This window comes from Argopecten irradians, chromosome 1 (assembly GCF_041381155.1).
Source record: "Argopecten irradians isolate NY chromosome 1, Ai_NY, whole genome shotgun sequence".
NCBI classification, from domain to species: domain Eukaryota; kingdom Metazoa; phylum Mollusca; class Bivalvia; order Pectinida; family Pectinidae; genus Argopecten; species Argopecten irradians.
Window position 1 is genome coordinate 38,507,388 of NC_091134.1, and position 144,179 is coordinate 38,651,566.

Below are 144,179 nucleotides of genomic sequence, written 5' to 3' on the forward strand. Positions count from 1 at the left end.
GACAATCGTAGTTGAAATTTTGTTTCTCCATGCATGAAAATGTAACCAATACTTAAAATTTAAACGAGATCCCAATATTTACGTTCTCGGCATTAAATAATCAGTCTACATTTTTACAACTACTAAAAATTTTGATGGTAAGACCCTTTTTCCGATGCCGTGACGTAACGTCTTTGTATTTAAACGTGGGGACATAAATATTCATTAACTTTGCCTAGAGGTCATGTGTAGAAAACATAAGCCGACACACCTTATCCTCATTGGTAAACTGTATTTAGATAAGGACGTATAGGAGCCCTTGATTTAGATAATACAGAGCGATGTTGTCCCCAAATCGATATTGCTATACCTTTCCTAGATACCGACATGTCGAATACAGGGGCAACATCTAATCCTTGTAGACTAAACAGGACCTTATCGTATAAATACTTACAATGTGACAAAGTACCTATAAAATATGGCCACAAACAATAGAGGTTATAGTGATTTGAATATGAACAGTCCAACAACTACGGAAGCCCTGGAGTGACTTTTTAGTTGTTAGTTATGACTTAATTCCTAATAGTTAATACTTATTCGTTTAATACTTATTACTTATTTCTTATTAATTATAAAAATGAAACGACACGCTTCAAGGTGTTGTGTGGCCATTTTGAATGAATATGCATGTTTGTAAAATAAAGGATGTCCCTATTACAATGTAAAATATGACAAACTCCAATCATTCTTACCTCTTCTTCGTTTGGACTGTCCATTGCCTCTGCATTTGGACTAGTACTGGCCATTGCCTTGGCCATTTTGTTTTTCAAGTGAAAATGTCGCGCCTTGACACAGCCATCAAGTAATAAATAATTTAAGTGATAACAAATAAGTGATAAAAAATAAGTATTAAGAAAGAAGTCATAATTAATAAGCTAAAAGTCCCTCAAGGGCTTCCATATTCAACTGATGGAATGGCCTTAAATAGTTTCTGTTTTAAACTGCATAAAAGTCACAATGACAGTATATACCTATGAATGACAACAACAAAAAAATGAAAAATTTCGAATGACTTTTATGTAAATATTCATATGACGTGGATGCTATATAAATACATACAATAACAATATACTTTACATGGAAAACACAATATTGTTTGATTCAATGTAAAACTTGAATCATTGTCTTGACTTATAAATGTATAAATGACAGCTAGTTTCCTTCAGTTTTTCGTTAATCAGAGTAGGGTTATGATAACCAGAAAGGAAATGATAAAACTTTATACACTTTATCAGCTGAAAGATTACAAAAAGAAATTGAAAGAGTAGCCTATAATTCATACCATGTTTTTTAGTGAAATAATGGAATGTGGCATAAAAACACAGAAATGGAGGAAACAACAAAAGATATTTCCATATAGCAATCTACGATATCCCTGAAAAACATCAATTTATTATAAAATGTTACCTTACACCATTGTCCTAGAAAATTCTTCCTGGAAACATAAAACAAGAGGCCCAGAGGGCCTGTATCGCTCACCTGGTTTGTAATGCCAAGTAATGTTCTAAATACAGGTTCATTGTTTCTTTTCTGAAGGAATTTGAATATTTACCTCTAATTCCCCTACTGGGCCCTACCCATCCTGCCCCCCCCCCCCCCCGGGGTGGTGGTGGTAAGAGCCAAACTCTATACAAGTTCTGTTTCCCTTCCCTAATGGATACTATATATATGTTTGTGGCCAAATTTGGCCACAATCCATGCAGAACTCTAGGACATGTAGCAATTTATAGGATTTGCCTCTATTTCCCCTATTGGGCCCCGCCCCTCCTGCCCCCCCGGGGGTCAGAGCCAAAATTTATACAAGTTCTGTTTCCCTTTCCCCAAGGATGTTTGTGGCCAAATTTGGTTACAATCCATGCAGAACTCTATGACTAGTAGCGATTTAAAGGAAATGTTGATGGACGGATGACGGACGCCGCGCCATGACATAAGCTCACCGGCCCTTTGGGCCAGGTGATCTAAAAATGAATTCCATAATTATGAAGAGTTATGAATGAGTTAGAATGAATACATGTTTAAACTTACAAGATTACAAAGTTGAGTAGATGGACAGATATAATAACATAATTACACAAATAACTTTAAATTGAATGAGTATAATAGCACTAACTATGAGTACACATATAAATATTGCATTTAATAAGCCTTAAGATGATTAATATCATGGAATTTGAATGTGCATTACTTCCCTTGTTCATAACCTTGCTACTGACTCCCAATGCATACTTATCACCTCATGCACAGGTACCTGGTTCGTTTAAAAAATGGCATGTTGTAGTACAAAATATATGAGATATATTATGCACTAGAACATGTCATTAAACAAGAGGCCCAGAGGGCCTGTATCGCTCACCTGGTTTTTTGTTAGTAATTATCACAAGACTCTGACAATTAGAAAAATAAGCAAAATTGACTCCCAAAGTTTAATTTTGAATAACAACCATACAATGATGCTATTGATACCATACAAATATGCTATCCAATACATAGGTTCAGAGACAAAGTAATTTATATGAAAATAGTAGCCTTATTGACCTTTTTGACCTCGCATATATTGCCGTTTAAGGCCAGGGGGTAAGCCCTATCATTTGTACAATTTCAAATCCCAACCCTATAAGGATGCTACCATTGCATTATAAGTGCTCTTCCATTCTTAGTTGCAGAGAAGAAGTCGTTTATATGGAAATAGCTAAATTGACCCCTTTTGACCCCACCCTTCAGGCCCCCGGGGGGTCAGCCCCATCATTTGTACAATTTTGAATCCCCACCCTATAAGGATGCTACCATTGCATTATGGGTGCTATCCCATGCTTGGTTTCAGAGAAGAAGTCGTTTATATGGAAATAGCCAAATTGACCCCTTTTGGCCCCGCCCCTCAGGCCCCCGGGGGGTCAGCCCCATCATTTGTACAATTTTCAGTTAGTAGCCCATAAGGATGCTACCAGTCAAATTTTGTTGAAATCCGACCAGCGGTTATGGAGAAGAAGTCGATTGTTGACGGACGCCGGACGCTGCGGTATCCCATAAGCTCACCTCGGTCCTTTGGACCAGGTGAGCTAAAAAAACGAGCCAGGTATGTACCTGTGCCTCATAGGAACGGATTTACATTTACATAGTGGATTATCTCCCTTGATGATAAACGTTCTACTGACCTCAAATGTTTATACATTTATTTCCTCATTGGTACAAATTAACATTTACCTTGCTTTCCCACTTTGCAATATTGTCGCTATTGGCAGTTATAAGAGCATGACTAACCACTGTTTATTATGGCATCATTGTTATAGTAATATCATCCACTCAAGTCCTGATTTCTAAAATTAGAAAATACAGTATGAATATTTTGAGTTTAGAATTAAATGGTGTCTTTCATTTTCCATAACAGTAAAAATCGTCTCAACTTGATTGCAGCCCTAAATGTTTTCAACAATAATAAATATATATATATTAATGCATATGAAAATATAAGCATACCTTGTTAATGCTTTGAAAAATAACTCCAAAACATTTTTAATTTCCACAATTGCTGAGTATAGTCATACATAAGAAAATACCACTTCCTGCATTAGTTGTTAACTGTAAATCAACATATTTTTTGCATGCAATTGAATAACTGTATCCATTTTATGTATCCAATTGTACGAATTCATGAAAATAATTACACTAGGACTATTCTGTCTTTGCATATTACAGAGTTAGCTCCCTTGCGGTAGGTACCGATATTGTTACATCATTCTTTTGTGAGCGCAATTCTAGTTGTTTTCTCAAAAAATTATGACGTTACGCTTGCAAACACAATCAATACCTACTTGCAACAGATATATTTGTAATATACAAATACAGAATAAAACGTTTGTAGGTCATTTTCCCTGATTTGTTCATTTTTTATTTTGATAATTAAAAACCTGCAGCAATAGGTTGACAGTAGTACAAAAACTACAAAAAAAATTAAACAAATACAACTATAGCATATATATATACTGCTATACATTTATACATATAAAGACATCTTTGTATTAAACTACAAAAACTGTTACTAATAAAGAGTGAACCTCATAAACTTGTTTTTACACTTACTACCAAATTATTGTCTCTGAAGATTGTACTCTTTGTAGTTTTTGTTTTCCTTCTTGCTGGACTTGAGATGAGTCTTGGTCGGCTATAGAGTCAATATCAGTCTCTAGTATCTCAGAATCACTTTGTACTTCAGTTTCTCTATTTACACTTGGCAGGTTTCTTATTTTGCTTTGATTTGGAGGACAATGTTCCTGTAAAATTTCTGTCCCAGGCTTAACACCAGTTTCTGTTTTAACAACTTGTGAAATTGGCTTTGTTGCTTTATTAGAAGAACATTGTGATTGCTGAACAGGATTACTTTTAATGTCTTTATCTTTGGTTGGAGGTTTGGCAGATATGCGATCACGAAAGTTTTGTAATTTCCGTGGACTCTGAGTAAGCACTGTGAGAGAACATGGTACTAAGGTCTGCTGTGGACCCGGAGCTGAGGGATGGGCAACACTGGCAAGTGGACAGGAAGTAAGAACAGGATTCTCTGGAGCTGAGGAACGGACTGCCCCCACATGTAGACAGGAATTTTGGACAGGTTTATAAGGAGCACAAGGATGGACAACTCCAACAGGTTTATCAGGAACAGTATTTCTACCAGTAGGTAGGTCAGGGTTCTGCGTAGCTTGTCTTTGATGAGCGAGCCAATTAGGAGAACAAGATATAGATGGATTTCTTATATGGCCAATTTTATGTGGTGGGTTATAGTGTGTTTTACCCTTAGCACACTCTGAAGAGAAGACTGAAGTTGAAATTCCACAGGAAGAAGGTTTCAATCCATCTTTATCTTGCTGCATAGTTTTTCCAACACTGGGGTTACTTGAAGGATGGTATGTTGCGATGTTTTTTCTGGATGAACTCTTCAATGTTTCGTCGCTACTGGTTGACTTTGTTGGCCCTGTAACGAGTGACCCCTGTGATAGTTCATTACAGTCCTGTTTATGTACACAAACAGGTGACTTTGACACTATAGGATGTAAGTGTTGAGTGTTGTTAAATGTCTTTTTATCATGATGAAAGATGTTTTCATTCACAGAATTACTTCTAAATTTCTCCATACCAAAGTCACTGGAATGTTTGTCTGATAAACAGTCAGAATGGTGTCCCTTACTGAGGTGTGTATGGATTTCTCCTTTCATATATTGTTCATGATTCTGCGAGATTGGCTTTTCAGTATCTGTCATGGGTTTCCCCTTTGATTTGCTATGGAATTTGGTATGTTTCTCTACCTGTGATGGTTCTGACGCTGCGATGGGTTTCTCTACCTGTGGTGTTTCAGATTTACCTTGGAATGTTGTAAAATTCTCTACCTCTGATTTTTCTGTTCTGCTATTGGATGAAGCAAGTTTCTCCACATGTGGTGTCTCTGACTTGCTATGAGATGTCATAGGTTTCTCTATCTGTGATGTCTCAGATTGACCATTGTCTTTAGCGGGTGTCTCTACCAGTGACATGTTACCAGATTCCATATCTCTCGACAGGTTTAGTTCCTCTAGTGTAGGGCAGCTGTCCATTGCAGTTACAGTTCCTTGTCTAAGTGTTTTCCGTCGTCTGCCACGCCTGATAGTTACGTTGGGGCTTATTTCCATATCAGGTTCTCTTTGTATGTGACACCCAGGAGAGTCTCTCTGATTCCCTATACTTGTGTAATCCGATACTGTACAGTAGACTGAAGAAGGGACAGGCAAGTTTGTAAATACCTCCTCAGGTGCCGCATAAACAGGCAGGTCAAAGTGTTGCCCGATCTCTGAAGGCTTGATTTTTTGCAGGTCTACATAACCTGGAGAGAGGACATTGTCTTTGTGGACAGTGTTAGTTTTGTCAGCTTGGTTGTCCTGTGTTGAGGTCACTGTGTCTGTAATGATGTTTGTAATATTGTCCATCTTCATGTACTCGGGAGATACAATCCCTTCACTAGAGACCGTAGCAGACTGACTTTGCTTCTTCTGTGTGGAGGGCACTGTGTTTGTGACATTATTTTTAAAACTATCCATCTCCATGTACCCAGGGGACACAACTCCATCACTAGAGACCATGTCAGTTTTGCTTTCCTTAACTTGTGTTGAGACAATTGACCCTGTGATAGTGTTTTTGATACTGTTCATCTCCATGTACCCAGGGGACACAACTCCGTCACTTGAGACCATGTCAGTTTTGCTTTCCTTATCTTGTGTTGAGACAATAGACCCTGTGATAGTGTTTTTGATACTGTCCATCTCCATGTACCCAGGGGACACAACTTCTTCAAGAGGCTCTGTACTAGAAATTTGTTTTGTCTTCTCTTCTTCAATGCTGCTATTCTCTAATTCAAATGTGTCTGTTGTGGTTGTAATACATGTAGTATTAACCTCACTTTTCTTTAGAAAGTCTAGAGTTGTGTAACCATCGCCCATGTTTAAACTTTCTGTCTTGATTTTACTGCTGCTATGGCCAAGGTCCCTTTGTTCTACATGTGATCCCATCGTGTTATATTTGTTGTTGCCTGTCCCTTGTAGAAGCGTAACTTTGGAAACACGTGAGGGAGCAGCGTATGGTTTAGCTGTCACAGCCCGGCACCACCCCATTCTACCATTCTGTATGCCCGTGGCTGCAAACGGGTGTTCTGTTGAGTATGGTACTGCATAAATATTATCTAAACATGGTGTGACTGGTTGCTCTGTTGATTTTCTAGCTGTTGCAAAATTTTCAGTATATTTGACATCGTCCCTTTTTGTAATATCGGGTCTTTCGTTAGCATTGTCTTTGTGAGAAATATTGGTGAATTGTGCCGAGAAAGTCATTGGAAACTCTGGAGATTTTTCGATATCTGGACACAAGGACTCCTCTGGAGGTGGTGGTAGGTCTGAGGTTGTATAGTCAAGAAGCATGGACGGTAACTCTGGAGGAGGGGGTAGGGGTAAATCTTCATCACTCTCCATGACAGAACACAAATTAACGTTGTTGTCATCTGTAAGAGGAGGAACAGTGACATATCCAGGATCAGACTCCACAGTGTTAACACTAATGGAGTCCAGGGAGGCATAAACGTTCCTGTGACCAGGATCAGACATTGAGGATCTGTTAGTGTAGTAATCTGATATAGGTTTGAAATCTGAATCTCCAGACCGGTCCGATCCAATACTGACCGAGTCTGGTGCTGACCGTGGGCAGATAACACTGTAACCTGAATTTGAATCCACAGAGGAACAATAATTAACCAATCCATAATGAGGCTTTGGAGGAACTGGCGGAGGTGCTAACATTTTTTTGGTTGGTTCCAAAGTTTTCTTGTTTTGAGTTTTACGTGGCAGAGCATAAACAACAGATCTGGGTAGAGGAGGAAGTTTAGGGTGATCTTCATCATCAGTGATATCTGATTTCAGAGAAGAGGTATCACTGTCTGTAACCCATGGTAATGGCATCACTGAGTATGGATGTATCAGTCTGAAATAGAATGGTGGAGCTAAGTGACAAAATCAAAACTTTAAAGTTATTAAATTTCAAAAGTTTTTCATATTAATTTTCAAAAGTTATAAAAGTTTTTTATGAAGATAAGCTTCAAAAGTTTATCAAATCCAGTAATTAAGCTTCAAAAGTTTATCATATCAAGTTAAATAGTTTCATTTTTTTAAAAAATAAACAGGATAAAGTCAGGAAAATGTTATGTCATAATTAAATGGTATGAGAGGTTAGCCATTTAATTTTTGGATGAAAGGAGTTTCATTGTATGATGAAACCAGATTAAACTTGGGAGAATCCAATCTTTGAAATGTATGACTGTGGAATTAAACTTAGTGCTATAGATTGGCAAGATATATATGTCGTGTAGTGTGTAGGATAGGAAGAAGATACCTGCCACTAGCCGTGGAGCTGACATCCTCGTTACTGCTGAATGATGGAACACGGACAGAGTTCAGAGGAATCTGGTACTCACTCAGCTCCTGTTAAACATGTAATGGCATCGATCATATTCATATATGTACTCAATACCATGTAATATATATATTTGTACTTTTACAAGTCTCCTTCATTGTATACCGGTAACAACAGACCTTGGAGATCATCCAATTAAATTAATTGAACTGTTTACTGTTAAATACTTAAGTTTTGCATAATTTCGAAAAAGACCTCAAACACCAATAATTCTATAAAACATAATTACAAGATGTAAGATATAGTTAAAAGTCCATGATCACAAATCATTGTACAATGTATATGTGATTATATTAAACTAATGAAAATGTGAAATATGTACATAAAGTGAAAATAAAATGATTTAAAGTAATATTTGAAACGAGATAAATATTTGTCTTATAAAGTTTATTGATACATTGTATATTTATCTTCTAAATGAAATTTAGTTTCACCACAAAATTGTTTTCACCGATACAAGTTATCAATTTCAAGCAAAAAATTTCAATCAAGTGGAAAAATATTTCTATTTTATGAATCAAACCAGAAAAAAAGAACACCTTTTATAAATAATTATAGAACTTAAGCATCCTTACAAATTATTACAAGTTGAATTCTGTATAAATGGAAAATATTATAAGTATTAAACGGTACAAATATGACTCTATTACTGCGCGGGACGCTATACCGTTGACAAACGTACTTGTCTAGCCGCGCCGTGATCAGTGCAGCTGACACAGGTAGCTGATACAGTGACTGGTGTGATTGTGCTATATTTAGATCGTGTGATTTGTAGTATCCGAGCATGCGGGATTACCGGAAGCGCAGTGACACTCGTGAATGGAGATTTTATATATATCACCATCAACGTATATAGTAGATCTAAGCCCCTGGTATCACACAAAATTACTTTCTTAGTAACCGATTGCTTGTGCCAAAGCCTTTCTGTTTTTTGAAAAACAAGTCTGTAACCCATAGAAAATAACTTTCAAACAGAAATTCAATAGACAGACAATAAAGATTGAGAAAAAACAGGTGGGTTTTTGTCAAGAAAACACACGTTAATTATTGTTTTATTACAAGTAAATCATATATTCAAATATAACTAATGTATGAATAAATATTGTTTAACAGCGCTGCTTATATCGCTATTTTTTTTCCTTCTATTTTGCCTCATATAATCATGGTTGCATTTACAGGTAGCACATCAGAAAAAATATATAATTTACCCGGTACTGAAAATATTTTAACTTGCATGGTATTGTGGAAATGTCATGAGAGGATTATTTCCAAACAGGATGATCTTAATGATATATAAATTCAACATACATATTTCGTTTTTCGGTGCACAGTTGAGTCGACATCTACCGACGTACTCTCGTGGACGTGGCTGTCCCTTTGATCAATCGGTCAGTTAGGTATAATTGACAGACATGCGAAGTGTATGGCCCCTCCCCCGTTACTATAGGTAAATATCATTGGCTGGCTAGCTCTAACCACACGTGTCAGTAATACAGGTGATTGACAAGGCGGCGTGGTTTCTGAACCGACTGGTGACCCATGCCAGCTATTTAGAAATTTTTTTGGACATGTTTCTAAAATAACTGGCATTTTGTATGATTTTTAAAATCATGGTTCACCAGAAAATCTACTAGATTCTACTAGAATTTGTGTTTAGACTACAGATATACGTCATACAATATGTTATTACTACCAAGCACTGACGGCTGCGATGTCTGAAAAGCTACCGTAAGGAAAAGAAATCTTCCTTGTAATTCATAGAATAACTCCTTACATCCACAGCATTAATAACAATATATCATGTAAGTTTATCATTAGTGTATGCTTTTTTGGTACAAAATTTCCTCGGCATGAAAATCCTCTGGTACGAAAACTCCCGTATTCGTTGACAGATCCTGATGCGATAAACTGTTTTTCTCCATCTTTTGACATCCGCGTCTCATAATCATTAATCCGGTTAATTCGCTCATTTGTTGTATGTCATACCGTTTGTGTATAGATCAATTAGTCGTAGTCTTGTTTTTTCGTCAGTTCGTTGTCCGTTGGAGTAGAGTTTACCGCGAACATGTGAGTGTCAGCTTACGCGTTTGTATTGCGTTGTTCTATATTTAAACTATGCGGCTAGTACACCACTTTCCTGCGCAGTGCTCAAGGTACCTGTATCAGCCGCACTGATCACGGCGCGGCAAGACAAGTTTGTCAACGGTATAGTGTCCCGCGTGGTAAAAGTTTACTGCGATAAACAGGTGCTTGTTCAAACTTACCAGAATAGGTGACACCTGGCTGTTTTGTATTGTTCTGACTTTCGGGGAAGCAAATGTACTAACTGGTCTACGGACTGGCCTCTGTAAAATTAACATAGACAAGATAGGTGAAAACCCCAAAATCCCTCACAGCAGGGTATAGTATACATAGAAAAACACAGAACAAAACTTATCTAGAAACTGGTTATTCAGAGTTAGAGAGCATAGAAAAAAATGCTGTTTATTTTTGTGCGCGAGGGTTCTGATGACAGTTGGCCTAGCCATTCGAAACATGTAAACCAAATAAATAAATCCTTTTGTACAGAGTCCTTGGTGTTGATGCTTTCCTATTTCCATTTGTTATTCACTATTGTCTATGGAGTGCTGTGGAATACTTTTTGTATCCACCTTGGATTCCTCCACCGAATCTTCATCAACCAGCAACTTCAGAACTTTGGATACCTCCGCCATCCCCTTTATTTACATAATTTGAATACATAATAAAAAGTATCCTTAGAACCACCAAATACTACATCTTAAACAGGGTGTTCATGTTATTTAAGTGTACGTTCAACTGTTGATGATAATGAAATTTAATTTTATCACTTTACTTACAACAGGAGTACAATTTTCCTTATCCTGATTCTGCAGTTTAGGGGGTGTTTTCCCAAATGTTGAGAAAGGAGAATCCAGAAATCCTCCATTTTCTACAGAGAGTCGCTTTGACTTGGGTCTCTTTATGGCAGTAAGGTGTGAGAATTCATCAGGTTCATCAAACACATTAAAGTTTACTGTATTCTGTGAGACTTGTGGACTGTGGATTTCTTCTGAACCTCGGTAATATTTCTGTGGATTTAAAAATGTATGCAATGATAAGAAATACAGATACCATATACTGTAGATCATGAAATATGGTGAATACTTGATATCAAAGTCACATGTTCTAACAGAACTTTTCCAGTATTAATTAATATGTGTACTTCCTGACTAAAAGATAATAATTACAGATTTCTAAATATATTTAACCATTATTGTTATGTTTATAATCAATATTTGTACAAGGCTGTAACAAGGCATCTTTACAATAGAAATGCATGTCAAATGGATCTTGAAATTAAATTTCGTTAAAGCTAATAAAACTATTAAAAGCAAACCTGTGGTAATTTCCTTTTATTCCAAAGCTTCATAAATGTCTTGAAGTAAGCTTTCTTCTTTGGAGATGATATCTGATGGTAAATCTTGTGTTTCTAAAGAAAAAACAGTTACACATATTACACAAAGTCTGTCAGAATGATCTCCCTTTAATAAACCTTTTATTGTTTCTAAGACTGCCAGACTTTTCTCCCTTAAATACTTAAAATCTTTAAACAGCGATTAAAAAAATAATAAAGAAAAATTGACAAAATATACTGAAAATGAAGATAATTGATCTCATAGTATCACATCATGAAATATGTGTAATGGTGTAGATTTAATCATTATTATTCTATTTCCTTAAAGTTTGAGAATGGTCTGTCATACCTCTTCCTCTATCCAGGTGTGAAATTCTATTTGCTTGTTTAGGAAGTCATCCATAGATATCTTGTCTGTAAAACAAAGAAAAAGAATCAAAACTATTGTCACTTCACACAAAATGCATATTACTATTATCTAATATTACATGCAATACATATACTAAAAAGAAATATGTTTACATGGGAAAAAATTCCAATTACATTGTAAATCAGGATTGATTGAATGAATTAATATATAGAAACAAAATATCCCAGAGAAATATTGCTGTCCTCCACTAAAAAAAATATATAAAGTAGCAAACTTCTTCCATAATAGTCTTTGGTAAATAGTAGTAGAAATCTTTTAGTTATCAAAATCCAAGATGGCCACCTGTCAACCAGATAGGCTAACATGAAATAAAATGACATTGTTTATTTATCATCTAAAGAGATTTTCCATAAAGACTATTCCTGGAAACAAGATGTTTCAAAGAAACACTTAACACATTTTTATGGTGGTATATTAAAGGCCCATTACTTTAGTGAAACAATTTTTTTCTTCTTAAAAACATCAATAATATACGAAAATGTATATTAATGGCTTAAGAGGATGTTATAACATCAACCAAATGCCGGGTTCCCTGCGTAAATTATGTTAACAGTGAAAATTCATGTTGCTGTTTTGCTGTCTGGCGCAGTGATAATCAACTGACATTCCGTAATTAAGACAAAGGCAGGAAACATAAAACCATCAGCAATATGAAAATTAGCATTAAATTTATTTCAGTTAAATTGTTAAGAAGGTGATGGAAAGTGTAGTATTTACGGTAAGTTAATAACTTTTGTGACTCTATACAATTATCAATTTTGTTTTACATTCCCATTTTAAAAATTAAAAGCCGTTTCGGAAAGGTAGTGGGCCTTTAAACTTTACTGAATAAGCCGAGGATCATAGTATATGAAGATTTATTTTACATTTTCTTCCTACATTTTAATTCTTTCTTATAAGATGTTCATACTTTGTTCCTTCTTTTTCCTGATGAGCTCATGTCGTTGTTTCTCCCTACGTGTGAGTCGTCGTGCAAGTGTACGTTGTGTGTGACTGGCCTGGTTCATGTTCTCCACAGAGGAATCTACATAGGTAATATGGATAAAAACGTTAGAATGCAAGTCTTAAATATACATAAATAAAATAGACAAAATGTGGTCAAAATATAGATTTTGTAAGCTTTTTTAACAATTTTAATTTGATCACTACTGACACACAATGTTTAAACAATCAGTCTGTATACCTGCATAATACCACAAGTAACAAGTACATGGACTGTAATTCATTCTCTGTATACCTGCATAATACCACAAGTAACAAGTACATGGACTGTAATTCATTCTCTTTTCTCCCATACTTGACAGGGTTATCCCGCAGTTCCTTAGGAAAAGATAACTCTTTCTCCCATACTTTACAGGGATATCCTGTGGTTGCTAGTGAAAAGATAACTCTATCTTACACAGTGGGTGTAGGACAGCTCACACGCGCTAGACAATAATGTGACGTCATCAATACATGCGGCATAGCTGCAGCGTGCATTGTCGATGACATCATCAACTTTGACGCATAACGACATTCCTGTGATAATTATGTGATAAAAACCTGGAATGCAATAGAAATTTCATATTTTTTCAAATAAGTATGGGAAAAAAAGAATTAAACATGGGTCTGTCAAGTGGACAAGGATATCTCAACCTATTTGAAAGATTTTGCCGTCAATCATTGGGTTAACATGCCAAAATCTTTCAATCGGGTTGAGATATCCCTGTCCGCTTGACTGACCCATGTAAGATTCTATTAGTCTTTTACCGGAGTAGAGAAAATACAGCTTACACGCGCTAGACTATGACGTGACGTCATCAATACATGTGGTGAGTATTGTCTGCGACATCATTAATTTTGACGCACTGTGACATTCCTTTGATTGAGGCGTTTTTGGTAATGACTAATGTTTCTAAAAACTGCGTTTTCATAATGCTTCGTGAAAGTATGGGAGAAAAATAATCAGACATGGGTCTATCAATTCAAGTGGACAGGCATATCTCAACCCTTGTGAAAGATATTGGCCACCAACCCTCGGCAAGCCTTGGGCTGACCAGCCAAAATCTTTCACTTAGGTTGAGATATCCCTGTCCACTAGACAGACCCATGTAAGATTCTATTAGTCTTCTGAGGTTTGGATGCTCAAATTTACCTGTATCTTCTTCACCACTTGGCTGTGAGTCTGAAGAACTGCACGCCATTTCTTCATCACTGTACTGATATTGTAAAGTCTTTTTCGATTTTGTTGGAGGCTTACTTGGAGAGCCATCTTTCTTCTTCTTGTGGTATTTTGGAGATTGTGACTGTTCATCTGATACTGACAAAACTGTTCTCTTCTTATTCCTGTAAAAAACATAATTTTTTCCATTTTTATTTGATAAATTTCATAAAACTCTTTAAAATTTACCAGCAAATGTTGCTTTGTTGGAGAACCTAATGGGATTATAATGTTATCATACAAATATTTTGTAAAAAGTAGTCCCTCAAAGCATCCCCTTTCTGTAAGAGTAATGCTAATCACTAATGGGATTTATCAGACATGGTTTTGCATCTATGAAAAATAAATGAACAATTGACAAAAATGGGCAACTACTAAAATTAATACATTTTTAATAATTCAAGGTGTCATATTTCATCCCCCATTAAAGGCATTTTATTAGATTCCAAGGTGGAAATAGATGTTTTTAAATACCAAGTCGCTGATTTCTGCATTTCATGTCTAACTACATATATATATATAAGTAAAAAAGAACCGTGTCCATGTGAAAATAGACAATGAACAAGGTGATTATTTAAGAAGGAATTTCATCAGATTTTTAGACAATTGTTTTATAATCTGGCAATCAGATAAAGATGTAAATACATTATTTCAAGAACTTAATAAGCTACATCCTGATATACAGTACACAATGGATTCTAGTACAGTAAAACTACCGTTTTTGGATATATCTGTACATATTAAAAATGGTGAAATCACTACTGACTTGTATTGTAAGCCGACAGATTCGCATAACTATCTTGATTTTTATTCAAATCATGCAAGGCATGTAAAGCTAAATATCCCCTTTAATTTAGCGTCCCGTCTAATCACAATCGTAAGTGATAAAACTGTTTTAGCTAAACGCTTAGATAACATCGCTATTGATATTATAAAAAACAGCATTATCCACAAGAAGTTATAGATTATGGAGTTGAAAGAGCAAAAAAAGAAGAACCTATTCATTTAAGGAAACCGAATAAAGTGGAATCCAAAAGCAATATAATACCTTTTGTCAGTACTTTTAATCCAAACAACTACAATATTTTTCTAATTGTAAAAGGTTGTGAAGATTACATGAAAAATAGCGACAGAATGAAATTGATTTTATCTAACAAGAAAATAATAAATTGCAAGCGTCAACCTAAAAACCTTAAACGTATTTTATGTGCGTCAAAATTTGATTCGAAAATTCAAGATACTTCTGTCACTAAATGTATGCAAATGCGTTGCAAAACATGTGATATTATTATAGAGTGTAAAAATTATACATTCAAAAATGGTTTTAATTTCAAAATTAAAACTTATATGAATTGTACATCCAAAAATGTCATATATGCACTTATTTGTAGCAAATGCTCAGATTTTTATATTGGTCAGACAGGAATGGAATTGAGAAAGAGAGTTACATTACACCGACAACAAACCAAAACAGACCATCTCAGATATTTAACAGTAAACGAACATTGTCATATGTGTGCTCATGATAACTAATATTTTACCAATATATCAAATGTCTAATTCAGATCTTTTAAAAAGAGAAAATAAAGAAATGTATTTCATTCAACTTATGAAACCTGTGTTAAATTCAGAACGGGACAAAGGAACTTCATATTAGTTTTTATTTTGTCCTCATGTTTTTGTTAGTTTCTTCCAGAACCATTCACAATATCTTTATGTACCATGTCATGACGTAATCTTACTATGACGTCATTGTACTATGACGTCATGTTTTACAAATAAAAGAATTCAAACCCCTGAAGACCGGCATGAGCTGAGAAAGCGCTAGGGAGGAAAAAACTGTTTTATAGTTGTGTTTTCTTTTTATGTTATATAGCTGGCCTCTTATAAGGACCCTCTTCCAATTTCTGTTGAAGTCTTATTTGGATTGTAATAGGAATGTAGTGGCCAGACCGGGATTTGAATCTGGGACCTCCGAATTTCGAAGACCAGCTGAATGCTATACCACTGCATCTGCTTAAGTTATACCTGGTCGCCAATGATCGACACAGTCCAATCCCTTTCTATGGCAGTATATACTCTATGTAATGAGATTGCACTCTCCCCTCCCTTTCCTCTCCTTAAATATTCCCCTCTTAGTTTTCACTTTATCGGGCAACTGGTCGTGATGGTTTTCTATTCGAGTAGAGTGTACATTATGAGATTGTATACACGATACCTGCTTAAATTTAGTCAAAATTTTCTAACAATTAATCTTGCAATAGATGTAGCAGATATTGCATGTCTTGAATTAACATCGGAACCCTTCAGATTAGCTTATAAAATTATGCAAGAATCATCTGAACATCTAAAATTAATTTGAAAAATGTTATCACTCCTTCTTTGAGTAAGAAACTCGTAAAAGTTATATATATATATGCATTATATATATCATTTTCTGCTGATTTTATTTGGCATAAACGTCGTACAAATACTTATTTAAATTTAATATTGACTTTAAAGTTTTACTCGGTTACAGTAATGACGATTTACGATCTGGGGGTGGGGTATGCGCATGCTAATATACACAGTCAATAGGTCACAGGCTTACTGTACCTACATGTACAGATTATTTACACCAAGTTACAGAGTAACAGAGCAAAAATTTAAATAGGCCGACAGGGCACCTGTTCAGTTCATTCAAAATACGTCTTTGGTTGTAGAATGAACGATGCACGACTAAATGTGTTTATTGTTGTGACTATGTTAACGATGTATTCTTTCAATATATTTCATTAGTAATTTAGTATTTTGTACCTGAAAATATCCATGAAGCACTTGCTCTGATTTTCAAAACAAACCGAATTTCAATTTGACCGCCTCAGCTGTAAACTGAAAGTAATTGCTTAGACGTTTGAATTCTACACAATTTTAGCGTTGATCATACAAGTGTCTAAATCACAATGATTTATGGAAAATCATTTATTTTACTAATCGTTTATCCGATATAAACGGAACGCAGTGTCTACAGAATAAGCTATATTAATGATAATTATGAGATTGATAAATATTATTTAGTGTCTAATTACCATTAAATTCAAGTTTAAAGTAAAAAAATCATCGAAAATGGAATAATAGCATTTAAATACCATGAACTAGTTTAAAAGTTTATGACTGATGGCTATTCTTAAAAATGTATTAACCAGGTAAACACATCGTCGTATTTGGGATAAAGTTGCCGACTCTCTCATCAAGTGATTTTACGGTGTACTGATTCATTAAGTGAACATAAACTGAAGATTTTGTGGTGAACATACTTATACTGGTCTTATTGACATGAAGCTCCATATTTTCCCTCGATCATCTGTAGGTCTAGTAAGGAAATGTTGGGAGTGCATGATACAGTGCAAATCCTTGCCTGACCATACGTTTGGTCAAGCACGTCCACTGATGAATGACACTTCAAGTGTAAAGCGACTAACAGTCAATAATCTGGAACCGTTCTTACAGGCTTATGATACATTCATGTTAGACTGTGATGGAACACTATATGGTACTGATCATGTGACCGAGATTCCAAATGTGCCAGAGGCAATATCCAAACTAAGAAATATTGGCAAGCATCTGTTATTTGTCACTAATAATAGCATGCATTCAAATGAACGTTATGTAAGCAAATTCAAAGAGGTTGGATTTGATGCAGATGAATCTGACGTTTTTGGTGTGGCCAATGCATCTGCGTTGTATTTACGAGACATTGCTAAAGTAGATGGGAAGGTTTATGTCATTGGTGGGCAAGGTGTGAAACAAGAACTTGACAAACACCAACTAGAAAATTTTGGAGCAGGCCCTGATCCAGACCAGGCATCATGGGACCCGAAAAAACTACTTCAAATGGAATTTAAGGAGAATGTGCAAGCAGTGTTGGTTGGATTTGACGAACATTTTCACTATAACAAAGTCTTTAAAGCTGTAAGTTATCTCTGTGATCCAAAATGTCTCTTCGTGGCCACAAATGTAGTGGAGATGGCAGTAAAAATAGGAGAGGGGCGGGTTCAACCTACTACAGGTGCACTAATTCAGACAATTTCAGTACCAGCAAAGCGGGATCCCCTAGTGGTTGGCAAGCCAGGTACACTTTTACTGGACTGTATACTTCATAAGCACCCTGGCATTGACTTGAAGCGGACAGTGTTCATTGGTGATGGTTTGCAGTCTGATATTGCATTTGCAAACAATGTTGGAATAGATTCAGTACTTGTATTAACAGGATCTGGATCCATGGAAAAAATAGACAGTCCTCAAGTTACACCAACATATGTGATGGATTCTTTTGAACTGTTTGCAAAAATATAACTTTATATATATTTATAGGTATATTATTATAGAAATACATTTTCTGAATATTAATAGAATATACTGAACCATACTGAGTTACTTTCTTTCATGTTACTTCATCAGTACTGAATGAAGGAAACAAATTAAAGGGAAGTTGTTCTGATAAATCAGAATGTTATATTGATCATTGACTTCACTACAGGATGCTACAGGTCCATTGTCACATAAATCAACCTTTGTGAAGAACTTGTTTATGATGTCAGGTTATATATATATATATATATATAAAGCCAATGTATGTGACCCGACTGACCTTGAATGAATGTCATGGTCACTCATTTGAACAAACTTTATTTGTAGGGCCTCTAGCTGGGTCCTTTATGCAGGTAATATAAAGTTGTTTTGTTTGTTTGATTGTGAAAGCAATTTACTTGCACAAAGTGTCAAAATTGGTTACCCTCAAACTAAACCTTCATGCTCCTGAATAAACAACAATCCATGATCACTTTAAAAAAAATTTAATATTGATAAATGATGAGAGTTTACTGCCAGCAAGAACTGGGTAATATTCTATAAAGCCCCACAGGAAAAATGCTTAAGTACATTACATGTATCACTTTTAAGAACAAAGCAGATATACATATTCAAATATTCAATTAGGATTTCTCAAAATATGTAAAATATCTTAACAGAAAAAATACTTTGGCACATATTTTCTGTCAATGTTTAAATATTAATGTCTTAATACTTAAGTGGATGACTACCAAATTATTGGTAATAAACACCAATTCTGACATAACTATATGCACACGTATCTTGATGTAACTCAAAATTTGATCGATATCCAAATATTTGCAATTCTTTCTGAATGGGTTATTGAACTTATCAAAAGCTTGTCAAACCCGTGTTCTCAACATTATCAATAGTACTGTTACTTTATATAGCTAGTCATTTATAAGTATATTATTTTCCTCTAAATGCCAATCATCCTAAAAAATTCCATTATATAAATTATTAGTATATACAAATGTTCTTACATATGTTTATTACCACCTTAGCTGTAAATTTAATCCACAAAATTTACCATTTCTGTCCTTTAACTGACTTGAGACTTTAACAAGCAATTGCAAGCTAAGGTTATTTTATTTCAAACTTCAGAATAAATCTTATGATATTTATAGCTATGTTTATTACATGAGAAATGTGTAATTCTGGAACATTTCACACAATAATGTTTTAAAACTAAGAAATTAAATGTGCATTACTTTAAACCTCTTTAAATATATATGCAACATAAATTGTATTATCAATACATCACACCTTATAAGAGGAATGTTCAAATTATGTAAGCATTTAATGAAATATATATTATATATGCTATTTGAGGATATAGCCCTACTGACATGATTAATTGAACTTTTCTCCAAGTCAGCTAGCTACCTATATAATATATAGTTAGGTGTATACAGGGCCGTTTTCGTTTATTTGGAACAACTTAACTGGTCTGACCGTTTGTAAAGTCATTATTTCAAGTCTACCAATCCTTATGGACCTGCCTTTTTTGATTCAGGCATGTGAAGGCTTTGTCAAGGATCATATGAAAACAGCATACAATCACAAGATCCGTCTTAAATTCATTAACAAACAACTAGGTCCAACCAGTCGAACCGTATAATCGAAACATCCAAGCAATATTTGTGCAAAAGGGGAGATAACTCTTAATAACACTAACGCAGAATTTCCATTGGTAATGGTAAGTTAATTTAGTTTAGTAAAGCATGATCAAATGAAAAGAATAACTACGCCAATTAACAAAACATTTAACAATAATAATAAAAAAAATCCATATTTTTTTAGATATAAGTATATATATATCCATTGCAAAATTAATTTGTGCTAAACTAAAATCATGGAGTGTAAAGTAAAACACCCTAAATCTGACCTCAAAATTAAGCAAGAAAGTTGAAAAAAGAATGAATGTTAAGTTTGAAATTGAAAAAAAAAATGTATGTACTTTAAATTAAGATTGTATCTTTAACAGTATTCATGAATTACCATGACTTGTATAGTATCAGTAATCTTAATGATAATAACAAAACAAATAGCACCTTAATGATTGATTCCACCTTTATATGTTTTCATTGTTTTTGTTCTCCAACAAACATAAGTGTAAATGTTCTCTGTTGCAACGATGTGATGACAACATTATCAGTATCAAAATACACATGTTCACAGCTAAGTCAAAACATTCCTGTAAGAGGCAGCTTTCATTGAGGAAATAGACATGAAATTGACCAGTGTTAGGCATAATTGTCACATGAAATTGATTCAATACATTCATAGTGTTATCTTGCCCTAAAACACACTGTAGACAAGAATTTGTTATATCTGAAATTTTCTCAATTAATTACTTTACCGTGAGTTTTTGAGTTACATACAAATTTGATATAACCCATGATAGTTTATTTCTGTGAAAATAAACGGCCAAATACTTTCACAAGAATAAATAATTAGTTAAACAATGCAGAAACCACTCTTCAAAGACATTTTTATAATTACAAAAGAAAAAGAAAGAAATCACATAAATGAAAAACGAAAATATAACAAAATTGCTCGATGTCTTAACATGAAAGCAGATTTTACAGGTGTTATTTATATTTGATCTACATGACTCACTTTGTTGAATGAAGGGAGCACTCGTATCACTACCTATATCGATCATTTCATCATGATTTCATATAAAAAAGTACAACTACAGAATATTGTGTAGGCTATATAAATCACACTTAAGTTTCATCTTTTAAGTATAACATTATAAATGTAAGTAGAGATGCTTGTTAAGGCTATTCTTATAGTAAAGATAATGTAGAAAGTACCTTTCCGTACCCGACAGTAAACAAGGGAGGTAATAAATTAGTTGGGGTGATTATTAGGTATCAACGAATTCATGTTACGATATACTGATCTGTCAGGCTAGAGGGACTTTAATTGGTATACTGTCCGAATAAAGACAGATTCATATATTCTGTCTTTGAATATTACATAGTTATCTCCCTTGTGGGTAGGTATATATCACAATATTACAGAGTTATCTCCCTTGTGAGTAGGTATGTATTACAATGTTTCAGAGTTATCTCCCTTGTGGGTAGGTTTATATTACAATATTACACAGTTATCTCCCTTGTGGGTAGGTATGATATCACAATATTACAGACTTATCTCCCTTGTGGATATTTATCAATGTTGTAGTTATTACATTTATGTGACCATTTCTCTGAGAAATTTGATGTTATGATCAAAAGCACATGATGTAACCATCCATACCTACATGTACCTGCAAGGACAGATAACTCTGTAATATGCAAATGCAACATATCATATTTCTTGTAACTGTGCCCGTTCTTCTGTAACGGTCAATTCACCACTGTTTCTGTAGGCATTGACAATATACAGTTTAGCCTCATAATCCCAATTCATAGGTCTTGACGGCCCTGCTTAATACCGGAGTTTCGAGATCCCAAATCGACGTGGGTAAAGTAAAATTTGTCGTTGATTAGTCCCACCATCCGGTGATTATGACATCATTATTTGACGTGAGTTTTGTGGTGTCATAATCACCAGATGGAGGGACTTATTGATGGTAAATTGTACTTTACCGACATTGTTTTTGGATCTCGAAACCCCTGTATTCAAAATGTTCTAGTGGTCAGACTCAACTATCAATATTCAGAACATTCAATGTTGGTACCGTTGACTTGGAGGTTGCAAAGTTAGATTTTATATTACCTTCCTTAATTATTATACATACTATGGATTATGCATATGTAAATCACAGTAAAAAGTTGTATATATGAACATTGAACATGTACATATGAAGATTGTGATGTTGTCACAATACATACAGTTGTATTTTTAAATATATAACCAATTGCATTGCAATGCTTTGCTATATCCTATGAATCTACTTTGATTGTATTTTCTTTACTTCTGGGCCACTTATTTATGAGGAATACTGAATATGCATATGCTATTTATATATCATGTGTTCATATGTGTCACACCCGGAACAAAAGTATACAATACAAGTAGTACTCGTGGGTATACACATAATATTGACTTGCGACTAGAAAACATATACCATATAATTTTATCACAAGAATCCACTTATACCAAGAAACATCACAGAAAAAATAAAAGCTATTTCTATAACTACTGTTCTTGACCCAATTAACACTTAGAGAATTCAAAAAAAATCGAAATTCCCTTTACAAAAATGTTGCAACAGCACTAGGTTTAAGTTGATTTGCAACAGAAATAAAATTATTTATTAAACTATGTAGTTTTCAATACATTATTTATTTTCCATTTGAGTTGGTGAACTTAGATATTCAAAATAGGTGAAGGGGACACTTTCAGAAATACATCCATATATATGTATATGGCATTCATTGGGTCAAATTCAGTAGGCTATGGAGACAAGGATTAAAATATAAATGAAACAATACAAAATATCAGGATATGTAATTAAATGTCATGAGAGATACAAAAACTTCTAAGCAATCATGATCAATTAAATAAAACAATGAACCTGTCAGCAAACCACAAATCTGTCCATACTTCCAGAAGATATAGAAGAAAAATGGAAATTACACGGTAAATTTAAATCAGATCAGTGAAAATGTAACTAATGTAGATAAATAATTTCCGACTGATGATTGTCATCAGAAAACTTGAGTATTTTTAAGTAATACTAGACCAAGTAAATTTCGAAAATCACATAAAAATGAGATCAACATGGCTATTACATGTACCAAATATGTATATACATATAAGGCCAATTACCGGTATATTTTATAATTTGGTATTAGTACTTTGGACTGTAATTAGGTACTTAGTATGCAAAATTTCGCTGACATGCCATTAATTGTATGTCACCGTTTCTCCATTTTATTTACTAAAAGGCTAAATTCATGTAGACAGAGGTCGGGATCCCTTGCCTCGTTTATGGTAATTTCAAATTGAAAATTGATTCTACGTATCAGTTCAAAGCTTTCCATAAAGTGAAATCAGCCAACTCATGCGCTTGTCAATATATATCATGTATAACAAATTATAGGTAGAGTTCTAATAGGCTCTGTGAGCACCGATTACAAGCCTTTTGATGTTGTTCGATCTAATGATTTTTTTTAGAAGCACTTACTTATATCTGCACTTTGAAGCTTAAGCATGCAAGAATTGATGTTCATGTGATAAGCTTGTATTTTTCTCATTTTCTTAACAAATAAATGATGTTAATTACTTTTGATTTATTTTGTTTAACATTCTATTAACAGCTAATTTGTCATTTAAGGATTGCTAGGAGGTAAAGGGAAGGAAAGGAGAATCTAGAGAAAAAACTACCAACCTATGGTCAGTACCTTAACTACTGGGAAACAATTAATTACCAGACAAACACATATTGTACCACTCAATACCTGCTCACAAGAGCAAGTACAGTGGAACTTGGTTGATACAAACTCGGATAATTCAACGACCCGGCTTAATACGAAGTACTATGCCGGTCACGTCCGAATTCCCTCTTTATCTTTGTTTAAAGAACTCAGTCAGATAATTCGAATTCGGAAAACTCGAAGAACTCGGATAATACAAAGTAAATTTAGGGTCCGAATGACAAAAATCATACATAAAATGTTCTTATAACTCGAAATAAGATTTTTTGGACAACAAGTTTGCCCAAAATGCCGATTTTCTTTTTCATAAATCTGCTGTAGAACAGCATTTCAAAATACATGTATATATCTCAGTTTTATTGCTATAATTTTGCAACTACCATCGGCGATTTTGACATCTCCCTTGTTCACATCATTTTACGACATGGAACTAGTCTAGGCCCGTTTTCGGAAGAGTTCGGACAGACGTTACTTAGTTACGATAGTCACATGACGTTGTCGGCAATGATGTTACAATGTCGGCTAACTTTGGCTTGTTTGACTAAGTGGGACCCACCTAGCGATGTTCAATATTTATTTGATTTTTATCAAAATATTCCGAATCCTAATCACTCATATTGACTTCGATTTAGTCCTGTCTATGTATGATTTTCAACATTCTTCTAACTCATGAAAAAAATAAGAAAAATACGGATATTGGGCCTTTAATTCGAACACTCGGACAACTCGAAGTTTTATCTCGGTCCCTTCGAGTTCGTATTAACCGAGTTCCACTGTAGCTCATTTCTTAAAAAGACACAATAGAAGAAAGACTACATATACACTAATACGTTACAGTTTTACAGTTCAGTATCTGTGAGAAATGACGGTCCTCAATATATTTGACTGGATGTTGGTGGTGATACCATCGTGATAATGCTTGCTGTAGACTACTGTTGTTCACACTCACGTCCCGCTGATAAAACCACTTAGTCAGTAATAGAGTATGTGCAGGACATGAAGTAATAAACAGGCCGTCATGGACAGACTGTTTCACTGGCTGTAGGGCTCGTAACATAGCCAACTTATACTCGTTAATCACAACAACTTCCTGTGGTGGACACTTCTTGAACGGACAAGTGATGGCCAGAGCATTGTTAATGTACCAGGAGTCATGGAGAGAGCTGATAAGAAACACTGGTGTGAATAAATAGTTGTAGAAGTAGAGGGGGTCCATGCAGCGATACGTTATCGACGATGCGAGACTGGATGTGCACTCCTGGATGGCTGGAGCATCTACAACAGATAGTAAAACCTGCTGGTAATCTGGTTTTTAGTGTAAATTTTCTCTATTCAAATATATTGAATATAAATTATTCAGAAGGAAAAATAGACGATGTAATTTATATAAAAGAAAATATTAAGACACAGAAATTGTTATAATAAAGTTTGTGAAAAACAGAAATTTTTCTTTCAAAAGTGGACACAGAAATTGTTATAATAAAGTTTGTGAAAAACAGAAATTTTTCTTTCAAAAGTGGATTTTTTAAACTTCAAAGGCGATTTTTCAAAAACAGAAAATATTATTTTTTGAGGGTAAATTCTCTGACAACATTCACAACATGGAACCAACTGCAAAGGGAGCAATTTGGGGAAGATTCCTCTTGTGGTTTGTGATTATATATTACCTTGTAGCTGGTTATTTTCGCAGAGATGGTATTTTCATGATTACGCAAGTCATTGCTATAATCGTACAAATTCTATCAGCAAAATATGTGAAATGGTTGAGTTATGTACATATCCTTAAAACAAGATCGTAAAAAAATAAACTGCTAAAATTTGATGTCGTCGTTTATAGTTTAAATCGCAAAAATTTTGACCCTTGAAAATAACTAGCTAAATAGTATATTAAGAACATGTTTAAAAGGGAGGGAAAAAGGGACAAACAGAAAGATGGATGAACAGATTACAGATCATAGATGAAAGGTAGATTGAATGGCTTGCTTGGTATTGAGTTAGGCTAAAATGGTTTGATGAAGGAAAGTTGTTGTTTTTTAATTATAAATGTGACTATTGTATTCACTAAGAGCAGTTCTCTAGTCATTGTTTACCTGCTATTTGGTGAAGGTGAAAGACATCTTTTAGGGTATCCTTCATTTTGTGCTTGCCATAGATGTTCTGACTATCCACAAATAGCATCCCATCAAGAAGTGCATGTATGGATTTCACGGATGTTAGTTTCTTCCGTAGATGGTCAACATTGATAAGAGCAGCCAGACCTCCAGCTGTTAAAACAGAATTTAGAGCCTTTTCAGTATTAAAGGAATGCATAGCTATTCTGCAAAACAAAAGTAAGGTTTTTGCCTTAATATTTGTCATTTAGTTGTGATGTTGTAGAGGTAAATGGCATTTATGTGGTAATTCAATGTTGAAATTGGTAATATCATCAATTTTAATCAAATCTTGATCATTCTCTCTTAAAGCACATCAAACACCTTCATCTGTCACAGTATATGAGACACACAAAATTTCATAACTATACTGGTACACAAAAAATTAATGTAGAAAGATGATAAAAAGGAAAAATGCCTATCAATAATGCAAGCATGATCTTATTTATGGTAAAAGTATCACATAAAGTTGTTTTTTCTTTTCATGACTTGACTAGGCCAAGTGTTTATCTCATCAGACCACACAATACTATGTGACTAAGTAGGAGGGATGGAGGAACGGAATCTGGGACAACTGATGGATAATCAAAAACTGTTGCAAAATTTTGTACACTTTCTCTTGGATTATTTTGTGGCTTACATGAAGATCCAGCGAGGATAACTTTTTCAGCTGCTCCAAAGTTGGTATTCATCTGTAGGTAATCAATGACTGCTGTTAACACATGTGTCCCCCGTAGATACAACGGCTTCCCCTGATGGATCAAGGGTTCCGGTCTGTTGCCTGTAGTAGACAACAGTAATTACACCGTTATTCTTGTACACTTTAAACAACTTCAATTCTGGCCTGTTTCCTGTTAATCAACAGCAGTCACATCGTCATCCTTTTACACATTTACTTACCGCTTTATTCAATATATATATATATATTTCTTTTAAAATTGGGGGTAAGTACAGTGAATCATTAACTTAAAACAAATAATAATCCGTAAACACATTTCATTACAGAAATAGACAAGTTAGTGTTGTTCAGAAGTCATTATTTTGGTTTAGTATGGTTTTAACTACTGAGAGGAATGAGTCAATACGACGGAGGCCCCTCTAATAAAATGCATTTTGATTACAAATGATTATTTGTGTATTAAGTTTTAATTCAAAATAACTGCTTTATTACACATGTCAACTTACCTAGGAATGAGCCACCATCACAGTAAAGAATTTTGACCATGTTCCAGCGGTAAAAGTCAGGATTTTCCTCTTCATTTGCTGATAGAATACCAGTAAAAGGGAAGAAGATTGGAGCTATGGCACTTGATCCTAGAGCTGTAAAACTCCTGTAAAAGACAGATATTTGGGTACCAGTAAGTGTTGTTCCTAACATTTAGGTATAGACTGTCAAGGTTCTCCTTGCCTTTAAGTGTTTTTTCTTAAATATCTCCTTGCCTTTAAGTGTTTTTTCTTAAATATCTGAAAACTTCTCGACAGTTTGTGATTTGCAAGCTCTCTTTTGCTCTCATAATCTATCAGTATATAAATTGACAATCAATGATGTCTGATGCAATATCTAATCATGATCTTCTAGAAGAGATTAGAATTTCTAAAGACACTACTGATAAAATTACATTACTACCAGAACACAGTCATACCGTACCTGTTATAGCAGTCAACAGGTGTACTGCACCAGGCTCCAGGTGATAGGTAGATAATCCAGTTGGTGTTACCAGGAAACTGACCTACAACATACAATATTTACTGCAGATACATGCATTACATTCACAAACAGAAATAGAGCATTGCCATTGACCTTATGGAACTTAACCATATTTCTCAGCCACTTTTGTAACTGACTAAATGGTTACTTGGGTAGGTGTCAAATTTAAGTTGTAGGTTTACAAAGTACATATAGGTGCCATTGGCCCTTATTAAGATGTTGTTTAGCCTACTCTAGATTTTAAAACCATGAACTGAAGGCCACAAAGATTTTTTCAAATGAAATAACTTTGTATTTTTCTTTTGTCCCAGCTTGCTACTGGCTGAAGATCAGGCCTCAAGAACATGAAGTCTTAATTTCAAAACAGTATAAGTTTAGACAATCAAAAGTGACATAAAAAAGGTTACATCATTTCTGATTGCCTATAGGTCTATACTTAAGTCTAAGATTGTTTCATGATCGAGAAGCCATATTACAATTACGGAGTCTTCTGCATTTTTGAAAATGAGTGAAAAATACCAAAAGAAGACAGGTGAGCTGTATCATTGCCAAAAATTGTTGCTGCAATAAAACTGTAATACCAAAACCAAATGTTCTTAAAAATAAAAGACAATTTGAATGTATAGATCCTTATTATATATGAATTAACAAGTGTACTAACCATATCTTATGTAATAGCCTGGAGGCGTGCCATCCAGACAGAAGGCAGAGCGTGACTGGGCAAATTGCTTGGGTAGAACCACCAACTCCCCGTCGGTGTCACTCGCCATGTGGTACTCCTCAAACATTACCCGCACGTTAGAGATAGTACGTATAAGTACCAAAAGTAATACAATAACCAGGAGGACACAGATCTGTACATAGATACGTCGACAGGTACAGGAGATGGGAGACAACTGGAACTTCTGCATGTTTAACCCTACAGGGACAAAGGTCATGGCCCTACGGGACTCAGTGCCAAGGTTACGTGCCATCTCCTCCTCTGATTGGTCGGTTGAAGATTTGCTGTTTTCTGGCTGCATTGGATACAATACCAATCACAGAATATTCGTCTATGCAAAGGCAGCCCTCTTGTTGAAAGTATGTCTAACCCATATCATCCAAATATACCTGATAAAAAAAGAAATAGCCTATTTATCTCTAATCTAACCATCATCTCCAACAAACACACTGAACTAGTCTGGTACTCTGTTATAAGTTTCACTTATCTTGGGTCCATTCTGCAGGTAGGGCATTAGAATTGTATCTGCTGCCCCTATCGCATGATAAGTAAAAGGTGACTAAATAGGATTTTATCTTTTCTCTTCTTCCTACCTGACCTTATTTTTCCTAACGTCTCCATTGATACCAACTCGATTTGGCCTTTTGCTGAGAGCTCCCCCTGTGAGGTAGGCTCTAGGTTCTGTCCCCTGGCCGAGACAAAAGTCTATAAAGTGGTAGTTTCTGCTCCTGCTTACAGCTCAGCATACAGGGAGTAAGACGACTGGTTGGCCCGTTGTCAGTATAATGTGACCGGGTGGGGTGTGTTGCTTGGTGTCTTCGGTGGCATGCTTCAGAGATAGAGCACTATAAAAAGGGCAATACTTCCACTATACAAGAAGACACAACACGAACAAACACGAACATACTGCAGTTACTAAAAACATGTACCTTGCACTACATACATGCTACACTCTGCATACACAAGAGGCCGTCCTTACATGACCTTGGTTGTTAATAGGACATTAATCAATCAAGCAAACAAACTATCTAGAATTGTGCAGGGAGACAATTTTAGATGTATCACCCCTGCCCTCCACAGAGGGCCATAATTGTATATGATATATCAATGTAACTATATTTTAAAGCCTAATTAAAAAAATAAAGCGAAACAACTCTGGGTGAACAGGTTTAGGGCAAAACAACCTGGGACCTGATGAACAAATGTTATGAAATTTCAGTGATTTATAATGATATACAAGATAGCTCCCAGCCGAGCTTGCTATTACAGTCCAAAAGTCAAAATATAGGTCACTGTCACAGCTAACTTTAGTATGTATTTTTCGATGTTATAAAAGTAAAATTAAGAAATTAATAGTACACAGTATACAATATCTATCTTTATTCATAAAAGAATTCTGCTTTAGTGGTGAGGCCAGACTTAAAATAATGTTGGTTTGCCCTTTTCCGACCTGGAATTTTCAGAATGGGTCGGTAGGTAGGAAAATTATTTTATTTTATTTTGCAAAACTCAAACTTATATAGTTTTGACTCAATTACCACAAATTGTCCCATCATTGTCAAAACATAGATTTATCACTGGATGTCACAACAATTGAAAATGTCCATTGTCCGCGTGTAGAACAATCAAATCACATGCAATTGTTATGACGTCATAAACAGCTGTGACTCACACTACACATGATGTGTCAATACAAGTACAAGACGTATAAGAAAAATAATCAAACATGGGCGTTTTGTCTGGGCAGGGTTAGCATTGAACGTCTTTACCCTCGGGAAAGAGTCTTTAAATATTTTCTGGACCATCGTACATCAACTGAATTTCAAAAAAAAATCCATACGTCCGACGGTGGACTTGTACCTTTGACCCTTGACCCCAATATTCTGACATTCGACCATGTTACATCCGACTACCAAAACGTTTGAAGATCCATGGAATGATTCAACTTTTACCGTATTTGACCGCAAATAAGACCCCCCACCTATTTTGACACATTTTCAGACTTAGGGGGGATGTCTGCAAATAAGACCCCCACCTATTTTTCAGTTTACTGGATGATGGATTTGAGCAATGGAGTAATTAAAAATATCACCAAAATGACTTTGTATCGGAAATTCTTTTTGTTTGTTTTATCGGCATAGAAAAATCACGTAGTAAATAACTGTTTGTGTGCTTGTTATTTTTGTCATTTAATTCAAGTTAATTCAAGGTTGATTTAATTTAATCAATAACTACGAATTGTGGATAGTGCTCATATTTACTTGGAGGTTATTTTCAACAAAATACGCCGATATATGTTTTCATGAACATTTCATATCGGCATGGTCAACACGTTTTAGTGTTCGTACGGCTTGTCATTTTTTACATGAATCGGCAAAGATATTTGTCATTGATGCAGATCGTTTCTGCAGTCGTGGATTCTAACTCAATACAATCATTACCTAAAACATCTACTTAAGGCATTTACAGTTTCAAATATGTTTATTTGTGAACGTAACGTACCTGTAGTTCACGATCAGTTGGAGAAACCATGCTTTACTTTTCGGCCGCCATGTTTTGTTTACGCAGTCAGTATAATATGATTAGCCGCAAAGTTTCGTATTTTACTCTGGAAACAAAAATACTTGCTACGATGTTTTAATGCAGTTAATACTTGGATAAATATCTGAAATATTATCAAACTATCGTCGTATCAATAGCAATACCGATCAAATTCCCAAACACCCGGTGTGAAAATGTGAAAGTATGGCTTCAACCCGGCGCCATTTTCCTACACATGTGTGTACGATGTTACAAACAACTGCATCAGTGCATGTCGGCACGTTGAAGTTAAATCACGATCGTTTGCTCATTTGGCTGAGACAAATGTACGTAAATTTGAATTTGAATATTTTAAAAACAGGCGAAACAAAAATTTATACCGCGATTCACCAAAGGTTTTCACACGGCACTGGAAAGTACACGACAATAAAAAAAAATTTCACTAGAATATTTCAATAAAATTTTTTGAGTCGGGCCGATTTTCATGGGTCGGTCGGAGGAGGGCAAACAAACAATATTTTAATTTAGGCCTGAAGATTATATATTCATCTGGGTTCCAATCTGGATACTCGCACCTGGGGGCTATCAGCCTCAGGTGCGTTAAACGCACTCGTTCTTGTCCTGTATCCATGGATGCTATTTATGTCATAACTGAGTATGGATACATGTACATGAAGCTTATAAAATTGTATAAAATTAGAATTCCAAACGTAGATCAACTAATAGATGATAGAGTTTGTTCATAAAATAAATGCAAATATCGGAATTATATATTACAACCTGATAAATAGATGCTTAAAAATAAGAAAAATGTTAGCCAATCTGGGTTACATTAACGCATGACGTTAACATTTTATTATGCTACATTTTCCAGACTTCCCTAAATTTTCAAAGCAAAATGACAGTTAATACGTGTAGGCCTATTTGTAAATAAATAACACGGATCAGGTGACACACAAACATTGCGTAGTTATCTGATTATAAAATAGCTCACCTATTAATTTAATGTCACAAGAGATTAGTGAAGAAATCCTTTACTTCAGTTTCTTGTCAACAATAACCGATGGGCACCGCCATCTTCTTTCAGGGGAAGCAACTTAAAACATAACTAATATTTGACACGTGCTAATCAAAATATCCGGATACTTGCGCTCTTTCCAGAGAGATTGCTAAGCTGTACGCCACTTCTGTAATTGTATTGAAATGATTTTTGTTCAACATTAGTTGGTGAAAACACCCCAGGTAATGAGCCAACTTTTTAGAAAATATTTTGGTGGACCCAAACTGGAAATGGGTGAATCATATTTGTTAATAATTAGAATATCTCTGAAATAACACTGAAAATTTCTTCAGTTTTTGCCTTAAAACATCGCCGAAATTTCATTTGTTAAATATTGCCTACAAATTTGTGATCACAATATCTAGTTATTTAAACACGATTTTGATAAATTTTGGGTAAAAAAATGAACCCTGTCATACACCTCTACTTGACAACTTTGATTTGGCCATGGCACAGGCCCCTGGAACTTTTTGATTTTTAAGCGCGTTATAAGGGTTGGCATTAATGTTGATACATGAAAAACATTTGGATTTTATAAAATTGGTACGTGGGTAAATTTCCGCTTATTCAGAGGCCGTTTTCGTTTATTCGGAACAACCGGTTCGACCGTTGGTTAAAGTAATTATTTCAAGTATAAATCCTGACGGACCTGCAGTTTTTGATACAGGCCTGTGAGGGCTTTGTCAAGGCTCGTCTGAAAACAATATAAAATCATCAGGTCCGTCTTTAATTAATACACGAACAACTTGGTCCAACCAGTCAAACCGTATAATCGAAAACGGCCTTAGACAGTTGACTACAGCTAATTGAAACACGTCTTGTTCTTGTAACTGGTTGTACCATATAGAAAGGTTTAAAAGGTAAAAAAGAGGAAATTGCTTTCTAAAAACGACAAACGTTTAGAATATTTCAGTTAAAACAAAGCAAGTTATATGAGAAATGGAACAAGCGACAAAAAGATAATGTTAGATGTTAAAACAAGATTCAGTCTGTCAAACAAACCGATTTCTTTTATGAAAATAGCAGTAGGAAATGAACAGTTTTGGGATGTGTTTTCAACGAAAAAAAATACGATTGAAATAATCCATTTGCTGTACCTTCATTTGGATTTTTGTTTGTTTTGTAAAAACGTATGTATTGTTTACTTTTTTTCCGAGAATGTGATATTAAGTTGTTCAGTCAAGCCTCAGAGTGGTCTTTGTTTTAAATGGTTATTTTTGAGGAAATTGATATTTCCACATGTTGCATTGGAGAACTAAAGGGTAAAGCAGAGTAAAATTGGTTTGTCATATTTTCCATCATATCATCAAAGTCTTTAGAAGTGATAATACTTGGTTTGGTTGATTTTTGTCCTATTAACAGCCAGGGTCATGTAAGGACGGCCTCCCATGCATGCAGTGCGTAGCGTGTGTGAAGTGCGAGGTGCGTGTTTTAGGAGACTGCGGTATGTTCGTGTTGTGTCTTATTGTATAGTGGAACTCTTGCCATTTTTATAGTGCTATATCACTGAAGTATGCCGCTGAAGACACCAAGCAACACGCCCCACCCGGTCACATTATACTCACAACGGGCGAACCAGTCGTCCCACTCCCTGTATGCTGAGCGCCAAACAGGAGCAGAAACGACCACTATTATATACTTTGGCGTGTCTCGGCCAGGGGACAGAACCCAGAGCCTTCCTCACAGGGGCGAACGCTCAACTCAAGGCCAAAAGTGCGGCGGTGCCAAGGGAGGCATTAGGAAAAATTAAGTCAGTTAGGAAGAAGAGAAACCATATGGTCCTAAATTTAGTCGCCTTTTACGATCATGCTATAGGGTTAGCAGGTACAATTCTAACGCCCAATACTGCGGGCATATAAATGAACCATAGTATCACATCATAAAACTGTCCCTGCAGGTAGGGCGTTAGAATTGCACAAGCTGCTCCTATTTCATGATCGTAAAAGGCGACTAAATTTAGGATCTTTATCTTTTCTCTTTTTCCTAACTGACTTTATTTCCTGATGCCTCCCTTTGAGGAAGACTCTGGGTTCTGTCCCCTGGCCGAGACACACCAAAGTCTATAATAGTGGTAGTTTTTGCTCCTGCTTAGCTCTCATCAAACAGGGAGTGGGACGACTGGTTCGCCCGTTGTCAGTACGTGACCGGGTGTAGTGGGTTGCTTGGTGTCTTCGGCGGCCTGCTTCAGTGATATAGCACTATGTATCGCCTGCACATCACCACAAAAATAGTTATTTACAGTTGAACACATTGTTAATAATTCGGTCAATAAATACTAAAATTATCGAGCGGAAACCATGGATTTATCTATTTTGACGATTTTAAAGTCCCATAACTCTTGCAAATATTGACGGATTTTGACCATTATTGAACTCATCCGAGATCTCATTGATGTAAAGCAATTTATAAAATTTGATTGAAATTGGACAATAAATATACAGTGGAACTTTGTCGATACGAAATTGAGGGTCAAATAAAACTTCGATATATCCGAGTTTTCGAATTGAGCGAGCTTCTCTGTCTGTCCGAGTTTGATTGTGCTCCCCCCCACTGCCAGCACTTTGTCACTGTATTTCCGAGAAATACAGTTAATAACCCCCCAAATCCACCACTCGTCAGCTCTCTTCTTCTAACCTATACATACTAACTCGCAGCACACTACACCGACCCCGGCGCAAACCTAGCCCCGCCCCGTTGGGTCGTGACATTAGTTCCTTCACGTATTAAGCCGGCGGGTTGTTCGGAATTTTCGAGTTTTCGTATCTAACCAAGTATCCATATAAGTTATCGAGCGGAAACCATGGAATTATCTGTTTTGACGATTTTAAGTCCCGTCACTATTGCAAATATTGACGGATTTTGACCACTATCGTCCTGATCCGATATCTCATCGATAGAAAGCAATTTACCAAATTTGGTTGAAACCGAACAACAAATAATTAAGTTATCGCGCGGAAACCGTTTCCTGGACACCGACGCCGACATAGTGATACCTAAGTGTCGCCCTTACGTTGTAGGCGTCACAAAAAGGGCAACAGCTCCACTATACAAGAAGACACAACACGAATATACCGCAGTCTCCCAAAACACGCACCTCGCACTTCACACACGCTATACACTGCATACACTGGAGGCCGTCCTTGCATGACCCTGGCTGTTAATAGGAATTGAAATAATCAAACAAACAATGTTGGGCAAGTTATTTCTCTGTAGTAGTTCAATTGGATTTTATTACAACTATCCAAATAAACTCTAGTAAAACATGTTTGGAATGGTCTTCTGGAATAGAACTACATGTTTCTTATTACACATTCTCGCTTTATACGTCTCCCAACTTCATTTATACCTTTTTGTATTACTTAAACACCAGGAGATGGATGTGGTTGTCGTCATTATCAAAATGATGGTTGATTTCGTCCTCATTTATTATGCAAATATTGTGTAAAACATTACATGTAACTAAAATATCAACAGGTGCTTTGAACTTCATTAAGCCGACACACTGGAGTCGAATAAAACGTCATTTAAACATTCGAAATGCACGTTCTTCAGTTACTTGATAGAAACGGTTGATAGGCCTTCTTCCCATTAGTCAATAGTTTCGGATAACTCGCACATCATGACAGCTCACTTGGCCATCCTGTAACTACATGTGTGAGTCGCATGTACTCCTTACATACAGCCTGTAATAAGACAGAATGATAACCTTTACGGTACACATAGGACTATGACTTGGTGCTTTTATTCTAATGTGATTGCCACCAATCACACCAACACGTCAGGAACATAGTCTTTCTTGTCTTGCAAATCCTTTAATTACGCTAGCTCTCTCATTTCTAAGAGGCCAGGCGATTACTTTTTTCTTTTAAATGCTCAATGAAAGTAATAAGCATGCGGTCTCTATACAAGAAGACACAACATGAATATACCGCAGTCTCCTAAAACACGCACCTCGCACAACATACACGCAACACACAGCATACATGTGAGGCCGTCCTTACATGACCATAGGACGTTAATTAATCAAACAAACAAACAAAAGTCGTCCCACACCGTTTATGCCGAATGCTAGGCAGGATTTGGTTTTATTAGTTTAACGTCCTATTAACAGCCAGGGTCATGTAAGGACGTGTCAGGTTTGTTGGTGGAGGAAAGCCGGAGTACCCGATGAAAAACCACCGACAGCGGTCAGTACCTGGCAACTGCCCCACATGGGATTCGAATCCGCATCCCAGAGGTGGAGGGTCTGTGGTAATATGTCGGGACATCTTAACAACTCGGGCACCGCGGCCTCAACTACAACTAGGCATGAACGGAAGCTACCATTTGTATAGACTAAGGAGTATCTCGGTCAGGAAACAGAACCTATATCCTTCTTCACAGGAGCGATCACAGAGGGCCAAAAGTAAGGCACTGTCAATGTAAGGAAGAATAAAGTTGACGAAGAAGAACAAAAAGATACCAACTTTAGTCACCTTTTACGAGGAGCAACAGGTATAATTATAACCCCAATACCACGGTAAACCATGGCCTAGGAGGGTCCCACATGGATCCCCTAAACCTCCGAACCAATATTGTACTGAACCCTTATGACCCACTGATCAATCAAAATGTTAACATTGCATAAGTTGGGATGAACTTCCGGTTATGACGTCATCAAAATGACAGCCATCTCGAATTTCACTAAAAAGTGAAAAATAGTCATGGCATTTTTCAACCGAATTGGACACATAAGGTATCAACATGACCACAAGAGAACATAAAATACATATCATGACCAAATAATCCAATATATGTAGCGATTTGTACGCAGGAAATGAAAAAAAAGGATTTTAAGCTCAAAGACGTTCATTTTTCAGCAAATTTTTCATACATCTAGCGTCGGTTTTGCAGAATCCGGAAAGGGCAAAGCTCTTCGGGATCGTATCGGGACGAGTCTCGCTCCAAGTATCACGTACCCAAAAGAGAGCATCTAGCACACTAATTTGTTTACACAGTTTTGTAACATTGTCCACACGGACAATCTCTGCCTACTAAACTCTTCATCATCTTCGATCGGTAGCGGGCTTTAAATGCACGGATTATCCCTTGATCTAGAGGCTGAAGTTGGCGGGAAGGAATTTCAACTGCATATTGTCCAACTTAATGTCCTTTGCGTGTGAGGTGGCGTTTTCCAAAAACATGGGAATATTCCGTTTCTCTCGTTTCATCTGTCTGTCAACACCTTTAATCCACTCCCCAAAGAAGTAACTGTCCATCCATGCTTTCCCATCTTGGAAGCCTTAAGATTTCTTAAGCATCTGGGTTGTTTGGCTTTCCCTATCACTAGAGGTGTCAGTTTCTCTCTGGTAGGTGTCAGTTTCTCTCTGGTAGCAAACATCACTGTTAATCGTTCCATTGAATTCTTCACACCTTTCTGTGCTAGTGTCTTGTCCGGTAACGCACGGAAGTAAAGTCCTGTTTCATCACAGTTAAAAATATCACTGGCGCTGTAACCGTCACATATCTCTTGAAGTTGCTGTTTGTAATCTCCGACCAATTTATCATCCACACCAGCCTTGATAGAATGTCTAGTCTTAACTTATCCAGCCACCCGTTTGATGCCTTTAAGTCAGATCTGTAGCCGAGATGCGAATTCCGATGACTCCTATTGCAAGATTCGACCAGAAAGAGAATTAGACTTGTTACGAGCCTGTCGGAACCAGTCCCACATAAGTTCTTTCAACTGTTCGTACTTCGTCGTCGCCGAGAATCGAAACATATTTCCGTTGCTGTTATCTTCTATGTTCTTCAAATAGACGACTTTCCGCTTTAAAATGTCTGATACTGTACTTTTACCGATTCTATACTTTTCACTCAGCTGTTTGTGTTACATCAGCTCATCGAACTCGAACTCGACACTCTGGCTTCCGACGAAGTTGATACTGTCAACTCGATTTCTCTGATTCGGACTGCCTGTACGAGCTACCAGATATGGCGAGTCACTTCAGTGAATAGTGCAGTGAGGGAGGAAAGCACGCACAGTGATGATTATAACTGAGAACCAGTGAAAGAAACATGCGACACCGTATTAACCACCTGATATTTTGCTTATGTTATACACAGGAAATAAACAATGGATGTGCTCATTTTCAAAGACATTTGTTAATGATATTAACGGAGACACAGGCTTAGTTTTTTACATTTGTTACGCTATCAGTAGGTGTTGTACTGTAATAACTAATTTTAAGACACTACAAAAATCTACAAAATTTCATACGTGAAAATGGATTATTTGAAGAAACTGTGAAGTCCCACCTAGATATTCAGCCATCTTTAATTCTTCTTTTTTTTTACTTTAGATCGTCAATAGTCAATGTTCTGTTTACGGAAATTATCATACACCTGAAAATTGTAGTGTCATCGATGTAGAGTTCGAAAAATAACAATCACATATCCAGTATACGCACCATGATGTTTTGTAAACCTCATGATGGTATAAACAATAATTTTCTTTTACATCTCTGTATAATTTATTGGTTTTTGTTTGTTTGTTTGTTTTGTTTTTACTGATTAATAAGAGGTTAAATTACTTATTAGGAATGCGTTTGCTGTTTGGAAGCATTTTTGCTGCGTCAAGCCAAATATGAAAATTTGCTAAAAATAACCATCTTTGAGCTTAAAATCCTTTTTTTATCCCCCGCCCAACGAAGTTGGCGGAGGATATACAAATGGGTTCCGTCCGTCCGTCCGTCTCTCCGTCCGTACGAATGGTTTCCGGAGCATAACTCTAAAATCAGAGGAGATATTTCCACGAAACTTCATACACACATTGGTCTTATGGTCTAGTAGTGCCTTTTGCTATTTTTAGGTTTTCATTTTTTGCATTTTTTCCGTAACCATGGAATTATTGCTGAAAATATCATATTTTTGTACCAGGTTCGTTTCCGGGGCATAACTCTAAAACTAGAAGAGATATTTCCACGAAACTTCATAGACACATTGGTCTTATGGTCTAGTAGTGCCTTTTGCTATTTTAAGGTTTTCACTTTTTGTACTTTTTTCTGTAACCATGGAAACATTGCTGAAAATGGCAGATTTTTGTGTAAGAATCGTTTCCGGAGCACAACTCTAAAACCAGCAGAGATTATTTCCATGAAACTTCATAGACACATTGTTCTTATGGTCTAGTAGTGCCTTTTGCTATTTTTTAGCTTTTTTTCTGTAACCGTAGAAACATTGCTGAAAATATCATGTTTTTGTTGCAGGTTCATTTCCGGAGCATAACTCTAAAACCAGCAGAGATATTTCCACGAAACTTCATAGACACATTCTTTTTATGGTCTAGTAGTGCCTTTTGCTATTTTTAGGTTTTCACTTTTTGTGCTTTTTTCTGTAACCATAGAAACATTGCTGAAAATATCATGTTTTTGTAGCAGGTTCATTTCCGGAGCATAACTCTAAAACCAGCAGAGATATTTCCACGAAACGTCATAGACACATTCTTTTTATGGTCTAGTAGTACATTTTGCTATTTTTAGGTTTTCATTTTTTGCACTTTTTCCGTTACCATGGAAACATTGCTGAAAATATCATGGTAAATGGTAAATGTTACTTTGCAAAACTCCACCCATCTTTGTGTATATAGTCTAATATAAATGTCAAGGCTGTATACCTGATTCAACAATTGCAGCCCCGCTCTACTTGAATTATATTCCATCTTTCTTTAGCTCCACTTCCTTTTTCCTGTTTTTTTTCCATACACATAAGTCTCCACAATCAAACTTACTTCAGCTTTGATATCTCCATAGGCGGGGGATCTGAATGACTATGTCCTTGTTTCATTCCTTATCGCTACATATATTGGATTATTTGGCCATGAAATGTATTTGATGTTCTATTGTGGTCATGTTGATACCTTGTTTGTCCAATTCGGTTGAAAAATGTAATTAATATTTTCGCTTTTTAGTGAAATTCGAGATGGCGGCCATGTTATGCAATGTTAACATTTTGATTTGGGATCAGTTGGCCATAAGGGTTCAGAAAAATATTGGTCCGGAGGTTTCGGGGGAGGGGGGTGCATCTGGGACCCTCCTACCCCATGGCCTACAATGCGTCCTTGACGTTTCAACTGTTAAAGTAGGTATTCGTTTTTGTTTTAAATAAAAAATATCCAAGTTCACACCAGTTCTGCTGGTTATTCTTGACGGCCCTATTATTTGGAGACACAATAATGAAGAAGAAAAACGAGAAACCTAGCTCCATTCTGATTTTATTTATCAACAAATAAAATCGATATCATATTTCAATGGATGTTTCACACCGCATGCATAGGGGGCCGTCCTTACATGACCATAGCTGCTAATAGGACGTTAATAAATCAAACAGACAAACAAAATTAAAAATACTTTATTCTTTCCATTATGTTTCTGCTAATAGATTTTACAAACCGTTGTTAAATAATGTAATAATACTATTTAGATATCGATCTCGCATCGAGTATGCAATAAAAAAAGAGTTAAAAAACAAAGAGATCCCAGAGGGATCTTGGCGCCCACTAAAGAATGATCTATGTCTGACAATGGATAAAGGAATATTTTTCCTGCTTTTCAAATTTTTCCGAACATTCAACATATGAAATTCAGACAGATCGCTTCATTACTTTCTAAGAAACAGCGGTGAAATCAAAGATGGTCGCCGGTTGGCCATCTTGTTGACCGATCAGTCCCAAAGGTACTATGCACAACTAAATCGCAAACGGAACCTACGCATGGAATATGAGAGATATATCCCTTCGGTAATTTTTGACATATAGCGGTAATTATCAAAATCCAAGATGGCCGCCTGGCGACCATCTTGTTCACCGATCGAACCCAAAATCCAATATGCACAACTAGGGTCCTAGGGGAACATACGTATGAAATTAAAGAAAGATCCCTTCAGTACTTTCTGAGAAATAGCGGTAACAAATTTGACTATCAAAATCCAAGATGGCCGCCTGGCAGCCATCTTGTTCACTCATCAGTCCCAAAATCCAATATGCACAACGAGGGTCCTGGAGGAACCTACATATAAAATTTCAGAAAGATCCCTCCAGTACTTTCTGAGAAATAGTGGTAACAAACCTTAGCTATCATAATCCAAGATGGCCGCCTGGCGGCCATTTTGTTCACCGATCGGTCCAAAAATGCAATATGCACATTTAGGTCCTAGGGGAACCTACATATAAAATTTCAGAAATATCCCGTCAGTGCTTTCTGAGAAATAGCGGTAACAAACTTTAACAATCAAAATCCAAGATGGCCGCCTTGCGGCCATCTTGTTCACGGATCGGTCCCAAAATTCAATATGCACAACTAAGGTCGTAGGGGAACCTACATATGAAATTTGAAAAAAAGATCTCTCCAGTACTTTCTGAGAAATAGCGGTAACAAGAATTGTTAACGGATGGAAGGACCACGGACGAAAGGCGATTTGAATAGCCCACCATCTGATGATGGTGGGCTAATAACAAAAGTAATAAAACCCCACAGAATCCCTTGCCGGAATTCAGAAAAGTAACCACCACGATTGAACACATTTCCTTTTTCTTACACTGAACAGTGCAGATCACAGCTTTCTTAACAATTCACACAGCTCCGTCCATACAGTTTGTGACTGTATCCTTTTTATATTCTGGCCTGCAACGCAGAAGAAACGTTAATGAATAAAACTGATAGTCTAGATGAAAACATATGGATAAAGTTCACATTAAAATGAATATTTCGAACCATTGCTCGTTTTTAGAAGAACAAAAATTCTTACAACATTTTTCAGTAACTTTTGTAAAAATCGAAATGAACAAATTATAAAGCTTGTTTTCGTGTTGTATTTGAGCAATAAACGTACTTTCCGAACAGAACGCCATCTTGAATTGTTTCCGGTAATTCTTGGCCCATTGTTTCAGGCAGGATCAAAGCTAAAAACGCGGCCACAAGTGACAGAACTCCAAAAATAAGCATAGGAAACGCTTTTCCGATTCTTCCGGAAATGAGGTCACCCTTTTGGAAAAAAATACAATTTAGTTATAACTCCGTTATATGAATACACGATTTTTTTTGAGTATTTACGTATTTACTTTTTTGTAATCTTCAGGTTTGTTTATATAATTTTAACATATTTTGTTTCTCCTTGTTGTATAAGTACTAGTATATGACATTTGTGTTAAAACCAAAATTATCCAATAACTCACAGTATTAGATGTTTAAAGATGCAAAACAAGTGTATCACTTAGAAACATTTCAAACATACAATAGATCAAGCATAAAGGGAATAGGACGACTGGTTCGCCCGTTGTCAGTATAATTTGACCGGTTTTGTCGTGTTGCTTGGTGTCTTCAGCAGCATGTTTCAGTGATATAACACTATAAAAAGGGCAAGAGTTACACTGTACAAGACACAACCCAAATGTACTGTATACCCCCAGAACACGCACCTTGTAATTCACACACACGTAAGACAAAACATACATGAGAAGGCCGTAAATGGCACTGGCTGTTAATAGGACGTTAATTAATCAAACAAACAAATGTTCGAAAACAAACGAATGTTCGCTCAGTTATGGAACATAAAAGTTTAAAGGGTTTCATGATAGGAAACTGAATAATTTACCGATTCAGCAACATAGGAAGCCACAATACCGCCAATTCTACCGAAGATTGAACAGGAACTTAACGCGGTCCCACGGACTACAGTTGGAAACAGCTCCGCAGAGTACACCAGTATGATACTGAATGCTGCTGATATACCCAGCTTCCCTAGTAACGCCAAAGTCACATTTAGTGATTGGTATTCTGAAAGTAGACACAATGTACACACACATCTGAAGCTGAAAAAAACAACCCCTGACAAATGACTAAATACCATTATTCAGACTCAAGACATAAGGGCAAATACATTTGCATTCGCAAACAGAATCTCATATAGCGACAATAGCTATATAAAAAGGCAAAAGTTCTTTTATACAAGAAGACATAATATTAATATACCAGTCTCCCAAAAGACGCACTACATACACACTGTACACTGCATACATGGAAATTCGTCCCTACATGTCACTGGCTGTTAATAGGACGTTAATAATCAAACAAACAAGCAAACAAACATAAAACAACAGGAATGAAAATGAACCCTGCTAAACAAATCAATGCCAGCTGCTTATTTTCATTCATCTTTTATTCCATTCTTATTATTAATGTATTCAAACATGGTAATTGCAAATATAGTCATTACAATTTCTGGATAGCACTGTCGTAAGCGGAATTTCAATTTATATTGAATATAAAGGCCACTTCGATTAAAATGCATATCTTTGGCATCACACGCTGCATTCTGTATGTGATCGAGTTAGATTTATAAATATCCAGGTTGCCTTTCAACTTCAATACATAAGTCGACAAATACTGTTAGGCATTTTTGTGTGCGATTACTTACCTTGATCTAGGTAGATGGTAGTTAATAAAGTAGAGATGCATGCAACGCCACATACTATCATACAAACGAAGAAGAGCCTTTTTCGACCGATCCTGTCCATCAGTAGTAATGGTATTGTATAGGCTGGCAACTCAACCAAACCAGAGAGGCAAAAGTTGAGATAAAAGTTGCCTCCTAGATTCTCAGTGTTTAACGTCAACCCATAATATGACATAGTGATCACACACCTGCAGTATGACAAAGTGATCATATACCTGTAATATGACAATGACCACACACCTGTAATATTACATAGTGATCACACCTGTAATATGACATAGTGATAACACACCTGTAATATGACATAGTGATCACACTCCTGTAATATGACATAGTGATCACACACCTGTAATATGACATAGTGATCACACACCTGTAATATGACATAGTGATCACACACCTGTAATATGACAGTGATGACACACCTGTAATATGACATAGTGATCACACACCTGTAATATGACATAGTGATCACACACCTGTAATATGACATAGTGATCACACACCTGTAATATGACATAGTGATCACACACCTGTAATATGACATAGTGATAACACACCTGTAATATGACATAGTGATCACACACCTGTAATATGACATAGTGATCACACACCTGTAATATGACAGTGATACACACCTGTAATATGACATAGTGATCACACACCTGTAATATGACAGTGATCACACACCTGTAATATGACATAGTGATCACACTCCTGTAATATGACATAGTGATCACACACCTGTAATATGACAAATGATCACCACAGTGATCCTGTAATATGACATAGTGATCACACACCTGTAATATGACAGTGATCACACACCTGTAATATGACATAGTGATCACACTCCTGTAATATGACATAGTGATCACACTCCTGTAATATGACATAGTGATCACACTCCTGTAATATGACATAGTGATCACACACCTGTAATATGACATAGTGATCACACACCTGTAATATGACATGACAGTGATCACACACCTGTAATATGACATAGTGATCACACACCTGTAAATATGACAGTGATCACACACCTGTAATATGACATAGTGATCACACACTGTAATATAAGTGATCACACACCTGTAATATGACATAGTGATCACACAGCTGTAATATGACAGTGATCACACTCCTGTAATATGACATAGTGATCACACACCTGTAATATGACAAAGTGATCACACACCTGTAATATGACAGTGATCACACTCCTGTAATATGACATAATGATCACACAGCTGTAATATGACAGTGATGACACACCTGTAATATGACATAGTGATCACACACCTGTAATATGACATAGTGATCACACACCTGTAATATGACATAGTGATCACACAGCTGTAATATGACAGTGATCACACTCCTGTAATATGACATAGTGATCACACACCTGTAATATGACAAAGTGATCACACACCTGTAATATGACATAGTGATCACACACCTGTAATATGACAGTGATCACACACCTGTAATATGACATAGTGATCACACACCTGTAATATGACATAGTGAATCACACACCTGTAATATGACAGTGATCACACTCCTGTAATATGACAGTGATCACACACCTGTAATATGACATAGTGATCACACACCTGTAATATGACATAGTGATCACACTCCTGTAATATACATAGTGATAATGACACACCTGTAATATGACATAGTGATCACACACCTGTAATATGACATGATGACCTGTATATGACACACACTCTGTAATATGACAGTGATCACACACCTGTAATATGACATAGTGATCACACACCTGTAATATGACAGTGATCACACACCTGTAATATGACATAATGATCACACACCTGTAATATGACATAGTGATCACACACCTGTAATATGACATAGTGATCACACTCCTGTAATATGACATAGTGATCACACACCTGTAATATATCATGGTGATCACACACCTGTAATATGACAGTGATCACACACCTGTAATATGACATAGTGATCACACACCTGTAATATGACAGTGATCACACACCTGTAATATGACATAGTGATCACACACCTGTAATATGACATAGTGATCACACACCTGTAATATGACAGTGATCACACACCTGTAATATGACATAGTGATCACACACCTGTAATATGACATAGTGATCACACACCTGTAATATGACATAGTGATCACACTCCTGTAATATGACATAGTGATCACACTCCTGTAATATGACAGTGATCACACACCTGTAATGACATGACAGTGATCACACTCCTGTAATATGACATAGTGATCACACTCCTGTAATATGACATAATGATCACACACCTGTAATATGACATAGTGATCACACACCTGTAATATGACAGTGATCACACTCCTGTAATATGACATAGTGATCACACACCTGTAATATGACAGTGATCACACACCTGTAATATGACATAGTGATCACACACCTGTAATATGACAGTGATCACACTCCTGTAATATGACATAGTGATCACACACCTGTAATATGACAATGATCACACACCTGTAATATGACAGTGATCACAAACCTGTAATATGACATAATGATCACACACCTGTAATATGACAGTGATCACACACCTGTAATATGACATAGTGATCACACTCCTGTAATATGACATAGTGATCACACACCTGTAATATATGACAGTGTGTAATACAACTGTGATCACTGTAATATGGACATATGACAATGATCACACACACCCTGTAATATGACATAGTGATCACACTCCTGTAATATGACATAGTGATCACACACCTGTAATATGACAGTGATCACACACCTGTAATATGACATAGTGATCACACAGCTGATCACACCTGTAATATGACATAGTGATCACACACCTGTAATATGACAGTGATCACATACCTGTAATATGACAGTGATCACACACCTGTAATATGACATAAAGATCACACACCTGTAATATGACAGTGATCACATACCTGTAATATGACATAATGATCACACACCTGTAATATGACAGTGATCACACACCTGTAATATGACATAGTGAACACACTCCTGTAATATGACATAGTGATCACACTCCTGTAATATGACATAGTGATCACACACCTGTAATATGACAGTGATCACACACCTGTAATATGACATGACAGTGATCACACACCTGTAATATGACATAGTGATCACACACCTGTAATATGACATAGTGATCACACTCCTGTAATATGACATAGTGATCACACACACCTGTAATATGACATAGTGATCACACACCTGTAATATGACAGTGATCACACTCCTGTAATATGACAGTGATCACACACCTGTAATATGACATAGTGATCACACTCCTGTAATATGACAAGTGATCACACTCCTGTAATATGACATAGTGATCACATATCTGTAATATGACAGTGATCACACACCTGTAATATGACATAGTGATCACACATCTGTAATATGACAGTGATCACACACCTGTAATATGACATAATGATCACACACCTGTAATATGACATAGTGATCACACACCAGTGTAATATGACATACTGATATGATCACACACCTGTAATATGACAGTGATCACACACCTGTAATATGACATAGTGATCACACACCTGTAATATGACAGTGATCACACACCTGTAATATGACATAGTGATCACACACCTGTAATATGACAGTGATCACACACTGTAATATGACATAGTGATCACACACCTGTAATATGACAGTGATCACACACCTGTAATATGACAGTGATCACACACCTGTAATATGACATATGATCACACACCTGTAATATGACAGTGATCACACACCTGTAATATGACATGATCACACACCTGTAATATGACAGTGATCACACACCTGTAATATGACATACAACACCTGTAATATGACATAGTGACACACACCTGTAATATGACATAGTGATAACACACCTGTAATATGACATAGTGATCACACTCCTGTAATATGACATAGTGATCACACACCTGTAATATGACATAGTGATCACACACCTGTAATATGACATAGTGATCACACACCTGTAATATGACATAGTGATCACACACCTGTAATATGACATAGTGATCACACACCTGTAATATGACATAGTGATCACACACCTGTAATATGACAGTGATCACACTCCTGTAATATGACAGTGATCACACACCTGTAATATGACATAGTGATCACACATCTGTAAAATGACATAGAGATCTCACATCTGTATTATGAAATAATGATCACACACCTGTAATATGACAGTGATAACACCCTGTAATATGACATAATGAGCACACTCCTGTAATATGACATAGTGAGCACACTCCTGTAATATGACATAGTGACCACACACCTGCAATATGACATAGTGATCACATATATGTAATATGACAGAATGATCACACAAGTATAAACTTTCCAGCCCATCGCACCAGGTTGGCTAATAACACAACCATCAGTACTATGGGTATAACATTGCTTGACGCCAAAACTACACAAGCCAAATACTGCTGATAAGCAAGGGTCTTTGCATTACTTACATGTTAAATGAGATTATAATCATCCGTGGTAGAAAAACTCTCGAGTTTAACAGCTGACAAAATTTCCTGCCGCTTCCTATCCTATTTTTAGAAGTATTCTCAACTATCCTCGAAATATCCAACATGTCGTCTGCTAGTGACACCCTGTTCACACGTGCAGCTTTTCGCAGAATTTTTTTAGCCTCCGAAAACCTTTGCTTCGTGATAAGCCATCTTGGAGATTCTGGCAAGAGCCTTCGACAAACAGAAATTATAATATGGTAAACAATGGATTTTCTATGTAAAAATTAAAACAAACAGCAAAAGTAAAAACTGTATTCTCAATGTTAATGACAGTATATTTTTTTTGTGTGTGTTAATCTCAAAAGCATAGAAAAACAAAGTTAATCCTTGAATTTTCATTACAAGCGAAATTCAAACACATTTTCTGATGATAAATTATAACAAGAACAACGTACAACGATAAAAATTCCAATATTAATCTTGGGTGAATTTATATCAATTTCTTATAACTTTCAATTTGAAATTTTCAAGTTCAAATTAAAACAAGATTTTTGTTCTGATCGACAAAACGTCGGTTTCGAGATGTCAAAACCTCGTGGGTAAAGTACGATTTACCATTGATTAGATTTGTGATTGTGATTTTTGTGACGTAACAATCACCGGAAGGTGGAGTTAAGCAATAACATATAGTATTTTACCCACGCCGTCCTGATGCTGTAGGTTCTTGGCTTACCAATAATAAAATAGAAAGAAGACACAAGGTACTGCACATGCTAATTCGAGGTGTTTCCAATGCCGTATGAAGTAGGCCATCCCTGAGAGCGCCATGATACCAAGTGCAAAGAAATGGTTTGTTAACGTGCCAGTGAAAGATCTCTTGGAAGGTCCGACAAGCTCTAACCCTATACATGAATTCAAACACAAGAACACATTTTGCTAGAGTAAATTGTCAATGATTCATACAGGAGATAATCTTCTGGTCAAATGAGTGATCTTCAAAAGCGAGTGATGAAATCTAAGTGGATTTTTACAAATAGCTAATTAATATAAATATATAAACTTTTCACATCGATTGCCAAACAAATTATACTCATATAAATCACGTTCGTTGGTCTGTATGTGAGCGCTTGCAGTTTTTAGAATGAACAGAAATCGGAGTGCCCGCAGTAACTCTCGTGATTGGGTAGGTTACATCTGCCCTCTACGCGTCTATGCTAGGATCGAACCCCAACCGCATAAGTAAATGTTTGAACCATTATACCACCCTATCACACAATCTATAGCTTATTCATACTACTTCAAACTAAAACTTATACAATGTATTGGCTAAAACTACCTATGATCAGTCCAGGGGCGTACATCCCTTCACTGGCAACTCCAATAAACAACATACAGACACTGAAGAATGTGAAGTTGGGCGACCAGGCTAGACTCAAGGTAGACGCAATCAGTAATATTGCTCCAACCAGCAGACTTGTTTTGCGGCCAAACCTGGGATGAGATGGATCGTATATTTCAAAATACCGTTAAATTGCATGAATTACATGTATAACATCTTAAGAAACCTTTTTTAATTGCATCGTTTTTATCCTATTTAAACTTACCTTGAATCCATAGAGAAACACACTATATTAATAACATATATTGCCTAAATCTTAAAATTTGTCTGTAAAAGTACTTCACTGAAAATGAACACAAATTTGTTTAAATAAACAAGAAAAATAAATTTCACGATAAGGGAGATAAAATTTATATATAAAAACTTATATTTCGTCATTAACTGAGAAAGAGTGACTTAATTTTTCTGAGAACTTCGATGTGCCAGTTCTTGATTCTTAACGTTCTAACTTTTCAGCAATTTTCTAGATGAAAAAATGAATATAAAAACGTACATAACGTTCTAAGCTAAATTAGTATTTATTAGGCGAAAAATGAAACAAATATGAAACTTACACATCAGAGATATGGCCTATTGTGATTGCTCCGACTAAAACTCCGGCAAAAAAGAAAGATTTTGCCATAGCCGTCTTTTGAGCATTTCTGCATACCAAATTATTCTGTAAATGTATTACCAATGAGAAACTTTATAATATCATAATTATATGTATTCGTCAGGCAAAATACTGCAAGTGTCTTGATTAAAATGATAAATGTACAATGAGTCAACACAAGATTCCAATGTAGCACTAGATATACGTTTAGTATAGTGTTTTGGTAGGTTGAGTGGGCATAATTTATCTTCTTGTATAGTGTAACTCTTACCCGTTTCGTAGCAACTCTGATTTGTTTTGGCTTCGTTGTTCTGTTTATTTTTTGTTTGTTTTTGTTTTGTGGAGGATAGGAATTCTCAAAGAGCTAATCGACGCTAAATAAATTGTAAGTCACAAATTTAATACATCTTTAATATGACTAAATTGCGACATGATATCGCCATTGTTATTTAACATTATATTAGATATTGTACTCAAAAACTAGAAATGTATATTTAATAAAAATGAAATGTTGAATTTCAACTGACCATGGAAGTGAACGTTTCTGTGAAGACATCCTTGCTGTATACCCAGGCGTCACAGTTGACTTTGGAAACATTTGTCCAGTAACTGGAATTGTCTAGAAGGTAGAGATGACAATTGTCGTAGGTCCCGTCCTTGGAAGACGGAATGTGTTGGTCAATGAGGGACTGATGCCACCTACTTTGTACCGTATAAGTATCATTGTCATAACCAGGAATTTTACACCTGAAACAAGGTATACTAGTTTGTATATACTGGTTTATCCGATGCAATACACATGTCGCATGAGGTTGTAAAACATGGCTACCCATGCAATACAACTTTGTGTCACTGCGTAAACAAAATTATAATTTTCTCGGTAAAGTTTTAATGTTATTTACAGAAACTAGCTTAGTTTTACTGTAATGAATGAAAACAGTGGGATTTGCGCTGAAAATGTCGCGCAATTTTCATGTATGATTTGCAAATGCGGCTTTCTTAAAACTAATTTCTCAAAATGGTGGACTATCATAAAAAGGTAAAATTGAATAAAACTTTGAGGTATGAGAGAACAATACTTGTTTGTTTGATCATTTTAACGTCCTATTAACAGTTATGGTCATGTAAGGACGGCCTCCCATGTATGCGTTGTGTTGCGTGTATGTTGTGCGAGGTGCGTGTTTTTGGAGACTATGGTATATTCATGTTGTGTCTTCTTGTATAGTGGAACTTTTGCCCTTTTTATAGTGCTATATCACTGAATCATGCTGCCGAAGACACCAATCAACACACCCCACCCGGTCACATTATACTGTTTTCACTTTTGGATATGAAGGATAGGGATATTTTACCCTTGGGATCACAAAATGTTGTAAAACTCTCGGCAAGCCTGGGTTTTGTGACCCTCAGGTAGAAGAGCCGTATCTTTCACATCCACAAAATGAAGTCTTCTAAAATATAACTATATATATCAATTTAAATAGTATATTAAACAAGTTTTCAATTATCTATATCATTTTATATCTGACGAGCAAAAATAACAAGAGGCCCAGAGGGCCTGTATCGCTCACCTGGTTTTTTGTTAGTAATTATCACAAGACTCTGACAATTAGAAAAATAAGCAAAATTGACTCCCAAAGTTTAATTTTGAATCACAACCATACAATGATGCTATTGATACCATACAAATATGCTATCCAATACATAGGTTCAGAGACAAAGTAATTTATATGAAAGTAGTAGCCTAATTGACCTTTTTGACCTCGCATCTATTGCTGTCTAAGGCCCCGGGGGTCAGCCCTACAATTTCAAATCCCAACCGTATAAGGAGGCTACCATTGCATTATAAGTGCTCTTCCATTCTTAGTTGCAGAGAAGAAGTCGTTTATATGGAAATAGCTAAATTAACCCCTTTTGACCCCACCCTTCAGGCCCCCGGGGGGTCAGCCCCATCATTTGCAAAATTTTGAATCCAAACCCTATAAGGATGTAACCATTGCATTATGAGCGTAATCCCATGTTAAGTTGCAGAGAAAAAGTCATTTATATGGAAATTGACCACTTTTGACCCCGCCCCTCAGGCCCCCGGGGGTCAGCCCTATCATTTGCACAATTTGGAATCCCCACCCTATAAGGATGCTACCATTGCATTATGGGTGCTATACCATGCTTAGTTGCAGAGAAGAAGTCATTTATATGGAAATAGCCAAATTGACCCCTTTTGACCCCGCCCCTCAGGCCCCCGGGGGTCAGCCCTATCATTTGCACAATTTTGAATCCCCACCCTATAAGGAGGCTACCATTGCATTATGGGTGCTATACCATGCTTAGTTTCAGAAGAAGTTGTTTATATGAAAATAGCCAAATTGGCCCTTTTTGACCCCGCCCCTCAGGCCCCCGGGGGATCAGCCCCATCATTTGCACAATTTTGGAATCCCCACCTATAAGGATGCTACCATTGCATTATGGGTGCTATACCATGCTTAGTTTCAGAGAAGAAGTCGTTTATTTGGAAATAGCCAAATTGGCCCCTTTTGACCCCGCCCCTCAGGCCCCCGGGGGGGTCAGCCCCATCATTTGTACAATTTTGAATCCCCACCCTATAACGATACTACCATTGCATTATGAGTGCTATCTCATGCTTGGTTTCAGAGAAGTCGTTTTTTGGAAATAGCCAAATTGACCCCATTTTGACCCCGCCCCTCAGGCCCCCGGGGGTCAGCCCCATCATTTGTACAATTTTGAATCCCCACCCTATAACGATACTACCATAGCATTATGAGTGCTATCTCTTGCTTAGTTTCAGAGAAGAAGTCATTTTTATGGAAATAGCCAAATTGACCTTTGACCCCGCCCCTCAGGCCCCCGGGAGGTCAGCCCCATCATTTGTACAATTTTGAATCCCCCATCCTATAAGGATGCTACCATTGCATTATGGTGCTATCCTATGCTTGGTTTCAGAGAAGAAGTCGTTTTTTATGGAAATAGCCAAATTGATCCGTTTTGACCCCGCCCCTCAGGCCCCCCGGGGGTCAGCCCCATCATTTGTACAATTTTGAATCCCCACCCTATAACGATACTACCATAGCATTATGAGTGCTTGCTATCCTTGCTTAGTTTCAGAGAAGAAGTCGTTTATATGGAAATAGCCAAATTGACCCCTTTTGGCCCCGCCCCTCAGGCCCCTGGGGGGTCAGCCCCATCATTTGTACAATTTTCAGTTAGTAGCCCATAAGGATGCTACCAGTCAAATTTTGTTGAAATTCGACCAGCGGTTATGGAGAAGAAGTCGATTGTTGACGGACGACGGACGCTGCGGTATCCCATAAGCTCACCTCGGTCCTTCGGACCAGGTGAGCTAATAACACACTCTTAAATGAATTTCTTCATCAAATCATGTAAAAAACAATATCGCGGATAATACCATCCTGACGCTTCACTGATTATAATATGATGGCATAGATTTCCTATGGAATCTCATCCAATAGAAACATTACTTACCGGTGTTGAGGAACTGCTAGTAATACCGCTGAAATAACCGTAAACAGTCCACTGAAAACGGATGCAAGACATACAAGGAAATATATATACTTCTGGTAGCGCCCGAATGCACCTAAGCTTGCGATTACTTTATCGAAGTTCATAACGGTTTAAAAGGATAGCGATTCAGCTACTATGCTATGGAGTTACATCACTTCTCTTCGTTCACATTATCAATAAAATGATTGAATGAATAATTATTATAAGCATGTTGGTATTATATAGTCTAAGTAATGTCCAAGCTGTTGCTGTTTAACATATACCACACAAATGGTGTATAAAAGGTCATGTTGTTATCTTTATGAAATAATACTCCGAAATGATATGTGCCATCACAAAACCTGATTTGTTATAAAAAGAGATTCAAGGACATTTACGATCGTCTGACTACATTATTCATAAGTATCCATTGGTCCCGTACTTCCGTGTTCTAAATAACTTTGCACAATGAACAGTAAAATCCGAAGTAGTTACTTGAACCTGCTGCCCCTATTGCATGGTCATAAAAGGCGACTAAATTTAGGATCTGATCTTTTCTCTTCTTCCTAACTGACTTTATGTTTCCTAATGCCTCCCTTGGCACCGCCTCACTTTTGGCCTTGAGTTTCTTCTCCTGCTTAGCGCTCAGCAAACAGGTAGTTGGACGACTGGTTCGCCCGTTGTCAGTATAATGTGACCGGGTGGGGTGTGTTGCTTGGTGTCTTCGGCGGCATGCTTCAGTGATATAGCACTATAAAAAGGGCAAAAGTTCCACTATACAAGAAGACACAACACGAAAATACCAGTCTCCCAAAACACACACCTCGCACTTCACACGCGCTACTTACTGCATACATGGGAGGCCGTCCTTACATGACCCTGGCTGTTAAAATAATAATAAAAAATGAGAATATTCCATTTAGAATAATCCTGGTTTTAGAATCTTTAAACCTTTTACGTTGTCGGGATGACACTTCACATCTCCATAATTGTATTATAATGGTACTAAAAAAGGATGGGATCTAGAACTGTAAGCCAATCACTACCCAATACTACGTTACCTTTATTTCAACACAGAATAGATAGGTAATATCTCACAATACAAGGTTTATTTTTTGTGCGAGACTTGCAGACATGGTCAGGCATGATCATAAAAGGCGACTTTGATTGATATTGCAGTGATAACGTGACAAACAATAAAATTAAGACCACCGTTGTTTTCTGTAGAGAGCCAATTTAAAAATAAAATTGAATAAAAAAAGCAGGCCATTTGTATCCGTACTGTTATTAACGATATGTGAGCCATTATTAAAATATATGCAGATTAATAGAAATCCCCGTGCATAAAGGGTTGAAATCACAACCCGAGGGTTAATTCATGAATGTCCGATCCGAGGCTTGCCTGTAGGGAATGATTCTTTTTCCCCATATACAAAAGAAGAGATAATAGTCTAAAAAGAAGCATTTTCAACGCGACATAAACATGGTTCCGTCGACTGCACATAAATATTGATGTTGTCATCGACAAAGCAAGCCACGGTTACACCGCATTAAGTCATGACGTCACATAATTGTCCTTATGTTCAAAAGGTTAGCGCGCAATTTGTCATACCATAGGGGTTGACAAAGAAATCTCTCATGGCTAAAACCGGTGTCACATTAATGAATGGTGGGGTAAACCTCAGCAACACTCCCTCACTTGATTGAGGGCCTTCCCAAAGAAGCAGTAAGAATACCTACACAAGTGGGAACTATTAATATAGAGACCCTATCACAGTAGGAGTAAAATGGAAGTAGTGGTAACAAATATTATTAGTTAATGGAAAATCCTGATATTCAGTTTTTATTACCCAAGACGTATCATTTGACCGCCTTCAGGTGTGCGCTCGCCCCACAGAGGAAAGCTCTTTGGCCGATGCACACTTTATAAAAGTAGTAGTTTCAGCATAAAGGGAGTGGGACGACTGGTTTGGCCGTTGTCAGTATAATATGACCTGGTGGGATGTGCTGGTTTTGTGTCTTCGGTGGCATGCTTCAGTGGTATAGCACTATACAAAGACAAGTGTTTCTATATTGTAAGACAAAGCACGAACATACTTTAGCTTCCTAAAATACCCACCACTCTCTATACACATCGCATGTAAAGGAAGCCGTACTTACATGATCCTGGCTGTTAATAGGGCGTTAATTTTATACACCAAGCCAAACCAATCTATGTAATGAAACTGTATTCGATAATATAATATTCTCTCTAATATTAAATTATAACTGTAACTTCATATCTTAAACTGACGTAGAACACTTAATATAAATCATTTAGGGCCAAACTACAAGTCAAAGCATAAGCTAAACGATCTTAATAAAAGATACATAATAATTGCATCTTGAAGATTAGGACATTAAGACATAGGCAATTAATAACTAAAACACAGATTGGTTGTGTTGAAATAGTTTTGGCTAAAACACATTAGAAATCTCATGCACAATGTTGTTGAATGAAAGGATAAAAATGTTGAGTTGATGAAATGGGAAAACATCGGTAGGGATCGCCCCAATCATCTTCATACTTTTCCCGCCAATTCATTACGATTGCAATTTTTGATGTAATCTGTTTAATATGTTTATTCTTGAAACAGTGTCTCGTAAGCCTATGATTATATGTTATGACTGGATGTTGACTTTAGTTAGTTTTTATACCATTGTATTTTTATATTCTTGACCGTTTTATGTATATATTTACATGCGACAAGTAAATACAATATTTTTATTGGTATTATTTAATGTATATAGATTATACAGTATTCACATTGAGGAGATAAACAGTTTATCCGCTTATCGGTAAGTACTCTTCTATATTATTTATCGACAGATTCGGTAGAGGTATGTGTAACATATTTCCAATGATATAATATCAACCAAATGTAACAAAGTAATAACATTAATTAAATTTGTTAATATACAGAAACGCATTAAATCATTGGTTCGTTCATTTACTCCATCAATCGATCAATCCACCTGTCAGTATTTGAAAATACGTATTAATATTATTATGTAACACAATAAACTTTAGAAATATATTCTTGGTTTCATATAAAACCCAGGAAATGATCATCGTCAAATGTATATTGTCTATCTTTCATTTCAGGATTTGCGTAGAAACATAAATAAAACGAAATAAAAACACTGCAACCACTGTTCTCTGATATGGAAATATTTTCTTATCTTTATTAGAAGCACCTCCATCGACGGAGCATAAATGATATTCCTCATTTGAACAATAATTGGTGTTAAATCGTGTATATATATATGTGTAATTAACACAAAAAATAATATGAAATTATTAATTGTGCCTTTGGTGCATTCGCAATCAGTACTTCATTCCATTTAAAATATAGTACAATGGAATTTTTCGGGATGCAATCAAGTATTTATATTTATAACTTTAAGTAAAATTAGAAACTCAAACTTTTCAATGGTGGTAATGTAAAATAAGTAACTTTTGTAACTGAACTAAAATACTAAATTGTCTGCTCTTGTTTTTAATAGTGAAAAAATACCATGTCAGCGGTGGAGCATCTTTAAAGTATGTTGATAATACCGCCGAGTTACATTTAAGTTACACAGACTAAATTATATTGTTATTCCTTCATTCACAGTTTTCTGTGTAAGTTTACATTTTAGCCAACCATCAGACGTGGGTTATTCAAATAGCCTTTCGTCCGTGGTTCGTCCGTTCGTTAAAAATTCTTGTTACGAATACCATTATTTCTAAAAAATACAGAAGGGATATCATGAATAGGTTATATTCTCCAATTACAAGTTTTGCATTAATACTCGACGATGTGTGTGCAAATCAAAATGTTTTCATGTTAAACTCTGTTCCACTCCCTCAAATATGTTTCTGACAAAGTTTGGTCAATGTAGAACTCTGACTAGTATTGAAAATGTTGACGGAAGGACAGGTCGCACCAGGGGAGCTATTAAAACCAAACAACTGTAAACTTGGAATTTTATCTTACATATATTTGAACTTAATAGCTTTAGCACTCTTAAGTATGCCACATTGTATCGTACTAAACGACAGAGTTTTGATCAACATCAGTAGATATATTCTTGTCATTTTTTTCGTTACGTATGCCGCTCTTCAACTTGTAAGTTGATCTGCAATGAAATTAAAAGTACAAATTACAACAATGTGTAAATATTTCTACTACTTCTATGATAATTTCACAATGGGTATTAAATGATAAAACAATTTAATGAACAGTTCATTATGGAATGAACTCAAATTTTGTATAGTGGAATAACAAGTGTATTTCATAGAAATTGTAAATAGATATTAGATATAAATGCATACGTTCCAAACTGGATACCATCTCCAATATCATCAGGTAATTCCTGACCCATGGTCTCCGGAAGATATAAGGAAAGAAGTCCCGTGAGGATAGATGACACTCCAAATAACGCCAGTGGGAAAGCCTTTCCTTGATTCCCTCCTATATAGGTACCCTGTAATACATTTAGTGCTTTAGTGTTTTAAAATATATAGGGTTCCGATTTTGGCGAATCCCTTTTTATGAAAAATCTATACATTCTGATTGTGTATTATCTATCCGTTGTAATTCTTTTTACAAGAGACTCAATATTACATTTGTTTGTTTGATGAATTAACTAACGTCCGATTAACAACCAGGGTCGGTAAGGATGGCCTCCCATGTATGCGGCGTGTTGATTGTAAGAATTCATGTCTATTTATATTTTTTTTAAACAATTTTTCATTAAAACGGCATAATAATCCGTATCTTGAAGATCAGTAAATCAACAAAAGAAACTTAGGGTACATATAATACAAGAAGTTATCAAATTTCCCTGATTAGACACCAGCAAATTCAGCAATTGATATGCATACCGTGCCATTTTCAATTAGTAGACGATCACGTAACTTTAAAGACCAAAAGAAACAGTCGAACATGTGTCGTTTATGACAGCAAGGAATTTTCCGGTAGTGGTAGAACAAGTTATTTTTCGTGAACATGTTAATTTATGGCAACTAATTTATATTGTTTAACATATTATAATGATATATTCAAATTATCACATATGATAACTGTTTATGTAATAAGTAAGGTTTGTTTATGAAATAAGGACAATATCAAGATTATGTATTTATTCAAAATATCTTGAATCTAAATTAACTTCATCTCATTCAAATCCATTGATATTAATGATATATTCCATCTTCAGTGATAGTACAGTTATTTTATTACTAAACCTTGAATATAATATCCCTGACTGGATCCAAAAATACATAGGTGGATGACCACTGGCAAATAAGCCATTATGGACATATCCAGTCATTTATATTATATTCTAATCTCTAAATTATGATTATATATATTTTTGAAAAGCAATAAATTTCGCACATAAGTATATTGGAGATGATATCTTAAATACTGTCCTTATCCCAACATTATTCATCAATACAATTGCTACAGTATATGTTCATGAATATGTTTAAAATTAGAACTTTGTTGAATCATATGTATATACTCATTGTTACTAGGAGAAAACTAATATAGGCAATGCCTGTTGTTTAATCCTTTTTCGTTATTCGAAATAAAATTTGTTGAAATGAAAAAACATGTGAATTACATAAACTACGTATGCAACACCGTACATCGTGCGTAAATTGATACTAGACCAGATACTACCAGATACAAATAATGGTATAAGTCTCTCAGATATTACAGAAATCTATTTTTAGTACATTTTAAACAGGGGTCAAATAGGCTAAAATCCTTTAAACAACTTCTTGTGAATAACTAAGAGGCCTAGAGACCTGATATTAGGCCTGTGGCATGCTGGGATGAAGGGCTACCAAGTTTGTTCAAATAAATGACCTTGACCTTCATTCAAGGTCACAGGGGTCAAATAGGCTAAAATCTTTAAACAACTTCTTCTCAAGAACCAGAAGGCCCAGGGTACTGATATTGGGCCTGTGACATGCTTGGATGAAGGGCGTACCAAGTTTGTTCAAATGAATGACCTTGACCTTCAATCAAGATCACAGGGGTCAAAAAGGCCAAAATCTTTAAACAACTTCTTCTCAAGAACCAGAAGGCCCAGGGTACTGATATTTGCCCTGTAGGATGCTGGGATGAAGGGCTACCAAGTTTGTTCAAAATAAATGACCTTGACCTTCATTCAAGGTCACACTGGTCAAATAGGCTAAAATCCTTTAAATAACTTCTTGTGAATAACTAAGAGGCCTAGAGGACCTGATATAGGCCTGTGGCATGCTGGGATGAAGGGCTACCAAGTTTTGTTCAAAATAAATGACATTGACCTTCATTCAAGGTCACGAGGGTCAAAAAGGCTAAAATCTTTAAACAACTTCTTTGTGAATAACTAAGAGGCCTAGAGACCTGATATTAGGCCTGTGGCAATGCTGAAATGAAGGGCTACCAAGTTTGTTCAAATAAATTTACATTGACCTTCATTCAAGGTCACGAGGGTCAAATAGGCTAAAATCTTTAAACAACTTCTTCTCAAGAACCAGAAGGCCCAGGTTACTGATATTTGCCCTTAGGATGCTGGGATGAAGGGCTACCAAGTTTGTTCAAATAAATGACCTTGACCTTCATTCAAGGTCACGAGGGTCAAAAAAGGCTAAAATCTTTAAACAACTTCTTCTCAAGAACCAGAAGGCCCAGGGTACTGATATTTTTGCCCTGTTATGGATGCTGGGATGAAGGCTACCAAGTTTTTTCAAATAAATGACCTTGACCTTCATTCAAGGTCACGAGGGTCAAATAGGCTAAAATATTTAAAAACGACTTCTTTCTCAAGAACCAGAAAGGCCCAGGGTACTCATATTGGGACTGTGACATGCTTGGATTAAGGGCTACCAAGTTTGTTCGAATAAATTACCTTGACCTTCATTCAAGGTCACAGGGGTCAAATAGGCTAAAATCCTTTAAATAACTTCTTGTGAATAACTAAGGAGCCTATAGACCTGATATTAGGCCTGTGGGATGAAGGGCTACCAAGTTTGTTCAAATAAATGACATTGACCTTCATTCAAGGTCACGGAGGGTCAAATAGGCTAAAATCTTTAAACAACTTCTTGTGATAACTAAGAGGCCTAGAGACCTGATATTAGGCCTGTGGCATGCTGAAATGAAGGGCTACCAAGTTTGTTCAAATAAATTACATTGACCCTTCATTCAAGGTCACGAGGGTCAAATAGGCTAAAATCTTTAAACAACTTCTTCTCAAGAACCAGAAGGCCCAGGGTACTGATATTTGCCCTGTAGGATGCTGGGATGAAGGGCTACCAAGTTTGTTCAAATAAATGACCATTGACCTTCATTCAAGGTCACGAGGGTCAAATAGGCTAAAATCTTTAAACAACTTCTTCTCAAGAACCAGAAGGCCCAGGGTACTGATATTTGCCCTGTAGGATGCTGGGATGAAGGGCTACCAAGTTTGTTCAAATAAATGACCTTGACCTTCATTCAAGGTCACGAGGGTCAAAAAGGCTAAAATCTTTAAACAACTTCTTCTCAAGAACCAGAAGGCCCAGGGTACTGATATTTGCCCTGTAGGATGCTTGGGATGAAGGGCTACCAAGTTTGTTCAAATAAATGACCTTGACCTTCATTCAAGGTCACGAGGGTCAAATAGGCTAAAATCTTTAAAAGACTTCTTCTCAAGAACCAGAAGGCCCAGGGTACTCATATTGGGACTGTGACATGCTTGGATGAAGGGCTACCAAGTTTGTTCGAATAAATGACCTTGACCTTCATTCAAGGTCACAGGGGTCAAATAGGCTAAAATCCTTTAAACAACTTTTTGTGAATAACTAAGAGGCCTATAGACCTGATATTAGGCCTGTGGATGAAGGGCTACCAAGTTTGTTCAAATAAATGACATTGACCTTCATTCAAGGTCCACGAGGGTCAAATAGGCTAAAATCTTTAAACAACTTCTTCTTGAATAACTAAGAGGCCTAGAGACCTGATATTAGGCCATGTGGCATGCTGGAATGAAGGGCTACCAAGTTTTGTTTCAAATAAATTACATTGACCAATCATTTTTATTTTTGAAAAGCAATAAATTTCGCACATAAGTATATTGGAGATGATATCTTAAATACTGTCCTTATCCCAACATTATTCATCAATACAATTGCTACAGTATATGTTCATGAATATGTTTAAAATTAGAACTTTGTTGAATCATATGTATATACTCATTGTTACTAGGAGAACACTAATATAGGCAATGCCTGTTGTTTAATCCTTTTTCGTTATTCGAAATAAAATTTGTTGAAATGAAAAAACATGTGAATTACATAAACTACGTATGCAACACCGTACATCGTGCGTAAATTGATACTAGACCAGATACTACCAGATACAAATAATGGTATAAGTCTCAGATATTACAGAAATCTATTTTTAGTACATTTTAACAGCCAGGGTCATGTAAGGACGGCCTCCCATGTATGCAGCAAGTAGCGCGTGTGAAGTGCGAGGTGTGTGTTTTGGGAGACTGGTATGTTCGTGTTGTGTCTTCTTGTATAGAGGAACTGTTGCCCTTTTTATTGTGCTATACCACTGAAGCATGCCGCCAAAGACACCACGCAACACACCCCATCCGGTCACATTATACTGACAACGGGCAAACCAGTCGTTCCACTGAGCGCTAAGCAGGAGCAAAAACTACCATTTTTATAGACTTAGGGGCGTCTCGGCCAGGGGACAATACCCAGAGCCTTCCTCACAGAGGCGAACGCTCAACTCAAGGCCAAAAGTGAGGCGGTGCCAAGGGAGGCATTAGGAAAGATGAAGTCAGTTAGGAAGAAAAGAAAAGATAAGATCCTAAATTTAGTTGCCTTTTACGATCTCCCTACCTGCAGGGCCATGATAATGAAGACAGAAACTTTTTGAGATATATATCCTATAGATCCCACGGGTATTACTTTATGTACAGAATCTGCCTCTGGAGCAAGTGAGGATGTTTTTAACATCAATAGAACCAGAAACATGTACATAATTAAAAACCTCTGGTTCGACATAATCATTGGGCACAAATTATATATTGATAACACAAATAGCACATGTCAGCTACATAAATTGTGTTGTAGATAACATGTATATTATGTAATGCCAACAGTTTGAAACTCTATTAGACAAGACAATAATATAAAAAAGAGATCAAAATAATAACTGTCGTGAGTATGAAAATTACGGCACGTATAACTTTATTCAAAAGTAGAGTTGCCGAGAGCTTGTAACTGACCACGATTGACATGGACTAATAATTATAAATTATTTTCAGATTTTTCTGTAATATCTTCTCCAATTTATCAACACTTTACCTGGTTTCTAATTTATATATATAATTTTGTACTATGAAGCCATTTTCGAAAAGCGAAGAAACACTTTCATAGATTAAACCCTTTCTTGGCACCACTCAACTTATCGAGCCAAAGTGAAGTTTGTGTTTTGTGTAGGTAATTTATAAATCATAGTTGCTGTCATAGTTCGAAATTGTCTCAAGCTACTATTCTCAGCCGAATACATCATGCTTTAGTGTTCATTGTCTTCTTATTCTCGCCGAATTAGCAGCGGATTATAAGCCAGTGGGTGTTCATTTTTACATATTATACTTTGGGATCTCAGAACGTTCTAGAATTGTAATTTGTGTAATCTTATATACATTTTGGGAGCTATTACACCATATTTTGTCATTTTGTGCTTTACATACCCTAAAAGATACGGATAATGCGTCGACTTTTGAGACTAGGAGACATTATTACGACAGTTTTTTTGAAAGAGTTTAATTCATTTTCGATGCATTGACTCAATTCACTTTTAATAATGCTCCATGGTAATTAATGCTAACAATGGGACAAACATATTTACTGAATCGGCAATGTATGGCGCCGCAATGGCACCAATACGGGAAATGCAAGAGCTTGCTCCGATTCCGGCATTTCTCACCACCGTAGGGAATAATTCTGCTGAATAGATATACACGATACCAAATGCTCCTGCAGCTCCAAACTTCCCAAGCATGGCTAACGCAGTTGTGATGGGCTGGTATTCTTCAAAAACACAAGAGATCCTAGAGGGATCTTGGCGCCCACCAAAGAATGATCTATGTCTTACAATGAAAGAGGGATCTTTTCCCTGCTTTTCAGACTTTTTCAAACACACTACATATAAAATTTGAGAGAGATCGCTATAGTACTTTCTAAGAAATAGTGGTAACAAACTTCAACAATGAAATCCAAGATGGCGGCTATGTAGCCATCTTGTTGACCTATCAATTATAAAATGCAATATGCACAACTAGGGCCCTAGGGGAACCAACATACAAAATTTGAGAGAGATCCCTTCAGTACTTTTTTAGAAATAGCGATCAAAATCCAAGATGGCTGCCAGGCGGCGACCGATTGGTCCCAAAACACATTATGCCCAACTAGGGACCAAGTGAGACCTACATATGAAATTTGAGACAGATCCTTTCAATTCTGAGAAATAGCGGTAACAATCTTTAACTATCAAAATTCATGATAGCTACCTGGCAGCCATCTTGTTGACCGATCGGTCCCAAAACGCAATATGCACAACTAGGGCCCTAGGGGAACCTATGTATGGAATTTCCATGAGATCCTTTCAATACTTTCTGAGAAATAGTGGTAACAAACTTCCACTAACAAAATCCAAGATGGCCGCCTGCTGACAGATCGGTATCAAAACACAATATGCACAACTAGGTCTCTAGGGGAACCTACATCTGAAATTTGAGAAAGGTTCCTTCAGTACTTTCTGAGAAATTGCGGTAACAAACTTTAACTATCAAAATCTAAGATGGCCGCCTGGCAGCTATCTTGTTGACCTATCAGTCCAAAAAAGAACCATGCACAACAAGGTCCCTAGGGGAACCTACATATGAAATTTGAGTAAGATCCCTTCGGTATTTTCTAAGAAATAGCGGTAACAATATTTAACTATCAAAATCCAAGATTGCCGCCTGTCGGCCATCTTGTTGACCGATTGGTCCCAAAATGAAATGCACAACTAGGGCCATAGGGGAACCTACATATGAAATTTTAGGAAGATCCCTTCAATTCCTTTTTGAGAAATAGTGGTAACAAACTTTAACTATCAAATTCCAAGATGGTCGCCTGTCGGCCATCTTGTTGACCGATCAATCCCAAAATGCACAACTAGGGTCCTATGAGAACCTACATATGAAATTTGAGAAAGATCCCTTCAGTACTTTTTTAGAAATAGCGATCAAAATCCAAGATGGCTGCCAGGCGGCGACCGATTGGTCCCAAAACACATTATGCCCAACTAGGGACCAAGTGAGACCTACATATGAAATTTGAGACAGATCCTTTCAATTCTGAGAAATAGCGGTAACAATCTTTAACTATCAAAATTCATGATAGCTACCTGGCAGCCATCTTGTTGACCGATCGGTCCCAAAACGCAATATGCACAACTAGGGCCCTAGGGGAACCTATGTATGGAATTTCCATGAGATCCTTTCAATTCTTTCTGAGAAATAGCGGTAACAAACTTCCACTAACAAAATCCAAGATGGCCGCCTGCTGACAGATCGGTATCAAAACACAATATGCACAACTAGGTCTCTAGGGGAACCTACATCTGAAATTTGAGAAAGGTTCCTTCAGTACTTTCTGAGAAATTGCGGTAACAAACTTTAACTATCAAAATCTAAGATGGCCGCCTGGCAGCTATCTTGTTGACCTATCAGTCCAAAAAAGAAATGCACAACTAGGGCCATAGGGGAACCTACATATGAAATTTGAGTAAGATCCCTTCGGTATTTTCTGAGAAATAGCGGTAACAATATTTAACTATCAAAATCCAAGATTGCCGCCTGTCGGCCATCTTGTTGACCGATTGGTCCCAAAATGAAATGCACAACTAGGGCCATAGGGGAACCTACATATGAAATTTTAGGAAGATCCCTTCAATTCCTTTTTGAGAAATAGTGGTAACAAACTTTAACTATCAAATTCCAAGATGGTCGCCTGTCGGCCATCTTGTTGACCGATCAATCCCAAAATGCACAACTAGGGTCCTATGGGAACCTACATATGAAATTTGAGAAAGATCCCTTCTGTACTTTTGAGAAATGTCGGTAACAAACTTTAACAATCAAAATCCAAGATGGCCGCCTTGTTGACCGATTGGTCCCAAAATACAATATGCACAACTAGGGTCCTAGGGGAACCTACATATGAAATTTGAGAAAGATCCCTTCAGTAGTTTGAGAAATGGCGGTAACAAACTTTAACAATCAAAATCCAAGATGGCCATCTTGTTGACCGATTGGTCCCAAAATGCAATATGCACAACTAGGGCCATAGAACCTACATATGAAATTTGAAAAGAAACCTTTATTAATTTCTCAGAAATAGCGGTAACAAGAACTGTTAAAGGACGGACGGACGTACGAAAGGCGATTTGAAAAGCCCACCATCTGATGATGGTGGGCTAATAATCATCTCATCAAATAAATTTGGTTAAATTTAACACGGGTCGTGTTATGTGTATGCGTCGTTCTAATAACCACCTAGTAGTTGACTATCACTTCTACTGTATCTGACTGGTGTTCATCTTTTGCCTTCGATTGCGACTTTTTGACATAATAATTACTATTGATAAACGGTTGTAATGATTGTTTCGTAAACACATTCAGCTTACCTGTATGTATAAGTTTTGTATGAATGTCTAATTAACTAAACCAAAGTATGTACGTTTTAAAACTGTTGCGTCATTAAGGTATTTTGTTTAGTCTTATCGTGATACCTCAATAAAAATACAACCGAATAGAATATATGCCAAGCTACTATTGATCAATCGATACTTTTAAAACTCTTTTCCGAACATTTACATCGCTATAGACTAATCATGTACAGTTTAGAGCACAGTTGTCATTGTTATTCTACATTAAATCGAAACGAAAATGCAAACATATTTATTCAAATTTCAGTATAATGATGTATTATGGCTTTAATTTGAATATTGCTTTTGACGTCTAGCTCATGCAATGACGCAATGTTATACTTGCTTTCGTCCAGATACAGGATGGTAAAGATGGTCGAGATACAAGATGTGCCGCCTAATATCATACACATACAATAAAGCCACTTCCTTCCCAATCTATCCAACAGCAGTAGTAGCATGGTATAGGCCGGAAACTCCACCAATCCAGATAGCAGAAAATTGAGGTAATAGTTACCGCCAAGGTTCCCCGAGTTTAGAGATAAGCCAAAATATATCATGTTCACAACGCCCCTGCAATATAGAACCGGAATTATAAATCAATATGGTTCTATTTCTGTTAGTAGGACGTTAAACCATAACATTTCCAAACATTCTTTATCTTATGTCCGGTGTTTTTATTCTTAGATGATACCTATTATTTGAACAATAACTGACGTGTTTAATTGTGCAGGTACAGTCAGTAATCTATATAGGACATAGTGCCATGGATTTTTTTCACGAAGCAATTAGTTATTTTAATATCTTTATCTTCTTGAAGAAGATCAAGTTTTTCAATGGTGTTAAGTAAGTGAATTTTGAGAAAAAATATATATTCATCGGTGGTTTAGCATTTTTAATGCAGATTTACATTTATAAACATTGTATAACTATATCTCATTTGACACCAACGACTTCAATTAAAGTTAAGGTTTATAAGGTCGTCAACTACTGAACTCACCAATTCAAAAATATTATCAGAGTTCGAGTTAGCAGGATTCTCGTAGTAAACAAATGCCACACTCGGCCATCTTTTCTGGATTTTACGTCTTTAAGCGCAGTCTGTTGATGTTGGAAAAGGTCTTCACTCAGGAGCAGGTCGAGTGATTTTGAGAAAAATTCACTTATGCAGATTTAAAAACCTTGTTAAATTTTGCAGCCTTTCTTATAATGACTTCGGAACTTCCCTGTATCTATGCTTTGAAATAAGCCACCTCGGAGACTCCGGTAGAAGCCTAAACATAAATGTAAGTTCATTATGTAGCTACATAAATGTTTCTTTGTATTCGGCTACATTTTGTCATTATTATATCTTCACAATGCAACGAGTATAATATTGTTCAAATAAAAGATCGCCATCGAACAGTTGAATGAACAGTGGGTACATTGTGTATTACTGTCCCATCGTGTCATAATGAGATTTAATATGGAGTTTCCACATATTACAGATATATTTTTCAAACGATTATTTCTATTGTGATCGGTTTTTAGTTTGCATGACATATATCGAACAATCAGAAGATTTTAACCTTTTCGCTATTTGCTAGAAAATTAAAAAGTATCCGCCGAAATACCAGTGAACGTTCTTATATTTCTACATCCTTTTGTAAGATATCGAGCTTTATTAAATGAAAATTCCTATACCAATTAAACTACAAATCCTAATTTTTGTCCCATTGTTAAAGAAGTAATTAGCATCGGTATGTCGAATTGGACTGACAGTATGCCTGAAATTCAAACGGGAGAGAAACGCGACTCATAAACTTTGAAACTAACTGTTTCATGTCATGTTATATGCTTTCAGACAATGAGGAATTTATGGGATCTTTATAAATTAGCTATGTGGCTCAACTTGAGACGAATTCTCATCATGAATGACTATGAAATAGCTATCAAACCTTTTAAAATGTTGATACCACAAACCTAATTGCGTAGAAGCATGATATTCTATTCAAGTAACGTTTGTTCAAGCAATGAACACACTCGAAAATTGAGTCGGTATTTACGCTGATACTGGTTATGAATTGATGTAAAATGTTTATACCACCAGTAAAGAAGGAACAGACATGTAGGAAATGCGCATATTAGTTCGATGTATTTCCAGTGGCGCACTAGATATGCTACTCCCGATAGTATTACTAGTCCCATGGCATAGAAGTAGTCAATAACAATACCGGTATAAATCCTTTTAGACGGACCCACTAGCTCCAGTCCTGTCAACGAAACAAAATAAATAACGCATCTTTAATTCATTCCTGCCGTTCTACACCAAGTACGAACGTAAACCCTTACACCGTTGGGGTAACACGACAGTGAATTAGCTGCGAACTATAACTCGCAATATTTTTTTCCTCGCTCGAAATGTTCTGTAATTTACAAACTGCATCATACCTATGGCAATGAAATACTCAAAATCAAAATATCACTAATCTATAGTTTGGAAGTTTAGAATGTATACCTGCTGCCCGTATTGCATGCGTAAAAGGCGACTAAATTTGCTCCCCTATATGAGGTAGACTCTGGTTTCTGTTCCCTGGCCATAACACATATTAGTCTAAAAGTGGCAGTTTCTGTTCCAGCTTAGCGCTTAGCATAAAGGGAGTGGGGACGTTCGCTGGTTGTCAGCATAATGTAACCGGGTGGGGGCGTTGCTTGGTGTCTTCACCAGCATGCTTCAGTAATATAATACTATTACAAAAATGTCGATAATTCCATTATACAAGAAACACAACACACCACAGTCTCCCAAAACACACACCGCACTACAAACATGTATGCGATGTGCAACGTGTATGAAGTGTAGTAGGACGTTCATAAAACCAGAGGCCCAGAGGGCCTGTATCGCTCACCTGGTTTGTAATGCCAAGTAATGTTCTGAATACAGGTTCATTGTTTCTTTTCTGAAGGAATTGGAATATTAACCTCTAATTCCCCTATTGGGCTCCACCCCTCATACCCCCAGGGGGTCAGAGCCAAAATTTATACAAGTTCTGTTCCCCTTCACCCATGAATGTTTGTGGCCAAATTTGGTGACAATCCATGCAGAACTCTATAACTAGTAGCGATTTAAAGAAAATGTTGACGGACGGACGCCGCGCCTTGACATGAGATCACCGGTCCTTCGGGCCAGGTGAGCTAAAAACCCAAACTAGAAAGTATTAAATGTACCTATCACAAAAGCAGATGTGTACATTCCGTCGGATGAGAGTCCAATCATCGTGAAGCAGGCGTACATCACTTCGACACTTGGTGCCCATGCCAAAGCCACGGTAGAAAGAAACTGTATAGCCACAGAAATACAGAATACTGTTTTACGTCCTAATCTGAAAAGAAGAAAAATGTAAATAACAAGACAATAGATGCTGAACATTTTAGATTTCAATGGGTAGTTATCTCCAAAGGCAGTTCCGATAAGATTGTTATGAGCACAGTAAAGAGAACCGCCGCCAAAATTAGAAAAGAACTGTAATATAATTATTTTTTTATTCCTTTAGAGGGATGTGATTTTTGATTTGGGGAAGACATTCTAAAAGTGTGTGCTTAATTATTAATACAAGCAAAGTAAGAGAGATGAAATTAATTTACGCAGAATAGAGTGATTAAAATTTTGGGCTACAAATTCGTAAATACAACTAGAACAGCAGAACTGTACCCGATGGCTGACTTATTCCCCTCGCTTTTTCTGATTGGCTAACACATGGTCACTTTGGATCCGATATATATATATAGCCTATTCACTCGATGTTTCCATTTCATGCAAGTGTTGAGTTCGTCAGGGTTACTTTCTATGGTCATCGTTTTTCTTGCAGTTAATAGATATATGACGTCATTGATCTAATGTAAAAATTAAAGGGACAATTCAACGAGGTTAATTCTGTGACATAACCACAAAGAAAACCATATGCAATACATAACCACGAAGGATTTGGTGAAATTATTTTAGACAAGAAAATGCAAATAAGAACGTAACACACTACTGTAAGAGCGATTTGAGTAGTCGGCATACAATCCAACCACATTGTGTAAAGGCGGACAACAAGCGAGTTTTACATTTTTTTACAGAAATTTTCCAGAATTTTACATACATTTCACTACAGTGGACTTTTCTGGCATATCACATTAAAACCAACTCATCTAATTTTCATTAGAACTGGTTTGTTTCTGATATATATATGCAAGTTTTAATGTACCCTTAAGCGACCGAATTGTCCCTTTAAGGACCTTTGATTCGGTCCATATGGTGTTATACCGCTTAGCAGAAACAGAAGCTACCACCTTTATAGACTAGGCAAGGGGACAGAACCAAGAGCCTACAATTGTACCTCACAGGGGCGAGGGCCCAATAAAAGGCCAAAAGTGAGGCGGTGTCAAGGCAGACGTTAGGAAGTAGAAAGTTAGAAAGAGGAGAAAAGATAAGATCCTAAATTTAGTCACCTTTTACGATCATGCACTATGGGGTAAAACTCGGACCGCAGGGGCCCGTACTTACTATTTATATTATAATATCTTTTTCAGTCTCTGGGTACGTTATATCCCAATACAAGGGAAGACACTCTCCGAAAGAGTCACTTTTATTCAAATAAAGATTTCTCACGAAATATTCTATCAATTTTGATACGGTTTTCGCCCAGTTGCTCAAAAATGTTTTAAACTGATAAATACACACCGGCAATAATTCCCACACCTTTTAACACTGGAATTACGTCCTTTCTAATCCAAATTCGTGTCCTCCCCCTCATACACATTGTTTGTTTGTTTGATTAATTTACGTCCTATTAACAGCTATGGTCATGTAAGGACGGCCTCCCATGTATGCGATGTGTTGCGTGTATGTTGTGCGAGGTGTGTGTGTTTTGGGAGACTGTGGTATATTCATGTTGTGTCTTCTTGTATAGTGGAACTGTTGCCCTTTTTATAGTGCTATATCACTGAAGCACAAAATACACACAAAACACCGCATACATGGGAGGCCGTCCTTACATGACCATAGCTGGTAATAGGACGTTAATTAATCAAACAAACAAATCAAGTTAACAGTTTGACACGGTGGCACTTATGTGCTATTGTAAGAAAGTGTTAGATGGTAAATTTAGGCCATGTGTATTTAGAGTTAATAGATTAGAATGGGATTAAAAATACATCTACAATTTTGTAGAAAATATGAAGCATTATTTCTATTCACTAACCGTAATTTATTTGTTTTACGTGGGAAGTATGCCTCGACAGTAGAAATTTGCTAGCAAGGATGGGAAGAAGCCTTCCATCAGAACCTAACAGCAGCAGACCGATACTTTATTTGTTTGAAACTTAATTTTAGAAGGACTTACATAATACTAAGTGCCTCCAAAACTTAGACGGTAATTACAATTGTAATTTTTTGTAATATCTGACAAGCACTTTCTTTTTCGTTTTAATGAAGCTTCAGCACACAGGTCATTGTCATAGTTATATGGATCCGCACTCAATTCTTCAGCGTTTGAATTCCTTTCTTTTGAGCGTGGTTGAGTATAATGCTGTTCATGGATGACGCATATGATTTGTAAGTTGGATGGGATGAGTTTTCATTACATATTCCCCTAACCTGATAGAACGACAATGGCCTTGTCTATAAGTGTCCCCACCATGACGGAAAATGTGCCCTAAATTATTCGCGGTCACATGACCAAATCAACGTTTTCTACCTCCTACACAGAAGAGTTCCTTGTATCCCGGAATCGGCGTATTATGAGAGCATAGCAATAGCCAGAAGCTTGACAGTTTGATCAGTCACCTCTCATAAAAAACATACCTTTATAGCTATTATCCAAAGTTAAGTCCAAATATATTTGCAGCCTTAAGGTCTTCATAAGCACGGGGACCTCTGCACCAAAATTGGAGTCATGTTTTAATTATGACCTCCTTGTCCCTCATTGGCTTTCAAAACATCATAGAAAACTTTCATGGTGTCACTTGCTGTGGGGAACACATTCTGAAGTATTGATGAAATGTCATCATCATCATCATCATCATTTTTGGCTAACAAAATCTCTGACTTACATGTGTTTGTAAATTGGTTAAGTAGTTGTATGCATTTCCAGCAGGTGTTACTAGTACTAAACCAATTTAAGGCATGCATGCATGAGGGTGTTCTTACTTTTCATTGTCTTTCCTTGGCTGATTTTGGCAGTGCTATGCTCGGCAATAATGTGTTCTGGCACAATCTGCTTGTTGTTTATTTCCAGACCTGTACATATCTTGATTTTTCTACTATCTTGGCTACTGCTTTATTTGCCCTGCAGGTAGGGCGTTAGAATTGTACCTGCTGCCCCTATTGCATGATCGTAAAAGGCGACTAAATTTAGGATCTTATCTTTTCTATTCTTCCTAACTGACTTTATCCTTCCTAATGCCTCCCTTGGCACCGCCTCACTTTTGGCCTTGAGTTGAGCGTTCGCCCCTGTGAGGAAGGCTCTGGGTTCTGTCCCCTGGCCGAGACACACCAAAGTCTGTAAAATTGGTAGTTTCTGCTCCTGCTTAGCGCTCAGCAAAAAGGGAGTGGGACGACTGGTTCACCCGTTGTCAGTATAATGTGACCGGGTGGGGTGTGTTGCTTGGTGTCTTCAGCGGCATGCTTCAGTGATATAGCACTATAAAAAGGGCAACAGTTCCACTATACAAGAAGACACAACATGAATATACCACAGTCTCCCGAAACACTCACCTCGCACAACATACACGCAACACACCGCATACATGGGAGGCCGTCCTTACATGACCATAGCTGTTAATAGGACGTTAATTAATCAAACAAACAGCTACTGCTTTATACGGAGATTTTGTGTTGTCAAAATTTTGAAGATACACATAATCTCTAATCTTCAGAGATGTAAATCAAGTGTGAACTCCTTCATTATTCCATTTCCACTTGACACTTCTCCAGATTTATCACGAATGTACAAAGTTGTATTTTTAGACTTCCTTTTAGAAGTTCATCTATAGACTCTTCGAATTCAGTGTCAGGACTTCTGTATTTTACACGTTGCAGCAAATGAATTTGACCTAAATCACCCTTACCAGTTTTTTTAGCTCACCTGGCCCGAAGGGCTGGTGAGCTTATGTCATGGCGCGGCGTCCGTCGTCTGTCCGTCCGTCAACATTTCCTTTAAATCGCTACTAGTCATAGAGTTCTGCATGGATTATAACCAAATTTGGCCACAAACATCCTTAGGGGAGGGGGAACAGAACTTGTATAAATTTTGGCTCTGACCCCCCGGGGGCAGGAGGGGCGGGGCCCAATAGGGGAAATAGAGGTAAATTCTTTAAATCGCTACTTGTCCTAGAGTTCTGCATGGATTGTAATCAAAATTAGCCATAAACAATTTGGGGGAAGGGGAACAGAACTTGCATAAATTTTGGCTCTGATCCCCCAAGGGCAGGAGGGGCGGGGCCCAATAGGGGAAATAGAGGTAAATCCTTTAAATCGCTACTGGTCATAGAGTTCTGAATGGAATGTAACCAAATTTGGCCATAAACATCCTTGGGGGAAGGGGAACAGAACTTGTATAAATTTTGGCTCTGACCCTCCGGGGACAGGAGGGGGTGGAGCCCAATAGGGGAAATAGTGGTAAATTCTATGAATCGCTACTTGTCCTGGAGTTCTGCATGGATTGTAACCAAATTTGGCCATAAACATCCTTGGGGGTAGGAGAACAGAATTTGTATACATTTTGGATCTGATCCCCCAGGGGCAGGAGGGGTAGGGCCCAATAGGGGAAATAGAGGTAAATCCTTTAAATCGCTACTGGTCATAGAGTTCTGCACGTATTGTAACCAAATTTGGCCACAAACATCCTTAGGGGAGGGGGAACAGAACTTGTATAAATTTTGGCTCTGACCCCCCGGGGCAGGAGGGGCGGGGCCCAATAGGGGAAATAGAGGTAAATCCTTTAAATCGCTACTGGTCATAGAGTTCTGAATGGAATGTAACCAAATTTGGCCATAAACATCCTTGGGGGAAGGGGAACAGAATTTGTATAAATTTTGGCTCTGACCCTCCGGGGACAGGAGGGGGTGGAGCCCAATAGGGGAAATAGTGGTAAATTCTATGAATCGCTACTTGTCCTGGAGTTCTGCATGGATTGTAACCAAATTTGGCCACAAACATCCTTGGGGGAAAGGAAACAGAACTTGTATTAATTTTTGCTCTGGCCCCCCGAGTTTTGCATGGGATGTAACCAAATTTGGCCACAAACATCCTTGGGGGAAGGGGGACAGAACTTGTATAAATTTTGGCTCTGGCCACCCGGGGGCAGGAGGGGCGGGGCCCAATAGGGGAAATAGAGGTAAATCCTTTAAATCGCTACTTACATGGATTGTAACCAAATTTGGCCACAAACATCCTTGGGGGAAGGGGAAAAGAACTTGTATAAATTTTGGCTCTGGCCATCCGGGGAGGGGTAGGGCCCAATAGGGGAAATAGAGGTAAATCCTTTAAATTGCTACTTGTCATAGAGTTATACATGGATTGTAACCAAATTTGGCCACAAACATCCTTGGGGGAAGGGGAGCAGAACTTGTATAAATTTTGGCTCTGGCCCCCGGGGGCAGGAGGGGTGGGGCCCAATAGGGAAATTTGATGTTAATATTCAAATTCCTTCAGAAAAGAAACAATGAACCTGTATTCAGAACATTACTTTGCATTACAAACCAGGTGAGCGATACAGGCCCTCTGGGCCTCTTGTTTGGACATGCTAGTTGGTAGCTTGAATGATGAACATGTAACACCCAACAGGCGCAAAAAGGAGATACTCAGCCGTCGAACGGATATCAGGATTATCACCAAACAATTTAAGATAGCAAACGAGAAGGTGAAGATTGGTTTGAGTGAGTTATGAGTTACGAGCTATTCTGAGAGAGTGAAGAAACAACCTCCTAAGAGCAAACGGAATACGGAAAGCCAGGAAAGAGATAGAGAAAAAGAGGGCTGGGTTCATAGCAAACCCGTACAGACTAAACAAATCAATACTGTAAAGGTCTAAGTCAGGGTCGTTGAAGAGTTCTAGAGAGGAGGTAGAGAGACACCTATCAGAAATGCATGGAGATGAACAGCAGGGGAGTTCGCTAGGCCCATGTGAAAGAATCGATGAAGTGCCAGAACCAGGGATACCATTGGACAGTAAGGAACCATCATGGAAGAAGGTCCAAGAGATTGTCAAGAAAGCCAGATCTGGATCAGCAACCGGGCCCAATAGAATCCCTTATACGGTCTTCAAGAACTGTCCGAAGATTTTGAGGCATCTATTGAAGCTACTCAAAGTCATATGGAGGAAAGGAAAGATACCTTCTTACTGGCAAAAGGCTGAGGGCTGCTTCGTACAAAAGGAAGATAACTCAGATGACATCAATCAGTTTCTTACCATCTCATTTCTGAATATAGAAGTGAAGATATTCTTCTCTGTTCTAGGAAGGAGGCTGACAACATACATGACAGAGAACCAATATATTGATGCATCAATACAGAATGGAGGAATACCTGGATTCTCAGGATGCGTAGAAAACAACAGCATAGTAACACAACTAATCTGGGAAGCCAAGAAAGGCCTCATTGTGATATGGGTGGATCTAGCAAACGTATATGGAACCATCCCACATATGCTAATACTACCATATTCCAGAGCACTTCAGAAGACTGACTCAAAGCTACTCATCGGGATACATCTTCGCTTTACATGATCAACCGAGCTGAAGAAAGAAAGAGGCCCAAAGACATCCAGTAAAATCATGCAGCCGCCGATGGATGATCTGACCACCACTTAAAACAGCCATGTTCAGGCAAGATAGATGCTGAGAGCCTGGAGGAAACAGCATTTTGGCAAGAATGACCTTCAACCCCCCAGGGAGTCAAGATCTCTGATAAAAAAAACGGTGGGTGGAGAGGATGGAGCGTATCATCAATCAGCATCTAAGAGGTGTTTGGGAGTCCCTCCAACCTTTACCGCAGTAGGCTTATACAGCAGGACGGCAAAAACCCCAACTTCCTCTCTCTTCATTAATTGAAGAATTCAAGGCTGGCAAGGCAAGACTCATCATGACCTTAAAAGAGTCAAAAGATGACAAGGTGCGGCTGGCAGACAGTGGTCAGTATCAAAGGCAGTTGACAAAGCGGAAAGCCGCTTGCGACACAAAGATATTTTGGGAACAACCGCAGTTGGGAGGCAGGGCGTAGGAACATAAAAAAACACACTCTCTGGAAGACATCTGATGTCACAGAGAGGCGATCATATGTACAGACCCGAGTAAGGGTCAAAACACGCAATGAGCGATGGCCTCGGCTGAGGACGTCGGCGGTGCTACAGCCTACCACCATAGCTGTATTTAGGTAAAATCACTGTCAAAACTGCATTCCGATTGTCAATACTGCATAACCGGCCGGAATGTCAGCGACAACAGTTTCACAGTATACCACATGTAAGTATTTAACACATATTTTTAATGGATAGTAGTGGTATTCTCTTACTTATCACTGCATTACATTACAAGATTGATCGTAAAGCTTACATAAATGAAATAACGCATTCAAATTATGACTGATTGCTTAGTCACGATCCAATATGCAGCTATCGTAGCCGGCGATACGCTACTTGCTAATAGACTATTCCACATACAGTGTGATATCACATACATTTAGCATCTAATAACATGGTCAGTTAGATAAAACTATTGACTTTCAACATGTACAGCTAATCATTTACAATTTATTTGCCTCATTGCACTCCATTCCATGTAAACACACCTGGTGTACAGTTCATCAGCATTAATACATAATTACAGAATTAATGAAGTGACTACTCAAATGAACGTTTGTTACACTTCAAACGCTCTATCGATAAAGATTTAAGGTTAGGAAAGTAAAGCTTTCCCATTGTTATTAGAGTTTAAGTGTGTTATACATTAATTATCAGACCTATGTACAGAGTAATACGGCATTGCTTGAACTTGACGTTGCTCGGACCTAAACCATTCTAACTAAAAAGCGCTAAACTTATATACATGTAAATCATTGCTTGATAATACGTTTTGAACGATTTATTATGTTAATCAGTACTTGGGATAAGTAATGAGCGTTTAGCATAGAATTCAAAGGTTAAATAGATCAATTTGATGTTTGCAAATATATTTTAATCATTTATAATGGTAATAAGTAATCTATTTTTCTTAGTCTATTTTCTATAAGAAATCAAATTTGTAATCAGGAAATGAAATAAGTAATTAAGAAAATCAAATTAATGAACGCTTAGTATAGAATTTAAAGGTTTAATATATCAATGTAACCCATAAATTATTTTGATAAGTACATTGGAATCGAATAAGTATTTAGGAAATCGAATAAGTAATGAAATAAGGAACTAGGCACCTAATTCACGGAGGTTATATAATATTATGAACGCTTAGTGTGGAATTTAAAGGTTAAATGTATGATTTTAAATCATTAATTAGTTTAATAAGTACATGGGAATCGAATAAGTAATCATGAAATCGAATAAGTAACGGAATAAGGAATTAGGAACCAAATTCAAGGAGGTTATGAACATATTATATAATCAGGGTCATAAGATAATGATAAATGCATTTTTTCACCTTGACACTGTTACCTATATCTTTATCACGTTATGTCATCTTTATACAAGTATTTTTATTTCTGCACACGGATGCCGTGATATGAATTTAATGTTTTGATTATCTGACGTCAACCTGTAATCAGAATTAAAAAGATGCGGAAAATACACACAAAAATGCTAAGCTATCACCACATATTATTCATTATAGGTTTTAACTTTCGGCATCAAGGTGTATCGTGCAATGCCACTAAAGATCTGATATTACTCAAAATGGTTGAAGGTAAACTAAGAGTAATATTGTTGGTTGGTTTCAGTTTATTAGAAATACTTCTATTTGGTGGAGTCCAGTGGGGATGGGTTGCTTACGTCTTCATTTTGAAACAAGAAGGCGTGTTTGAAAATCTCTGTTTTTTAACCAAAATTGAAGTTCAACTTAACAAAACTTCAGAAAATGAAACTACAACGTTTAAGGACTGTTTTCCACAGGATGAACGACTGAATTTGATTTTTACCATTGGAGTCGGCGTCTTTCTAGGCTTGATCTTTCTGAGTGGACAACTGTTCATGATATTTAGCGTAAAAAAGATACGGATGTCATTTATGTAAGTACAAAATCCAAAACAGGTAACGTTCCGAATTAATTGATTTTGTTACATTTATATAATGAAATCAATCTGTTTTTCCGTAAATAAAATTTCGCAGTTTAGTTTTCCAACATGTTCTCATCTCTTAATAACAATTGTACATTCTTATTGTGTTTCTAAAATTATTCCAGAAATATTTTAGCTATCATGCAATATGTCGCGAAAATTTGTATCTCGAGTTATTTACAGTATTTGATCGATCATGCTAATGTACTGTCCCTGTACCATCCCCTGTATTTGATTATAAACTCTATGTGCTATCCCTGTTTACACAAGTAACAAGAATTGCTGGTGTTTTTACATTAAATCTAAATGATCTGAGTTCAAGCCTAAGCTAATGCGATACCGTATAAGATATAAACGAAATTGAACGCCCTCCCCCCCTTTTGTTACAATATATTGTGAGGTTCCTGAGGGAAATTAGCCTCAGATTAAAAAAGTTATGAATATTGGTTTAATATACTTTATAATTATTTATTATTATTGTGTTCTCCTAGATTTATAACATATTATATGCAGGGTCATGGAAGTGGCTGGTATTATGTGCTTCGCGTTCACGTCACCAGGTTAAGTAGTGTAATTACTATCAATAATATATTAACATGGGACAAAGAAGTAATTCCAACCGTGTAGACTAAAAATGTCTTCTCAAGGCGATCTGCCCCTTTATCAAGACACACAAAACGAACACGATTACATAATTTGACACGAACAGTAAAACGGGACAATGAAAGAAGACAAATATTTAACAGCACAATGGAACGCAATTAACCCTTCGGCAAGTAGCAGCCGAAGGCCGGAATCTACCAAAAAGTATCCATGCTGATCGGCAGAAACGCTACAATATGAGCGGTAGCTGGAGAGCGTGTCACGTGTGACGTCAAATGTGTGGCGAAATTTACTTTGACCCTTAATATATTAACAGAAATATTACGCATACTTTAATTTGTTTTACGTTTTAAGAAATGACCGTTATGGACAGTATGGCAATACATCATTAAAAATATCGAAGATATTTCATTGATTTAAAAGAGATATGTTTAATCGCAATGTTTCATGGATTGTTGATGTGTCTGGAAGAACTGTGAAACTTCACGTAAATGAAATTAGCAAGATTGGGCAGAAATTAAGATAAAGGTAAAAAGGGGAAAATATGGACGAAATAGTACAGACAGAAAAGTGTCATGTCCTTAACCATTTGATTTCTTTGTTTTATTACAGGGAATCCCTGGCTTCCTTTACCAGGAATCGTACTGACAGGTACAGCTGGTCAGGCTTTATTGATTTCTAATTATAAGCAGGTATGTGTCCTTCGATTGTTTTAAAGTAAAAGGGAAATCCTATTATTGTTTCTTCATAAATGTAATTGAACAAACAGAGTTTGTGGGTTCAGCTTTACTAACGTCATAATAAAAGCTTAGAGTGGCCACCCCTGTATATGATGTGTTGCATGTGTAAATGCCTGTTTGTTTTTAGGAGAAGTGACATTTTCGTAATAGTGTGACCCTTTGTTATAACGGGACTATCATTCTCTTTTATAGTACAATCTCACTGTACAAACATGACGTTTGGTACAAAACAATTTATTTAAGGATTGATTGTCAATTTTGTTGCTTGCATTGACTGATGAAGAAAGTTAATCTGTGCAAATGAAGTGAACTGCGAAAAAATGAAGAACAATCATGTAGATATTTTATTTGTGGATTTCTTTTTTGCAAACAAATTTAATCCATTAACGCAGATATTGTGTTTAAGCTTTATAAATAAATTAAGAAAAAAATGTCAAGAAATGGATTGTTTTACGAATTATAAATCAATTTGATTTAAGAACAACGCAATACCGGATCAAAGATAATATTTGTACTTGTAGGTGATTCCACTACTTCCAAGACGATCTTCTATCTACGTAGGCTTACTAAATGGTTGTATAGACTCGTCAGTCATTAGCATGATGGCTGTTAAGGTAAATTTCTTAGTAAGATTTGAGTTTTTTGGGGCAAACCTTACCTTGCAAAATTTTAAGATTTAATGTAACTCGAATCGATATCATAACTTTTTTTTCGTAGTTTTATTACAAATGTATTGAGTGAAAAAGTACAAAATGCGTTTTCGTTCCGAAGTACGTCGACAAGAAGACAAGAATGTTGACAAAAAATTTACATGACACGTTTTTATAAATAATGCATGATATATATAGTCACAGATGGACAAATATCAAATGATATGTAACATAAAGACACTGCCCTTTCTTTTCAATTAGTAGAATTTTTTTTGTACTACATAAGCAAAGCATTGTTGTTCAAATTTCTTGTGCCTGCCCTTGTTGATTGATCTTTTTTGCCCGATTTTTATGAACGTGGTAATGTTATAGCTGTGGTCATTCAAATGTCATTATAAGCTTAAAAGTAGAACAGCATAGGAAAAAATCGTACACTTTTGCGAGTTGCCGAGACTATCAAAACAATATTTTTAAAAATGCTCCATCGCTGACAAATGGTATTTTTTCACTATAAAAAACAGGAGCAGACGATTTCGTATTTTTCTTCAGTTAAAAAAAGTTGGTTACTTTACACCATTACCACCATTGAAAAGTTTGAGCTTCTAATTTTACTTCAAGTTAAAATATGAAAATTAATTAATTGCATCCCGAAAAAATTCCGTGTCACTATATCCTATATGGAATGAAGTACTGATTTGCGCATGCACCAAAGGCGAAATAGATTATTTTATATTATTTTTTTGTGTTAATTAGGCATATATATACACGATTAAACACCAATTATTGTTCAAATGATTAACACCCTTTATGCTCTGTCGGCGGTGGAGCATCTTTAATAGGAAACCAATGAAAAAATGTATCTACTTCCGGGTTTCTTTTCAAGATGGTCGCCATTTCAATCGGCAAAACTAACCGATTTGTTTGTTTAATTAACGTTCTATTTAAAACAGCTATGGTCATGTAAGGACGGCCTCCCATGTATGCGGTGTGTTGCGTGTATGTTGTGCGAGGTGCATGTTTTGGGAGACTGCGGTATATTCGTGTTGTGTCTTCTTGTATAGTGGAAATGTTGCCCTTTTTATAGTGCTATATCACTGAAGCATGCCGCCGAAGACACCAAGCAACACACCCCAACCGGTCACATTATACTGACAACGGGCGAACCAGTCGTCCCACTCCCTGTATGCTGAGCGCTTAGCAGGAGCAGAAACTACCACTTTTATAGACTTTGGTGTGTCTCGGCCAGGGGACAGAACCCAGAGCCTTCCTCACAAGGGCGAACGCTCAACTCAAGGCCAAAAGTGAGCCGGTGCCAAGGGAGGCATTAGGAAAAATGAAGTCAGTTAGGAAGAAGAGAAAAGATAAGATCCTAAATTTAGTCGCCTTTTACGATCATGCAATAGGGGCAGCAGGTACAATTCTAACGCCCTACGTGCAGGGCCAAAAACTAACCGAAATAATGAAATAACACGTTGGAAGTCTAGAAAAGAAACATGAGACTTGGCATGTTAGTAGCCAGGACTACCAAAATAAGTTTAAATCCGGAAGCGATTGAAACATTCACAAACAGTTGGTAACAAAGAATGTAAATCTTACGTCTACATTTTGTCCTAAATCTTAACTTAAAAGCCGTTTGATGTAATTATCTGACACTACCGCTTCGGAAACTGATCATGTGATGTGTCGCCATATTGATTTGTTTGTTTGTTTGTTTGATTTATTAACGTCCTATTAACAGCTATGGTCATGTAAGGACGGCCTCCCATGTATGCGATGTGTTGCGTGTATGTTGAAACGTCATAGATCGAGCATAGTTGCAAGACCTGTGTTCTATCGACAATATGTTGTGCGGAGCACGTGAGCTATCTTTGAAACCACTTTTTGTGTTTCTAATATATATATTTTGGACTGATAACTGTTTCAGGCGACAGAAGACATATCGAGGTAAAGTTTGTTGACATTATTTGACATTTGTTATTTCTAACAATTGAAACCACGTGACCCCCCTGGCGATCAGCTGATATCATGTTGGGTTCTTAAGGGTTTTTACCTGGTAACTTACGTTCTAGGCAGAATTTTCTCACAAATTCTTGGATATTCGTCGGTGATGAAGGTCTGTCTTCTTTCGTGACAAAAGTACGCGAAAAAACACGCACGCGTGTACATTTCACATGATGTGGTCAGAATTGTTACTTGGCGAGAACTGGTCGCCTGCCAGTACAATCTAAAAATAGCACCGATCGAACATACAGCGATGAAATCAATGCGACAATGTCAGGCAAGCGATAACGGTAAACTAAATATCATGAATATAGGCCTAAGTAACAACTAAAGAAGCCAACCTGAAAAATTTGGTCGCTCCGTCAATTCCAGAACAAACACATGTTACTAAACTAATTACTTTTGGGAAAAAATAAAAAAAAAGATATATATATATCTCATTATACAGTTACGTTTTAACAGTTGAAGTCATATCGGTTAGGTGAGGCATTACCATTAGATATGATTTGCGTTTACTACTTTTTCATCTGTAATAAATAACACTTGGAGTGGACACACTATTTTAATTAAATATTTCATTCTTTACATAAAATGTTTTCATTGGGATTAAATAAAGGGAGGTAATTTGCCGATTCGTTCATTTTCTAGATATATTTTCTAGCATAATGCTAAAATACAATTTAAAGAAAAAACAAAATATAGAAATGCATGTAATTGAAACGGATTACTTGTTTAATCAGACCAATATTGTCTATTATTATTTTCTTGTTTATATGAGAAAAAAGTTTCTTTTCGATAAAATAGGGATAGTGGAGACTTTTACATGCGTGGGTTTGATTAGTTTAACGTCCTATTAACAGCAAGGGCCGTGTAAGGATGTGCGGTTTGTTGGTGGAGGAAATACGGAATCACGGGGGTCAAATAGGAGAAAACCGTTAACGACTTCTTGTAAATAATGAAGAGGTCTAGAAAACTGACCCTGGGCTCGTGACATGCTGAGATGAAGGCTAACCAAGTTTGTTTAAATTTAAATAACCTTTACCTTCATTCAACGTCACAGGAGACAAATGGCTGAAATCCTTATCAATACCGAAGACATAGACACATATTATTAACCCCTTAACTCCCAACTACGCATTTCTACGCATTTTCGTGTCGGTGTTAGAAAAATCGCAATATCTCCCTTATTTGTTGAGCTATCGGGATACTATTTACATCCTGTAAAACTGCAGATAATAGCCGACAACTTTTGTTCATGCCAACTTAATTCCGATCATTTTAAAATTGTTGACGTCGTGTGTCAGACGGCGTAACCGCCGGAGCGGAGATCCGACATTGCATCTCAAATTATGTAACAAGCAGCGAGAAATAATACTTGTATTTCACTGATTTTGTAGTTGATAATGTCAATTTCATGTGTGACTAATTATATTGAAAGAAATCCGCTCTAACATTATTTTATCTCGTAGCATTAGTACATGTAATAAGCACCATGTGTACTACACAGTAATTCCTAATACAAAATAAACAAAATATCTATTTACCATACAGAAAGCCGAGAAACCACTGGTCAAAATACACAAATTTGTAATTCATTACATGCCGAAATAAGTTTTCTATTGCCTCTACAAATCAGCTAGTAGTTTCGTCGGAAATCGCGGTCCGGTACAATTTCTAATATGATGACGTCATCGGTACAAAACAAGCACCTGTGCGATGAAGATAGGCATCGATTCTGAGTTGATTTTCTCAAACGATATAAATGTAAGATAAAATTCACACAGGAAATATATTCAATTTATCATTAGAATAATGAATTTTAAAACATTGTTTGATATTTGACGAAGAACATTTAAATCATTTTCATCGGCGTAAGAGCTTTAAATTTAAGAAACTTTAACATTTTTAAAAGTCCCAAATTCCGGTTACTATGGTAACGTCATTAACGCAAAAACATAATTTTACATACAAAATCTGTAACGGGTGTGATATGAGTAACCTTAACATCTTCTAAAACGAGATTCCTAAATATCTTAAATTGACCCTGTAACATGTTAGTCAAACAGATGACATCAAGATAACAAAGATTCAATGGTTGAAAATTCTTAAAGGTAGGTTTCGCCCAACCAAATAAATATTTTTTTTGTGAAATGCGATAAGCGGAAGAAAAGATGAAAAAACATATTAAAATATATCAATTTGATTTCTTCATGTGTTTGAGATTGAACAAATGTGTCTTGAATACAAAATTGAAGGAAATCCTTGATTTATTACGGTGTCCGTCAGACAAAATAATATGCAAATGAAGCTGCGATGGATTGTGTTGTCGAAGTTTGGCGCATGTGCATTGTCACACACTAAAAGTTAACAAAATGGCTGACCGAAAGTGTGTGAGATGAAAAAAATATATCTGAATCGGCAACAAAGTGGAGGGAATTATAATGGATTCGGTAGCACCCTAGGATATCTATAGGGAATTAAATTCAGAGATGGCATGTAGCAATAGAAGAAACAGAAGTCAGATCTCAAGCGGAACTTGCCGGGATCTGTTGGGACTCGTGTAACGGCATTGCACGTGGTGAGTTAAATTTCAACATATATGCCAGCGCACAAACAGCCGCAGACTAACTACATGTATATTTGGTGTACAAAGTTAGCGAGCGTATGTAAGTAACATGAGTTGTTTTAGATTATATGATATGTATAAACAGTCCCTCGCACTTCGATTTTTTGTTGTTTTTTAACTAAACATGCCGTGGCAAGACTGTCACTTCTATCTGACATTTTGTTGCACGCTTCCGTTTGTTGCTGCGGCCTCGTTTTGGAAAAAATACGTCATGTTCTATGTAAAGCTTGACTTCGCTCTATTTTTAGAGGAGTATTTTCCTGGTCAAGCTAGGCAACTGACCACCCATATAGTTCGCTGTATGCATTGAAAATGATCTGAAGATTATATCTATGTATAGGATAAATTTCAATTTCGTAGTATTTATATTTCATTGGGCGAAACCTACTTTTAAATTTTGCAAACTCTTATCAATAAGTAGAAGGCAAAGAGACCGAATATTATACCTGCATGCAGGGATCAGATATTTTAAAAAGTTTGTTCATATGAATGACATTGACTTTCAGTGTCAAAGGGGTCAAATAGGCTGAAATGTTTTAACGTGTCAATCTTACGCCTCGTTTAAATTATGACCTTGACCTTATTCAAATTGGCTCAAATCATGAACGCCTTCTTGTTAATTACTAATTAAAGAGACCCACATGTATAAGGATCGGTTATTGACACAATAACGTGTTTTGGAATGATGAATACAAAGTAACAAAATATAAGATATCAGTCCGATATTGTCGACGGGTCAGGGGAGAAACCTCTTTCATATTCATCTAATCTATAGTTCATTAAACAAACAAACAAACAAACAAACAAATAAATAATGTACCTACTTCCGGTATTAAAATATGACCGCCTTTTCCATAGGCAAACTAAGAGAAGTAATAAAATAACCAGATAAACATTTAAATAAAAGCAGGAAACTTGGTATGTTAGAAGCTGAGTTACTAAAATAATTTAAAACCGTGACCCATTGCAAAATATTCCTATTTCCAGTATTATAAAGATGGCCGCCGTTTTCATATGCAAATCTTAGAGAAGTAAGGAATTAAGGCGTACAATGTTTTAATAAAAGCATGAAATTAAGCATGCGAGTATGTTTAAACAGAGAACAATTAAAAATGTAGCTACCGGTATTTTCGCATTGGAAAACTAGGAGAAAGAATAAAATAGAATGCTACATTTTTTGATAAAAGCATATATATTTGCATCAGTACTTTTGGTATTATTTCTTATGTATTATTCGAATCCAACAGCACTATTTCCATTATACGTGCAAATGAAGATACTATGTGAAGTGGACTTAATTAAACGAGTTCAATATATTGGAGATGACACAAAGCGAGCCTTTGGGCGCAAGTTACAAACGAATATTATTCAACGAGTTAAAGAAGATTTCATATTGCATGCATACCCACCAGTGTGTTTGTAATTGTGTTTTATTCACATAACTATTTTTCTTGGAAAATATAGGATCAGAACATTCGGTTTTCATTTTTATATAAGAGACATCAGGCTCGGATTTTTGAGTTATTTGAGTCTACAATATTACAATAAATATCTATCAAATTTGTATTATAATATCATTCTCACATGTGACTCACAATAGTGTTATTGCAGTGTGTTTTACAATAGTTATCAAATGATCATATGATATGGCTGTACGTGCATTTATGTTATGAATATGTATTATGCATTTAACTAATTCGTCCTTTAGGGTCTATATGAAAATGGAGTCGACAAGAAAATCTCGTTAGTTGGCCTTGCTATCATATTTATCATCGTAGCCGGTGCATGCACAATTCTTCATCCGACATCAAAGCAAATGGATGGAACTGTTGGTGTTATTGAAGTTAAGAGAAGTGCTGACAAAATGGAAAAACCTGAAGGTGACACACCTGTACTAAATAATAGCACAATAAAAGATGATAAAATAACTGAGGGGATGACGTTGATCCAGAACAACATGTCAGGTTTGACCATTGGTAGAGTACTTTGTCATCGTCTCTTCATTTCCCAAGTTGTATGGCTGAGTATTGTCATGTTAAAGTTAAACTTTATTCTCGGATATGCGAATCGATTCATGGATCAGATCATCCAGGACGACCTACAAGGTATGTCCAAAATTTAAAAAGGAATTGTAAAAGACAATAAGTATGTGCTAAACAATAAATCAGATTAAAACAGATCAATCTTTTCACCCATACAGGTTCAGAAAACAACACATAACGTGCAATGTTTTGGCGACTTTTCGAATTGACCAATCTAATTTCTACTGTCTTCTTGCCTGGCCTTTCAGGACATTGATTTTAAATAACGCAACAATGACAAGTGTACATGGACACACCTTGTATACGAGAATGTATTTCATCGATCAACCATAACCCTAATAAAATTGATATGAATAATAAAACCACCGCTACATTACTGGTCATTTTATATCATAAAACATATAAGCAATTATTTGATAGTGATTAATCTAAAAAAACGAAAATGCAACTCCATCTTTTTTTTTTTAGTTTAGGTTTAGTTCTTACTTTCCGTGTTAGTAATAATCACTTATCGTTCAGCCTCGACATTGTTATTAAATATATTTTGAAATATTCTTTTTCAGTCAGCTACTTCACCGACGTCATGACTTATACTATGCTTGGAAGTATGCTGTCGTCGTTTACAGCCGGTTATACAACACATATAGCGACAAAACTGTTCAACGGTAAATCCATTTCACTCATGTTGCATATTTGAATAAAAAGTCTATTGTATTTATATTCAGTAACTTCGCTCACATTGTTGTATAATTATGTCTTTTGTGTATATAGCCGAACTCGTTTAAGGGCTCTATTTCTTATAAAATCATTACGCCGGCCTTACAAATGACAACGACAGATTTTCTCTTATGGAATAATAAAATATGTTTTATACAAATCAAAAAGGATAGTTTTTTTTTGATAAATATGTTTGCTTTTTTGTTTATTTGTAGGTGTTATTGGAACAGTTTTAAGCCTTGTTCTGACCTCATCTCTGGGTATTTTGTTATCAGCTTTAGAATTCGTAACAATTCCAGAAGCGTTGTATGCAGATTTCATCGTCCTGACGTTTTTCAGATCTTTCATTTATGTAGTAAACGTCGAATATATTAGAACAACGTATGTTTGCTTAGACGCTTTTTCAAACATTCAACGATCTATGAAATATTTGCTTAGACACTTAAAATGTATTCTTGCCTTTGTGTAACTCTTGATGTTACCTGCTTTTGAAAATAACAGCAGATGAAATAAATATGAAATTTTTGGTATATATATAACTTTATATTAAGAAATAGACAAAACATAGGTGTGCGAGAATTTGGTCCTACAAAATTGAACACTTTCAAAAGGATGAACATCTTTGTACAACAATACCATATTGCATGTTTTATTCTTTCAGATGTTTCTTTTCTCCCTTTTCTTATCTAGATTCCCAATGAAATACCTTACCATTGTGTACGGAGTGAGCTTTTCGGTATGTGGAATGGTGAATTTGACTCAATATGGAATATTCGCATGGACGGAAGGATATGTAGGCGCAGAAACACATGTAAGTCATGTTTGGGATTAAGGATATGGAATAAGTCGCGAATTGTACAGGAATATGTTTTTGTTTCGCGATGAGTATTAACAAGGAATAAGCATTTTATATTAAGATTGACATCAACAATAAAATTTTAATTTTACCCAAATTTTGAACATTTAAGATGCTCTGTCACCGACAGATCATATACGATACTCATCTATAATTGGTGTTTACTCATGTAAGTGTATGTCTAACTAATATAAAAATACATAATTATTTGTTTTGCTTTTGGTGCATGCGCAATCAGTACTTCCATATATGTCATAGTGCAATGGATTTATTTCGGGACGCAATTAATTTTTTTCTATAAACAGTTCTATTTTGAAGTAAATGGTGATTATGGCGTAAATTATGTAATTTTTTAAACGACGAAAAATACACTTTTGTCTGTTCTTTCTTTGATAGAGAAACAAAAATACCAGCCGTGTAACATCTTAAGTCCTAATCAGAATAATGTTTAAATTTATTCATATGAACAGGAATATGTTTTCACGTAAAATGTCGTTATGCATTTTGCCCATTTATCTTTTTCTGTTTCTGTCCTTTGTTACCCATAATACACATCAGCCTTACTGACGCAAGAAAACTTAGGCGAAATAGAATAGTAGCTTGAAAAACAGCTTTATCATTTCCATAAATTGTATGTGATATTTAATGATGTTTTGAAATGTTATATGTTGCAGGTGAAAGTGTTCATGCTCGGTTTATTAGTTATATCATTATATCATCCTATCTTTGTTTTCTGCACTCGCGGAGATCGTCGGCAGACCATCAAGGCATAAATCATAAAGGCAAATTTTGTGTTCAATGTTATTGATGTAGGTAATTTGGTTTACGTAAAGGTGATAATTGCACATTTTTTCCTACCAGCCGATGAAGTTAGCTGATCGAGACTTCTAATTTTTATTTAATTTGTTTTTAGTTATTATTAATTTTTCAAATTAATGAAATGATTTTCACAAAGCTTTAAATTATCTTTCTTAATGAGTTATGATGAAAGTAATTGATCAGTTCATGAATTATGATATTCGATACCGCTTTAATGTGGACAAGAGGCCCAAGAGGCCTTGACGGTCACCTGAGTGCTGCTACAGAAAGAGCATTGCAAAGTTGGTTCAAATCTATAAAAATTGTTTACGAATTAAAATAAACTTAAAAGTTGAACTTTCGTATTAGAATTTTTATTTTTTTTGTTTTTCATTTTGATAGTTAGTGTATTATGATACCAAACCTTATGCTTAAAATTCCAATTTGCTTTGCCAACATTAAACAACAAAACCAAACTAGAAGTCAGTCAGTGTCAGTGATTTTATAATTTTCACTTTTTAATCTATGGAGATTATTTGGTTCCATCAAGCCTGTGAATTCAGAATAAGATTTTTGAAATTTTAGTCATTTTGACCCCGCCCCTCTGGTACCTGGGGGTCAGCCAGGACCAATATGGATATGGTGTTAAAATGCTATTTCAGGCTAATAATTCTAACCCAGTTTGACTCATTTCCTATTAAAACTAAGCAAATAATGTGCATTAATGTGTTTTTCCTATATAGCGAATAGTAAATTTGACCCCCTCCCCAGGGGAAAATCTGAGATCCCAGAGCCATGCAATTAACAATTTTTGTAAAGAACCTTAAGACCTTCCAATCTATGAAGAGTATTTGGTTCCATCAAATCTGTGAATTCGGAAAAAGATTTTTGAAGTTTTAGCCTATAGACCCTTTTTGGACCCGCCCATAAGGCCCCTGGGGGTCGGCCAGGACCAATATGGATATGACGATAAAATGCTATCTCAGGCTAATAATTCTAACACAGTTTAACTAATTTCCTATTGTTTTCCTATATAAACTATAATAAACTTGACCCCCTCCCCAGGGGGAAACATGCGACCCAAGGGTCATATAATTAACAATTTTTGTAAAGGACCTCAAGACCTTTCCATCTATGAAGAGTATTTGATTCTACCAGTTCCAGAATTTCAGAAGAAGATTTTTGAAGTTTTAGCTTATTTGACCCCTTTTGGCCCCACCCCTAAGGCCCCTGGGAGTCAGTCATGGAAATTTTTATTAACAGGTTTCAATGGCCATTTCATAGGGATAATTCTGACAACGTTTGACTCATTTCCTTTTACAAATGACCAAATAATGCTCAAAAAAGTGTTTTCCCAATATAAACTATAGTAAACTTAACCCCCTCTCCAAGGGAAAACCTGAGACTTCAGGGTCATACAATTCACAATTTTTGTAAAGGACCTTTCTATCTATGAAGAGTATTTGATTCCATCACATCTGTGAGTGGAGAAGATTTTTGAAATTATAGTCAATTTTACCCCTTTTGGCCCCTCCCACAGCCCCCAGGGGGTGGGGACCAGATAATTCACAATTTTGACTTAGAAGGTTGGTACAAATTTCATTGAATTTGCTTCAGCGGCTTTTGAGAAGAAGTCGAAAATGTAAATTGTTTACGGACATACGATGCACGACGGACGACGCATGACGACGGACAAAGGGCGATTAGAATAGGTCACTTGAGAATTCGTCTCAGATGACCTAATAAAATTGAAAGAAATAAATGATAGAAATGAAATTATTTGATGTTGCATTGAATTTTTTCAATGGCTTCCCCAGTGTAGATTGTGTGGTGAAGCGGATCTGTGGTACATGTAACGCACTTGTTTTTAACGGCCGTTTCCCAATTGTATGATGTTTTTTTTATATACTTTACTGATAACAGATGATTATCTGCATTTACTCAAGTTGCAGACTAAATGTTTAGTATTGAACTTAATCTGTCGTGTTCAAGAATATACTTATACAGATAAATATATGAAGAATGAACAAAATAACACTTTTGTATTTTGACTTACACAAAACCATATTTTATTTGCATATATGCAAATGCTATTAGACGCTATTATATAATGAACAAGATCAAGCTAAAGTGTCGCGTTACATCGGCACTGTTCCTATCCGAAACTGAAATTTGCTACATGCATTACATTACTTCGCTACAAGAAATGATTTTCAAACAACGATGCATGGTTTCCAGTTTTCAGAAGATCGTACTTTCTTGAAACTGAATTTGGAATAAGTTCATTGTATCTGAATAACATCTAATTTATAGTTCATCGATACAATCGGTTTCCTAGATGGCAATCCTGAAGTCATACGGTGTCCCAAGAAGGGGTGATACGTATGTTACAACTATAAAGGATAATATTTACTGGTGATAACAATCTTATAAATTACAAATTATTTAATGTCTGTTCTCAGGTACTCTGACTTTTGAAAATGGATTATTTGGCATGCAAAATGGAAAACAACAAGGCTATCACAAGATTAACTATATCTTGTAATAGAAATACAAGAGAACGGTAGACTCTTGTATTATCCTATACAAATATTATAACAATTTAATATTAATTTATAGAAATTGATATCTTATAATAGAAATATAAGAGTACACTAGACTCTTGTACTTTCCTAAGAACAAATTATTTATGGGAATTGATCAAGTCATCAATTCCTCTATTACAAGATTCAAACCTAAATATCTTATAATACTCCCTATTGAACAATAGACGATTTATATTGTAAGTTATGCCAAATTTCCTATAATCGATACAAGGGAGATAACTCCTATACTAAATGTGTCATTATGACAACCAAACTGGCGCAAGAATACATATCCGATGCTGGGAGGAAACGTTAAAAATCACTAGGATCGCTTCCTCTTTTCCATATGTGGAAAAAGTGGAGGCAAAGTGGATGCTCACCAGACTGTTTACAACAATAACAGTCGTACATTGCCGACGTCACAATGTAGTGCCAAAAATGAAAGCACAAAGAAAAGGTTATAATTAACGTAAAACAACTGTTTATCGACTGAAAAATGTTCTGTAAATACACAAAATATAGTTACAAGTCTCTGATTTCGTTTCCGAGCCGTATTTAAAAATATACACCAAAACCGGGTGGAACGTCAGCGTCAACAGATTCACCATGAAAGCAGTACAACTGGTCGGACCGAATATGTCTAGAAATCGACCGATGTACGCCACATGTACGTATTAAATACATATATTTGGATAAATAGTATTGGTATTGTCTAAACGATCACTGAATCAAATCAGAAGATTGATCATGAAGCTTACATAAGCAAAATCGCGAATCCAAATTCTGACCACTTGCTTAGTCACTATCCAATATGGCGGCTATCGGTAGCCTGTGACACACTACTTGCCAACAAACTATTTCAAATAAAATCTGATATATAACATTTACCATCATTTACCATAAAAACTGATTGACATTGTCTTTACAATTTAACCGTTATCACACGTTTATTCCAAATGAACACACCAGGGGTACAGTTCAGTAGCATAAAACACACAACAGCTGATCTCAAATGAATTGTCTGAATGTCAGAATTTGAATTCGCGATTTTGTCTATGTTTGTTTGTTTGTTTGTTTGATTAATTAACGTCCTATTAACAGCTATGGTCATGTTTTATAACTTTATATTAAGAAATAGACAAAACATAGGTGTGCGAGAATTTGGTCCTACAAAATTGAACACTTTCAAAAGGATGAACATCTTTGTACAACAATACCATATTGCATGTTTTTATTCTTTCAGATGTTTCTTTTCTCCCTTTTCTTATCTAGATTTCCCAATGAAATACCTTACCATTGTGTACGGAGTGAGCTTTTCGGTATGTGGAATGGTGAATTTGACTCAATATGGAATATTCGCATGGACGGAAGGATATGTAGGCGCAGAAACACATGTAAGTCATGTTTGGGATTAAGGATATGGAATAAGTCGCGAACTGTACAGGAATATGTTTTTGTTTCGCGATGAGTATCAACAAGGAATAAGCATTTTATATTAAGATTGACATCAACAATAAAATTTTAATTTTACCCAAATTTTTGAACATTTAAGATGCTCTGTCACCGACAGATCATATACGATACTCATCTATAATTGGTGTTTACTCATGTAGGTGTATGTCTAACTAATATAAAAATACATAATTATTTGTTTTGCTTTTGGTGCATGCGCAATCAGTACTTCCATATATGTCATAGTGCAATGGATTTATTTCGGGACGCAATTAATTTTTTTCTATAAACAGTTCTATTTTGAAGTAAATGGTGATTATGGCGTAAATTATGTAATTTTTTAAACGACGAAAAATACACTTTTGTCTGTTCTTTCTTTGATAGAGAAACAAAAATACCAGCCGTGTAACATCTTAAGTCCTAATCAGAATAATGTTTAAATTTATTCATATGAACAGGAATATGTTTTCACGTAAAATGTCGTTATGGATTTTGCCCATTTATCTTTTTCTGTTTCTGTCCTTTGTTACCCATAATACACATCAGCCTTACTGACGCAAGAAAACTTAGGCGAAATAGAATAGTAGCTTGAAAAAACAGCTTTATCATTTCCATAAATTGTATGTGATATTTAATGATGTTTTGAAATGTTATATGTTGCAGGTGAAAGTGTTCATGCTCGGTTTATTAGTTATATCATTATATCATCCTATCTTTGTTTTCTGCACTCGCGGAGATCGTCGGCAGACCATCAAGGCATAAATCATAAAGGCAAATTTTTGTGTTCAATGTTATTGATGTAGGTAATTTGGTTTACGTAAAGGTGATAATTGCACATTTTTTCCTACCAGCCGATGAAGTTAGCTGATCGAGACTTCTAATTTTTATTTAATTTGTTTTTAGTTATTATTAATTTTTCAAATTAATGAAATGATTTTCACAAAGCTTTAAATTATCTTTCTTAATGAGTTATGATGAAAGTAATTGATCAGTTCATGAATTATTATATTCGATACCGCTTTAATGTGGACAAGAGGCCCAAGAGGCCTTGACGGTCACCCTGAGTGCTGCTACAGAAAGAGCATTGCAAAGTTGGTTCAAATCTATAAAAATTGTTTACGAATTAAAATAAACTTAAAAGTTGAACTTTCGTATTAGAATTTTTATTTTTGTTTTTGTTTTTCATTTTGATAGTTAGTGTATTATGATACCAAACCTTATGCTTAAAATTCCAATTTGCTTTGCCAACATTAAACAACAAAACCAAACTAGAAGTCAGTCAGTGTCAGTGATTTTATAATTTTCACTTTTTAATCTATGGAGATTATTTGGTTCCATCAAGCCTGTGAATTCAGAATAAGATTTTTGAAATTTTAGTCATTTTGACCCATTTTGGCCCCGCCCCTCTGGTACCTGGGGGTCAGCCAGGACCAATATGGATATGGTGTTAAAATGCTATTTCAGGCTAATAATTCTAACCCAGTTTGACTCATTTCCTATTAAAACTAAGCAAATAATGTGCATTAATGTGTTTTTCCTATATAGCGAATAGTAAATTTGACCCCCTCCCCAGGGGAAAATCTGAGATCCCAGAGCCATGCAATTAACAATTTTTGTAAAGAACCTTAAGACCTTCCAATCTATGAAGAGTATTTGGTTCCATCAAATCTGTGAATTCGGAAAAAGATTTTTGAAGTTTTAGCCTATAGACCCTTTTTGGACCCGCCCATAAGGCCCCTGGGGGTCGGCCAGGACCAATATGGATATGACGATAAAATGCTACCTCAGGCTAATAATTCTAACACAGTTTAACTAATTTCCTATTGTTTTCCTATATAAACTATAATAAACTTGACCCCCTCCCCAGGGGGAAACATGCGACCCAAGGGTCATATAATTAACAATTTTTGTAAAGGACTTCAAGACCTTTCCATCTATGAAGAGTATTTGATTCTACCAGTTCCAGAATTTCAGAAGAAGATTTTTGAAGTTTTAGCTTATTTGACCCCTTTTGGCCCCACCCCTAAGGCCCCTGGGAGTCAGTCATGGAAATTTTTTATTAACAGGTTTCAATGGCCATTTCATAGGGATAATTTTGACAACATTTGACTCATTTCCTTTTACAAATGACCAAATAATGCTCAAAAAAGTGTTTTTCCCAATATAAACTATAGTAAACTTAACCCCCTCTCCAAGGGAAAACCTGAGACTCCAGGGTCATACAATTCACAATTTTTGTAAAGGACCTTTAGACCTTTCTATCTATGAAGAGTATTTGATTCCATCACATCTGTGAGTGGAGAAGATTTTTGAAATTATAGTCAATTTTACCCCTTTTTGGCCCCCTCCCACAGCCCCCAGGGGTGGGGACCAGATAATTCACAATTTTGACTTAGAAGGTTGGTACAAATTTCATTGAATTTGCTTCAGCGGCTTTTGAGAAGAAGTCGAAAATGTAAATTGTTTACGGACATACGATGCACGACGGACGACGCATGACGACGGACAAAAGGCGATTAGAATAGGTCACTTGAGAATTCGTCTCAGATGACCTAATAAAATTGAAAGAAATAAATGATAGAAATGAAATTATTTGATGTTGCATTGAATTTTTTCAATGGCTTCCCCAGTGTAGATTGTGTGGTGAAGCGGATCTGTGGTACATGTAACGCACTTGTTTTTAACGGCCGTTTCCCAATTGTATGATGTTTTTTTTATATACTTTACTGATAACAGATGATTATCTGCATTTACTCAAGTTGCAGACTAAATGTTTAGTATTGAACTTAATCTGTCGTGTTCAAGAATATACTTATACAGATAAATATATGAAGAATGAACAAAAAAACACTTTTGTATTTTGACTTACACAAAACCATATTTTATTTGCATATATGCAAAAATGCTATATTGGACGCTATTATATAATGAACAAGATCAAGCTAAAGTGTCGCGTTACATCGGCACTGTTCCTATCCGAAACTGAAATTTGCTACATGCATTACATTACTTCGCTACAAGAAATGATTTTCAAACAACGATGCATGGTTTCCAGTTTTCAGAAGATCGTACTTTCTTGAAACTGAATTTGGAATAAGTTCATTGTATCTGAATAACATCTAATTTATAGTTCATCGATACAATCGGTTTCCTAGATGGCAATCCTGAAGTCATACGGTGTCCCAAGAAGGGGTGATACGTATGTTTACAACTATAAAGGATAATATTTACTGGTGATAACAATCTTATAAATTACAAATTATTTAATGTATGTTCTCAGGTACTCTGACTTTTGAAAATGGATTATTTGGCATGCAAAATGGAAAACAACAAGGCTATCACAAGATTAACTATATCTTGTAATAGAAATACAAGAGAACGGTAGACTCTTGTATTATCCTATACAAATATTATAACAATTTAATATTAATTTATAGAAATTGATATCTTATAATAGAAATATAAGATTACACTAGACTCTTGTACTTTCCTAAGAACAAATTATTTATTGGAATTGATCAAGTCATCAATTCCTCTATTACAAGATTCAAACCTAAATATCTTATAATACTCCCTATTGAACAATAGACGATTTATATTGTAAGTTATGCCAAATTTCCTATAATCGATACAAGGGAGATAACTCCTATACTAAATGTGTCATTATGACAACCAAACTGGCGCAAGAATACATATCCGATGCTGGGAGGAAACGTTAAAAATCACTAGGATCGCTTCCTCTTTTCCATATGTGGAAAAAGTGGAGGCAAAGTGGATGCTCACCAGACTGTTTACAACAATAACAGTCGTACATTGCCGACGTCACAATGTAGTGCCAAAAATGAAAGCACAAAGAAAAGGTTATAATTAACGTAAAACAACTGTTTATCGACTGAAAATGTTCTGTAAATACACAAAATATAGTTACAAGTCTCTGATTTCGTTTCCGAGCCGTATTTAAAAATATACACCAAAACCGGTGTGGAACGTCAGCGTCAACAGATTCACCATGAAAGCAGTACAACTGGTCGGACCGAATGTCTAGAAATCGACCGATGTCCGCCACAAGTACGTATTAAATACATATATTTGGATAAATAGTATTGGTATTGTCTAAACGATCACTGAATCAAATCAGAAGATTGATCATGAAGCTTACATAAGCAAAATCGCGAATTCAAATTCTGACCACTTGCTTAGTCACTATCCAATATGGCGGCTATCGGTAGCCTGTGACACACTACTTGCCAACAAACTATTTCAAATAAAAATCTGATATAACATACATTTACCATCTGATTGCATTGTTCTTTACAATTTAACCGTTATCACACGTTTTATTCCAAATGAACACACCAGGGGTACAGTTCAGTAGCATAAACACACAACAGCTGATCTCAAATGAATTGTCTGAATGTCATAATTTGAATTCGCGATTTTGTCTATGTTTGTTTGTTTGTTTGTTTGATTAATTAACGTCCTATTAACAGCTATGGTCATGTTTTATAACTTTATATTAAGAAATAGACAAAACATAGGTGTGCGAGAATTTGGTCCTACAAAATTGAACACTTTCAAAAGGATGAACATCTTTGTACAACAATACCATATTGCATGTTTTATTCTTTCAGATGTTTCTTTTCTCCCTTTTCTTATCTAGATTCCCAATGAAATACCTTACCATTGTGTACGGAGTGAGCTTTTCGGTATGTGGAATGGTGAATTTGACTCAATATGGAATATTCGCATGGACGGAAGGATATGTAGGCGCAGAAACACATGTAAGTCATGTTTGGGATTAAGGATATGGAATAAGTCGCGAACTGTACAGGAATATGTTTTTGTTTCGCGATGAGTATCAACAAGGAATAAGCATTTTATATTAAGATTGACATCAACAATAAAATTTTAATTTTACCCAAATTTTGAACATTTAAGATGCTCTGTCACCGACAGATCATATACGATACTCATCTATAATTGGTGTTTACTCATGTAAGTGTATGTCTAACTAATATAAAAATACATAATTATTTGTTTTGCTTTTGGTGCATGCGCAATCAGTACTTCCATATATGTCATAGTGCAATGGATTTATTTCGGGACGCAATTAATTTTTTTCTATAAACAGTTCTATTTTGAAGTAAATGGTGATTATGGCGTAAATTATGTAATTTTTTAAACGACGAAAAATACACTTTTGTCTGTTCTTTCTTTGATAGAGAAACAAAAATACCAGCGGTGTAACATCTTAAGTCCTAATCAGAATAATGTTTAAATTTATTCATATGAACAGGAATATGTTTTCACGTAAAATGTCGTTATGCATTTTGCCCATTTATCTTTTTCTGTTTCTGTCCTTTGTTACCCATAATACACATCAGCCTTACTGACGCAAGAAAACTTAGGCGAAATAGAATAGTAGCTTGAAAAACAGCTTTATCATTTCCATAAATTGTATGTGATATTTAATGATGTTTTGAAATGTTATATGTTGCAGGTGAAAGTGTTCATGCTCGGTTTATTAGTTATATCATTATATCATCCTATCTTTGTTTTCTGCACTCGCGGAAATCGTCGGCAGACCATCAAGGCATAAATCATAAAGGCAAATTTTGTGTTCAATGTTATTGATGTAGGTAATTTGGTTTACGTAAAGGTGATAATTGCACATTTTTTCCTACCAGCCGATGAAGTTAGCTGATCGAGACTTCTAATTTTTATTTAATTTGTTTTTAGTTATTATTAATTTTTCAAATTAATGAAATGATTTTCACAAAGCTTTAAATTATCTTTCTTAATGAGTTATGATGAAAGTAATTGATCAGTTCATGAATTATGATATTCGATACCGCTTTAATGTGGACAAGAGGCCCAAGAGGCCTTGACGGTCACCTGAGTGCTGCTACAGAAAGAGCATTGCAAAGTTGGTTCAAATCTATAAAAATTGTTTACGAATTAAAATAAACTTAAAAGTTGAACTTTCGTATTAGAATTTTTATTTTTTTTGTTTTTCATTTTGATAGTTAGTGTATTATGATACCAAACCTTATGCTTAAAATTCCAATTTGCTTTGCCAACATTAAACAACAAAACCAAACTAGAAGTCAGTCAGTGTCAGTGATTTTATAATTTTCACTTTTTAATCTATGGAGATTATTTGGTTCCATCAAGCCTGTGAATTCAGAATAAGATTTTTGAAATTTTAGTCATTTTGACCCATTTTGGCCCCGCCCCTCTGGTACCTGGGGGTCAGCCAGGACCAATATGGATATGGTGTTAAAATGCTATTTCAGGCTAATAATTCTAACCCAGTTTGACTCATTTCCTATTAAAACTAAGCAAATAATGTGCATTAAAGTGTTTTTCCTATATAGTGTATAGTAAATTTGACCCCCTCCCCAGGGGAAAATCTGAGATCCCAGGGCCATGCAATTAACAATTTTTGTAAAGAACCTTAAGACCTTCCAATCTATGAAGAGTATTTGGTTCCATCAAATCTGTGAATTCGGAAAAAGATTTTTGAAGTTTTAGCCTATAGACCCTTTTTGGACCCGCCCATAAGGCCCCTGGGGGTCGGCCAGGACCAATATGGATATGACGATAAAATGCTATCTCAGGCTAATAATTCTAACACAGTTTAACTAATTTCCTATTGTTTTCCTATATAAACTATAATAAACTTGACCCCCTCCCCAGGGGGAAACATGCGACCCCAGGGTCATATAATTAACAATTTTTGTAAAGGACCTCAAGACCTTTCCATCTATGAAGAGTATTTGATTCTACCAGTTCCAGAATTTCAGAAGAAGATTTTTGAAGTTTTAGCTTATTTGACCCCTTTTGGCCCCACCCCTAAGGCCCCTGGGAGTCAGTCATGGAAATTTTTTATTAACAGGTTTCAATGGCCATTTCATAGGGATAATTCTGACAACATTTGACTCATTTCCTTTTACAAATGACCAAATAATGCTCAAAAAAGTGTTTTCCCAATATAAACTATAGTAAACTTAACCCCCTCTCCAAGGGAAAACCTGAGACTCCAGGGTCATACAATTCACAATTTTTGTAAAGGACCTTTAGACCTTTCTATCTATGAAGAGTATTTGATTCCATCACATCTGTGAGTGGAGAAGATTTTTGAAATTATAGTCAATTTTACCCCTTTTGGCCCCCTCCCACAGCCCCCAGGGGGGTGGGGACCAGATAATTCACAATTTTGACTTAGAAGGTTGGTACAAATTTCATTGAATTTGCTTCAGCGGCTTTTGAGAAGAAGTCGAAAATGTAAATTGTTTACGGACATACGATGCACGACGGACGACGCATGACGACGGACAAAAGGCGATTAGAATAGGTCACTTGAGAATTCGTCTCAGATGACCTAATAAAATTGAAAGAAATAAATGATAGAAATGAAATTATTTGATGTTGCATTGAATTTTTTCAATGGCTTCCCCAGTGTAGATTGTGTGGTGAAGCGGATCTGTGGTACATGTAACGCACTTGTTTTTAACGGCCGTTTCCCAATTGTATGATGTTTTTTTTATACTTTACTGATAACAGATGATTATCTGCATTTACTCAAGTTGCAGACTAAATGTTTAGTATTGAACTTAATCTGTCGTGTTCAAGAATATACTTATACAGATAAATATATGAAGAATGAACAAAATAACACTTTTGTATTTTGACTTACACAAAACCATATTTTATTTGCATATATGCAAATGCTATTAGACGCTATTATATAATGAACAAGATCAAGCTAAAGTGTCGCGTTACATCGGCACTGTTCCTATCCGAAACTGAAATTTGCTACATGCATTACATTACTTCGCTACAAGAAATGATTTTCAAACAACGATGCATGGTTTCCAGTTTTCAGAAGATCGTACTTTCTTGAAACTGAATTTGGAATAAGTTCATTGTATCTGAATAACATCTAATTTATAGTTCATCGATACAATCGGTTTCCTAGATGGCAATCCTGAAGTCATACGGTGTCCCAAGAAGGGGTGATACGTATGTTACAACTATAAAGGATAATATTTACTGGTGATAACAATCTTATAAATTACAAATTATTTAATGTCTGTTCTCAGGTACTCTGACTTTTGAAAATGGATTATTTGGCATGCAAAATGGAAAACAACAAGGCTATCACAAGATTAACTATATCTTGTAATAGAAATACAAGAGAACGGTAGACTCTTGTATTATCCTATACAAATATTATAACAATTTAATATTAATTTATAGAAATTGATATCTTATAATAGAAATATAAGAGTACACTAGACTCTTGTACTTTCCTAAGAACAAATTATTTATGGGAATTGATCAAGTCATCAATTCCTCTATTACAAGATTCAAACCTAAATATCTTATAATACTCCCTATTGAACAATAGACGATTTATATTGTAAGTTATGCCAAATTTCCTATAATCGATACAAGGGAGATAACTCCTATACTAAATGTGTCATTATGACAACCAAACTGGCGCAAGAATACATATCCGATGCTGGGAGGAAACGTTAAAAATCACTAGGATCGCTTTGTCTTATATACCCCTCGGGCCTCCTCTTTTCCATATGTGGAAAAAGTGGAGGCAAAGTGGATGCTCACCAGACTGTTTACAACAATAACAGTCGTACATTGCCGACGTCACAATGTAGTGCCAAAAATGAAAGCACAAAGAAAAGGTTATAATTAACGTAAAACAACTGTTTATCGACTGAAAATGTTCTGTAAATACACAAAATATAGTTACAAGTCTCTGATTTCGTTTCCGAGCCGTATTTAAAAATATACACCAAAACCGGGTGGAACGTCAGCGTCAACAGATTCACCATGAAAGCAGTACAACTGGTCGGACCGAATGTCTAGAAATCGACCGATGTACGCCACAAGTACGTATTAAATACATATATTTGGATAAATAGTATTGGTATTGTCTAAACGATCACTGAATCAAATCAGAAGATTGATCATGAAGCTTACATAAGCAAAATCGCGAATTCAAATTCTGACCACTTGCTTAGTCACTATCCAATATGGCGGCTATCGGTAGCCTGTGACACACTACTTGCCAACAAACTATTTCAAATAAAATCTGATATAACATACATTTACCATCTGATTGCATTGTCATTAAGATAAAAACATTGACATTTGACAGGTACTGCTAATCATTTACAATTTAACCGTTATCACACGTTTATTCCAAATGAACACACCAGGGGTACAGTTCAGTAGCATAAACACACAACAGCTGATCTCAAATGAATTGTCTGAATGTCAGAATTTGAATTCGCGATTTTGTCTATGTTTGTTTGTTTGATTAATTAACGTCCTATTAACAGCTATGGTCATGTAAGGACGGCCTCCCATGTATGTGGTGTGTTGCGTGTATGTTGTGCGAGGTGCGTGTTCTGGGAGACTGCGGTATATTCATGTTGTGTCTTGTATAGTGGAACTGTTGCCCTTTTTATAGTGCTATATCACTGAAGCATGCCGCCGAAGACACCAAGCAACACACACCACCCGGTCACATTATACTGACAACGGGCGAACCAGTCGTCCCACTCCCTGTTTGCTGAGCGCTAAGCAGGAGCAGAAACTACCACTTTTATAGACTTTGGTGTGTCTCGGCCAGGGGACAGAACCCAGAGCCTTCCTCACAGGGGCGAACGCTCAACTCAAGGCCAAAAGTGAGGCGGTGCCAAGTGAGGCATTAGGAAAGATGAATTCAGTTAGGAAGAAGAGAAAAGATAAGATCCTAAATGCAATAGGGGCAGCAGGTACAATTCTAACGCCCCTACCTGTTGTCTATGTAAGCTTCATGATCAATCAAGTTTAATACGTACTTGTGGCGTACAACGGTCGATTTCAAGACATATTAGGTCCGACCAGTTGTACTGCTTTCACGGTTAATCTGCTGACGCTGACATTCCGGCCGGTTTTGGTGTATATTTTTAAATACGGCTCGGAAACGAAAACAGTGACTTGTAATTATATTTTGTGTAGTTACAAAACATTTTTCAGTCGATAAACAGTTGTTTTTCACGTTATTGATAACCTTTTCTTTGTGCTCTCATTTTTGGCACTACATTGTGACGTCGGCAATGTACGACAGTTATTGTTGTAAACAGTCTGGAGAGCCTCCACTTTTTCCATATACGGATAAGTGGAGGCCTGAGAGGTATATAAAGCGGAGTGATTTTTAACGTCTCCTCCCGACATCGGATATGTATTCTTGCGCCAGTTTGGTTGTCATAATGACACATTTATAAGAGTTATCTATGGAGGAATTGATGACTTGATAAATTCCCATACATAATTTGTACTTAGGAAAGTACAAGAATCTAGTGTATATTTTTTTTCTATTACAAGATATAGTTAATCATGTAATAGTGAAATTCTATAAATTAATTTAAAATTGTTATAATATTTGTATAGGATAATACAAGCTTCTAGCGTACTCCTATATTTCTATTACACAAGATAAAGTTAATCTTGTAATAGTGAAACTAATCTCTGGATCAATTTCTATAAATTAATATTAAATTGTTATAATATTTGTATAGGATAAGACAAGAGTCTAGTGAACTCTTTTATTTCTATTGCAAGATATAGTTAATCTTGAAATAGTGAATTTTTTTTGTTTGTTTGATAAATTAATGTCCTATTAACAGCTATGGTCATGCAAGGACGGTCTCCAATGTATGTGGTATGCTGCGTGTATGTTGTGCGAGGTGCGTGTTTTGGCAAACTGCGGTATATTCATGTTGTCTTCTTGTACAGAGGAATTGTTGCTCTTTTTATAGTGCTTTATCACTGAAGTATGCCGCCGGAGACACCAAGCAAAACACCCCACCCGATCACATTATACTGACAACGGGCGAACCAGTCGTCCCACTTCCTGTATGCTGAGCGCTAAGCTGGAACAGAAAGTAACAATTTTATAGACATTGGTGTGTTTCGGCCATGGGACAGAACCCAGAGCCTTCCTCACATGGGCGAACGCTCAACACAAGGTCAAAAGTGAGGCGGTGCCAAGGGAGGCATTAGGAAAGATAAAGTCAGTTAGGAAGAGAAAAGATAGTCGCCTTTTAAGATCATGCAATAGGGACAGCAGGTAACATCCTAACGCCCTACCTGTAGGGCCATTGATCTCCTGATCAATTTCTATAAATTAATATCAAATTGTTATAATATTTGTATAGGATAATACAAGAGTCTAGCGTACTCTTGTATTTTTATTACAAGATATAGTTAATATAGTATTAGTGAAATTGATTACTTGATCAATTTCTGTAAATAATTGTGTTTATTACAAACACAGTGGTTTAAAAGCTTTGGGCACTTCTATTGCAAGATATTTGGAATTGTGAATCTTGAAATAGGGAAATTGATGCATTGATCAATTTCCATAAATTATCGTAGAGAATTGCAGTAACGTTGTTAAATACAGAAAACTAGGGTTCTCTTGTATATCTATTACAAGATATTTGGGTTTAAATCTTGTAATAGTGAAATTGATGTATATTGATCAATTTCTATAAATTACTAACTAAATCTACTGAGTTACTACCATCTTTATTCTGTTGTCGCGATTGCTGCTATTGCACCTTAGTTATCATTTTGTTGTTCTTCATAAAAAGACAAGTCATATATTATATCTGGGAGTTTTATTATCAATTTAGATAATTGTACATTTTTACTCGCTACCATTTATAACTTTTATTTGTTTGTTTGATTTATTAACGTCCTATTAACAGCTATGGTCATGTAAGGACGGCCTCCCATGTATGCGTAGTGTTGCGTGTATGTTGTGCGAGGTGCGTGTTTTGGGAGACTGCAGTACTTTTATATGCTTCGCAATCTCTAATTGTACAGTAATTAGAGTGATAGAGAGTGTGATTACACATTGTGACTCTGTATCTAGAGAATCGGAATTATATGTATGAACTAATATTAATGGGGCGTTGAGTTATTCTTTCCAACAATTGGCTAATCAGACGATTTGTGATCACAACCCAGTATAATAGACTTGAGTGAGAAACCCTCAATTAGAGACGATGACGAAATTCGTTTCAATATGAATGTGTTCCGTATTAAATAAACCTGTCGAAACGTTGATGTGAGTTGTTCATTTCTTAGTAATAGATGCCCGAGATGTGAGTTGTTCATTTCTTAGTAATAGATGCCCGAGACCCCTAGCCAGAACATGGGTCAGGTGTGGTGGGCAATACGCCGACAGTATAGTACAGTTAAATGGTTCGCGTGGCTGTATGTCATTCACTCGATTGGTTGAAACGCGCAATGCATTGTGTAAACTAGCAAGTGACGTAATTTTTTGTTTATGTCCATATATAGTCTTCTTGTATAGTGGAACTGTTGCCCATTTTATAGTGCTATATCACTGAAGCATGCCGTCGAAGACACCAAGCAACACACCCCACCCGGTCACATTATACTGCTAACGGGCGAACCAGTCGTCCCACTCCATGTATGCTGAGCGCTAAGCAGGAGCAGAAACTACCAATTTTATAGACTTTGGTGTGTCTCGGCCAGGGGACAGAACCCAGAGCCTTCCTTACAGACACAACATGAATATACCGCAGTCTCCCAAAACACGCACCTCCAACAACATACACGCAACACACCGCATAGATGGGAGGCCGTCCTTACATGACCTTAGCTGTTAATAGGACGTTAATGGAAGAAAAAACAAAGATCATCCTAAATTTAGTTGCCTTTTACGATCATGCAACAGGGGTACGGGTACGATTCAAATACCTGCATCGCCATTTGAATAGGAAAAGATTGAATGCCCGTGACTAAAATGTGAAAAGGTGAACTGGCGGCGGACGGAGCACGATGACTATAGTTCATCATGGCCCTTTCGGTAAGGTGACCTATTAACTGATAAAAACAAATAGCATCACCCCAAGGAAGTCCACATCATTATGATGCAAGCTGTTGTCTGTCTCGTTTTGTATGCATGGACAGTCGTTATTTCACGTTCCATGCGAAAGGCCACTAAAATTACCAACTATCCATACAAAGTACCCTTCAGAAGCGCAGTACATAAACGTGATCATGAATTACCCATTAAAGGATAGTAAATTATGAAGTATGTAAATGTTATCAATGATATTGTATATCCTCACTTCTTCTATATAGCATAAAGAAGACATACACGGTATCAAAATGAAACTTGATAATATTTTGGTTGTCATTGGAGAGTTTGGATTATACCAAAAATGCGTGTACTTTTTAATATGTTTAGTCTCCTTGAATATGGGTGTGTATGCTGTGATGACGGTGATATTTCTCAACGCACCTGACCACAGGTAAGCAAGATAAATTTATTTAATGCTCGTTTAATATATGGAAATAATAATTTTCAATTATAAAACTCAACTTTGACAAGAGATGACAATTATCTAGGTACTGAGAGCTGCTGAATAATATAAAAGCCGCAGTTGTTTGTAAAAAATGAATAACTATTGTCTTTCTGTTAAAAAATATGCGAATTTCTGGTCAAGTTCAGCATTCGAATTCTTTGTTCATTGCGTGTCATATCTGATGATAATTATTGTAAACCATTTTAATAATGGCTTGATTTTTACGATTGTTTCAACAGGTGTAAAATTCCAGGCCTTGAGAATGACTCGTATGACATACAAAATTACTACCACCAACACCTCATAGACAGCTACATACCTCCGTCAGGCGATGAATCTTATGAATATGACCAATGTCACATATACTCGATTGATGAAGAAGTCCTGTTCGATAATTTAAGTAGACCAACCAATGTTTCACTCATTGAATGTAATGAGTGGGTGTACAGCGATGCGGTATTCAAAGAAACATTTTCGTCCAAGGTAAATTAATAATTTAGGCTTTGATATTGCTATTTTCATATATTCTGAAAATATTTGATTAAATTAACAGCTAGGATCCATTATGTGAATGCTTTTGTAACGAGATTTTAATGAGGTTTTTTGTTAAATCAAGCTCAACATCGTGTGTGGAAAGAAGCATCTAACATCCCTTGTGAAATCTCTCTTTTTTGTTGGGAAACTTGTCGGTGCAATAGTTTTTGGCAATATGTCTGATGCGTAAGTATATAACGTCGTCTAGCATTTAGTGTCCAAACAAAATTTTCTCATATCTTCATAGTTTGTGTTTATTATCGAATGACAAAATTAGATACAATACGATATTAACCCTTGATATTTTGTTTTCCCATTAGTTACCGGCAATTGTAAAATTCACATCATAATTACATTGGAAAGTGGCGAGGGCGACAAAATCCACGCACTTTATTTGTACCTCCCCTCTCCTCTTAAATACATTTTAGACATCAAGGTTTTTTGCAATTATTCTGTCCTTTGAAAAGATGCACTACATGGAGATATATTTACCAATATCTATTTCAGCTTTGGCCGTAAAACCACTCTGTGTTTTTCTCTGGCGATGATGTTTGGATTCAGTTTCGGTATGACTTGGTCTTACTCCTCCTTCACCCTGTACGCTGTCATCATGACTGTAATTGGCGCGGCTACCCAAGGGATCTACCCTGTCGGCGTCGTTCTCGGTAATGAAGCAAACACACACACATTAAATACTGCAAAAATATAAAGTCTCCACAAAGAATTATTTGCAATTCCAGAAAAAGGACGATATCGCAATACAGGGGCAAACATGACTTACTTCCGGTAAATGTGACGTTATGTTTGTTCGGAGTGAATGACATTAGAATTGAAATTAAAATTCATAATCTTTCAGAAAGGTCGTCCGTTCATTACCTTGGGAGCGTTATTGATCAGTTCACGATCGATTAAAGGTTTTAGTAATCACTTGCTCCATGCATTTTGATAAGCACAAAATATTACATTCAAAAACAATCATTATAGGATTACGATAATTTTTCGATTTACAAATGCAAGTTAAAATTTGTGGTCACGTTAAAAAGAGTTTCACAAAATGTGTAACTTTACGTGTATTGTATTGATGGATAATCATTAATTTAACATACAGTCGGTATCTGTTTCATGTACGGCAGTTGTAAGATAAATTTATATCTTTAGACATGTTTATTTCATGCGTTTACCCTGCCGGTAGGACGTTAGAATAGCACCTAAACACACGCCTTTGTTTTCTCAAAGATGCGGAGCTTAGGAAGAGAATTGTTTTTACACTTAATCATCTAAGAAATGATTTCAGTTTACTTAATAAAGCTCTTTCAGATTTAATTTTTGACTTTAATCATCGTAAAAAACATCTGTTTAAAATCCGGATCCTACTCTCACTCCGTGAGTATATGACAACTTCCAATATTGAGCTACGTTCTGGTGACCATTGACATTGACCAATCAAATTACTACTTATTACCCTTGGACCTCTTGTATGAATGCAAGTGCCTTTTTATTGTGTTCGTATTTACAGTGTATAACAATGTTATTTGCAGGTGTGGAGCTCGTTGGGCCATCAAAGCGGAAATATGCCGGAATCATAATCGCGTTTTTCTTTTCCATTGGTCTGATGGTCCTTGCCGGTGTTAGTTACCTAGTTAGACATTGGTACTACATAAGTATTATATGTTCAACTCCGGCGGCCTTCTTCCTTCTCTACTGGTGGTAGGTACCGACATGGTATGCTGAGTAACATCACACATCGTTGATTTATATAATTTCAATCAATTTGATGGGGAAAGCATTGCTAATCTTTGTACAAAGTAAAATTATTTTATCATCAAGTAATGGTACAGAGTCACATATTTCAATAGGCAAAATTTCATTTCTGGTCCCGTTTCTACCCCGATGTTTATTACAAGAAACTCTAGTTAATTCATGTGGAATTCTGGTCAATGTTACAGTTGGTTAATCAGAAATAGTACAGACGAAATTATGGTTTTCCATTAATGTTTAGCTCGCGGTTTCCAATGTAACCATTTGTATTGTTGCAATGGTAAATAAAGACATTTATTCTTTGGATCATTCGGTACCTCCAAAGATGTTCATAATTGTTAAATTAGTTAAATGTTTATACTTTTATCACTGATTTCAACCTTGGGAGACAACTCGGAAAAGCCCATTTGAAGTGGATTTCATTTTTGCTATAGGTTAATTCCCGAATCACTACGATGGTTGTTAAGTAAAGGTAAGTATGAGAAGGCAAATGCAATTATCCAGAAGGCAGCAAAGGTCAACAAAGTGAAGATAGAAAAGAATGTATTCGAGGAGGAAGAGAAAGTGCAACAGGAACCTACAGGCACAATGTGGCAGTTGTTCTCTTCTCGAGTTCTTCTTCTACGTACTCTTGTAATATTATTCAACTGGTGAGTTTACACTCTTCACAAACGAAAGACATTTTATACATTTTTTTCGCTGTGATATTTAAGGTAATATGGTGATAATATAACTCATTATTCAATCTTGTACGTATTTTTACTGACGCGTCTGAATATGACACATCAACCTTAAATTTGACATATAGTGACTATATTATCGGTCCTTGATCAATTTATGTCTTCTCGCATCTCATACTCTAGTCATATTGTGATAATGGTAGGGTTGCAAATTCCTTTGATTAAATACATCCTATTAACAACCAGGGTCTCCCATGCATGCGGTGTAAAACGTGTATGAAGTGCGGGTGTGTCCGCCCGCTCATTTCTTTCGATTTTTGAAGTGTTAAAGATCTAAGTTTGTTTTATCTCCTTTGCTTTTAAAAAAAAAAGAGTATAAAACAACAATACTCTGGTATGTGGCAAGGTGACTCCATGTGTAGATCTTATATTTTGATTAATGCTTTATTTAAGGATTAACTTCAATAGCTTTCTTATGTTATGGAGATATAACACAAAAATCTGAGTGTACTCTAAATAAACCGCGAAGCGGTTTATGATGAGAGTACACTCAGATTTTTGTGATATATCTCCATAACATAAAAAATATTCAAATTAATCATTATATATCAATTAACTTAAGATAATATCTTCAATATTCAAGATTCATTTTGGGACTTTTTTGTCTATGAAATCACTACGCCGTCATCTCAGCAAATCAGATGCAATGTCACAAACGGCGACACCATTTTTTATTTTTATTGGCTGATGAAGTAAATTTTTAAGCCAATGAAAATGCTCGTAACAAGCAAAATTGAATTATTTGATTAAGTTAACATCGTATTAAATATCTTGGTCATTTAAGGATGGCATCCCATGCATCGGGTGTTTTGCGTGCGTGAAGTGCGTGGTGCGGGTTTTGGGAGACTGCGGTATTTCTATTTTCTCCTTGTTTCAGTGGAACTGCCGTTTTTATAGTACTATCTTAATTATGCCACCACACCAAATAGGCGATCCAGATCCAGTATTCGTACTCACAATTGTATCTCTCTTTTCAGGGGTATAGTGGCTATGATTTACTATGGCCTATCTCTAAATGCTGGCAATCTCGGTGGGAACTTTTATTTGAACATGTTTTTATCAGGGCTAGTTGAAATTCCGGCAAATACCATAGCTCTATTTTTGCTTGGTCGAATCGGACGAAAGAAAACGTACTTTGTCAGTATGATGTTAGGAGGTTGTGCCTGTGCATCAACGATCGTTCCTATTTGGTATGGAGAGAAGGGTACGTATGTGTAGCGACCGGTTTGTGAGGACCGCAGTCAGAACACTTAGTAGAATGTTACTATTAATTTGTTTTGCCCTGGAAACTTCTTAGCGAGACTAATAGAATCTTTCACCCTCTTTGGGGTGAGACAGGAGATCTCAACCCTCGGGATAAGATTCTTAAGCTGTCACACACTCGGCAAAGCCTCGTGTCTAACAACTTAAGAATCTTACCCTCGGGTTCAGATTCTCCTGTCTCGCCCCAAAGGGGTGAAAGATTCTATTAGTAGTCTTGCTAAGACGTTTCCGGGTACTGGTGAGAATTGATAATGGATGGCATAAAATTCATTGTACTGTTTATTAACGTTTAACATATATAAATTTAACAGTAAGCAGAAAATACTCGTGTGGCTCAGTGAGAACTAGTGTAATAGACAATAATGCCGCTATCACCTGTAATACATGAATTGTACAGCAATTATTGACCGAACACGTGGCACTGCCAACTCAGCCGATTATCGACAGTTCAACCTCTAATTTCACAAAACACCCTTCTCAAATGGAGATTCTCGTATTATCTCCTTAACTGTTAAACCCGGAACTCGACACAGGAGGCTCCCACTCTTTTCCCAGCCTACAATCGGCTCTCAACACAAGAGTGAAGATATCGAAACCCGTCTAAGAGCGAGACATGCCAAGTACAACATTGTGAAAATATCGACTGACAGCGAAAATTACACACACAGTAATGTTAATGCATTCCCATTTACGAGATAACAGAAAATTAGGGAACGGATAGGCGTCAGATATAAATTAATCACCTAAGATTTAAATGACCTTAAATAGATGGAAACAGAATACGCGCAGCAGTCCCGAGATCTCGTGACCGGCAAAGTTTCGGTTCACATAGCTTCCGGAAGATGATCGGAAAAATAAAAAGGAAACTACATATATGGACCCAAGGACAAACACAAGTGTCTTAACTCTTGTATCAGATAGATCTGGTTTTAGCGATATTGAAATGGATATTGATTTAATACTAGCTACATATATTGATCTTAAGTTAATAATCTGGCTTCATGATTAAGGAACGCTAATCAATTGCCCCGACTTCATCTCAACATGTGAAAGAGTTTCGTATTACTTTCATATCCCTCATATGCTATTAAAATTTAAGGACATCACACGTTTACATGAATGTGTCTCTTTATCAAGCACCTATCTTCTTTTGATCTTCAGAAAACCAAATCATTATAATTGTACTTGCTATGATTGGTAAGTTTGGTATGACTGCTGCATTCAACACCATATACTTCTTCACTACGGAACTCTTTCCCACGGTTGTAAGAAATGCCGGTTTGGGGGCCAGTGCTTGCGCTTCTAGGGCAGGTGGCATTGCAGCCCCGTACATAGCCGATTCAGTAAGTATTCTAAGTATCTTTTATATGAATAAATTGTTTATCTTCACATTGCACGCAGGTTATCACCAACTAAATCAATTATCATATCAGAGGACCTCTTTAAATAGGGGCCGGCATTTTGTCACAACTTCCAACATTCTAACGTCCCAATGAATGTCCAACCAAAGAAAAGCGCTCCAGGTAATATCACACTCAGCCTAGTCAAATATTACACATGCTGTATCAATGTATATCATTGACAGGCAGATTATGCGATGAATTGCAATACTTGCGTGTTTTAGGCGGCATTAATTGGTGGTATGGTCGGTAAAGTGTTCCCATTGGGAGTATTTGGAACACTTGCTATCATAGCCGGAATTACGTCCTTACACCTGCCAGAAACACTAAACAGAGCATTACCAGAAACAATAGAAGATGGCATACAGTTTGGAAAGTAAGTGATTTCATTATGTTGATTCTGTTACGCTGACTTCTGCGTCGAAAGACATTTTTTAGATTATTTAATGTTGATATTTTTGTTTCTTAAACACAGGAAACCTTGTGACACCGAGACGCCGCGTGAGCTAGAACTGGTTGGATAAGTTAAGCAGTTTTGAAATACGTGAAACTGTCCATTGAGCTGAAATCGAATGTCATTTGTTTTTGTACAGAATACATATTTTACAGGTATTACGTCATATTAAATTTCTATTGCAATTGCAATTAAAGGTGATTTTTAAACACAAATCACTGTTCATGTTATTTTTATCTCTGTATATATAATGGCTATGTCCTGTAACTTTCGGAGAACCAGGTCAATTGTTGCAATTAGCAAGTAAGAACAATAACCAGGTAAAATTGTAAACTGTCATAATTTTGGTGAAATGTATAAAGAAATAAGTCTTTATGGATGTAGTTTATGTAACAATACTAAGGAACGCATGGTGCTACTTGACAGGTAGAACACCAGAAAGACGTCTGCCGTCTCGTCGGGTCTTAATGGGTTGCATACTACACAATCACGAAGAGGACTTTTACTTTTTGCACCAGCCTTACAGGGAAGATATGATGGGAAATGCCTTACTGTGAGGCGGCTCACATCGTCTCCCAAATTGACGACTTGGACGAGGAGCATGAGAAGACTCTCTCAAACTACGTACAATACTCGTTCTGAAATTTATATGGGTACAGCGGCGTGGATAATATTGTGCAATTTGATCAGTAAGATCAATGCCACTCATGAACTTACAATAATCGTATATTACGTTTCATAACCACTTCCCTGTTTTACTCAGGTGTTCCTGAGCATACATTTTTAGCGCTCAGCAAACAGGGAGTGGGACGACTGGTTCGCCCGTTGTCAGTATAATGTGACCTGGTGGGGTGTGTTGCTTGGTGTCATCGGCAGCACGCTTCAGTGATATAGCACTATAAAAGTGCAAAAGTTTCAATATACAAGAAGACAACACGAACACACCACAGTCTTCCAAAACACGCACCATGAACTACATACACGCTAAACACTGCTTACATGGGAGGCCGTAATTACATTACCCTGGCTGTTCAAGAACGCCAATTGCCTCGACGCCTGAAAATTACCTCTCCAGGCTTGAGGTTTTTCAATACCCCACTATATGCCTTGCTTTCCGATTTATTTGGACTGTACCAGCTGTGTATGTTTCCAACAGCTATAAGTCAGCTCAGGACTATAGTAATTATCTCGGTTAGCGTTTTGACCTTTTAGTAAACGGTCACAATTTGATATTAAACCTATAACTACTTTAGTGTAGTTGTGGATAATTCCTCACTATCAATATCTAACGCCTCGACATATGAAGCACATCCCTCAGTGCCATCATATATGTCATAGCCTACACAATATTCACGTCTGGCCTCACGAACTTGGTATAAATTGATACCAAATTTATTTGGGTCTTATAAGGATGTAATCCCTTCATTGCACTCGACCATTGAAGGGTCATATACCGTCATCAAAACTAAGTTCTTTCACAGGATCATAATGAGGTAAAAATGGTATAACGCTAGTATATTAATAATCCGAAATAAAAGGGCAAAATAAACTCCAAGTAAAATCATAATCATATCCATGGAATATATATTCAGCAACTATAGGGCCTTCTTCAGTCTTCAGGATCATAGACCTGGAATGTAGATTATCATAGTAATGTGTAACTTTTCTGCTATGGTTACTTATTACAGCGATTGCCAAATAAAAGTAACATGTAAGTGATTCGGTTCCAGCCTAGCACTACTCCATAAAAGAACAAAGTCAAGAATAAATATAAAAAAAATATTTATAATAATCACAAATTCTCAAAGTACAGGTACTGGGTACATGGAGATTTAAAAGGTTATGCAAATCATTTTACATTGATATATATACTTGAATACGAAATTGAAATATTGAGCGTTTCCATAGACGAGGGTGCTTCCATCTATATAATACTTCGATATGGAGAAATAAATATCTATATAAAATACTATAATCAACTTTAATTATTAGCTTAAGAGGTGTTTCCATCTACAAATAGTGTTTCCGAATACGGAGACGTTACCCTGTGTTCGCCAACGGATTATACTCATATTATTTGAGCTCTATTAGAGTAATTCCCCTTTGAACGGATAAGATCCCGAACCTGAGCCATTATATTTAAGGTCATTGGTTCGAGATTGCTCAAATGTTTACCACTGTTAGGGCCAGAGGCGACTTCTAGGCTTGGAAGCTCAAATGAAATCTCCCTTGCCGAGCCCGAGCCAATCAAGACGCCAATTACATAACGTGTGCGGAATCCGCGACTTCCAACCACAACCAATAGCGAAATACACAGGAAGCAGTCATTTACAGAGACGTGAATTAGCTAGATTACGAATTTTTATGACCTATCCGCATCGCAACATAGTTCAGGTGACTTCCATAAACATAACAGATCACATTTACACATTTCTTGATACAAATATATAATGTTTTGTGTCATTTTCGTTATCTGTTGAATCTCAATACTTGACTCGTGCGTTAACGCGCTAAATTCAAATCGTTAGTTAATTCGCCAGTTTTTCATCCCACGAGCAATTATAGTAATAAATATACACCCTATTAATTATGTCAATAGCAGTAATGATTATAATTATGATTACCTGTCTTTTAATCACGTAAATTACACTGAGTGTAGTTTATATTATACCGGGGCTAAACCTCCGTTGTTATGATAGGAAATAACACGATGCCAAGAATGTATATTCGTGTGTATATATTCGCTATTACGGATCGTAACATATGAATGAGCTAGCTTTTAAGATCCTATTTGTTTGATTATTTTAAAGTCCTATTAACATCCATGGTCATGTAAGGACGGCCTCCCATGTATGCAGTGTCTTCTTGTATAGTGGAGCTGTTGCCCTTTCTAAAGTGCTATCCCTTGCGAGATGGTATTCATGACATCATGAATATTTATGAAGAATATTAGCAGATTGTGGTTCTTGAAAAAAATTTCATGAATAATCATCAAATGACTCATGAACTCTTCATGAAGTTTTATGAATCCATGAAACATTCATAATTGTTCATGATCAATGTGTCAACAATTATCCATGAAGTTTTATGCATGACTGATATTCATTAAAATTCTCCAAAATGAATGAAAATGTTTCATTCATTTTTAAGAATTTTAATGAATATCAGTTATGCATAAAACTTCATGAATGATTCTTGACATGCTATTTCATTCATTTTGATGAATTTTAATGAATATCCACTGAAGTCACATGACTTGTCACATGACCACATGAGTCACATGACTTCTATATATATTTCCCGCCACAACAGTCACAATCCAAAATGGCTGCTGTATCTGCTGGCGTGTGGAAGGGGAAACATTATTCATCTTAAAATGGAAGTTTTGGCACATTGGTGAACGAACTATTTTATTCCTGGATTTCTTTGCGTTTCATTCACTCCTACTAAAAGTGACGTCACTGGAATGTTCGGGATCAAGTCATCAAATTAAGAAATTGAATCAAACGAAAGAAATTAAATATTTATTTACTGAAATCGTAATAATTTCCAATTGCAACTATTACATGAAATTTTTATTTGGTATCGAGTTCTGTGTTTGTTTTGTTTGTTTGTTTGGGTTTTACGGCCCATCGACAACTAAGGTCATTTAGGGCCCAACTACAAGGCAGGCACAAGTATTAGGATATAAACTGTATCTAAAAGATAAGGATAAGAAGAAGGCAAGTAAAAAACTCAAACAAAATTGTAAATTTTGATTTAATAAAAGGAGTTACATAGGATAAAATAGTTTTGGCTAAAACACATGAGAAAACTCATGCACAATGTTGATGAAACAATTGATATGAATGTAAGATGCGATTAGAAAACGATCTAATTTTGTTAAAAATGCCGATCCCTTTGAGATAATTGAAAATACGATTATGTCTCACGGCATGAAACAAAGTGTACATGTCGGAGACACCATAGTACTTATCTCGTATGTGGTTTAAAATCAATACAATGCAATAAAATATGCTCCACGGTGAGAGGAAAATCACATGCATGGCATGTAGGAGAATCCTCCCCTCTCAATAGATAGGAATGTGTAAAATATGTGTGTCCAATTCGGAGCCAAGAAAGAACAACTTCCTCTCTGCGGTCTCTCCGACTGGACAGATTAGGATTAAGTGTAGGCTGTATTTAAAACAGTTTATTGTTTGTTTCGGTAGACCACCTTTGTTGCCAATGGTGTTTAATGGCTGACTGAATTTTTGTTTGTTTGTTTGATTAATTAACGTCCTATTAACAGCTATGGTCATGTAAGGACGGCCTCCCATGTCTGCGGTGTGTTGCCGTGTATGTTGTGCGAGGTGCGTGTTTTTGGGAGACTGTGGTATATTCATGTTGTGTCTTCTTGTATAGTGGAACTTTTGCCCTTTTGGCTGACTGAATGTTTGTTTGTTTGCTTAATTCACGTCCTATTAACAGCAATGGTCAGGTAAGGACGGCCTCCCATGTATGCGGTGTGTTGCGTGTATGTTGTGCGAGGTGCGTGTTTTGGGAGACTGCGGTATATTCATGTTGTGTCTTCTTGTATAGTGGAACTATTGCCCTTTTTATAGTGCTATATCACTGAAGCATGCCGCCGAAGACACCAAGCAACACACCCCACCCGGTCACATTATACTGACAACGGGCGAACCAGTCGTCCAACTCCCCGTTTGCTGAGCGCTAAGCAGGAGCAGAAACTACCACTTTTATAGACTTTGGTGTGTCTCGGCCAGGGGACAGAACCCAGAGCCTTCCTCACAGGGGCGAACGCTCAACTCAAGGCCAAAAGTGAGGCGGTGCCAAGGGAGGCATTAGGAAAGATAAAGTCAGTTAGGAAGAAAAGAAAAGATAAGATCCTAAATTTAGTCGCCTTTTACGATCATGCAATAGGGGCAGCAGGTACAATTCTAACGCCCTACCTGCAGGGCCAATATTAAATCAAATGATTTAATAAAAATATTTTGAAATGAAATGAAATAAGCTGGATTATATTCGAAGGACTTCTTTATACCTAACCAGCCTAGAGACAATGTATTAGGGCTGTAGCACGCTGGGATAAAGGGCTACCAAGTTGGTTGAAAGGAATGACCTTGACCTTCATATAAGGTCACAGGGGTCAAATAGGGTGAAACATATTTAAACGACTTCTCAATAACCAAGTGTTCCGGATACTGATATCAGGCTCGTGACATGCTGGGATAAAGGGCAACTAAGTTTGTTTAAATGAATGACCTTGACGTTCATTCAAGTTCACAGGGGTCAGATAGGCTGATATTATTTCATTTTATCGAAATGTTAATTCGTTTTATCGATTTTTTTTTAATTTTCAATAGAAATATTCTTTAGTTTAATTAAAAGTATTTTTTTCTTTTTAACGAAATATATTTTTTATTTGATTTAAATAATATTTCGTTAATTGAACAAATATTTCATTTTATGGAAATGTTATTTCGTTTTATCGTGTTTTTTTTTTTAATTTTCAATAGAAATATTATTTCGTTTTATGGAAGTATTATTTCATTTTTACGAAAAACTAATTCGTTTAAAAAAGTATCATTCTGTTTTATCGAAATATTATTTTATTTGATTTAAATAATATTTAGTTTATTGAAAAAAATATTTAATTTTATCAAAATGTTATTTTCTCCTATTTTTTATATTTTATTTTCAATAGAAATATTCTTTAGTTTAATTGAAGCATTATTTCTTTTTAACGAAATACTCATTTGTTTTAACGAAATACTTATTCGAAATTCCATTCCTTTTTTTAAATATCATTTTATTTGATTTAAATAATATTTGTTTTATTGAAAAAATAACATTAATCAGTATTTGAAAAAATAACATTAATCAGTATTTGACATTACCACATAACCGTTTTAATGACTCATTTCTTCTTAGCCCAAATGTGAAGATAATACCAAGAGGACTAAAGGGGACCTAGGCCCATATTCGTGAAAGTAATTAAGAAACATATTTCTATACTGAAATTTTAATTCGTTTCACGATATATCATTTCGTTTTTAGAAATAACATTTCATTTGATTGAAATAATATAAAATACTTATCATTTCGTTTTATCGATTCATTATACAATGTATTTCGTTATATTTTTGTAGAAAGCTGACTTCAACCAATGCCTTGACAAACGTGTCATAAGCAAGATCAAAGACTTGACTATTGAAGGTCATCACAACGTACAAAGTGTGAAACTGTTGATTGAGAAGGTTGTGAAAGTAATAGCTCCACAAGCTTCCATTTCCAATCGTTGGTTTCACCCCACATCAAAAGATGTCAGAAACCATATTTACCATACAGTTGTAGGAGAGAGGTTAGTACATGTATATTTCAAGTTATGACACTTTAACCTTTATATGATGATAAAAATTTATTTGAAAATAAAAGATATTGGAAGAAAGTATGTGTAGGTTTACAGAATATCTTCCAACAGACTATTATTTTTTTTTAATAATTGGGTGGTTATTGGTTAACTTATTTTGGCTGTTTAATGAAACAAAAAATATCAGAAAAATATTTACTAGTTATGCAAATCAATTCGTCATATAATAATGTAGAAACAATATATGAGAATGAAGAAATAGACTTTCTTCTGTATAATTTGTTTTGCTGCTTCAGTCTTCAATTTGTTTGTTTGACTAATTAACATCCAATTAACAGCTATGGTCATGTTTGTTTGTTTAATTAAAATCCTACTAACAGCTATGGTCATGTAAGGACGGCCTCCCATGCATGCGGTGTGTTGCGTGTATGTTGTGCGAGGTGCGTGTTTTGGGAGACTTCGGTATATTCATGTTGTGTCTTCTTAAGGATTAAGGCCAAAAAAGAGGAGGTAAGTGAGGCATTAGGAAAGATAAAGTCAGTTAGGAAGAAAAGAAAAGATAACATCCTAAATTTAGTCGCCTTTTACGATCATGCAATAGGGGCAGCAGGTACAATTCTAATGCCCTACCTGCAGGGCATGATTACCAACTGGAAGTTGCGAAGGTCCTTGAAGAAATGTTGAATCCAGATGATATGTTTTTCTTCAGACCGGCGTAAGCATCAAGTCTTTAGTTATTATGTAAATTATTGGAAGTGTAATCAATTACAGTAAGAAGCACAAAAGAGTACCAATGGTGCATCTTTACTTATTAGCAACTAGTTCTTTGAAGTCTTACACTATTATTATAATATACCATTATTATTTTTAATTCAAATCCGTCAGGGATAGTGTTTTAAATTGTACAAATTTAAAGCTATCCAGATCATCAAAAAGTAGAGGGCATAAATATTGCATCAATGAAATTAAACCTTTCCGCCTTAATGGACTAATTAAGCATTGGTTGTCATATTTTTTACATACATTGTGTGTAAAGTACAAGGGGTGTACCAAAATTAATGTTACTTGCCGTATTTCTCAAACCTGTGAGTGTGTTTGATCATTTTAATTTCCCCTGCCCTTAACAAAATACTCACCAACTTCCTAAATGCATCGTTTTCAGACAGCCAATTAAAATTTAAAAGCATTGTTCAAAGTCTTCAATAGGCACACAAATAAGAAACTGATAAACAACATAGACAGGGTATTTCTTTACTTGTATCTCTTTTCTGACAGTTTAGATTTTGGTTTGGGAAACAAAAAGCAATTGCAGGGGAATTAGCGGGGATACTTGAGTCCTGTTTTGGAACGTTGACTCCTAAACCAAGTCTTCAAATATTGTTCACAACAACATTTTTGTAGAATGTCTTTTGGTACAGATATTGGTATAATAGGACCCTTATTATCGAAGAAAAATACCTACAAGAATTTCTTGATTGTACATTGTCGATTGCCAATTATTTGGCGTCTTGCATTTTGGTAGCCAATATTTCTGTTTATTTTTGCTTGTTTGTTTGATTAATTAACGTCCTATTTACAGCTATGGTCATGTAAGGACGGCCTCCCATCATGGGGGCATGTATGCGGTATGTTGCATGTATGTTGTGCGAGGTGCGTGTTTTGGGAGACTGACTGGTATATTCATGTTGTGTCTTCTTGTGTATTTCTGTTTAAGTTCATCACCAATAACAAAATTCATGAAACCTTTTTAGGTTATATGACCTGAAATTTCAGTTGCCATGGTAACCATCTCAATGTACACAGGTGAGAATTTGTACGAAAAACTTGTAAATTACCTGTGACCATGATACTTTTTTTCAAGAACAAGTCAGGCATCCAGGTAATTTGCAGTAATTGATATCATAATGTTTTACAGATCCTGTGATGACAGCACAGTTTCATCATTGCTTTTGGTCGTACAGACTAGATTCAAACAGAAAATGTTTGTCTAGATACGGCAATGAACTGATATTGATGGATGCCACCTACTGAACAACAAAAAATAATGTTCCACTCTATAATTTTTGTTTGTTTGTTTGATTTATTAACGTCCTATTAACAGCTATGCCACTCTATAACATATGTGTCCAAACAAATAGTGGATATATGGTAGTAGGAAGTTTCCTGTTCAGTAAGGACACGATGCAGTGTGTGTCCGAAGCACTGAGCATTATCAAGAAATGGAACGCGATATGGGAACCAACAAACTTCATTGTTGACTTTGACTTGAAGGAGATTGGAGCTATTGAAGCCATTTTAAAGGTAGGATTTGAAAATGTCAAGTAATGTAATAATTTCACGGGAAAGCATTACTGGTAAGGAAATATTTCATATGTTTTGGTCATTTATTTTCTAGCAAACTCACAATCCGGACATAGATGTATGTAGGGATCAAATTACAATGTTGACATTATGTGCAAAAGGTTTGTTTATTAAGGATCCAATAAACTAAAGATGTCAATTTCTGATTGTTGTCACCATGGTTTACTGCTTATGTAACATGAAGTTTATAGCATATATCTGTTACAGTAACTCTGATTTGAGATACAAGAACAACGATGGTATAGTAGATCTTTATAATGATTAATAGTAGTTCAACCTTCCGGTAATCACAGCGACATATTATGACTAAATTTTTTAATGTAACAATAATAAGAATATGGGATTAATTGAAGACAATTTGTGCTAGGTTCATGCCTTTTTAGCAACACAGCACAATAATGGTAAGAATATAATAATGCCAACTTTTTAGTGTTTCTTATCTTTCTTAAACAGTAAGTTGAACAAAAATACTTTGTTTGATTAATTAACGTCCTATTAACAGCTATGGTCATGTAAGGACGGCCTCCCATGCATGGAGTGTGTTGCATATATGTTGTGCGAGGTGAGGGTTTGGGGAGACTGCGGTATGTTCGTGTTGTTTCTTCTTGTATAGTGAAACCGTTGACCTCTTTATAGTGCTATATCACTGCTGAAGTATGCCGCCGAAGACACCAAGCAACACACACCACCCAGTCACATTATACTGACAACGGGCGAACCAGTCGTCCCACTCCCTGTATGCTGAGCGCTAAGCAGGCGCACAAATTACCACTTATATAAACTTTGATGTGTCTCAGTCTTGAGATAGAACCCAGAGACTACCTCGCATGGGCGAGCGCTCAACAAAAGACCAAAAGTAAGGCGGTGTCATTGAGATGTTAGGAAGAACAAAGTCAGTTAGGAAGAAGAGAAAAGATAAGATCCTATTAGTCGCCTTTAACGATCATGCAATAGGGGACAGCAGGTACAATTCTAACGCCCTACGATCTTCAGTATTGTCAACTAAATGTAGTTTTTGTAAAATGAGGTGAAATATGTCTTTAAACTCCCAGAAAACAAGAATAGAAACTACCATTTTTATAGTCTTTTGTGTGTCTTGGCTAGGGGACAAGTCCCAGAGCGTCCCCAACAGAAGGCAAAACGTGAATCAGTGTCAAAGGAAACGTTAGGAAGAACAAAGCTAGTTAGGCAGAAAAGAAAAAAAAATCCACTACACAAGAAGACACGACACGAATAAACCACAAAACACCCGCACTTCATATACGCTAGACACCGCATACATGAGAGGACGTCCTAATATGACCCTGACTATTAATAGGACTTGACACTTACAATCAAAAACCTAGAGTTAAAATAAATAATTGGACACACGAAGATACCACAGACTCGCATAACACGCAACAGAAACTACATATAACACGGGAAGTCGTTCTTAAAATTACCCTGTCTGTTAATAGGAGTTTAGTAACTACAGCAATTGACCAAATCAATAACACTTGCTTTTCACGTGGTGAATACATAAATGTGAACATATTACCACATTGTATTTTGTCGTTTGGACGAGTTATTTAATGTATTACAGGTAAATAGTGACGTTATGTTTCGTTTATTTCCTCATGAAGGTGATCGATCCTACCTCAACTCAAGAGTCGTGGCGTGACCAAGGTTTGTTATCTCCTTGGTCCGTGTTTCTTCGGATCCCTGTATCACAGTGCTGTATGCGTACCTCGAGTATCTGTCCTAGGTCATTGCTTTTACCTTTTTGGCCGTGTGAACTTTTGCCTACCGTTTTAAAAATAAAGTTGGCATCGTTGATGACACGAAATATATTTGCTTTGTCAACGTCATCTTCTCATGTTTGCCAAATGAGCGAGTGACCTTATTACGATACGATTTAATGAAAATGCAGTAGTTAAATGAATGAACGTTATTTTCTTGTAAAACATTCACATACTTTTATGTTAAATTGAACTCTTCTGTGCATGAGTACTTCATTGTGAAATTTACGTCATTTCATTTAAATACCATGCAATTTTGTTACAGCCCTGGACTCAGAAAATCAGACGTGAAGAAGTCAATATCTATAGCCGTAGGATATGTATCCCCCTAACTTTTGTCAGATAAGTGAATTCTATAGCTGTAGGATATATATCCCTCCCTCGCCTATGCCAGATAAATCAATATTATATATATTTTACCTGCAGGGCGTTAGAATGGTACCTGCAGGGCGTTAGAATGGTAGCTGCTGTCCCTATTGAATTATTTAAAAAGGCGACTAAATTAAGAATATTATATTTTCTCTTCTTCCTCGCCGCTGTGAGGTAGGTAGAGTGGTAGTTTCTATCCCTTCTTAGCCCCAGCTTAATGCGTGAGGGACTACTGGTTTACTCGTTGTCAATATAATCTGACCGGTTGGGATGTGTTGCGTGGTGTTTTCTCCAAAAACGTGCACCTCGCACGTCACACATGCAAGACACCACATACACGGGAGGTATTTCTTACATAACCCTGGCTGTTAATTTAATAAACAATCATCACTGACCATCACCATCATCATCAGAAAAACGTGGTGTGCACACGCCTGGGGAAGGGGAGTAAAAACGTGATATCATTTGCCAACCCTTGGTAAGGATGTTGAGGAGCATGTTCGACAGTGTAACATATGTCAATGATAATATCAGGTAGTTAAAATGGCATTATCGTTAAATCCCATACCTGTAAATAATAGTCCATTTCGAATACGTGGCATCAATTTGGTTGGGCCACTGCAAGAGACTTCGAGTGGAAACAAATATACATGAGTTATTGTCATGATTGATTACCTCACCAAATGGCCCGGAGTGAAGGAAGCCAAAGAGTGCTTTTGAAATTTCCTCTTTCATTATAAATAGCATCTGCAGACACGTTGAGAGTTTTGATACTTGCAATAACGATCTTTGTAAGCGAGTGCAGATTGAACACAAAGTAACCACGCCATATCACCCTCAGACGAATGGGTTAATTGAAAGAAACAATCAGACCCTTTGTAGTGCACTCACATAATACGTCAACAGGAAGCAAGAAGATTGGACCTGTGTCTCCATTGGTGCTTGTGCAATGAGGATACCTCGCAAGGCAAAAATAATTTTGTTTGATTAATTGACGTCCTATTAACAGCAATGGTCAAAGAAGGCTATAGGTGTAGTGTGCGGTGTCTGTTTTGGGAGACTAGTATATTCGTGTTGAACCTTCTTCTATAGTTGATTAGTTTGTTTGAATAAGTTATTGTCCTATTTCAAGCCAGTGTTCTATAAAGACAAAGTATCATACATTTGGTGTGTTCCGTGTGAAGTGCGTGGTTTGGGAGATTTGGTAAAACAATTTGCCCCTTTTTATATTACTGAATCACTGAAGACACAAAGCAATACACCCCACCCGGTTACTTGTTTTTTTTGTTTTTTTTTGTTTGATTAATTAGTCCTATTAACAGCCATGGTCATGTAAGGACGGCCTCCCATGTATGCGATGTTTTGCGTGTATGTTGTGCGAGGTGCGTGTTTTGGGAGACTGCGGTATATTATTGTTGTGTCTTCTTGTATAGTGGAACTGTTGCCGTTTTTATAGTGCTATATCACTGAAGCATGCCGCCGAAGTCACAAAGCGACACCCCCCACCCGGTCACATTATACTGACAACGGGCGAACCAGTCGTCCCACTCCCTGTTTGCTGAGCGCTAAGCAGGAGCAGAAACTACCACTTTTATAGACTTTGGTGTGTCTCGGCCAAGAGACAGAACCCAGAGCCTTCCTCACAGGGGCGAACGCTCGACTCAAGGCCAAAAGTGAGGCGGTGCCAAGGGAGGCATTAGGAAAGATAAAGTCAGTTAGGAAAAAAAGAAAACATAACATCCTAAATTTAGTCGCCTTTTACGATCATGCAATAGGGGCAGCAGGTACAATTCTAATGCCCTACCTGCAGGGCAGCCCCACCCGGTTATATTATATTTATAACGGGCGAGCATCTAGTCGCCCTGTATGGAATGGAATGGAAAGAGGGATCTAATCTCTGCTTTTCAAACTTTTGCTTCATAGTACATGTGAAATTTGAAAAAGATCCTTTTAGTACTTTCTGGTAACAAACTTCGGCGTTCAAAATCCAAGATGGTGGCCTGTCGGCCATCTTGTTTACCGATTTGTCCAAAAAATGCAAATAGCTTAATCTGACCACTAGGTTTGTTTGTTTGATTGATTAACGTCCTATTAACAGCTATGGTCATGTAAGGACGGCCTCCCATGTATGCGGTGTGTTGCGTGTATGTTGTGCGAGGTGCGTGTTTTGGGAAACTATGGGAACATGCACTTAAAATTTGAGACAAATCCCTTCAGTACTTTCTGAGAAATAGCGGTAACAAACTTCAATTTTCAAATCAAAGATGGCGTCCTGTCTGTCATCTTGTTCACCGATCGGTAGTAAACAACATTATGCACGAATAAGGACCTAGGGGAACCCGCACAAGAAATTAGAGACATGTCCCTTCGGTACTTCTGAGAAATAGCAATAACAAACTTCAACTAAACAAGAGGCCCATGGGCCTTAGCGGTCACCTGAGGTCGGATACAGAAAGAAACATCTGGTTCCATTAAATCTGAGGAGAATTCAGAAGATTGATTTTCTTATTTTAGTCATTTTTACCCCTTTTGGCCCCGCCCATCTACCCCTGGAGGTTGGCCAGGACCAATGTGGATATGATGCTAAAATGCTATCACAGGGTAATAATTCTAACAAAGTTTGACCTATTGAAAATTAAGCAAATAATGTTCATAAATGTGTTTTTCCAATATCCATTAAAATAGATTTGACCCCTAATCAGGGGAAAGTCTGAGATGCCAAGGCCATGAAATTCACAATTTTTGTACAGGGCCTTAAAAAGACCTTCCAACATATGAAGAGTATTTGGTTCCATCAAATTTGTAAATTCAGAAGGAGACTTTTGAAATTTTTTGCCATTTGACCCCACCCTCTGGCCCCTGGGGGTCGGCCAGGACCAATATGGATATGATGTTAAAATACACTATCTCAGGCTAATAATTCTAAATTTTGGTCACAATCCAAGCAAAACTCTAGGACAAGTTAGCAATTTATAGGATTTTACCTCTATTTCCCCTATTGGGCCCCAAACCCGTCCTGCCCCTTGGGGGCCAGAGCCAAAACTTATACAAGTTCTGTTCCCCTTCTCCTCCGAAGGATGTTTGTGGCCAAATATTTGGTTACAAATCCATACAGAACTCTATGACAAGTGGCGATTTAAAGAATTTACCTCTATTCCCCTATTGGGCCCCGCCCCTCCTGCCCCCCGGGACCAGAGCCAAAATTTATACAAACTCAATTCTTATTCTCCCAAGGATATCTCTGGCCAAATTTGGTTACATTCCATGCGGAACTCTGTGACTAGTAGCGATTTAAAGGATTTTACCTCTATTTCCCCTATTAGGCTCCGCCCCTCCAGCCCCCGGGGGGCCAGAGCCAAAATTTATACCAAGTTCTGTTCCCCTTCCCCCAAGGATGTTTGTGGCCAAATTTGGTTCCCAATCCCTGCAGAACTCTATGACTAGTAGCGATTTAAAGGATTATACCTCTATTTTTCCCCTTTTTATTGGGCCCCGCCCCTCCTGCCCCCGGGGGTCAGTGTGCAAAATTTATACAAGTTGCTGTTCCTCTTCCCCCAAGGATGTTTGTGTGCCATATTTGGGTACAATCCATTCACAACTATGTAGACTAGTAGCGATTTAAAGGATTTACCTCTATTTCCCCTATTGGGCCCCGCCCCTCCTGCCCCTGGGGGATCAGAGCCAAAATTTATACAAGTACTGTTTCCCCTTCCCCCACGGATGTTTTGTGGCTGATTTAGTTACATTCCATGCCAAACTCTAGGACAAGTAGCGATTTTAAAGGATTTACCTCTATTTCCCCCTATTGGGCCCCGCCCCTCCTGCCCCCGGGGGGCCAGAGCCAAAATTTATACAAGTTTCTGTTCCCCTTCCCCCAAGTGATTGTTTGTGGCCAAATTTGGGTACAATTTGAGGGTTATTCCCCCATTTCACAACTCTAAGACTAGTAAGCGATTTAAAGGATTTACCTCTATTTCCCCTATTGGGGCCCCGCCCCTCCTGCCCCATGGGGGTCAGAACCAAAATATTATACAAGTACTGGTTCCCCTTCCCCCAAGGAAGTTTGTGGCTGATTTTGGTTACATTCCATGCCAAACTCTAGGACATAGTAGCGATTAAAGAGGATTTACCCTCTATTTTCCCCTATTGGGCCCCGCCCCTCCTGCCCCTGGGGGATCAGAGCCAAAATTTATACAAGTTCTGAGTTCCCCCTTCCCCCAAGGATGTTTGTGGCCAAATTTGGTTCCAATCCCTGGCAGAACTCTATGACTAACGTAGCGAATTTAAAGGATTTTACCTCTATTGTCCCCTAATATGGGCCCGCCGCCCTCCTGCCCCAGGGGGGGGGGGGGGGTCAGTGCCAAAATTTTATACAAGTTCTGTTCCTCTTCCCCCAAGGGATGTTTGTGGCCATATTTGGGTACATTCCAACACAACTCTATGACTAGTAGCGATTGTAAAGGATTTTACCTCTATTTCCCCTATTGGGCCCCGCCCTGCCCTGCCCCCTGGGGGGTCAGTGCCAAAATTTATACAAGTTCTGTTCCTCTTCCCCAAGGATGTTTGTGGCCATATTTGGTGTACATTCCTTTCACAACGCTATGACTAGTTAGCGAATTTAAAGGATTTACCTCTATTTCCCCCCTATTGGGGCCCCGCCCCTCCTGCCCCTGGGGATCAGAGCCAAAATTTATACAAAGTACTGTTCCCCTTCCCCCACGGATGTTTTGTGGCTGATTTTGGGTTACCATTCCATGCCAAACTCTAGGAACAAGTAGCGATTTAAAGGATTTACCTCTATTTCCCCCTATTGGGCCCCGCCCCTCCTGCCCCCGGTGGGCCAGAGCCAAAATTTATAACAAGTTCTGGTTCCACCTTCCGCCCAAGGATGTTATGTGGGCCCAAAAATTTGGGTAACATTTCCATTCACAACGACTATGGAACTAGTAGCTAATTTTTAAAAAGGAATTTTACCCCCTCTATTTCCCCCCTATTGGGCCCCGCCCCGCTCCTGCCCCCCTGGGGGGTCAGAAAAAAACCAAAAATTTATGACAAGTACTGCGTCCCCTTCCCCCACAAGGATGTTTGTGGCTGATTTTGGTTACATTCCATGCCAAACTCTAGGACCAAGTAGCGATTTAAAGGATGTTACCTCTATTTCCGCCTATTGGGCCCCGCCCCTCCTGCCGTCCTGGGGGATCAGAGCCCCCTATATTTACTAGTTTTTTATACAAGTTCTGTTTCCCATCCCCCGCCAACCCGGGGGGGGGGGGGGGGGGGGGGGGGGGGGGATGGGTGGGGGGGCATGAAATAGGGGGGGAGGGGGGGATTTTTCCTAACACACCACGCCCAAAAGGGGAAAAAAAAAAAGAAAAGGGAAAAAAAAAAGAGGTTAATTAATTTGGGTTTTATTGGGATGTGAAAAGCGAAAAATTGGTGTGGGGAATTTGGGGGGGAATGAAAGGATTTAGACCTGTAGTGTTGATTGTTTGTTTCCCCTAGTGTTAAAAGTGGTAAAAGAAACTATGCCCCCCGGGGGGTCAGTGACAAAATTTATACAAGTTCTGTTCATCTTCCCCAAGGATGTTTGTGGCCATATTTGGGTACATTCCATTCTACAACTCTATGAACGAGTAGCGATTTAAAGGATTTACCTCTATTTCCCTATTGGGCCCCGCCCCTCCATGCCCCTGGTGGATCAGAGCCAAAATTTATACAAGTACTGTTCCCCTTTCCCCACGGATGTTTGTGGCTGATTTTGGTTACATTCCATGCCAAACTCTAGGACAAGTAGCGATTTAAAGGATTTACCTCTATTTCCCCTATTGGGCCCCGTCCCCTCCTGCCCCCGGGGGCCAGAGCCAAAATTTATACAAGTTCTGTCCCCCTTCCCCCAAGGATGTTTGTGGCCAAATTTGGGTACAATCCATTCACAACTCTATGACTAGTAGCGATTTAAAGGATTTACCTCTATTTCCCCTATTGAGGGCCCCGCCCCTCCTGCCCCTGGGGGTCAGAACCAAAATTTATACAAGTACTTGTTCCCCTTCCCCCCAAGATTGTTTTGTGGCAGATTTTGGTTACATTCCATGCCAAACTCTAGGACAAGTAGCGATTTAAAGGATTTACCTCTATTTTCCCCTATTGTGGTCCCCGCCCCTCCTGCCCCTGGGGGGATCCAGAGCCAAAATTTATAACAAGTTCTGTATTCCCCTTCCCCAAAGGATGTTTGTGGCCAAATATTGGCTGTTACATTTCATTCAGAACTCCTACGACAAGTAGCGATTTAAAGGATTTACCTCTATTTCACCCTATTGGGCCCCGCCCCTCCTGCCCCCGGGGGCCAGAGCCAAAATTTATAACAAGTTCTGTTCCCCTTCCCCCAAGGATGTTTGTGGCCAAATTTGGGTACATTCCCATTCACAACTCTCTATGACTAGTATCGATTGTAAAGGATTACCTCTATTTCCCCTATTGGCCCCCGCCCCTCCTGCCCCTGGGGGATCAGAGCCAAAATTTATACAAGTACTAGTTCCCCTTCCCCCAAGGATGTTTGTGGCTGATTTTGGTTACATTCCATGCCAAACTCTATGACAAGTATGCGATTTAAAGGATTTACCTCTATTTCCCCTATTGGGGCCCCGCCCCACCTGCCCCCGGGGGATCAGAGCCAAAATTTATACAAGTTCTGTTCCCCTTCCCCCAAGGATGTTTGTGGCCAAATTTGGTTACATTTCATTCAGAACTCTACGACAAGTAGCGATTTTAAAAGGATTTACCTCTATTTCCCCTATTGGGCCCCGCCCCCTCCTGCCTCCGGGGGATCAGAGCCAAAATTTAAACAAGTTCTGTTCCCCTTCCCCCAAGGATTTTGTGGCCAAATTTGGTTACATTTTCATTCAGAACTCTACGACAAGTAGCGATTTAAATGATTTACCTCTATTCCCCTATTGGGCCCCGCCCCTCCTGCCCCCGGGGGGTCAGAGCCAAAATTTATACAAGTTCTGTTCCCCTTCCCCAAGGATGTTTGTGGCCAAATTTGGGTACATTCCATTACACAACTCTATGACTAGTAGCGATTTAAAGGATTTACCTCTATTTCCCCTATTGGGCCCCGCCCCTCCTGCCCCTAGGGGGATCAGAAGCCCAAAATTTAATACAAGTTCTTGGTTCCCCTTCCCCCAAGAGATGTTTGTGGCCAAATAATGGTTCAATTCAGAACTCTACGACAAACAAGAGATTACCTCTATTTATCCCCTATTGGGCCCCGCCCCTCTTTGTCCCTGGGGGTCAGAGCTAAAAATTTATTACAAGTTTCTGTTATCCCCCTCCCCCAAGGATGTTTGGGCCAAATTTGGTTACAATCCATGCAGAATTTCTAGGACGAAGTAGCCCAAGGGCGCCATGACATAAGCTCACCGGGCTCGGCCCTTCGGGCCAGGTGAGCTAAAAAGTTTGAGATAATCATTTCCTATAAACAATTACCAAACAGAGGCCCAAGGGCCTTAACGGTCCATCTGACTTCCTTGGCAATAGTCTATAGGAAATTAATTAGATATGGTGTCATGGTAGCCATCTTGGATTTATATGGGACCAACCAGAGATGTAACAACACTTTGTCAAGATCATATTAAGATCATTCCAGGCAAGTTTCAGGCAAATCATACCATTAGTAACATCGTCAGAGAAGTTCAAAATGTGTCATCCAACGATGAAGGAGGAGTAGGATTTTAAAGCTAAAATTAACCCTTTGGGGCCCCACCCCTCAGCCCCTAGGGGTCGGACCAGGCTCATTTATATAAAATATGATTGCCCTTCCCCAATGATGTTTCAAACCAAATATGGATGAAATCAACCCAAGGATGAAGGAGGATTAGGATTTTAAAGCTTAAAATAAGAAAATTTGCTCTTTTGGGGCCCCACTTCTCAGCACCTAGGGGTCGGACCAGGCTCATTTATATAAAATATGATTGTCCTTCCCCAATGATGTTTCAAACCAAATATGGATGAAATCAACCCAAGGATGAAGGAGGAGTAGGATTTTAAAGCTTAAAATAAGAAAATTTGCTCTTTTGGGGCCCCACTTCTCAGCCCCTAGGGGTCGGACCAGGCTCATTTATATAAAATATGATTGTCCTTCCCCAATGATGTTTCAAACCAAATATGGATGAAATCAACCCAAGGATGAAGGAGGAGTAGGATTTTAAAGCTTAAAATAAGAAAATTTGCCCTTTTGGGGCCCCACCCCTCAGCCCCTAGGGGTCGGACCAAGCTCATTTATATAAAATATGATTGTCCTTCCCCAATGATGTTTCACACCAAATATGAATGAAATCCGCGTAGTGGTTAAGGGGGAGTAGCGTTTTAAAGGAAAAAGTTTACGCACGACGGACGAATCACGATGACTATAGGTCATCCTGACCCTTCGGGTCAGATGACCTAATAATGCTCAAAAATGTTTTTTCCCTATATAAACTATAGTAAACTTGACCCCCTCCCCAGGGGGGAACGTGAGACCCCGGGGTCATATAATTCACAATTTTTGTAAAGGACCTCAAGACCTTTCAATCTATGAAGAGTATTTGATTCTGGAATTTCAGAAGAAGATTTTTGAAGTTTTAGCCTAGTTGACCCCTTTTAGCCTCACCTCTCAGGCTCCTTGGGGTCAGTCGTGGAAAAATTGTTAATAGGATATAATGGTCTTCTCATACTGATAATTCTGAAAACATTTGACTTATTTCCTATTACAAATGACCAAATAATGCTCAACAAGAGGCCCAGAGGGCCTGTATCGCTCAAGAAATTTTTAAATACAGGTTCATTGTTTCTTTTCTGAAGGAATATTAATTAGAATATTTACCTCTAATTCTCCTATTGGGCCCCATCCCTCCTGCCCCCAGAGGGCCAGAGCCAAAACTTATACAAGTACTGTTCCCCTTCTCCCAAGGATGTTTGTGGCCAAATTTGGTTACAATCCATGTAGAACTCTAGGACAAGTAGCGATTTATAGGATTTACCTTATTTCCCCTATTGGGCCCCGCCCTTCCTGCCCCCGGGGGGTCAGAGCCAAAATTTATACAAGTTCTGTTTCCCTTCCCCCAAGGATGTTTGTGGCTAAATTTGGTTACAATTCATGTAGAACCCTATGACTAGCGATTTAAAGGATTTAGCTCTATTTCCTCTATTGGGCCACGCCCCTCCTGCCCCCGGGGGACCAGAGCCAAAATTTATACAAGTTCTGTTCCCCCTCCCCCAAGGATGTTTGTGGCCAAATTTGGTTACATTCCATGCAAAACTCTAGGACAAGTAGCGATTTATAGGATTTAGCTCTATTTCCTCTATTGGGCCCCGCCCTTCCTGCCCCCCGGGGGTCAGAGCCAAAATTTATACAAGTTCTGTTCCCCCTCCCCCAAGGACGTTTGTGGCCAAATTTGGTTACATTCCATGCAAAACTCTAGGACAAGTAGTGATTTAAAGGAAATGTTGACAGACAGACAGACGGACGGACGAACGGACAGACGGACTTGACCCCCTCCCTAGGGGGGAACGTGAGACCCCAGGGTCATATAATTCACAATTTTTGTAAAGGACCTCAAGACCTTTCAATCTATGAAGAGTATTTGATTCTACCGTATCTGGAATTTCAGAAGAAGATTTTTGAAGTTTTAGCCTATTTGAACCCTTTTGGCCCCACCCCTCAGGCCCCTGGGGGGCTGGGACCATATAATTCACAATTTTGGTTGACCTTTGACCATGGAAGGTTTCTGCAAAATTTCAACAAATTTGGTCAGTAGTTTTGGAGAAGTCGAAAAAGTAAATTGTTTATCGCCATACGACGGCCGACGGACGACGACGGACAAAAGGCGATTAGAATAGGTCACTTGAGACTTCGTCTAATGTGACCTAAAAACTCCAGGATAGCGGTCTGTTGTCAATCTTGTTGACCGATTGGTCCCAAATACAATATGCACAACAAGGGCCCTAACTCCAAGATAGCGGTCTGTCGTTCATCTTGTTGACCGATCGGTCCCAAAATGCAATATGCACAACAAGGGCCCTAGGGAAACCTGCATGTGAAATTTGAGACAGATCTCTTCAGTACTTTCCAAGAAATAGTTATAACAAGAATTGTTAACGGACGGAAGGACCATGAACGAAAGGCGATTTGAATAGCCCACCTTCTGATGATTGTGGGCTAATTACAAGAAATACTGTAAAAATTTGGCTTCATTGTATGACCGTGTGTACCAATTTCACTGCGTTTAAGACGTTTTCAGTCCTTATTTGTACTTGTAAACTTAAACCCTGTTTATTGAAAGTTGTTTGTTTGTTTGTTTGATTTATTAACGTCCTATTAACAGCTATGGTCATGTAAGGACGGCCTCCCATGTATGCGGTGTGTAGTTGCGTGTATGTTGTACGAGGTGAGTGTACTGGGAGACTGCGGTATGTTCGTGTTGTGTCTTCTTGTATAGTGGAACTGTTGCCCTTTTTTATAGTGCTATAACACTGAAGCATGCCGCCGAAGACACCAAGCAACACACCCCACCCGGTCACATTATACTGACAACGGGCGAACCAGTCGTCCCACTCCCTGTATGCTGAGCGCTAAGCAGGAGCAGAAACTACCACTTTTATAGACTTTGGTGTGTCTCGGCCAGGGGACAGAACCCAGAGCCTTCCTCACAGAGGCGAACGCCCAACTCAAGGCCAAAAGTGAGGCGGTGCCAAGGGAGGCATTAGGAAAGATAAAGTCAGTTAGGAAGAAGAGAAAAGATAAGATCCTAAATATAGTCGCCTTTTACGATCATGCAATAGGGGCAGCAGGTACAATTCTAACGCTGAAAGTTGTAATTCTCAAAATGTTAGGAAGCTTTTCTTGATTTCCGAAAAAGAAAAATACGGCCCCCATAACTTAAAAATTCAAAGGTTTCAAAACTGTTCATGTATTGAACCAGACAGTACTCTGATGAACTTTCTACTGCAATTATATACTTTATATAATTGCTATATAGGTATGTATTCAGAAATGGCTGTTTGGTGTCATCGGCAGCATGCTTCAGTGATATAGCACTATAAAAAGGGCAACTGTGTCACGATATAAGGAGACATAAACACGAATATACCAAGTCATAAACACGAATATACCAAGTCTCCAAAAACACGCACCTCACACCACATACCCGCTGAACACCGTGGGAGGCCGTCCTTACATGACCCTGGCTATAATAGGACGTTAATTAATCAAACTAACAAAACAAGTATATCCGTTAAATGTTAAGTTTATGGTGGCTATCTGTTATAAATGTCACTTAATAAGTAATAATTGTACCTGCTGCCCCTATTGCATGATCGTAAAAGGCGACTAAATTTAGGATCTTATCTTTTCTATTCTTCCTAACTGACTTTATCCTTCCTAATGCCTCCCTTGGCACCGCCTCACTTTTGGCCTTGAGTTGGATGAAATTTCTACTGCAATTATATACTTTATATAATTGATATATAGGTATGTATTCAGAAATGGCTGTTTGGTGTCATCGGCAGCATGCTTCAGTGATATAGCACTATAAAAAGGGCAACTGTGTCACGATATAAGGAGACATAAACACGAATATACCAAGTCTCCAAAAACACGCACCTCACACCACATACCCGCTGAACACCGTGGGAGGCCGTCCTTACATGACCCTGGCTATAATAGGACGTTAATTAATCAAACTAACAAAACAAGTATATCCGTTAAATGTTAAGTTTATGGTGGCTATCTGTTATAAATGTCACTTAATAAGTAATAATTGTACCTGCTGCCCCTATTGCATGATCGTAAAAGGCGACTAAATTTAGGATCTTATCTTTTCTATTCTTCCTAACTGACTTTATCCTTCCTAATGCCTCCCTTGGCACCGCCTCACTTTTGGCCTTGAGTTGAGCGTTCGCCCCTGTGAGGAAGGCTCTGGGTTCTGTCCCCTGGCCGAGACACACCAAAGTCTGTAAAAGTGGTAGTTTCTGCTCCTGCTTAGCGCTCAGCAAAAAAGGAGTGGGACGACTGGTTCGCCCGTTGTCAGTATAATGTGACCGAGTGGAGTGTGTTGCTTGGTGTCTTCGGCGGCATGCTTCAGTGATATAGCACTATAAAAAGGGCAAAAGTTCCACTATACAAGAAGACACAACATGAATATACCGCAGTCTCCCGAAACATGCACCTCGCACAACATACACGCAAACACACCGCATACATGGGAGGCCGTCCTTACATGACCAAAGCTGTTAATAGGACGTTAATTAATCAAACAAACAAACAAAAAATAAGTACATGTTTTTTGCTATCAAATGATCTCCAGCGTTGAAAGTATATAGTGGATTGTGTGTAATGCTGTATCGAAATCTAATGCAAATATGATGAGATTTTAACGACGTTAAGGAAAGTTTTTACAATGAGACCCGATATGATGTTCATTACAGCAATGGTAGTACTTTTAATGTAGCAATGCTGTTTGTACAATCTGATTAAAATACAGATCCTTAATTATCATCAAGTTTGATAAGAGGATCCGCCAACATCCCATTAGGGGTCACGTTCTAGAAAAATGGCTAATCAAATTGCTGCTGCCAGAATCTTGACTTGGGACGAAATAAACTGTCCTAATTACTTTCGTGTACGTAGTCATCTCGCCCAAAGAGCACAACAAAGCTAAATGTATATGTACACTGGGACGAAATGACGTTATGAATTGAGGTAGCAATGTAAAAAATATATTTGTTCTGAAGTGCACCAGAACGTGACCCCTAATGGGATGTTGTCAAATTCTCATATCAAACGTAAGGTTCTGTATTTTAATATGATTGTTGCTTGTAAAACCATCTTTTTTAAAATAATATACATGCTTATAATTAAAGAGGAATCGATATTGGCATTTTCTCTTCTTTCAAATGTCTCCCTTGACACCGCCTCCCTTTTAGCCTTCCGTTGAGCGCTCGCCTCTGTGAGGTAGTCTCTAGGTTCTGTCCCCTGGCCGAGAGTTATATTTTTGCTCCTGCTTAGCGCTCACCATATAGGGAGTAGGACGACTGATTTGCCCGTTGTCAGAATGTGACCGGGTGGGGTGTGTTGCTTGGTGTCTTCGGCAGTAGGCTTCAGTGATATGCCACTTTAAAAATTGCAACATTTCCACTATACAAGAAGACAACACGTGCATACCACCGTCTTCCAAAACACGCAACTCGCACTACATACACGCTACACACCGCATACATGGGAGGCCGACCTTGCATGACCCTGGCTGTTAAAAGGACGTTAATTAATCAAACAAACAATTTATAAAAAACATATCATTGTACTACAGAGAATCCTCGTGTCTACAGCACTTCAATGGCCTAAATAAGATAACAATGTCACACCGTTAAAATAACGACTGTAGAAAGTGAGTTATTGCTTCACCACTTCATTAATTTATATTCGAGTTTTACATGATTTATAACATAATGGCATGCAAACACGAGAACTAATATCAGCGTATCATATATATATAATAGCTTGTAACATCTTGTATGGAATTCTGGATGTTTTACGTAGCAATGTTATTAGCTCACCTGGCCCAAAGGGCCGGTGAGCTTATGTCATGGCGCGGCGTCCGTCGTCCGTCCGTCCGTCCGTCAACATTTCCTTTAAATCGCTACTAGTCATAGAGTTCTGCATGGATTGTAACCAAATTTGGCCACAAACATCCTTGGGGGAAGGGGAACAGAACTTGTATAAATTTTGGCTCTGACCCCCTGGGGGCAGGAGGGGCGCGGCCCAATAGGGAAAATAAAGGTAAATTCTATAAAACGCTACTTGTCCTAGAGTTCTGCATGGATTGTAACCAAATTTGGCCACAAACATCCTTGGGGGAAGGGGAACAGAACTTGTATAAATTTTGGCTCTGACCCCCCGGGGGCAGGAGGGGCGGGGCCCAATAGGGGAAATAGAGGTAAATCCTATAAATCGCTACTTGTCCTAGAGTTCTGCATGGATTGTAACCAAATTTGGCCACAAACATCCGCGGCGGAAGGGGAACAGAACTTGTATAAATTTTGGCTCTGACCCCCCGGGGGCAGGAGGGGCGGGGCCCAATAGGAGAAATAGAGGTAAATTCTATAAATCGCTACTTGTCATAGAGTTCTGCATGGATTGTAACCAAATTTGGCCACAAACATCCTTGGGGGAAGGGGAACAGAACTTGTATAAATTTTGGCTCTGACCCCCCGGGGGCAGGAGGGGCGGGGCCCAATAGGGGAAATAGAGGTAAATCCTATAAATCGCTACTTGTCCTAGAGTTCTGCATGGATTGTAACCATGTTTGATTTGTTTGTTTGATTTATTAACGTCCTATTAACAGCTGTGGTCATGTAAGGACGGCCTCCCATGTATGCGTATGTGTTGCGTGTATGTTGTGCGAGGTTCGCGTTTCGGGAGACTGCGGTATATTCGTGTTGTGTCTTCTTGTATAGTGGAACTATTGCCCTTTTTATAGTGCTATATCACTGAAGCATGCCGCCGAAGACACCAAGCAACACACCCCACCCGGTCACATTATACTGACAACGGGCCAACCAGTCGTCCCACTCCCTGTATGCTGAGCGCTAAGCAGGAGCAGAAACTACCACTTTTATAGACTTTGGTGTGTCTCGGCCAGGGGGACAGAACACAGAGCCTTCCTCACAGGGGCGAACGCTCAACTCAAGGCCAAAAGTGAGGCGATGCCAAGGGAGGCACTAGGAAAGATAAAGTCAGTTAGGAAGAAGAGAAAAGATAAGATCCTAAATTTAGTCGCCTTTTACGATCATGCAATAGGGGCAGCAGGTACAATTCTAACGCCCTACCTGCAGGCCAGATTGTAACCAAATTTGGCCACAAACATCCTTGGGGGAAGGGGGAAAGAACTTGTATAAATTTTGGCTCTAACCACCTGGGGGCAGGAGGGGCGGGGCCCAATAGGGGAAATAGAGGTAAATCCTATAAAACGCTACTTGTCCTAGAGTTCTACATGGATTGTAACCAAATTTGGCCACAAACATCCTTGGGGGAAGGGGAACAGAACTTGTATAAATTTTGGCTCTGACCCTTGGGGCAGGAGGGGCGAGGCCCAATAGGGGAAATAGAGGTAAATCCTATAAATCGCTACTTGTCCTAGAGTTCTGCATGGATTGTAACCAAATTTGGCCACAAACAGCCTTGGGGGAAGGGGGAAAGAACTTGTATAAATTTTGGCTCTGACCCCCCGGGGCAGGAGGGGCGGGGCCCAATAGGGGAAATAGAGGTAAATCCTATAAATCACTACTTGTCCTAGAGTTTTGCATGGATTGTAACCAAATTTGGCCACAAATATCCTTGGGGGAATGGGGAAAGAACTTGTATAAATTTTGGCTCTAACCCCCTGGGGGCAGGAGGGGCGGGGCCCAATAGGGGAAATAGAGGTAAATCCTATAAAACGCTACTTGTCCTAGAGTTCTACATGGATTGTAACCAAAATTTGGCCACAAACATCCTTGGGGGAAGGGGAACAGAACTTGCATAAATTTTGGCTCTGACCCTTGGGGCAGGAGGGGCGGGGCCCAATAGGGGAAATAGAGGTAAATCCTATAAATCGCTACTTGTCCTAGAGTTCTGCATGGATTGTAACCAAATTTGGCCACAAATATCCTTCGGGGAAGGGGAACAGAACTTGTATAAATTTTGGCTCTGACCCCCCCGGGGGCAGGAGGGGCGGGGCCCAATAGGGAAATAAAAGGTAAATATTCAAATTCCTTCAGAAAAGAAACAATGAACCTGTATTCAGAACATGACTTGACATTACAAACCAGGTGAGCGATACAGGCCCTCTGGGCCTCTTGTTTTGAAAAGATATTTCCGACGCCTTGATACAGGAAAACGAAAATAATATAAACTTCACATCAAGACACATTCGCTATATTAACATACAGTAACATTAAGTATGATGTCATTAGGTCGTACATTATCTGTGCTCACTCTATGGATAGCATTTTGGGCATTTTGCTAATGGAAGACACTAATTGCTAAAATAAAAATAATCGTTTTAGCATTTATTGCTAAGCCTTTTTGTTTTGCTGAATAAGAAAATGAATTTGTAATTTCATTTTTTTTTTCATTCTAAATACCTGAGCTATCAAATCCATATGATTTAAGATGGAATTCAAGTTCCTAAAGAAAAAAGAAAGGTTTTAGCAACTTTTGCTAAGGCGTTTTTTTATCTAGAGTTACCAGAGATTATGTACATATCCTAACAGTAAAATACATACATAGGGCAATCAAAGGGACAATTCACTTAGGCTAATTTTTTACATAACCAAGCAAAATATAGCATAAATGTATTGTCCTACATTTCTTTTGAAACATATAACGTAAAACATTGACAAATTCCACAACATTGTTAAGTATTTTAATGAATAACGTTGAAATATAAAATCGTTGATCAATACGATTAAGCAGGTAAAATACGGACGCTGTACCCATACCTCAGCCAAAGTCACGCACGTTAAATAAATAAACTACATAACCACTGAGAAGGTGATAAAATGATTTTAGACAAGGCAATTCACCTAATAAGGTAAACATACAACCGTCAGAGCGATTTGAGCAGTTCAAGACAACAGTGATTACTCTACGAGCAAGGGACGGGGTTCGGCATACAAGAAGTTCGACCACAATGTGTAATGGCGGACAGCGAGCGAGTTTGAACATCTACACACATGTCACCACCATGGGCTTTCCAGGCATATCACATTATAAGCGACTGATCTAATTTCCATTAGAACTAGGTTTTTTCAGATATATGTACAAATTTTAATGTTCTCTTAGACTGAATTGTCCCTTTAATAAGGTACATGTATACTTGTTTACAGTCGAGAAACAACGCAGTATTTGTTGCAACGTGATTCGAGTAGTATCATGGATTTTGATAAGATAGCAACACAGCTTGGAGACTTTGGTCGTTACCAGAAATGCCTTTATTTTCTGGTATGTCTATCTGCCATAACCTCAGGGATATTTGGTGTTATGTCTGCCATTGTCTTTGGAGTACCTGACCACAGGTGAGATTCCACCCACGATGACGGACGAAGCACGATAACTATAGCTCATTCTTCAACTTAAATCATCGTGCTTCGTCCGCCGTTGCCTAAACTACTATGCCATTTCCTGTCGGATAACTTTTTAGTTAAACTGTATTCTCAACTTACACCTGTGGGATTGAGCTAACTTAAATTTCCCTCAAATGATTCTGAAGTATGAAAGAGTGTCTTTCATCCAAAAATCTTTTCAAGATGTAATTACATTATACATTGCATTAGTATCTAAACAATAGGTAGAGCATTTTGAGCACACTGCGCTATACATTTGGCCTTGTAATAATGATTCAATTAAATTTTCTGATGCGTCTGAAGGTTCAAGAAATTAGCAGTTTCTTTGGGCTTGTCATCTTTATTTATTGGCAAACCGATATTTTTATATAGTTTATGACGAAACGTGATTGACTAAACATTGTTCGCAGGTGCAAGATACCCAGCTACGAAAATGACACGTACGCTATTCAAAATGCCCACCATAAGGACCTCATTGGAATGTACATTCCACCATCAGGTGATGATAGCAAACCGTATGACCAATGTCAAACCTACTTGGTAAATAGTAGCAATGCGATGTTTGATGTGAATAATCAGTCTGTCAACGCTTTAAAGATAAATTGCCATGAATGGGTTTACAGTGACAACGTTTTCAGGCAAACGTTTACATCAAAGGTAATTCATTTGTATATGTACATTAAATATATACGGGAACACGACTTCACCCTTTACAACGCTATTGAAATAAAAAAAATGTGTAGACATAATACATGTCTCGAGGTCTTAAGGGCGAAACTTTATTTTCCTTCGTTAATCTATTGAAAACCATAAGGTTTGGTAACTAAGATTTGAAAATTATTCAAATGGCTTCAGATGCCTAATAAACATTAGTTACAACACCTAAATTATGTACTGTAAATTTGTTGTTTTAGGACTTTTTTTTGTTCGAGTTTTAAGGCCCAAGTCAGGCATTACTGTCGTTCTATCATAAGTGTATCGACTCACTGTAGTAGATTACATCGCTACATGTTACAGGTGAAGTGTCTATGTAACACGCATTGTGATTGGCTGAGTTGATCTAAAAATAGAAGAGTTTAGCCTGCCATTCGTTTTGTCTTTTTATGGTGAATAGAACACCTTTTTCCAGTGAAATACGAAATATAAAACAGTTCTTTTTACCAGAGATTTCTCTGATTTATGTTAGGCCTAATCTCAAACATAACCACACAGTCCATAATAGCGACTTAATTCCGAACCAGGAATGTCAGACAGGGCATCGATGATACCTAATTCTGTACATGTGAACTCTGATGAATACGACGGATTTTTACGAAGCCTGGATTTCATGGCATGAAATACGTACTCGGCAACATTGTACTGAGAAGAGTATGGTGGTTGGAAGACAAGATTTAGTCCACGTTGTTCCAGCATGTTTGTTAACATTTGTTCACCTGCTCTTTGGTGGTGAAAACCACAATTATCCATTACAATAATGTCTCCTCGCGCAAACACGGGATTTTCAAAATCATTAGTTTGCTGTACTGCTTCTTCAAAGAAATTAATCATTTACAATGCATTTGAAGGGCCTGGTATAATGTCAAAATAGTCCAGCCCAAAAAAAACACAGCACAAATTGACAGTGAATGTCGCATTTTTCGTGGAAGCAGAGAACCATGCTGTTCCTTGTACAACTTTTCGATGTTTGGACAGGTGGATTTCCAAACGCCGACTACTTTAGATATTTCCATATCACACCCCATCATTATACATTTTCACTACCCTTTCGCGTACTTTTAGATTGGTTCATGGCTTTGATGGCCCTGCAGGTAGGGCGTTAGAATTGTACCTGCTGCCCCTATTGCATGATCGTAAAAGGCGACTAAATTTAGGACCTTATCTTTTCTCTTCTTCCTAACTGACTTTATCTTTCCTAATGCCTCCCTTGGCACCGCCTCACTTTTGGCCTTGAGTTGAGCGTTCGCCCCTGTGAGGAAGGCTCTGGGTTCTGTCCCCTGGCCGAGACACACCAAAGTCTAAAAAAGTGGTAGTTTCTACTCCTGCTTAGCGCTCAGCATAACGGGAGTGGGACGACTGGTTCACCCGTTGTCAGTATAATGTGACCGGGTGAGGTGTGTTGCTTGGTGTCTTCGGCGGCATGCTTCAGTGATATAGCACTATAAAAAGGGCAATAGTTCCACTATACAAAAAGACACAACATGAATATACCACAGTCTCCCAAGACACGAACCTCGCACAACATACACGCAACACACCACATACATGGGAGGCCGTCCTTACATGACCATAGCTGTTGATAGGACGTTAATTAATCAAACAAACAAATCATGGCTTTGACATGTCGACATAAGATCGGTTGAGGACTGCTTCTAATTTTGGCGCATATTAGCGAGAGATTAAAAGAGTAACGTACACATGTGCAAACACACACATGTACCGGTAACTTATAATATGCACGCGTTGACAGCTTGGCGATCGACGATTTTTAGTACTTCAACACTTTTTTTATTCAGTATAAAGTTCAGATTAAGAGTTAAATTAACATTTTAAGTATACATTACCATAAGAAACTGAACAGTTATGTTTAGCAGATAACGTTACTTTATTCTTGACCTTCATATTTATTCATTATCAGTATTATTATGTTTAAATCAATGTTACGTATTCTTCTACAGCTAGTATAACCTGATTGTGTGTTATCTCTTTCCATGTTTGATTTTTTTACAATCATATTATTTATATATAAATTTACAACAGCTATTTCAGGAAACTCGGTCCGTCAAGTTCGTCACATGTGCTACATGTAGGTGTACTACACAAAAAACACCCTGGATCAAAACAGTCATGTATATTTTTACAGCGCGAATTCTATATATCAGCGT

The 144,179-nt window shown here is 37.0% G+C and overlaps 8 protein-coding genes and 2 long non-coding RNA genes across 14 annotated transcripts; 5 read left to right on the forward strand and 5 right to left on the reverse strand.

The window, feature by feature from the left end:
- Window positions 1-1,036: 1,036 nt before the first annotated feature.
- LOC138327107 (uncharacterized) lies at window positions 1,037-16,963 on the reverse strand. Its single transcript, XM_069273094.1, has 9 exons — window positions 16,858-16,963; window positions 13,996-14,186; window positions 12,772-12,885; window positions 11,781-11,845; window positions 11,414-11,506; window positions 10,875-11,105; window positions 10,281-10,361; window positions 7,936-8,024; window positions 1,037-7,527 (listed from the first exon to the last, which is right to left on the reverse strand). Exons 1-9 carry the CDS (start codon window positions 16,869-16,871, stop codon window positions 4,116-4,118), a joined length of 4,290 nt encoding a protein of 1,429 aa, XP_069129195.1. The 5' UTR covers window positions 16,872-16,963; the 3' UTR covers window positions 1,037-4,115.
- Window positions 16,964-17,249: 286 nt separating this feature from the next.
- Window positions 17,250-19,427, forward strand: LOC138327128 (glycerol-3-phosphate phosphatase-like). The gene has a single exon (XM_069273114.1). The coding sequence runs from the start codon at window positions 17,377-17,379 to the stop codon at window positions 18,394-18,396; it is 1,020 nt and encodes a 339-aa protein (XP_069129215.1). The 5' UTR covers window positions 17,250-17,376; the 3' UTR covers window positions 18,397-19,427.
- Window positions 18,881-32,121, reverse strand: LOC138327117 (uncharacterized). The gene is made up of 7 exons (XM_069273104.1): window positions 31,943-32,121; window positions 28,348-28,796; window positions 27,627-27,708; window positions 27,164-27,309; window positions 26,619-26,759; window positions 25,919-26,092; window positions 18,881-25,103 (listed from the first exon to the last, which is right to left on the reverse strand). Exons 2-7 carry the CDS (start codon window positions 28,706-28,708, stop codon window positions 24,652-24,654), a joined length of 1,356 nt encoding a protein of 451 aa, XP_069129205.1. The 5' UTR covers window positions 28,709-28,796; window positions 31,943-32,121; the 3' UTR covers window positions 18,881-24,651.
- A 3,095-nt stretch (window positions 32,122-35,216) lies between these two features.
- On the reverse strand, window positions 35,217-54,232 carry LOC138327138 (organic cation transporter protein-like). Of its 3 annotated transcripts, XM_069273133.1 has the most exons (11): window positions 53,561-54,232; window positions 50,587-50,806; window positions 50,022-50,125; window positions 49,405-49,559; window positions 48,802-48,970; window positions 48,066-48,299; window positions 43,460-43,713; window positions 42,638-42,819; window positions 41,876-42,027; window positions 41,582-41,667; window positions 35,217-35,691 (listed from the first exon to the last, which is right to left on the reverse strand). In XM_069273133.1, the coding sequence occupies exons 1-10, from the start codon at window positions 53,701-53,703 to the stop codon at window positions 41,616-41,618; spliced, it is 1,665 nt and encodes a 554-aa protein (XP_069129234.1). In that variant the 5' UTR covers window positions 53,704-54,232; the 3' UTR covers window positions 35,217-35,691; window positions 41,582-41,615. The 3 variants fall into 3 exon arrangements, with proteins under 3 accessions (XP_069129234.1, XP_069129226.1, XP_069129239.1); XM_069273125.1 differs by lacking the exon at window positions 35,217-35,691 and having other exon boundaries at window positions 40,290-41,667; window positions 53,561-54,231; XM_069273138.1 differs by lacking the exon at window positions 35,217-35,691 and having other exon boundaries at window positions 40,291-41,667; window positions 43,460-43,686; window positions 53,561-54,229.
- A 2,178-nt stretch (window positions 54,233-56,410) lies between these two features.
- Window positions 56,411-67,478, reverse strand: LOC138327156 (organic cation transporter protein-like). The gene is made up of 5 exons (XM_069273147.1): window positions 67,355-67,478; window positions 66,701-66,927; window positions 63,511-63,692; window positions 57,936-58,087; window positions 56,411-57,739 (listed from the first exon to the last, which is right to left on the reverse strand). Exons 2-5 carry the CDS (start codon window positions 66,912-66,914, stop codon window positions 57,652-57,654), a joined length of 636 nt encoding a protein of 211 aa, XP_069129248.1. The 5' UTR covers window positions 66,915-66,927; window positions 67,355-67,478; the 3' UTR covers window positions 56,411-57,651.
- A 51-nt stretch (window positions 67,479-67,529) lies between these two features.
- LOC138327167 (uncharacterized) lies at window positions 67,530-69,862 on the reverse strand. Its single transcript, XR_011209023.1, has 3 exons — window positions 69,562-69,862; window positions 68,438-68,606; window positions 67,530-67,628 (listed from the first exon to the last, which is right to left on the reverse strand). It is a non-coding gene; the product is annotated as an uncharacterized lncRNA (long non-coding RNA).
- A 5,600-nt stretch (window positions 69,863-75,462) lies between these two features.
- On the forward strand, window positions 75,463-76,104 carry LOC138324396 (uncharacterized). Its single transcript, XM_069269498.1, has one exon. The coding sequence runs from the start codon at window positions 75,463-75,465 to the stop codon at window positions 76,102-76,104; it is 642 nt and encodes a 213-aa protein (XP_069125599.1).
- Window positions 76,105-76,459: 355 nt separating this feature from the next.
- On the forward strand, window positions 76,460-90,699 carry LOC138324488 (equilibrative nucleobase transporter 1-like). Its single transcript, XM_069269579.1, has 10 exons — window positions 76,460-76,593; window positions 78,305-78,592; window positions 79,154-79,200; window positions 79,856-79,935; window positions 80,505-80,597; window positions 86,969-87,365; window positions 87,866-87,967; window positions 88,235-88,400; window positions 88,710-88,830; window positions 89,550-90,699. The coding sequence occupies exons 1-10, from the start codon at window positions 76,460-76,462 to the stop codon at window positions 89,646-89,648; spliced, it is 1,527 nt and encodes a 508-aa protein (XP_069125680.1). The 3' UTR covers window positions 89,649-90,699.
- A 15,794-nt stretch (window positions 90,700-106,493) lies between these two features.
- Window positions 106,494-114,156, forward strand: LOC138327173 (organic cation transporter protein-like). 3 transcript variants are annotated; one of them, XM_069273165.1, is made up of 11 exons: window positions 106,494-106,626; window positions 107,011-107,074; window positions 107,368-107,611; window positions 107,745-107,848; window positions 108,170-108,327; window positions 109,201-109,369; window positions 109,855-110,070; window positions 111,138-111,364; window positions 112,585-112,766; window positions 113,048-113,199; window positions 113,299-113,492. In XM_069273165.1, exons 1-11 carry the CDS (start codon window positions 106,599-106,601, stop codon window positions 113,345-113,347), a joined length of 1,593 nt encoding a protein of 530 aa, XP_069129266.1. In that variant the 5' UTR covers window positions 106,494-106,598; the 3' UTR covers window positions 113,348-113,492. The 3 variants fall into 3 exon arrangements, 2 of the variants coding, with proteins under 2 accessions (XP_069129266.1, XP_069129261.1); XR_011209024.1 differs by lacking the exon at window positions 106,494-106,626 and adding an exon at window positions 113,704-114,156 and having other exon boundaries at window positions 106,813-107,074; window positions 113,299-113,432; XM_069273160.1 differs by lacking the exon at window positions 106,494-106,626 and having other exon boundaries at window positions 106,813-107,074.
- A 4,992-nt stretch (window positions 114,157-119,148) lies between these two features.
- Window positions 119,149-142,119, forward strand: LOC138310442 (uncharacterized). Its single transcript, XR_011206432.1, has 4 exons — window positions 119,149-119,641; window positions 121,566-121,951; window positions 141,061-141,249; window positions 141,708-142,119. It is a non-coding gene; the product is annotated as an uncharacterized lncRNA (long non-coding RNA).
- Window positions 142,120-144,179: the final 2,060 nt, after the last annotated feature.

Excerpts from the sequence above, each read along its gene's own strand:
- LOC138327107 (XM_069273094.1), bottom strand. Across the intron at positions 11,846-12,771 it reads CAGGAAAAAGAAGGAACAAA|ACAAGATATCTATGGATGAC; the intron begins GTATGAACATCT and ends TTTGTTTTACAG. Across the intron at positions 8,025-10,280 it reads GCCAGGTGTCACCTATTCTG|GAGCTGAGTGAGTACCAGAT; the intron begins GTAAGTTTGAAC and ends CATGTTTAACAG.
- LOC138327128 (XM_069273114.1), top strand. The coding sequence starts at position 17,377 with ATGAAGCTCCATATTTTCCCTCGATCATCTGTAGGTCTAGTAAGGAAA.
- LOC138327117 (XM_069273104.1), bottom strand. The coding sequence starts at position 28,708 with ATGCAGCCAGAAAACAGCAAATCTTCAACCGACCAATCAGAGGAGGAG. Across the intron at positions 26,093-26,618 it reads TATCCTCGCTGGATCTTCAT|CTGGAGGTCTGGCTGCTCTT; the intron begins GTAAGCCACAAA and ends CTGTTTTAACAG. Across the intron at positions 25,104-25,918 it reads TCACCTTCACCAAATAGCAG|ATGCTCCAGCCATCCAGGAG; the intron begins GTAAACAATGAC and ends TATCTGTTGTAG.
- LOC138327138 (XM_069273133.1), bottom strand. The coding sequence starts at position 53,703 with ATGAACTTCGATAAAGTAATCGCAAGCTTAGGTGCATTCGGGCGCTAC. Across the intron at positions 48,971-49,404 it reads CGCCCCTGGACTGATCATAG|GGTTAGAGCTTGTCGGACCT; the intron begins GTAGTTTTAGCC and ends ATTCATGTATAG. Across the intron at positions 42,028-42,637 it reads CTTCCTATGTTGCTGAATCG|GGTGACCTCATTTCCGGAAG; the intron begins GTAAATTATTCA and ends TTTTTCCAAAAG.
- LOC138327156 (XM_069273147.1), bottom strand. The coding sequence starts at position 66,914 with ATGATATATTTTGGCTTATCTCTAAACTCGGGGAACCTTGGCGGTAAC. Across the intron at positions 58,088-63,510 it reads CGCCATACATTGCCGATTCA|GGTACCTATATAGGAGGGAA; the intron begins GTAAATATGTTT and ends AATGTATTACAG. Across the intron at positions 57,740-57,935 it reads GATGGTATCCAGTTTGGAAC|ATCAACTTACAAGTTGAAGA; the intron begins GTATGCATTTAT and ends ATTTCATTGCAG.
- LOC138324396 (XM_069269498.1), top strand. The coding sequence starts at position 75,463 with ATGCATGGAGATGAACAGCAGGGGAGTTCGCTAGGCCCATGTGAAAGA.
- LOC138324488 (XM_069269579.1), top strand. The coding sequence starts at position 76,460 with ATGACCTTAAAAGAGTCAAAAGATGACAAGGTGCGGCTGGCAGACAGT. Across the intron at positions 76,594-78,304 it reads CCGCAGTTGGGAGGCAGGGC|TTTATTAGAAATACTTCTAT; the intron begins GTAGGAACATAA and ends GGTTGGTTTCAG. Across the intron at positions 79,936-80,504 it reads TGATTTCTAATTATAAGCAG|GTGATTCCACTACTTCCAAG; the intron begins GTATGTGTCCTT and ends TTGTACTTGTAG.
- LOC138327173 (XM_069273160.1), top strand. The coding sequence starts at position 106,932 with ATGAAACTTGATAATATTTTGGTTGTCATTGGAGAGTTTGGATTATAC. Across the intron at positions 107,612-107,744 it reads AAGAAACATTTTCGTCCAAG|CTCAACATCGTGTGTGGAAA; the intron begins GTAAATTAATAA and ends TGTTAAATCAAG. Across the intron at positions 108,328-109,200 it reads CCCTGTCGGCGTCGTTCTCG|GTGTGGAGCTCGTTGGGCCA; the intron begins GTAATGAAGCAA and ends TGTTATTTGCAG.